The 144179-nt window shown below is 25.5% G+C and overlaps 5 protein-coding genes and 2 non-coding genes across 13 annotated transcripts in view; 2 read left to right on the plus strand and 5 right to left on the minus strand.

Annotated features, from left to right (window-relative positions):
* Nucleotides 1-44558: 44558 nt before the first annotated feature.
* LOC129614969 (facilitated trehalose transporter Tret1-2 homolog) lies at nucleotides 44559-102950 on the minus strand. 7 transcript variants are annotated; one of them, XM_055529966.1, is made up of 9 exons: nucleotides 102735-102950; nucleotides 102184-102508; nucleotides 68251-68283; nucleotides 51329-51588; nucleotides 47379-47564; nucleotides 46625-46723; nucleotides 46314-46519; nucleotides 45970-46221; nucleotides 44559-45728 (listed from the first exon to the last, which is right to left on the minus strand). In XM_055529966.1, the coding sequence occupies exons 2-9, from the start codon at nucleotides 102195-102197 to the stop codon at nucleotides 44997-44999; spliced, it is 1782 nt and encodes a 593-aa protein (XP_055385941.1). In that variant the 5' UTR covers nucleotides 102198-102508; nucleotides 102735-102950; the 3' UTR covers nucleotides 44559-44996. The 7 variants fall into 7 exon arrangements, with proteins under 7 accessions (XP_055385941.1, XP_055385947.1, XP_055385951.1 ...); XM_055529972.1 differs by having other exon boundaries at nucleotides 102805-102939; XM_055529976.1 differs by having other exon boundaries at nucleotides 102822-102911.
* On the minus strand, nucleotides 64312-64511 carry LOC129616769 (small nucleolar RNA U3). The gene has a single exon (XR_008697630.1). It is a non-coding gene; the product is annotated as a small nucleolar RNA U3 (small nucleolar RNA).
* Nucleotides 66331-66530, minus strand: LOC129616772 (small nucleolar RNA U3). The gene has a single exon (XR_008697632.1). It is a non-coding gene; the product is annotated as a small nucleolar RNA U3 (small nucleolar RNA).
* Nucleotides 102951-114105: 11155 nt separating the features above from the next.
* Nucleotides 114106-120024, minus strand: LOC129615328 (prothymosin alpha). The gene is made up of 3 exons (XM_055530474.1): nucleotides 119786-120024; nucleotides 115147-115358; nucleotides 114106-114301 (listed from the first exon to the last, which is right to left on the minus strand). The coding sequence occupies exons 1-3, from the start codon at nucleotides 119809-119811 to the stop codon at nucleotides 114135-114137; spliced, it is 405 nt and encodes a 134-aa protein (XP_055386449.1). The 5' UTR covers nucleotides 119812-120024; the 3' UTR covers nucleotides 114106-114134.
* Nucleotides 120025-127475: 7451 nt separating this feature from the next.
* On the minus strand, nucleotides 127476-134034 carry LOC129616639 (uncharacterized). Its single transcript, XM_055532269.1, has 8 exons — nucleotides 133932-134034; nucleotides 133471-133697; nucleotides 133212-133371; nucleotides 133110-133146; nucleotides 130757-130897; nucleotides 130554-130661; nucleotides 130351-130428; nucleotides 127476-127507 (listed from the first exon to the last, which is right to left on the minus strand). Exons 2-8 carry the CDS (start codon nucleotides 133536-133538, stop codon nucleotides 127476-127478), a joined length of 624 nt encoding a protein of 207 aa, XP_055388244.1. The 5' UTR covers nucleotides 133539-133697; nucleotides 133932-134034.
* A 6317-nt stretch (nucleotides 134035-140351) lies between these two features.
* Nucleotides 140352-140958, plus strand: LOC129616209 (39S ribosomal protein L13, mitochondrial). Its single transcript, XM_055531720.1, has one exon. It carries the CDS (start codon nucleotides 140362-140364, stop codon nucleotides 140896-140898), a length of 537 nt encoding a protein of 178 aa, XP_055387695.1. The 5' UTR covers nucleotides 140352-140361; the 3' UTR covers nucleotides 140899-140958.
* A 1209-nt stretch (nucleotides 140959-142167) lies between these two features.
* The window catches only part of LOC129615698 (actin-binding protein IPP), a 2506-nt gene continuing 494 nt past the window's right edge, over nucleotides 142168-144179 (plus strand). Inside the window, exons 1-5 of the mRNA XM_055531049.1 lie at nucleotides 142168-142599; nucleotides 142737-142878; nucleotides 142936-143127; nucleotides 143193-144031; nucleotides 144124-144179. The exon at nucleotides 144124-144179 is cut by the window's right edge and continues 38 nt beyond it. Of these exons, the coding sequence (XP_055387024.1) occupies nucleotides 142334-142599; nucleotides 142737-142878; nucleotides 142936-143127; nucleotides 143193-144031; nucleotides 144124-144179 (1495 nt within the window). The 5' untranslated portion in view covers nucleotides 142168-142333. The remainder of the gene's footprint in view (nucleotides 142600-142736; nucleotides 142879-142935; nucleotides 143128-143192; nucleotides 144032-144123) is intronic.

The following is a 144179-nucleotide window of genomic DNA, read 5'->3' on the forward strand; positions in this document are numbered from 1 at the left end:
CAAGATGCCTAAATAAATGTGCGTTGTACACACATTATGTTTTGTGATAAAATTTAAGCTAAACATGAGCCTATCATAAAGAGAATTTAACTTTGGAGTTCAATTCTAATAAAAACAATAACAATATTTTAAAATAGAATATTAGAATTTACATAAGTATGTATTAGTATGTTTGTCATATATGTTCATTGTATGTATAACAATAAATTGTATATTTTAAATATTTAAGTAGATTATATTTCAATTTTTATACCTTTATGTCAAAACAAAATTTTTTTTCCATTCACTTTTTAATAGGCATGACATAAAGACATAAGCTTTTTATCATTAAAATTCAAAATAGAAACAAAAATATTTTAATAAGTTTTTTTTTTGTGTATGTCTTTTGCATCTTATTTCTGAATGAAAAACCCAAAATTTATGTAAGATAAATATTTAATTATAAATAAGTATTTACATTGAAAAATAAATAATATTTTTTTTTCATGTTGTACCTATTTCCCATACCTTTTTTTTACAAAAAATTTTACATATTTTCTTAGGCAAACATTATTGTGAATTTTAAAGTTTTTTTGTTAATTTAAAAATACCCTGCGCATATAAAAAGTTAAATGTTATAAAATTCTACTTTGTATTAATGCTCGTTTATCTTTTGCACAATTTACATATAGAAAATGGACTTATAACCAGGCACCTGCCCAAAATGTGAATGGTAAAAAAAGTTTTAATAAAATTTTGTCAGAGCTTCAGAGTTGAAGAATTATGTATAAGCAGGAGAGCCGATTTGAAAAAGTTGAATAAGTATACCAAAAAGTAAAAATCGGAGAATTGAACTGAACAAGAAAGTCAAAGAGTCGAAGTCGAAGAGTTTAAATCAAAGACTCCGAATCAAAGAGTAAAAATTTGAGTGTCGAAGTCAAAGAGCAAAAGAGGAGGAGACAAAATCGGATTCGAAAGTTTGAAACTAAAGAGTCGAAGCTAAAGAGCCGGAATGCGAGTCAAAAATTCGGAGTGCGAGTCAAAAAGTCGGAGTGCCAGTTGAAGAATCGCCATTAAAGAGTAGGAAACGGTGTGAAAGAAATAGAATAAAAAAAGCGGAGTCTAAGAATCGTACTCAAAGAATCGGAGTCGAAGACGTTTAGTCGTAGAGTCCGAATAAAAAATTCGGAGTTTAAATGTTGAAGTCGAACAACTGAAGTGAAATACTCGCTCCTAAAAATTAGAGGGATTTTAAACCGGCAGTCGACGGAGAATTATCTAAGACTCAATACTTAGTGTTTTTCGATTTGTTATAGATTCGCAATCAGAGAATTGTTTTATTTAAATAATCGGTCGGTAAAATTGTGATCAAAGTCAAATTTGTAATAAAAGCAAATCTGAGACGGATTATTTTTAATCATTAAAAATTTTCTTATTTAATTCATTTGACTCAAAAGTTTAATCACTGTCCCTTTACCATATAAATCTCATTATCTATTTGAGTTACATTTAAGACCAAGGTTAGACCTAATAAAGAACTGCACAAAATACTAAAACATTTTTCTTCTATTCACTTAATATTTTAAAATTTTATATACATATTAATTACAATCATAAACATGAATTTTTAATTAAATTTAAAATATTTTTCATCTTCATTTAAATTAATTCACAATTTTTAAGTAATAAAATTTTTAATTAAAAAAAACCATTCAATATTTGACAATTTTAACAAATTATTTCAATTAAATTCGTAACTTATACAAAGACGAATAGGTAATTTAATTATTTAAAAACCTTGTTATCCGCAATTATATATCGAAATAAATATATGGTAATTAAATTAAGTTTTGAAATTATAATTATAAAGAAATGACATAAAATTTGATGAAAACTTAATTATTAATTGTTTCAAAAACAAAGAAAAGAATTTTCTCCCAACCCCCCCTCCTTCCTTTCCGCTCCATTCCTAAAAGTATGCAAATGTTGTAAATAAAATAATCCAAAAATCAATTTAAAATTTTCTTTTACAATAATTAATAAATTAATATTTTCCCCTATAAAAATTTTATTTATTATCGTTTTAAATAACCTTTTTTTGCCAGATTCTTCCCATATGCATAATCAATAAATTAATATTGCCATATATTTTTATTAAATTTAATTTAACAATAAAAGTAGTGCATAATTACACACACACGTAAGTAGTTTTTACTTTTGATTCTCGTTTTTCCATTTGAAAATAAATAAATAAAAATTATTCATAAAATATTTGCTATAAAAATTTCATATTTTTAAAAACATTTAATACACCTTATAGCATAAAGCAATAATAATTCTCCATTGGCAACAATTCATAAGAATTTGAAATTTTCCTACAGTTTACACGCATTTGAAAGAAAATATCTAGTAAAATATTTAAGAACTTGATACAGAGATTAATTTTGAAGGTGCAAATAAAAATTGTCTTGGTCGAACTTTACCGTTATTCAGTCAAAATTTGATCGTTGCATTTGATCGTTTTGAACTCTATTTTGTCCGGAAGTCAATTTGCAATTGAATCACAGAACACAGACATTCCCATACCCTTTTGTTTAGAATATGAAATCATTAAAGAACTTCTTGAAAGACCCAAATCTCGATTACTACACAGTTAAATTAGAAAAAAAGCGAAATTACCAAAAATTAAATAACATTTAATTTTATACCGTTGTTTTGATAACGGTATAAAATTAAATTTTATACCGTTTATTTTATGATAGTTTTAAACTTTCATCTAATTTGCATTTATTAAATAACAACAAAACTCGGTAACAATATAAAATTTTCATAAAACAAAATTTCCTAGACATAAGTGTTGTACTTTTGAAGAGTAAACATGGTTGCACAATAAAAAATTTTATACTTTTCAAGGTCACCACAAACGAAAACAAAACAAGAGAACGAAAGAATAACAAAGAAACGATAATAAAAAACATGAAATTGAATTTTCATTCATTGTCGCATACGATAATAAAGCCGGCACAATATTATAGTCTTTGTTACCCATTCGTTTGTATTGACAGAAGAAAATTTAATTTGGAAAATTTCGTCTTTTATCCTTTTATTTTTGAAAATTAAATTTGTTTTTGCCATAAAAGAAAAAATAAAATCTTATTCTACATTTTAAAATAAATTATAAATAAAAGTTTTGTAAAAAGTTAAAATAATTATGAAAGAGAAAGAAAACAAGAAAATTTTTTCTTTTATTTAGACTTTGTGTTTTTCCCCCCATTTCTTTATATTCTTTTTGTTTAAAATTTTAAAGAAAAGTTTTCAAAATTTTAAAGTTTGCTTTTTTCATTAAAAATGTTCTAGGACCTGTTTGGGTTATATAATATGTCCGCAATTCAGAATCGTTCGACAACAAATAGTAATTAAGACAAGGATAGAATGCTATGGTTTGTTAAGCAATTTATTGTGATTTTTAAAATCTATGCTCATTGAATTTTCAAATTAAAAATTTTCTTTTGAGAAATCATTAAATATAGAATTGGAATGGAATTATGATTTTAAAATTATAATTGGTTGGCTCGGAAGGGAATTATGATTTTAACAAAAAGAGAACACTATCACTTTTAAGGCCAACTGTAAATCGTCTTCGTGGATGAAGAAGCACTTCTTTTCTGCTGTTTAACATAAATTATTCAATATAGAATCATCAATGAAAGATATTGTTATAATACGTAAAATAAATAAGAAAATATTCGCGTTTCCCTATAAGTATGCAATATTATAAAATACATCTTGAAAATATGAAAAATCAATTTCAATTAATTTAATGGTATATTAAAATCACAAATAATTTCATAAAATTTCTTCACTTCTAGCTCAGAACAAATCACACATTACGGCTTGCATAGTTAGTTATAGATATGAGAATACTATTACAACATTTACTGTTATGACAGTCTTATTTTGAAAGCACAATTTCATATAATTGCCGTATTGTTTTGAAGGTATCTCCAGTTGGGAGAAAATTAATATTTAATAAGAGCACTAATTCTTACTCGTCTAATATTACCGAACATGTCCGAAAGATGAGCCCCATAACAATTCCTGCAAAGATTGCTGTCACAATGGAGAGGAGAATTTGAGGTAGAGATTTTCTCTTTCTGTGAGTTCCTGAATAGTTTCGAATATAAATATCAGTTCGGATTGGTTCGAATGAGAAGGGAAAAAATATATCTAGTATTACAATAACGAACAAATTTAGTGTTAGACCGAGCCGTGTCAACATTCTAACTAAAAGCCAAACATTGTTTTACTATAATCATTATGGAAAACATCATAATTCCATAATTCATAAGCTATTAAAATTAATGCATATATTTAATTGAATTTTTTTAAAATTATTAAACAGTGCATATAAATATTAATAACTAGTTTACAGGCTGCTTAAAGTAATGAATAAATATTACAAAAAACAACAACAATAACAGGAACAGAAGGAGAAACACAAGCATAAAATCTACTCAAGAAAAAGTATATAAATTTTCGCACATTAAATTAATTAAAAAATAAAGAAATAAAAAAAAAATTTTAAAAATAAAAATTCTAACTTTCCATTTATTATTTTTTCTTCCTTCTCATGGTAAAAATACAAAAAAAACAGAATAATATTCATTTCTGCTGTTACACACACCCACATACGCATATACCGAGCAAAAAGACAATAAATTACAAAAAAAATACTTTGCCTCTTCCTAGAAAATTTTCCAATTAAAAGCTATTCTTTTTTATTATTATTATTGTTATTATACTCTTCCCTTATAATAAAAAAAATTCCTTTTCTTCCCTTATATATTAATTTTCATATCATCCCGTAGGCAACAAATATAGCAACAATAACATTATTTACAACAAAAACAGCAAAATAAGAGAGCAGAATCACCAACAACAATAATAAATAAAAAAAAAACCATATACGAATTGCATATTTTATTCTTCATTATTACAAAAACTATACCTACCTACACTCATACACATATTATAAGAGAAAATGAACGTATACTGTACAGTAAAAAATTTATATATGTACGTAAAATAAAGAGAATAATGAAAGAGAAGAAAACAAAAAAATTAATAAGAAGTGAATCACCTCAGAGTATTAGTAATTGACCTAGATTCATATTGTCAAAGATAATAATGGATATTGCAAAAAAAAGCAAAAAACAAAAATTAAAAAAAAGATTGCATATATTTATACCTGCTACATACTTCTATATTTATGTATTTACCCAATCTACACCCTACAATATAAGGTTAAAGTTCGGGTAATTTCGTATATAATGTCAATATTAGTTTTAAAATTAAAAAAAAAAGAGAATTTATTGACATTCATTCGGATTCAAACTGAAACATGAGATTGAAATTTTAACTCGCAAGAGTATGGTCAAATGGATAGGGCAACAATATAGCCTTATCTATTCTCCTGTCATTTGATAAATTTATAATTGTCATAAGAGAAAAAAAATAGACAGAGGAACGAGATCCTGTTGGCAGGGACGCATATGAGTCGAACATACGAGTAAAACTCTCTGATCATGCAGTCTCCGGCTAGACGGCTTGTAGATGATAGCCCCGATAAACACCCAAAGACAAGGACTTTGGATGACTATCGAAGCTGTCAAGATATCCCGGTGGTATACGATGTGGATTACGTTTCCTGGGGGGGGGGGGAGGAGGGGAAGAGATACATACTGGGTGAATTTTTCTTCGATGGACTGGAGGAACAATCAGTATCTCATTTGCAAAGGTTCTGAGATTTATAAGGGGTATTGGCTTCGATGATCCGGCTGGTTTTTGTGGGTTCCGGATTGGCCATTTTTCATCAATTTCTCCACTGAAATCGGAATAGTTAATTTTGAGTGATTGAGTGGGCCTTATTTTTGACCCAGTTCATGGCGTCGTGTGAAAGGGTCATACGACACCCCTTTATTCGCTGACATTAACACAGTTACAATCATAACACTTTTTTATACTCACAAAACACTGACAGTTATTACAAAATAACTTAATATGTATACAAAGAATTAAGAGTAATCCACTATATTGAATAAAATACGCATATAACATTTCATATAAACATGAAACATTTACATAATAATGTGAATTCATAATGTGCATACAGTGTATTCACTCATATATTATATGCTCGTAATAAAATATCTTTATAGTTATGTAATATGCATAAATTTTCCATTGGATCAAATAAAGTGGTATAAATTATAGTAATTTAACTGACAATATCCTGATGTAACCAGTTATGATATAGTAACCTGTATTTTAATATTGTATGTAGGATAGATCTACTTCTCTTTATGTATAAAATTGTACATTATTACGATATAGAAGATATGAAATTCCTATGGATTTTATTGTTTTATTATGGACCAATTTAAATTTGCATCAAAACCAAATTCTTATAATTCGTAGGATCAGAGATCAAAATTGAAATATGGAAGAATATTGTATGCTAGTATAGACCTATAGAAAATCCAGATCAGATCTCTTACCCCTGCATGAAAATAGACTGTTGTTGATCGATTAAAATACCTTTTCGTTTTCATAGTTGCAAATATCGTATGTATGTTATTCACCATATCATTTGATTTCTGAAATGATTGTTACCATTAGGCCCCGTAATGTTGAAAATTCCTGATCAATTGGGTTTTTCGATATTTGATACTTTGCACAAGCGTCGAATCAACCCATAATGTTGACTAAAATGTTTCGTTCTGATAATATCGATTCTTTACTACTCGATTAGACCACATAATTTAATATGCAGAATTTAAATATGGTGTACAAGTATTCCCATTCTTTCATCTCTATTTCCCGAAATAATTTCCATATAAAAATTCAAGGTTTAAGTCTCAGATGAAATTTATATTGATGTTTTACTTTACATTTTCTTAAATAGGAGCGCTGTGTACGGCAAGTAGAAATTATGAAGTCATCTAATTCATGTCTGTAACGTTTAAGTGGAGTTTTTGGTGGAAAACATGCAAGACACAGTTATTTTGTGAAAAAATTCTTAAAACAAAGTGTATATGTTTTTTATATAAATTTTTATATAAAATTAATTAATTCTTTCAGAAACCCTCTTAAATTTCTATCAATTTTTATTGATAATTTTCTAAAAAATATTTATGAGTCCAGATTATTCGGGATCCGAAATTTTTACATGTCAGGCCAATCGTCTTTATTATAAAACTCATTCATGACCATATTGTCAAATCAATGACGAAAATTTTTTGTAAATTTCATTCAATTACACATTGCTTATACTGTTATCCTTTAGAGAGAAACAAATAGAAAAGAATACCAAATACAATATGAATAATGCTAACACCTCCTATAGTATTACAATATTTAATATTCAGAATCCCATTACAGTTGATAATTTTCGAAAAGGAAACACCATTTCATTGTTAATAAATATTGTAGAACCTGATAAAACTATATGATAATAGAATCTGAAATGAACATGTAAATATTAAAATAAGAGATGTACAATTTTTCATCCTGCTTTAACAGCTATCCTATATAGCTATATCTGATTTTATATCAAATTTTCCAATTTAAAAATGTACACGGGATTTGATTTCAAAATACTTTCATACACACATTATATACCAGATATGGACGCGAGTCATACAATTTTAGTTTTGTGTACCGTTGTACAAATAATAGCGTTAAAAGTTGAAGATTGTGAAGGATATTATGTGGAATGATACACGTTACGTAACACATCAGATTATTGTATGTATACAAATGTATGCTATTGTAAACTTTTTCTTAAATAATGCTCTTCTAACCATTTTAAATGACTTTATGAGTTCAAAATAAACATAATAATATCCGATTCTAAAGTTAATAGTATAGGATTTAGATGAAATTATACTGATTTTATATACATATCCACAATAAATCTTAATATGATAGGAAAATGATCTCATAACGGGAAGATTTTAGAATAAACAAACATGTGAAAGTTTTGGTTCAATAAAAATTTTCATCAAGGAAATCGTTGTTAAGTGTTCTAATTTAAAAGTGAAACAAAACAGAATTGGAAATTTAAAATTTAAACAAAGCTAAAACAATAAAAGTGTTGTTAATTAAGCAGCGCAAAAATTTTAATTCAAAAGGCGTACAGTTAGTTTTGGCGTGCAAAAATTTTCATAGTTGGCATTCATTAATTTAATCATTTGAGCCATTGCTCAAAAGATCGATAAAAATTTTTAAATTAATTTGTCCTCAACAAATGTGTTTCTTTCCTAGTTTGTTCAAAAGCTCGAAAAATTTGACTCATTGAATTTGTTCAACTTAAAACCGCGTTCCTAACAAGTTTCATTGAAAATTATTGAAAACAAGTTATTGTCTGAGTAAAAACGACGTGATCACTGAATTTTTATCAGAGTAATGAGATCCGATTACAATTGTTCAGTCACTGATTTTAATACTTTTGTCGACATTAAAAAATTCATGTAAAACTATATTAGAACGATATTTGAACGATTTTCCTTTCTATTTGAATATGTCACGCCTTCTATTGTTCTAGCTATTGACGACCTATAAAGACCTATAAACCGTAATAAGTATATACGAGTACGCACATAAAAATTGATGAATAAGTTGTTATTAATATTAAAAGTACATAAAACAATAATGTGGCGCTTGACATAAATTTAAAAATATGGAAAATTATAGAAATTGTCTCAATAATCTGATTAAATATCCGATTATTTTTGAACTTTCAATAAACAAAATAGATTTTTTTATTATACTATAATGACATGAGGGTCTACATAGAAAAAGCCATAGTAAAAGAGAAACGATTTTTCTATTATTAACACGTGCAGTCATAATAACTGTATGTATTATGTAAGTAATAACTATAAAGTCATCCCGTTATTCTGGAACTAATGATATACTCAGACTTTTTTTCATATCCTCAAATGAGGGCAGAATAAGATTCAACTTTGACAACCGGTTCAAACCGATATCTCCCAGGAAAGACGGCTAGCGAGAGGAGAGACCAAGATAAATTGAAATCGAACGTCCGGGCGGATTTAAAACTAGCGAAAGAGGTTGAAATCAAGTATCCTTGGAATTAGACCTTACCGTAGGCTTTCCAAGAAGTAAATTGTTTGGGAAGGTCCCTTGATTCTTACAACATCAAATTAATTCTAGCGTGAAAGTATCTGGAGGTGCATGTAGGTTGATATGGCAATGATGGGGCGAATGTTTTTGCAAAATCTGTAACCAGGATGGGGTTTGTTGGATCCGAGCCTTTATGTATTCTGTATAGAACATATATGAAGGCGAGTTACACTGACCAAATAAATTACGCGGCATCAACAGAGCTGGTACCGTGCGTTGGAAATGAAATAGATGATTTTTTAAGGGTCATGGAGCTTTTGCGGTCTAGTAGGCGAGAAGCTACATTGACTGTCTTGTTACAGATTGTGGACTGGGTTGTCACTTACACGAATTGGGACCTGTATTTTTACGGCATATTCTGTACTTTTACGAAACGATATCATGACAAGAAGCAAAATAATACAACTGGGGTAATATGCGGTGGGAGGTGGCTCCTAACTAGGCAGACCTATAATAATGTCGGAGTTATAGTCCCAATGGATTCTGTATAGATGTCAGGATGTTACAGTAAGTGTTTTACGGCTGCAGTTACTATTATATTAATTAAAATTTTCATAATTTACTCGTTGCACAAATAACATAATAAATCCAAAAATGAACTTTTCAAATTTAGAGCCTTACAAATAATAAATAAAATTTGATTAATTTTTTCGTTTCTCGTGAAATTCCATTTGAAAAATTACTTTTTACTTTCCATATCACACTAAAGTAACTCAATTATCATAATGAAGTATTCTTGTTTCACAAAAAAAAAACCCCCCACTAATTTCATAATTATACACTAAATTATTTCACTCACTCTACACACAATTTTGGATTTTATTGATGCAACATGTTAACAAGAGCATAATTACAAATGACATACTCGTAATGGAAAGTAACCAAAAAATGACAAAAAAAAAATCAAATATGAACGTTAAACTAAAAGAGTAAACTGTTAAAGTAATAGAGTAAGTGATTATTCTAGTTTAAAAGGAGAAATACAAAAACACATTCTTCTCATCTCATGTTTTGCACATGATGACCTTCGTCTTGCACTAAAACACTTTTCATATGCATTATTAAAATAGTTTCATTCTCCATGCCCTCTTAATTATTTCTTATTCTCTTCTTGTTGCTCAACTTATCGTTTAAATATTCATTACTCAACTTCTTTGGTTTCGTCAGGTACCCAGGTATATGAAAAGCATTTAAAAAAATTAAAAAAATTTTTTTAAAATTTTATAATCTCTGATTGAAATGTTAGTCATTTGCTCATTTTATGTTTAAAAAAAAAAGAAAATAATTAATAAAAAAAAAAAATAAATTTTAAAAGCTCTTTTATAGTATTTTCTCTTTTCTTGTCTACAGAATTTTCTCACTTTTTCTCTCTCTCTCACTCCCTTCTTCAAACATATTAAATTTTTTATAATGGTAACCTTTAAAAGTGCATTTAAAAGGTAAAATAATCACAAATCAGAATAATAGACTCTGGTTTTTATTTTATTTTAACCATTTCTATCTTATCCTCTCAACCCCCCTACACTCTTATTCTCATCTATTTACCGTTATAAAATGAAATTTCCATGTGAACTTTTGTGTATTCTGTATTATGCAATAAAACTTTACTCTGTTAGTCTTATGACTTCTGTGATTTTTTTTTTGTTTGATATTTTTGAAAAGTGAAAAAATATTTTTCAAGGACTTGACCCACCTTATTCATCATCATAGTAAAAGGTATTATGTATGGCAATAGTAGCATTATTCCATAATCATCTCATATATGAATAACAAGGATTTAATAACTGTTTAATGGTAATATTTTTTAAATGGAAGATTTTGTGCATGTTTATGCAATTGCACAGGATTTATAATATCATCATTTATTTTAAATCCTGCTCTACTACAACTATATTATCCTTCATTTTCCATTTTGTTTCCCTCAGTGCACTACTTTTATTTTAATATTAAAAGCACTGTAATAATGAAAAATTTTCTCATATGAATTAAAAAAAAAAGAGTGAGGATTTTGTTTTTTTTTTTATTATTATTACTTTTTTGGAAAAAGGATAACGAATGGTCTCACAATTAATTTAGAATTAATGTATTGTAAATATAAGGATATTTTTTGTAATTTTATTGTTTGTTTTTCTTTTTGAGTGAAATAACTTTCTGGGGAAACTAAATAATAAAACTTTAAATTAAATTGGATTTTCAAAAACTTTCTTTGAATGTTGATTTTGGCATTTTTTAAGTTTCCGAAAAATTCTGAAAATAATTGTTAATTGTTTCATTCATCCGTCAGCTGGCCCATTAGTAAAGTGTCCCTCAATATAAAAAATTGAAATTTTTGTAAACATTTTTGAAATTTTTTAGGGCAGATTTTCTCCGTATCCCAAATCTTTGCTTGGACTTAGTCTTCTGCGATATTTTGCAGTGAAAGAATTTTAAATTATCACATCCGTGGATATAAATTCGGCAGGCGGTGCAAAAAATCATGCGTTAGTATTAAAATGTTGAATAGGCCTATTAAATTATTCATTACCTTAAACCGATTTGCTTCTTATGCGGCAACTTCGAATGATTAGCGGCAAAATGTGGACATCTTATATGGGTATCCATATAAATATAATTATTTGATCTTATAGTAATGATACAGAATGTTGATAGTAAGAACAAAATTTGTTTCTACTCGCACTACTAACCTATTTCTCTTCCAATTACTTAGAATATCAAATATTCGAAACTTATTTCTTTAATATCAGAAATTTTACCGAATTTCTGCAAAAGTACAAATATATGAATGCAAGTTGTGTTCTTGCCCGAAAGTATATTAAGTCCATTTACACTGGATTAACTAAATTAATTAAAAATCTAATTCAATTCTTACGGTTATTAGAACATTTTTCAAAATTACTTCAATTATTTTCCCTAAAAGTATGCAATTTTATTAATATTATTTTAATAGAATTCCTGTTCAATATTTAAGGCAAAAATATTGAAAATACAAATTAATTGTATATTTAGTATTGTAGTCAAACCTAATTTTTTGCTAAATGAAAATGTGCTTATTTGGAAACCATAACGTTGCGGCGTTAAGCGATAGCGTCGATTTTTTATAGTTTTATCTCGTATAAAAAAATTGGAAAATTGTTAAAAAAAATTAATAATAATAAAATGAAAAATTTTTTACTATTTAAATATTATTAATAATTCAGACATTTTGTTTTCAGTCTCCGGAGTCGTCATAAATTAAGGAAAAATCAATTTTTTTTTAACCATTGTGGAGACATCAATTCTGTCATAAAAGTGCCTTACGTCTTCGTAAAATTTTTGTAAAAAATTTAAATTGTCTAGCGTAATAAAATTTTATTCCGACCAAAACCACATAAAGGTTTTGGAAAGAACGAGGAAATTAAAAAATATTGATGCATTCAATATTCTTAATCTTATCCGGTTTATGCTTATCTAATTTTCAAGAAAAAAAAAGCCGATAATAATTATAAAATTACTCCAAAACCTTATATATAAAATGAATTTGAATATTTCACAAAAGGACCTTCAAATTTCTTTTATGATTTTTAATAATCATCTTTTATCCCCCACATACCAACGACATGTGATATAAAATAAATTTTTTCTTTTCCTCCACAACTTATTTGTAAGATCAAAATTAATCTTAAGAACAATAATAATGAAATTTTTTTTTTTTTTAAACGCCTCAAGTGGTTATTTCCCTAAACCTTGACATAAAATGTTTATATAAAGAAAAATCATGAGTACTAAACTACATAAGGAATACAAAAATTCTATAGAACAAGGGCAAAATAAAAAATATTAAGAAAAATAAACTATACTTAAAAAATGAAGGAAAAAAGAAATTATTGAATAAAAAAAACGAAAGCAATCAACAACCCCAAAAACCTCACTCCCACACATTATTAAAAATAATTCTCAATTCTATAAGAAGCTCATTCACTTTTCTCTTTCCTTCAATTTTTCTCTTTTGCATTTTGTTTCTCATCTCCATTTTTATTTCTTTATATTGTACTTTATTGCCTTCAATCGGAAAGTTCAACAGAAAAATTCCTTAAAGAAAAGTGGTACTCTGCTCATTGATGAAAAAATAATGAAAAAAAAACAAAACAAAAAAAATCGTTAAATAAATTTTGATTGATTGTTGTGAAATCATTTGTTTTTTTTGTTGTTTTTTTTTTCTTTAATATCTGGGAAATTTGTAAAGGAATTGTAGGGAAACAAAAAAAAATTGAAATTGAAATGGAACACAAGAAAAAATCCAATCAAATTAAACAATGACTGTGTTTGTATAAATTGCAAATGGTACTCTTAATGTAATTAAAGATGAGAAAAAAAAATTAACCGTAAAGGTCTGAAAATTTACAGAGAGATTTCGAAGAATTTTGAATTTATAGAGAGGGACTTAAAAAATGTGATTGTAGTAAGAGTTAAAATCTAAATTGAATTTGCTCTCTAGCAAATCTCTAGCTAATAAATGATTAGAGATAGGGAATAGAAAATGAAGTTCTGGAGCCTCTTAATGTGTCTATTAAGAGGCACGAATGTAAATGAATCACTTGATAATTTCAAAAATTAAGGTATATCAATAAATTTACGATATTAAAATCAAAAAATTGAGAGCATTATTTTCAGTTCAATTAAGGAACTGAACGACGAAAAATTCTTCACTTGCATTCGCCATGCCCGCAGTCCGTAAAAAAAACATATGAACCAAGGCATCTCCGTCTATTCTACGACTGATCGTTCGCAGAGTGGCCCGTCCATCTTACAAGTCCACCAATAAGACAATGTCCCGTAATGAAACCCTTCAGAACTCCAATTTCTCTTTGGTGGAGAGACATTAGGTCTCTGCAGCTACGGATTTATTAATTTCTACGATGCGAAACAGCAATATGTACGTACTCAGAGACATTTCGAGGTCCTCCTTTTAAGGCAGAACCCCAAGAGAGCGGTTCAATGCAATTTGCTTGGATTCCGCTCTATTACGCACACCAAACCAGGTCAATTTCTAACTGGTCCGACATCTTGTTGAGCCTGGGACCATTTCATTCTAAAAGTAGACCTTTCTGATCCCAATGACGTTATCGCTGCCAAACTTTCGATGAATATGCTTATTCTCCTGCAGGATATCACTTTGCCGATTATTCAGCGCATAGCTTCACTTATTGGAACAACTTTCGCCTGAAAAACGCTGCAGTAGTCTGAAAGACGAAAGGCGGTTTAATATTATGCTAAAATAATATAATCTAAAATAATGCTCACAAATTTTATGCTGTACTATATATAAAAAGCAGTTCCATTTAATAATGGAATTTTGTTTAAAAAAAAATTCCTTTAGAGCGTGCAATGACCTACAAAAATCAATTATCTCACACTTTTTTTTATAATTTTCAAAATTTAAAATTACAAAATTTCAAAGAGAACAAAGCAATTACCTAACGCTAAAATTTATTTTAAAAAAAAAATCGTTACATAGAGGCTTATAACGGACTATGTTCAATTTTGCTACAATTTTTTGCTATACAAAGTTTAAAACCATACTGGGAGAAGGTGCAGAACGGAAGTGATACACACATAAAAACAATAGAAGCCATTAAAAATAAATTGAAAAGTGAACTTTTTCACAACAAAAACAAAAAAAAAATTCATCGATTTTTTTTTGATATCGTTGACATCATTTTATTTATATCCTATTTCTGTATCCTTTTTTTTTGTCGAATTTTGAAACAAGAAAAATTTCATCTATTTTAATGTTTGTGTCTGTTATCTTTTGTTTTTCTTTTCGTCCTTTTTGATGAATGTGAAAATTTTTTCATTTTTCTTGTCTTATCAATTTGTTTTTCTATTTTTTTTTTAAAATTGAAATTATGCTAATTTCTTTTGTCCTTTAATTTCAAAAGAAAAATCGAAATACTAATTTAAATTTCCCAAATATCAATCGTCTTTTGTTATAGGAACATGAACATTAAATGAAAACATTTTGTTATAATTCCGATTGAAAAAGAAAGCATTTTAAGAAAATTTATAAAAAATTGCATACTTTACGGATGCCTTCAGAAGAAAAATAAGGAAATTGGCGGATTTACTAAATTTCTTAATTGTAGTTGCAAAAGAGTTGACTGACATTTTTCAATTGACATTTGGGAAATTATTTTACTTATCTTGTAAACCTTAAACTGTACCTTACGCATTGGGACGATAATGTACCGTGGTCTAAAAGATTTATTGTGCTTTCCCCCACGAGCGTCTAATGTCTTCCCAATTATATTCCCTCGAGACCCAAATTTACTTTTCTTACATCCGAACGATATTATAGAACGCATATCATTTTTTAATACCGTACCATGTTTTTGATATTTAAAACTGAGTCCTTTACTCCGAAGAGTTTTTCTTATTTAGAAGAGATTTCATCATTTTGCACTGTCTATTTTAGGTTGATCTTCTTACGAAATTTAGGAACGTTAAGTTCTCGTAGAGTAATCACTCATATATTCTTTCTTATTAACTTATTTCGATGAATACTCTCACGTCAATCTTAAAGCATCTCTCTTTTAAGAAAAATTCCAATACTTTGAAATCGATTGAACTTTTATTCACTACCCCTTATGATAATACGGTCTATGATAAAAATGATTTCATAACTGTCCTGTCAATTTGAATAGCAGATGCTTTGATATTTGTATTAGTAAGAGCGCTCTTAGGTTATCTAGAATTGCATAAGTTAAATATCAATTGCTTGCAATAATTGCTCAATAATTTCCATCTATTATTCCTTCAATTTATCATTAAGTATCATTGAGTCTGCTGCAATGAACCTTTACATCTTCGTTCTGGAAACTTAAATATCAAGCGAACTCTCAGCTTTCTTAATACATTACGATTTTTCGCACCATGTCTTATAACTATATCACAAATTCCTACAAAATTTCAGCAAAAAAATCTTCTACAGCCTTCGTTTTATACATTCTAACATTTTTCACCAAGGACAATACTAATTTATTATTTTTTTAATTTTTTTTTTTTTACAAATTACACATGCCTTCAAAAAAAAAATTACCTTTTGTTATTGTGAAAGAATAAGAGAAATGCAATTATAAGAACAACAATAGGTGGCCAAAAAGTGAACAATAAAAATTTTTTAATAGCAATAAATAAAAAAAAAAAAAAAGAAAACAAAAACAATTCATAATATTTTCGCCCTCTTCTCTCATAATTTTTTAATGTTCGTTTTTCTTTTTCTTTATTCTTGTGTAATTTTTCTCATATTTCTGCCTCTCCATATTTTATTTCCTCATGTTCATATAAAGGATCAAGGACGAATGTCTGTAACCGCTAAAAACCTTGAATTTTTTCGTTTTCTTATTTTCATATTTTTTCTCTCATTTCTCATTTTTTTTTTATTGCTAAATCAAATTTCACCTATATACATACATAACACACCTGCATTAAACATTGTGAATAATTTAAAAAGTTATGATGAGAAACTCACATTGTATTGTGAAGAAAAATGAATAAAAAAAAAACAGTAAATATCCTTAGTCCTTAACCTAATATTTTCTTAAAATTTCATCTTTTCTCTGAAATTTTTTTTTGAATTTTTGTTCTTTTATGAAACATACAATGCAAAAATGTCGATTGCAAATTATACAATTACAAATTCTTTTGATCCAAATAAAAATAGGAAGGGAAAATTTCAATTTAAAATGAGGAAAAATTTTAATTTTCGTGTAGGGCTGCAAAAAACAAAAAAAAAATAGCCTAATCTTAAGGATAATAATTGTAAAGAATTCAATATTAATAAAGAAATGACGATACCAGAACTTATGTGCAGGATGCTCGATTACACATAATTTATGACTATAAGTGCAGAACGTAATTTAACCTCAATTTCTTTTGATAAATTTGGCTATTCTAACTTATGACTTAATGAATGCAATAATAAGATTTTGGAAATTTGTTAAAAATTCGAAGGTTAAAGCTTTAATTATATTATGATTCTCCAAACTCAAGAAGCATAAGGATAGGATTATCGTTTTATACTCCATCCTTACTACACAAATCTATGCAAAAGTCACTTGTAGGCGTCCGAACAACTCGTCAATTACAACACAAATTCAGTTTATGTTAAGATCCCTATTAGAAATATAAAATATCTTTTCTCCGGAAAGATACCAGAATCTTTCTCCCACGTAAATTTCATTTTTGCCATAATTTCGTTTCGGAACTGCATGATGCTCCATTTCCGCATTTGTGATTGTTTTATTCTATTGCTACTTAAACGCTTAACCAAATCATTATTTTCGTGTAAAATCACATGACTAGTTTAATGTAGCTCAAGTTCAACCACCATACAATTTCCTAAAACTCTACTGTATCCGAAAACCCATTCCAAGTTTATTTTGAACAGCTTCTATCATAATGTACGCAGATTTTTAAACGCAGATTCTGAAACAATTTGAGAATGCAGGTGCCCCATGAAATACAGGCATAACAACCTTGTTTATATTTTCTTTTCACTAAATTTAAACAACAAGGAAATGAAAATAAAATTCTTTGAAAATTTTTTCGCAATTAATTTTGACTTTGATTTTCACACAAGTGCTTTAAAGTGACAGAATATTTTCACATCTCTATATAATTATAACATAATTTTTAAGAACATTTCGGCATTGTTTTCCAAAATAGAATTTCCTCTTCAATTTAAAAAACAAGTATGCATATACATATACATATATTCACCTGGCACATAAATAGGGTAAGTCATAAAAATAATAGCCAAGTTCACTATAATTAGTCTTTGTTATTAAAGTTTTTGTTTAAAAAAAAAAAAAAGAAATAAAACAAGGTGGGAATAATTGGATTTTGGTTAAAAAATTTTAATTGGTTCAAATTGAAAAGACTACGTTATACGAGTATATGAGTGTATAATAGTGAGCATTATTAGCAAATAACAGTCATCACGCTCTAGTATTTTTAAGTAATTAATTAATTAATTATTTATGCATGTACTTGAGAACATTTTTTATTGTTTAATTTGTAGTGGTAATTTTAATTAAGAACAATAAAATAAATGCTGGAGTGTGTATATGAAATAATTGTCCTTTATCGCAAAATTTTACCTTGTTGTTTTGAAGTGGTTAGAAGATCTATATTTGAACTGTTATTTTAAGAATGGTAGTGGCCTAATTTCGCCACTACCATTTCGAAGATCTATATTTGAACTGTTATTTTAAGAATGGTAGTGGCCTAATTTCGCCCCCATAAGTACAGAAGCTCCAAGACTCACGGGTTTTGTTACGTCGATCGGGGTCACAAACCTCATCCAAAGCACCTTTGTCGTAGGCGAGCGACCGCCTCGCATTCACACAATAATTGACCAATACAATTAAAGTTAATAATAGCGGGATCACGTTATACGGGAGTCGTACATCAAATTTATGAATTTAGGAACGCCGTTAGATTTCATTCACATCTCTTTACATATGCTCGGAAATTTCCCTTCGACATCTTCTTTTTACCTCTTTTATAACATTTAAATTCCCTAATGTGATCAATTTCATATTGTGAAACTCTGTTCTCCTTGCCCACTTTACTTCATCTAAATGCTTTTCCAATCTAGTTGTGATGGATTTTTTGATTTAGTCTATAAAAAATTTGTCATAATTATTGTATTTTACTTTTTAAACCCCGAATCTCTCATTTTTTATGAATTTATCTTTAATAGAATTCAATAAGCTGATCATTTTGCACTCGCTGTTGACCCTAGATGCCGAAATGTTATATTCTGTTAGCTGATTACTTATCAAATATGTTAAAGTAGCCAAATTTTTTCCTCGCGCATCCAGGGTGCTGTTCAATTTGTATAACGTTTTCACAATTTCTCATTCTTATGTTTGTTTTTTTCTTCTCTATAAGATTGTTAGTATGTTCAGCTTAACATTCCTTCCTGATTAATGAGTCTACTATATGGCATTTTCCTCGATATTAAATCATTGCTTTCCATCTACGTAGTCAACATTCTGTGAATGGTTGATTTCAAACCCACGTATTTATCTTAGGTATCATAGAATGATTCAAACCCTTCGGTTAATTTTTGTGTTCACTTTTACATTCAAGAAGGGTGATCATTCTCGTCCGTTTTATCTCGTCTTCACTTTTACATTCATTCTCGTCCGTTTCATTATCAAATTCGATATTTTTTTGAAATTAGTTGTTAACTCATACTCGTATGTTTATATTTTTCAAATCCTCTTTATTCACTATTGAGAAAACGTCGTCAATATAACGCAATCCAACTCTCAATAGCAATAGCTTCCCTCCAATTTTAGTTTTCATTTGTATTATTTCATAAAAGTACAAACATTGTTTTACAACACAATCAAATTCCTAAATAAAGCAGCACGTCCAACCTAAATAGTAAAACACAAATTAATAAATCATTTTAAATTTCTAATGTGTGTCTTTGAAAATCCCATAATTGTTTCTATAAAATTCCAATTCTTTCGTTCTTATTCTTTTTTAAATAAAAATTTTTAATCTACAATATTTTCTCTTCCTTTAATAAAATATCCCTTGAGAATTTAGCAAATAGATAAAAGGATATCGGAGCATATTAAATTCATACGTTATTCATTCCCTCTTGGATACGCTATGACTATGCAAATATTTTTGGAACAAATAATTTTTAAAATATTTCTATAGTTTTCTTTTTTCAAATTTTTATTGAGGTTTAGGTACGACAATGTTTTTCTATTCGACTCCCTTTATTATATTAAACTATAGGCACAAATATGCATACATGTGTATGGATGGACAAATATTTTGATTTTCAAAGAATCACAGTATAAATTGAAAAAGTAAACAGACAGGTTTAAAAATAAATGAATTTCGAAAATGAAAAGAAAATGTTTTCTATTTTAAAAATGGGTGAAAAAAATATAAGGAAATAAACAAAACCAAAAGGATATTAATAGTGAAAGGATATTTATTTTTAGAATTAGAAAAGGCAGCAGCTAACAACAAAAAACTTGATGCTAAAAAAAATTTTCTATAATTTATTGTACTTGGATCTGACTTGGAAATTCTGTTTATTTTCACACAAGTGCTTTAAAGTGATAAACACGGAAAATTTAAAATTTAAAAATTAATTCAAGTTTCATAATAATTTTTGCCTAAATTTAGTAAGATTATGGCAAACCAATAAAAATCCATTCAATAACGCAAAATTTAAATTAGTTTGAATTATCGAATCAAGTTGTGTGAACTGTGATTCATTAGGAAAAAGGACGGCTTGGATGGGCTATTACTGGTGGGACTGTCCTTTGCCTGGAAAAGTTACACGAATTCATCAAAAATGTGCGTCTCAAAGATGTGTACTACGCAAGAAAGCGTAGAAACGCTCATGTGGGGAGACACAGTAGACCTTTCTGCTTCATCGCCGCAGTCTGCAATCTACAATCTATGTGAAGCAGCACCGCATCGATGAGATTTATCGCTTTATGATGGCAGTGAATTTTTGTGGTTGAATTGACTTGATCGGCTACCAAATTCAACTCTATCAAATCAAAATCTTATTTACGTTAACTCGTACAACTAAACAAAGAGTTGATTATTATTGGCACATATTTTGTAAATCACTACTTATCCTATCTTTACGGATATTAAAACAAAACCGCTGTACATAATATCTAAACCTATAAATTCGATGAAAATTCTGATTTAAATTTGTTCTTCCAAAAATTTTTCTATTCCTTTATAATTTCATTTTTAATACTTTCCATTGCAATCCTTTTGTAAAAGACGGGATGACATAAAATGAACCTAAACATAATCCTATTAAACTGAAAAATTCTCAGTATTTCTCTTAGCAAATGACATCATCCAACAGTACACGATAATTGCAATAACCACTGCACAACACAAGAATCAACTTAATAGAAAACACACTTTTTGAAAAAAAAAAATGAAAAAAATTCAGAGAACACGTTGAATTCGTCATTGACGACTACAGAACGATTAGGATTATAACACTTAAATTTTATACCTTTTTGGCTTTTACCCAAAAATCTTTATGTGTACATAATTGTATTACTGGCTATGTCATAATAACTAGAAACCACAAATTTTTAATTAAAATATTTCTACATAACCACAACTACTTTAGGAATTCCAAATAATAAATGAAATTATTTTCAAAAACAAAATTTATTTCCTTTGAAAAATCATTGCATTTCGAAAAAATAAAAGAGAATTTATGATCTTTGATAATCTTTTTAATATTTCTAATTTCCTTTTATTCCCCATTTAGATTTTAAAATTTTCAATAATTTCTTCTTCTATTTTTGTTTTTTTATTCTAATTTAATTAAGATAAATTATGCTAGAGAATAATATCTCAGGTGACTTTCATATTTCATGTGAAAAATATTAAAAAATTATTTTTTAATAAATTGCAATTCTATAAGGTATAAAAAAAAAACGAATAAAATGAAATAATTTTTGTCAACCAAACCATAACCTTAATAGTTTCATAATGTCAAACTCAAGGAAAAAGTTGTGGAACTGCAAATTGTTCTTTAACTTTAAACTCGACTCCGTATTCTGGATAAATAAATTTAGTCCGAATCAAACTCCAAACAAAACTTCAAATTCCTCCAGTTCCAACTCCAAGCTGCTGACTAGTAAACAAACTCTGTTTCTGACTCTGATTTTGAATCCAATAACTTTTCGGAATCTGAATCTCAATTTGAGTCTGAGTCTGCCTCTAACTCTGACTCTGACTCTTACTCTGACTCTGAATCTGACTCTGACTCCGACTTTTACTCTTACTCTGACTTTGACTCTGACTCTGACTCTGACTCTGACTCTGACTCTGACTCTAATTCTATCTCTGACTCTGATTCTAAATTGGATACAATCTGCTTCTAACTCTGATTAAATCTGATCTTACAAAATCTGACTCTGATTCTAGCTCTGATTCTGACTCTGATTCTGATACTCACTCAGACTTTGAATCCGATATCGGTTAAGAAACTAACTTTAACTTTTATTTCAACCCCAACTCCGAACCGACTTTAGTTTTTAACTACAGGCCAAGCCTTTTGATTCAGCTTCTGATTCTGACTCCTATTTCTCGTTCTAATCTGGATTCCAACAACGCCTCGCCAACACTAACTCACGTTTAAAATGTTATATAATTGAAAATACAATTTTACTAGCTCAATTCAATATTGACTAGATTTTCTTGAATTTGTCTTAAACATATAAACGATTTCCATCCATAATTTCCAGATCAAAATTTTTTATTGTATTATACAAGAATAATTTCATTTGAAATAAAAATTAAAAATAATAAAAAATGAAATTTGTTCACCTAGGCAAAGAAAAGAAAATTTCTTGTTTTATGCATTTTAAACAAAATATTTCTGATTTTTATTTTCATGATTTTTTTTTATTAAATCCTATTCCATTTTCTTTTTTTTTTATTATTGACACGTTCCTTCTCATAAATTATTAGCAATTCAAAACAAATGTAAGCAAAATATTTGTTTTCTCTTTTTTTTATGAATAATAAATTAAATTATATGTTCGTAGTTCATAAATAATAAATTAACAAATAGAAGGAGAAGAAAAAATCAAATTTATTCAAACACGTAGAGCAATTGTATTTAGAACAATTATTTGGAAAAAAGTCTCTTAAATTGTCTTGTGGCACAATTTGAAATCATAGTGAATCAGGGTACAGGACGAATTAAAATTGAAATATGAAGTTTACTCCCAATTTTTTTCAAATCAAATTGAAATCTTGACTCCCACTGCAAGGGTATCTATTAAAAAAAATAAGCACTCTGAAGCTCACTCCACTCAGAAGCTCATTCCAGCAATTACAAAACCCTCAAATTCTGACTTCTCGGCTATACCTTCAGCAATAATAAATACCTTTGTACCACCAAGGATAATTTATCATATTTTAGACAATTTCGACAGACAATTACTGTATTAGTTTACGATTTATAAACTTTATCACCCCTACCATATAGTATATTAAAAATTTTGTCTATATTGTTAATGTATAACAATTTTCTATTTTATGATATATCGTCCTTAATAACTAATAACCGCATATAATCAAAAAAATAAAATCAAAGATTATTCATTAATGTAATTTCACCTTTCTACTACATGTTAATAACAATTTTTCATATTTATCTATACTTCGAAATATTTGTAATAATAATATCCTTTGTTTAATTTCTACTGTTACTATTGTAATTTATATACTGACAATTATAAGGCAGAATAGAACAAATATAAGTGAAATTATAATAAAAAATTAAACTATACACCGGTCTTAAACTGCCAACGCCCACTATACTTTTTATTGACTTTTTTTTTTGTAAGGACAAACAAAATATTTAACCTAAATTCAATTTAATTAAATACAAATGGAGAATATTAAAAAATTTAAAATATTGTTAGACTAAATTTTAAAAGGGTAATTTGGAAAAGGTTGTCCCTTTATATAAACTTAAATATATTTACTGCTATTAAAATAATCCTATGTACAGCAAAAAAAAAAAAATTTAATTTAAAATTTTAATATCCTTGGAACTTTAAAAAACTTCCGAAAAATTTATTTTATTAAAAAAGAAAAAATTATTTTACAATTTATTTATTGCAATTAAAGAACCCTACGGATTTCTCTTTCATAAGAATATATAGCAATACCTACATATATAACAAAAAAATTTACGAAAATAAAAATTTAAATGAAAATTCAAACAAAAAACACAATCCCAACAATTTCATTTTTGGCCTTACATTATTCGTGCACCAAAACCTACTAAAAAATGTAAACAAATTTTTAAAAAATAAATTTATTAAAAATTTAAAAGAAATTCAAAAAAGCTTTAAAAAAAGCTTTTACTTTCTCATCGAGAGAGAGAGAGAGCAAAAATGAAAGAGTAATAGATGAAAATAAATAACTTTCAACTTTGTATTGCCTTAAATAGCATCACAAGGACAAATTAAAACAGTGGAAAATTACTAGAAACACATCTTGTCTATGAATAAAAAAAAGGACAAATATTCAAAGAGAAAATATGAAATAAGGAGAGACTAAAGGTCTCTCATTTCGTTTAAGATCAAAATAAATTTATTTTATTTTTCTCAATATTGCAATTAAAATAAAAACTAAAGAATTTTCCGTAGTAAAAAAATTATTTCAACGAAAAGGAGAAAATTTTCTTTACTATAAAAAAGAACTTTTTCTCTCAAATTCATCAGAGAGAACAGTAAAAAGCTCTCTTCTAACATTCTCCTACCAAATTCCATTAAAATTCTCTCACATAGAGAAAAAAGCTTTTAAAAAAATTATTCCAATTTTTAATATTTTTTTGCACAAAAAAAATTTTTCCATAGCTTCAAAAGAAAAAGCTTAAGTGCATTTTATTAATTTTTTATATAAAGCTTTTTTTTTTAATGTAAAATTGTAAAAAATCAAAAAAACGAAAAGCAAAGAGAAAAAAACAATAATTTCAAGGATATTTTGTAAATATTCTACTACGTAAATTAGTCATAAGATTTCTTTGTTTTTCCTTCTACACAAGAGTATAGAATACAACATACTCGTATACATAATATATGCAAACATAAGAAAATTGACTTTACTATGTACTAACACACCAACAACAATTATTAGCACATTATTGTAGTTAAAGGAAAATTTAAATGAGATAAGGACACTATTTTTCATATACAATTTTTGCCCTTTTAAAATTTTTACTTTAAATTTTATCTAAAAATTTCGTATTGTAGCTATTAACTTAAGGACATGCATAATTTGTTATACTTTACTGTTATACTTTAACTGTTATACTTTTATGTAAAATATTAAAAATATAAGTGAATATTTTAAGAATAATAAGTGTAGTGATTTTAGTAGACATTTACGAAAGGAAAACTTCTTTTGTTCTACAACAGCAATCAAGTAATAAAAATACTACTATGTAATGTTGACCCTAAAGTGTGTATATAAGTAGTATTGAACTAGTAAATTTCTTATATTAAAATTCAATAGTGATAGGTCATGATCTTACATTCCCCCACCCAACCAATCTCAACAAAAAAATTCATAAATAATTGATAAGATAACAAAAATTATTGTGAGTAATTTTAATTATTACTATAATGTTATACAAAAAGAACCTCAGGGGGGTCTGAATTTAAAAGCAAATATATATATATATAAATATATTAACTGCTGACGTAGATTGTAGATTTCTAAGGGAATCGAGTTGGGCAAGAGTATACCCCAGGTCACCGCAGTCATTCGAGACTTATTGTAGCGTCCCCACGCCCCTACCTACGATATCCCGAAAGCAAGAGTTGACATAAGTATGAGAAATTTAAGTTTTGACAAAAATAAAAATTAGTTGTAATTAAATTTTTTCAGAATTAAAGGGGACTGGAATAAGTTCAAAACATGAGCTTTGAGCCATTACCTTGGAGCCTTTTAATGTAGCCGAATATGAGATTGAATATTAGCAACAAATTTTATTTAATATGAGGTAATGCCAAACGAAATCTGTGATATTGACCATATATATATTTGGCAGTGTACAACATGACGGAAAAGAAGCATAATAGCAAAAGAACTCAAAAAATAAAATTTTTCAAATTTTCTAAGGCTCTCTTTATTGATCTCTATTGAATTTCTTTAGTTCCAATTCTTTATCTCGCCTCTATGCTTTATTATTATCTTTACCCCTATACTGGAGGAGGAAGATGATAATAACCAATATTTCAAAAGAATTCCATTTCTGTATTTTAAAAATTTATTTAATATCCTGGACCAAATAACTTTAGAATTTATTTTCTAAGAACCCATCTTAGTACTCGTATACGTACACATTAAATTAATAAAGTATTTAATGAAAAAAAGATTTACTTTGTAACAAAACACATACATCCGGAAAGGAAAAAATATTTATATACATATCCGTATACATAACTAATTTGCATACATACACACACATCAGTCTGTAATGGAAATTTTTTAAATATTGTTGATAATATTTATTATCATGTAGCTTCTTTTATAACAAGGCAAAAATTCTCTTGCTTTTTCCATTTTATTATCTTTTTCTTCTCCATCTTTTGTTGGTCCTTCCACATCAGACTTCAGAGGAGTATTGTATTTTAAAAAAAGACCTTTACTATTTTAACGAGTTCAACTTGCAAAAGATATACAAAACTGTTTTAGTCTTTCTTTCTCTTTTCCTCATTTTTTCTTTTTTTTTAATAAACACTTAAAAACAGGATATAATAATCCTTTGATGACAGCACCTGTAGAATTCCTTATATAATATAAAAGAGCAAAAATAGAATCTCTATTTTATTTTGTCTTTTCTTTAATTAAATATGGGTTATGTTTTAAAAATACATTCACATTTACATACATAACAAAAAAGAAAAAAAAAAAGAAAAGAAATTAAAATTTACTGTTAGAGAAAAATTCTACATTATAATGGTGAGTAATCATGGCAACGAATTGAAATATAAAATTACATTAAAAGACTTTATTTTAGTCAATTATAAATGACGAGTACGAGTATCATAAAAGCATCATAAAAGGAGAGAAAGAGAGGGATATAAAGTTCAGATGTCATAGCAATAAAATATTTTAAATAAAATTTAATTAGTAACGAAAATCTAAGAGAATTTTTTTGTAACAGTAAGTACTTTGGATGAATATTGAATCAACTGGGATCAAAGCAACATGGTTCGTAACTTTCTTTTAAATGATTTACACTTTTTGCATACTTTTAGGAGAAACACGAAAGAATTGCTATGCAAATATTGAAAGAAATGATTTGCCGGAAATCGAAATTGAGATCGGCCATTTGTAATAGCCGAACTCAATTGATTCCAAGAAGCGAATCGGAATATATAAATTTAGACAAACCCTTGACAAATTTGTGACAAGACCGTCAAAGCTATCAAAAACACATCTCGATGTTATCTTCCCAACACAATTCTTTATTTAACTAAGCCATCTAAGGCATAAATCATATTAATTTATCCAAAGCGCAGCTCTCAATGGCATAAATTAACATAAATTTTTTCAATATTTTTAAAACAGGACACTGTACAGAACTCCACAATATTTAATGTCGTTATTTATTTAATTTGACCATACCATATTCAAAAATTATTAAATTTAAAGACCCAATCATAACCATAATACTCTCCAGATTATTTTATTAGAAGATTAAATATCATGATTGAGAAAGAATGAAAGAATAAAAGAAGAAAATAAATAATTTTCAAATTATGCAGAAATCTTAAGGATAACGACAGAAAAAAAAAAGAGAAAATTTTTTTTTTTTTCTTTTTTCTTATAACTTAATTTATTTTGCAAAAGCATCACAAATATTTACTTTCTCTCCTTGTTTTTTTCCTCTCCTTGTTTTTTAATGCCATAATGGACCAACCTTTAATAACTTTGAATATTTTTCTAAATCTATTCATCTCTTATACATTTTGATCTGCAATCATATCTTGCATCCTTAATCTAAACTACTTTCTATATATTTGTAATTGTATAAAATTCTTCTATTCTTCTTCAATTATTATACACGTACACATTCTTAAATAGTGTAAATTGGTTCAATCATTTTATTTTTAAATTGTTTTATAGAAGTTTACTGAACTGTGGTCATATTTTTCCTTTTATTAATAATAGCCATTGCTTTTCTGAATGCATTATTGTTTTACATTTCAGTTTGTAAGATATTGTGAAGTTTGATATAGGAATAATATTTATTTATGTTGAATGATGTTTAATACAAGCTACTATAAACTGATTTCCTAGTAAAATAATTGTACTACTGGGAGTCAGTTAGTTTATCTGGAAGAAATTAGAAAATGTTGATAAAATCTGGGTACAGTGAGTGTAGCTCACCAACCATTTCATTTATCTACCCAACCACTAGCAAACCTACTAACAAACCAAACAATAAATCGACAACATTTTCTCCTATTAATCTTAGCTTAAATGTAATTAAATCATTACATGAATTAATAATATCTTAAGCATTTAATAGCACACACTCAGAAAAATCAAAGTTGTAAATATTCTTTATATAGTCACAAACTAAAAAATTTATCTGTGAGTTAAGATTTTGTAACTAAAAATTAAAATATCAAACTCGTTTTTGGGCTCTTTTACCCTATTGTTAGCAATATAAACGAAACCCGGTGTCTTGTCGTTGTTTTTTTAATATTAAAAGTTCATTTTAATTTTTGTTTTAAGTAACCTCTTCTTTAGTTTTTTAAATTAGTTTTTGTATCCTTTTTTTTTTCTTCTTTTATTTCATTATTTTTTTTCTACTTTTTTCTTATTTTCGTATTTTTTTCTCGGTTAAAAAGGAAAATGAAATAAAAGGATAATAAATATATCCTGGTATAAATACCATCATCAACATAGTGTAACATAGTAATATCAAGGATCGGCTGCAGTTACCATTTTTATTATATAAATTCTATATGTATGTATGCAAGTAGGCAACAAATGGTATAAAATATCATCAACAACAAGAGTAGCAACAGACACCATAATCCACTCAAAGGGAATCACAAATAATTTACATTGGAATGTAAAATTTCCTTTTTTTTTTTCTTTCATTCCCTTCATTTAAGCTGAGCTATCTTCAGTGTGCTGTATACAGTAATAGTTGAATCTCTTATCCTGAATGCAAAAAAAATTAAAGTTCCTTTTTATTTTCCTTTTTTTTTTGATTATTTAAAATTTATTCTTTTTTTTTCTTTTAATTTTTTATTCCTTTTATACCAGCCAACACCAACTAACCACTTCTCTACTATATAGTTTCTCGGATCTTTTGTAAAATTGATGGTATATCAAGTCTCTCTCTCTGATTTTAATGCCAAAAAAATAAAAATAAAAAATTTATAGGAAAATAATAAAAGAACCTGAAAAAGTATAAAAAAACGAACAGTTGAGGCACGTAGCTAACATTTATTTCATTAAATGTACATATAACAACCATCATTACGACAACAATAGATAACAATTAGGAATTTCTGGAATTCAGAAATTATATATAGACAACTGAAAAGATCTACACAATAACGTAAGTATCTCGTCTTTTCACATTAAAAAAATAATTGAATATTTTGAAATTCGGCATTTAGGAATTAAAACACAACGATAAGAAAGGTCTTCAACTATGCACGACTGCCTGCCAATGCAATAAGGAAAATATATCAGCGGATGAAAGATATCTTCGTCGACCAATAGATATGGCAGAGTAACAGATACACAATTATGTCAATCAAATGTAGGAACTAAGTCGAATTGTTTGATTGGTATTTTATTTTTGATTATAAAGGTTAACCTTACTTCACTATTGCATTTAGTTGGAAATGAAAACGATTCATCGTCTTAATTCATCCACATAATCTCAGGAAGATTAAAGTGTCCAAAGACAGTTACCTCACCTTGTAATTTAAGATAATTACATATGTTTTACCAATGAAAATGTGAATTCTAAGGTATATAGTAATTCGCTAATACAAGTTTTTTAAAAGAAAGTTCAATATTAATCGCAATCAACTCTCAGCAGTTTCGAGAACACTAATCGAAACCGAGTTTTTATTAGAAACATATACCCCATCTGCGTTTGCAGTGTTTTTACAAACATACCTCCTTCAACTAAAACTTTAATCTTCCACTGGAAATAATGTACATATGAAAAATTTTATTTTTATTCTCAAGCAGTTTTGTCACATCAAAAATACAATTTCCAATAATTAAAGCCTCAGCTCAAAATCCCAACATTACATTTCAATCGGGAAAATAAAATGTGAAAAAAAAAAATAGGTAAAAGGAAATCCTTTTTTTATTTTGATCTTTTATTTTCTTAATATTTGTTTTTTGTATTTTTTATATGGAAAATTCAAAATAATGTAGGCCAAAGTTCAATGACCTCAAAAACACAAAAAAATGTTTAAAAGCACTGAAAATACGAAATGGTAATACTGTAAATATATACGTATGAATGTATATATAAAGCAGACATTATGTGTGTAGGCTGCAATAGATTTATTTTAATACTTTACTATTATATTTCTTTCTCATTCTGACACAATTATTTTCTTTATGCCCCTATACCTCTATTCTCTCTCTTTACATTAAATGTCATTGATAATAGCCGACATAAAGTTAAAAGAAAAAATAAGAAAAAAATTACAATAAAAGAATAATAAAAGGAAGAGAGAAAAATATAGAGTGAAATAAAGATTGAAATGATGGCATATTCCGACTGGAATTGTGAAAAAAAAATAAAATGCATTAACATGTTTACGAACATTTCTACATATTTACTATAATACGTATTATTATTTTGTTTGTATACAAATAGATAGATTTTCTACATAAATATGTAAAGATGATATAAATGCAATATGAGTTTATATGAAATTTTGAGTCAGAATAAATTTGAAATTTAAAATTCACCATAATTTTGATATTAAATTGAACAAAAATTATTGAAATTTATTAAATACATTTTGAAGTAGATTAAAGAGTAATTTCGGATCAGTGAAATTGACTAAATCACTTCACTAAGTCCTTACTAAGTCACGTCACTGAAATGCATAAGAAATTTATAGTTCCAGCTCTCTCTCAAATAGTTTAGGAGTTTAGCTCCTAGGTGAAATAAATAATTCTGCTTCCTGAAGCCCGGAAACCAACTTACAAGAATAAGATACCAGCTACACTGTTTTTGGAAACTCACTGGTTCCGGCTTCAAGTGCTTTTAAACAAGTACCAGTGAAAACTAACCAAACAACTTGATCTTGTTGGCCGAAAAATTAGAATTTTCTCTATATATAAGAGCATGATAACAATTCCACTCAAACTTGACTAACCAGCTATAACTTACTTCACTTCAATGTTAACTCCTATTTCCTAATCACATTTTAGAAAGTGATTGTTGAGCAGAATAGCAAATCTCAAGATATGAACTATTGATAATGAAATATATAGATTGTATTATTCAACTGGATAGCATTGCCACATCTATATAAAACCGCAAATATTTCGTAAAAAATGTTCAATATAAGATTTTGCCAAACACACTAAAAAATAAAAGGATGTTTTTTTGTTTTATTGAAATAATAGGAAAATGGAAAATTGCATTTTTAAAATATCTTGTGGTAGCCTCTATAGGAGAACAAAATATATCAAATTTTTTAATTGTATTTTGAAATGAAATGAAAATTTTTCTATTGTGAATGGAATTAGATTTTACTTTAGAATAAAAGTAATCAGTAACCGCAAGCAATTTCCGTTGAAGACCACAATTTTTTTAATTGCGTGAATATTGAAAATTGATTTTACAATATTGTTGGATTTTTTTCAATTTCTTTGTTTGAAAGTGAATATTTCCAATGCGAAAGTTGAAAATTGTATTTTAAGTTCCCTATTTAGGATTGATTTGATATTTTATTTATGTCAAAGTTACTAGCTTGTTAAATAATATTTTTGAGCACGAATGGACAATGCGTCTAGATCGATATTAAAACTTTTCTAAATATTCTATATTCATGGTCGGAGTTACAACTTCCAATCATTATTGCGGGAAAAATCGCATAAAGTACGATATCCTGGAGAGAAATGGGACAAAAATCAAAGATGTCTACTTCACTTTATGACCCAAATTTCAAGATTACCTCAAGATTAATTTTTCAAAACCTCAATTGCATTAATTTTTCTCAGTAACATGATATTTTTTGATGAAAATTTTCCATTTTTCTTAATTAAAATATTTTGAATTCAAAACAAAAATTCCAATAAAAAAAACTTTTATATGCAATGTAAAAATTTAAAATTTAATAATAACTTGCAATTTCTATTTTGCATGCGTTGCGTTTTCCTTTTATTAGAAAATTTTCTTAAATAATTTTTATTAAATTTTCTAGAATGTAATATTTTGCTTATATAATGAAAAATTCTAAAATTAAAACGCAAGAGAACAAGAAAATTCTAAAAGAAAACTTTCTTTCCCTACAATTTCCATAAAATATTTTAAGAACTTTATTTGTTTATTACAAAGACAAGATGATTGAATCATCGGGGAATTTTAAATAATATTTTAAAAAAATTTTATAAATAAATTCTTCATCAATAAATTTATATGAAAATTTCGTTTATTTTTCTTAAAAACTTTTATCTGTATTTCCACATATTTTGAAATTATTATTCAACTAAATTAGAATTCTTAGGATCGTACTGCTTGTGAACTCTATATAAACTTTCGTTTCATAGTGTATAATAGTTTTATACATGAACTAACCGGAACATCTTGAATAGCCAATTGAGATTGAGATTTGTAGAACCGGGCCATCGGTTGGGACCAACCGCCCTGATGAACTAAAATAGTGAAAACAATTGCATTAGTCCCAGATTACTCAGAAATAAGTAGCAAGAAAAACTTTGCTTTAGTTTGACCTCCCATATGTCTACTATCCGAATCTAGTAGATAAAACCGCCGCGGCGATGATAAAGCGAAAACCTGAAATTTGACAAGTTAAATGCTAAAGATTTGTAGAAAATTTAGTAATAGGAATAAAAGAGTTGCCGTTGTATACTAATTTTCAAAATAATGGACGGCAAATGTCTCAAGAAAAAGCAAACAATCCTTCTACCACAAAGCAAACGTTTCGGCTTTGCACGGAATAGTGAAAATTAGTCGTGTTTTAAGAAAGTGTCATACAGAGGTTAGTAGAAAATTGCATTATTCCACTGAAGGAGGGAGAAGGTATGGGATCAATCCTAAATCAGTGTATTTTTAAACACTAAATCACTTCTCATTTTCAAAAGTCTTTTCTTCTTTTCTATATACGTATTTCCTATTCATCTTTACAGTTATTTTAAATCTCTTCATCTTCTATTATTTTATATAACATAATATTCACAGCTTCTTATTCTTAAACAGTTAACAATATTACATAATCCATTTTCATACTTCAAAAGCAGAAGAACAAAAAAAAATTTTTACAAAGCTTATAAAAATATCCTTTGAATTAAAAGCTTCGCATTAAATCTAAAATCAAGCACATGAGTTAAACAAAACACTGAAATAATTTTTATATAACAGAATAAAATGAAAACTTTAGAAAACAAACAAAACTTCAAGTTCCTTCTCTATGAATATTCCAAGGATAACACATTTTAAACAATAGAGAATTATAAAAGTACACAACAACATACTCTCATTTTCTCCCTCTCTCTCTTTTATATACTGTGAGTGCTTAATTATACACTCATAGTGCATATATGCACATTTCCTATTTTAGCTTATCATAACATTGTGTTATGCAACAAAATCAACAACTTAACAATAAAATAAAAAGAATACCGTTATTTTGCAGTTTATTCATTTGTTTTCTTAATTTCACCTACTTACTTTTATCATAAAGTTAACGTTTATGCGATTATAGAGGAAGAACAAAAAGACAACACTAAAATATTAGAATTTACTCATCTCTTCTGGTTTTGACTTTTAAAACTAAAAGTTAGAACAAAATTTTTCTCTTCCAATTTTCAAAAACGCGATTCGTACGTATTTCATTTTGTTAATTTTAAAATATGAAATACAAAATTCTAAATTTATTCAAAAAATTTGGTACCTTCATTCAAATATTACGAATATTTAAAGTAGTACCTGAATTAAACCCGACGTGAAACACTCGGATTTATCCGAACATACCCGAAAGAAAATAGAAAACGGACGAGACACGGAATTTGAGTAAATCAAGAAAAGAACGAAAATATTTGTCTCATAAATGAAAATTCGTGACACTTTCAAAGACCCAAACATCTTCGTATAACACAGGATATGTCTTTGCAAGTTAATTGCAAAAGCAGTTTAATCGGAAATACAGGCGACTGACTACATTACGCTCAAACAGGATAGAACAAATTTTTACCCGGCTATGGAGTTTATTGAGCAACAAAAACGGATGTATTCTTATTTAATAAAATTTGACATAAAATAAATACAAAAAATTGCATATAATTAGGAGACCAAGCCTAGCCTGCTGAGGTGACTGAGCTTGGAAAGTGAAAACACTTGCAGGTTCTGTGAAGAAGATAGGGAGACTTCAGTACCTTCTGGAAGAGTGTGTTGCTCTTGCTCACAGGAGAAGGAAAATACTGGGGTACTTTATACTAACGGCGACGGAGTTGCATTCCTCCGCGCTTTACAAGTTGCTCGAGTACATCAGGAGGGTTGATCTCGAGCGGGTGCTATATGGCCGTGCACCGCCCGGCTATAGATCCTTATACGTGGTCGAAGTGAGCTGAAACCCCGGTTTAGCAAAAGAAATTTTTAAATATTGACAATTTCACATGTGTTGAAATACAAAACCAAAATCTCTTATGATACGCCACACTTTCCAGTTAAATGTTCTTTTAGTTTTAAATGTTAAACTTCCTTTTTGGAATTGTTTTATTACTTTTTTATATACAAATGTGTTATCGTTGTTCTTTTTACTTTTTTAATGCCTTTTTATTGAAGTTTTGTTCAGATACTATTTTAAGTATGTATAAATACATATATGCAGCCTTTTGATATGTGTAATTAACAGGTATAATGTGTTCCATTTCAAATGTCGTCAGAGTGGCTTTAAAGAAAATTCAGTATTATGTTTCAGGATGTTTCAAGAATTATGTAAATTTAAGTTAATAGCTCTATATTGTGGCACTCTGAAGTCATCATCATGTATCCAAATATGTGAGTATGATAAATTTCATAGTTCAAGTGACACTGCTAAAGATGCTGCCTCATATGTGAGCCAAAATTAAGGCGATTTTTAAATTTAATCGTGATTTGTGCAATTATATGTGTTCATCTGTGGCGATAATTGCCTGTGTTGCAAAAGGAGGCAAATTACTGAGCACTTTCATGTTTGTGTCACGAATATTAAACTTGTGGTTGTATGAATTTTAAAAAATTTCCCAAATTATTAAATTTAAATTTTATATAGGCATACTCTGTAATCATATACAAATGTTTAAAAAAGTTATACAACACGTTTAATGATTATAAACATGAGATAATAAAAGCATACAAAGTTGAATACCACTTTAAGTTTTTAAGGCGAATTAAATGAACAAACATAAAACATAAAAAAATTAATGAATCCTTTTACCCATTTTTACAAAGAAACTTTGTGTACATTTAGTGGAAAATATTCCTCAGACTATTATAATTAAAATTCATTATGTATTATGTACGTTACTTATATGGTTTAGTAAAGTCCTCTGCGATATTCTTAGCTACAAAAAGATAAGAATTTGGAGGAAAGTAGATAAGAAACGTTCAAAAATGACAATCGAGCAAAGAAAGTCTATAAATCGACAAAATTTAAGTCTTGTATCGCAATTTGATGCCATATACGGCATGCGATTGTCAAAAATACCGCACTACGCGTTGGTATAATTGAACCGCCGCACGGCAGTACACATTATATTGTAGCAAAATACTGATTGACATTTGCATGAGATGTCAAAAGCAATGAAAACAGTTTACTAATTTAAATACAGGCGCTTTAAATAACATTGCAGTTTCTGCAACGAATTTTGAGAATATCAAGCAATTAAAATCCTAGGGTTAAATTAAGTAATTTAACCCTACATTATGATTATGCCATTTTTGGCAGTAATGTAAAATACCGCATCTATTTCTGTACCATGTATAGATTAATTTAGCAAGTCTAATTAATTTGTCACATGTCAAAGTTTCAATTTAGAAAATATTTAAGACTAAAAAACTTAAAAATAATTATTATTAATTTTTTTTTTTAAATCTCAGTTGGTAGATTTTTTTAATTGTCTATAGTCAAAGTCTTGACAATATTTTTTTCACATTTTTGTTTTTAATTAAAATTCAAAGTTCCTACAACATAAAAGCAAAAAAGAACTAAAATAAAATATTCTAGAACATTGTCTTTCAATTTACTATAAAAAAAATTAACTTTGTTAAATGAAGAATTTTTGAAATTTCTTTTTCCTCAATTGTTAAAAATAAAATTGAATAACTAAAAGAGATTTTCAAATTAAGAGGAAGAAGACAAAGCATACATACATATATGTATGTATATAATATTTATGGTTGTGATATATTTCGTATAAACAAGCAAAGACGCTCAATATAGTTGCCAGTTATAGAAATAAGAAATCTACCATGCCATACGACACATTTACGATTAAATCTACGACAAAATCTGATGCGTCTTCTTAAATATTAGACAAAATGGGCTTTGGATAAAGCTCAATGAAATGAAGTAAATGACCTTTGGATAAAGCTCAAACTTTACTCCAAAATTTAATAATTTTTCTACCAAAAATTCAACTGTCACAAATTTTGCATTTAAAAATTTTGACAGTAAATCTTTCGAGAATAGAGTAATTTCTATATAATTTGCCATCAGACAAAGTTGGATGTCAAACAGTGTTCACTGCACAAATTTTTAGACGAACAAAGAAAATAAGGGTGCTATATCGATGAAAATTCTGATTGTGCTGCCAATATGTTCTTATTTAACCGAAATACTGACACAATTGTACTTTCCTAACCGCATTCTTTCTTATTTTGGTGATTCTAACATAAAAGTATATGTATATGAATTGCTTTGTAATTAATATTTTTAATAAAAGTTCAAAGCCGTAAGGCTCTTTTAATATTCTATATACTAATATAAAATTAAACTCAAACTTTGTTATATGTTTATTGAAAATTGTGACTTACCAGAATTAGAATCGACTGAAAAATTACCTCTTTAAATCCTTGAATTATCTCTTAATTATTCTTGAATTCAGAACACGTTAAATAAATTTATTTCTTTAATTTAAATTCCCGACTTCCAATTCAATTTCTATTAATTTATTTCTCCAATTTCCGAGAATATGAGTGTCCATACTAAGATAAGTTTAAGACAATATAAATGTTCACATCCCTTTGAATTGTCTATTATTCACATAACGCTCTTGAGAAACTCTTTCCTGTTCCCATTCACAATTATTAATGTTCCAAAAAATTTATTTCAAAAATTCAACCATATTGTAAGTTTTCCATAAAAAAAAATTTAATTCATTTTATCCTCTAACTAATCTCAAATACAATTTTACATCTTTAAATAAATTGGAAATTTCATGCAAAGTCTGTATATTATAAAATTCAATGGGACATCCTTAGAATTTAAAATTTTATGAAAAAATGAAATTTTTTTATTTTATTAAAAAAACCACATGTAAATCCCAGGTTGCTTTTCTTTTAAAAAAAAATTTTTTTTTTTCATTTTCTTCATTATTTTAATTAAAAAATTTTCAAAATCAAAATTCAAATGAAAACAAAGTGTTAATGTTGTTTTAGAGAAGATGATTTTATTTAATCTTTCTCAAAATAATCAAATTTTGTATTTAAAAGATTTAAACTTAAATAATAGTTAAGAAAATTGAATAATAAATTTAAAAAAAGCAAAAACTGCAAGAAAAATCTACAAAACTTTGGAAACTTTCCTGTTGTTTTCTGTTTTTTAGTAAAAGATTGATTACCTTCCTTAATCAATTTAATTGTACTATGAAAAAATGTGTTTGCATGTACATACGTCTTACCAGAGTAAAATAATGAAAAATTATTCCGGTAGGAGAACCATTATTTAATTTTGACGATAAGCTCTCTAAAATTCGGTCACATGTCAAAATTTTTATTAAACTTGTCAACTTAATAAATAAAGTCATATATATATATGTATATTGCCTCTCATTTTTCATAATATGTACTCTTATATCAGGTGATTAAATTTTATTCACAATAATCATTCATTCACTATGTGTCACGATTTTTCGAAAAATTAAAGCAAATAACACACAAAACACTCACGAAACGTATATAAATTATTCAAATATATGAATTTCGCTCAATTTTGCTCTCTCGGTTCCGAAATTTTAAATGTAAAATTCTCTAAAATCTGAAATTTAACATTCAAAATTCAAATATAAATTGAAAGTATTAATTATTTTACTTATATGTATACGTTTATTGAGAGTCATAACGCGAGAAAATCTAACTTAAACTTTGGTCACTTACATTATTTGCAAATGTCATTACTGCTCAAACAATTGAATGAACTTTAAAAACTTGTTACAACATTAAATATAAAAAAATTACTGCAATTCATTTTGATTATAAATTCCAACAATCACTTCCCGTACCCTAAGTTTATTGCCGAACTCCCACTCTACAACATAATATTTTTGCTATTTCTAATGAAGTCAACGGAAATTTTTCTCTTCTTTAAATTTCTTAAAAAGGAAATTTATTGTAAATGCTACAAGAATTCAATTTTAAATTCAATTAAATTTATTTTGTATAACAAAAATTCAAATATTTTATTTAAAAAGAAAATCAAAAGTTTCTATACACACATACAAACATTAATTGAATTATCATTTTCTAAAAAAGAGAATAGGAAAAGTAAGAAATTTTCTTTCATTCTCCTAAAACAACAGGATACAAATTATATTTTATTGTACATTATATTTTGTGTACCTACATATACATATGTAGGTACACAAACACGCATCAGTTAATAAAATAAAGGATAAATTTGGGAACGTGTAAAGCACATGCCATTTTGTATCCGACATATTGTTATTTTCAAAAATAAACTTTTATTCTTAGAAAAGTATGAAAGGAACGAAAAATTGAAATAAAAAGTGTCCTTAAAAATAAGAACTTGTTGAAAAAAAAGGATAATTTAGTTTTTAATAGAAAAGATTACTGGGGTCTATATAACAAGAATAAATTTTAAATATAAAAGAAAATTATATAAAGTATTGGAAAAATGTGGAATAATTTAAGGGAATAAAGGGAATTTTTTGTTTGAATGTCATTTATATTTCGAACCAGTACGGATTTTCTACAGACATAAGTATGTGTCTATATAATTGTAAATTTTAAAATTAGTTATTCAAAAGGTAAAGTTAAGCCGTAAATGACAGTTCTAGAGAAGTGATCGAAATTAAAGAGAGCACTCTCTTCCAGTGTTTGTGTACAATTGTCATATTGCACAATTTAAGAATACAATTGTAAAAAATTGAATAAAGTGTAACAATGCCGTAAAAGCTCTAAAAACGACTATGCACTAGTATTTTACCTTAGTTGTCACGTTGAGTGTGTGAGTAAAAATTTGTTAATTACAAAACCAAAAGAATTTAAATTGTTTAAATTTTGACAGCAAATGTTTTGGTTGTTTGTATGATTTAGGTTTTACATCAAAAAAGGTTTTACATCAAAAAAGTTTTTAATTAATAAACGTAAGGGTGTACAAATGAACAACGCCTAAGGGATAAAAATTATCCCTTAGAGTTAAGGGGACAGCGCGACATTTGTACAAAGGCTCAATTCACAATAACGTTTTGCGTGAACGTAGCACAAGCTCTCATCACAAATGAATTAATTTTAATTGACAACTTGTTTTAATTACAGTTTGTAACTACGGCAAATTTATTTTAAAGAAGAAGGAGTCTTTAAAGTACAATACAATTATAATTTAATTAAAAATATTTTTCTAACAACAATCATTATTAATAATCGGATTTTTTATTCTCACAATTAAGTATTTTTTCAGACTAACAATTTGTTTTTATTTATGTATGTACACATGTATGAATTGTCATCCCACATTTCATAGAAATTGAAATATTCCTTTTTATTTATGATTACTTCGTATATAAAATATACATATAAAATAATGTTGATATTTACCAGAAAAAGAGAACGAAACAAAAAAGGTTAAAAGGTTAAACTGCTGATAATTTCCTTAGAAATATTTAAAAATTATTTCACTGAACTTTATGACACGAGCAAAAATATTTTTTACATATACATCTTCTATATTAAAATATTTTTATAGTCAACACATATGCTAAAATAATTACGTATACAATTTTAATGTCAAAAAATGGGCTCCAAATTTAATACAAAAACAAAATTTAAGAGTAAGAGAAAATTATTTCCAAAATAAACAATACTGTGAATTTTTACGGTATTGAAGATTTTCTAAGGAAATTTACATTAAAATGTCATACGATAAAAATATTACCGTTATGTTTGTGAACCCCTTACAATATATGAGGCGTAACCTACATAAATTTTACTTTTGTTTTAATCCGTCAGGCATGTCTTCTATATTAAATTTTTTGATTTTAGATAGCAATGTAGCGCCAACACCACCTCTACTCAATTTTTGCTACATAGAACATCAACTCCGTAGAACGCCATGAAATAACAGAAGTTTTTTTAAAATTTATTAAATTTTAATTTAGAATTAAAAAATATATAAATTTTACATAATCGCTGAATAATTAATTATTCGTCATTGTGAAAATTCACAATAGAACGTGGAGACTATAATTATATTTTATTTAAACAAATAAGTGTTGCCAACGTAAGTCAAAATATAATCGAAAAATATTTTATACAAATTACATTTTTTTGATTTATTTTTTAAATTTACGTTTATTTTAAAATTTATTAAAATAGAAAATTATAATATTTTATATTTTGTATTTTTTAAAACTTATAATATTTATTTAAAATAATAATAGTACAAGTATAATTATTTTTAAAAATAAATTTTCAAAAAAAAAAAAAATAAAATAAAACTAAGAATATTCTAGAACTATGAAAAACACAAAAAAAAAAAATAATGTCAAAAATACTGTTCATAAGTACAATGTGTGAGAACATATTTATTATTTTATGAAATTTATACGTGTATAATATATAATTATATTATTAATAATTTAATTATGAAGAAAAAAGTATAATATTAAACCTTCTTTCTTATTTTGTCTCGTTTATGTGCTAATAATAATTTATAATAATAAATTTTATATTCTAATTTCAATTTTAATATTTTTATATTTTATTGTTGTTCTTTTATTATAAGTACTTTTGTTTTAAATTTTATTTCATTGGACCTTTTATTTCAAGTATTTTTGTAATTTTAAATATTTTGTCCTACATAATATAATTATGTAATTTAAAAACATAATTAATTTTTAAATTTATATTAGTGAAATTACAAATTATTAATGAAATTTCATAACACATTAATATAATTTTTAAATTCTATTCAGCACAAATATGCCGCTGAATTGCTAAATTCAATTGAATCACATATACTTTCATTATGGAAATACTTAAAAAATTACATTACTGCATTATGGAAATTAATTAAATTAAATTTTTCCTTGTATATGTTTTTAAAATCCATCCCTGACTTTAAAATTCCATTATTAAAATATCAATTCACAATTCAGCTTACGAATTGTAATTGCTGAATTGTACAGTAATAATATTAGTACAGTTTTACTGTAATTTGTAAGTCACAGAAACAATCACATTCCAATTTTAAAATTAAAAAAAAAAAAGAAGAAAAAAAAATTGAATTTTTTTTAAGTTAAAGCTTTTTCTTTCTCTTTCTTTTCTAAATCTTTTCATTTTTGAACTTTCAGTTCATTAACTTTTAAAGCCTATATTATATTCAATATTCAGTGTTTCTGAAATAATGTTTTACATTAATTCAAATATATAAAATATTATTTGTTGCAAATAAAATATATTAATACTTAATAATTAAAATTGCGCCAAAAATTATGCAATCAAATTCTAAAATGAACCGTTCAAAATCGGAATTGAAGAAATAATGTATTAACATATAATTCAGCAATTACCACTTTATAAGCTGAGTTCTGAATTTATAGAGTATTTCTACAATTCCGATTTTGGGATTACTAGTAATTAAATTTATTTATTTTTTTTTTTTTATTTTATTCTAAAATTTTATTATGCAATTGAAATTTTTAATTGTGTTGGTTTATGCTGTATTTTATTTTGATTACTAATTTAAAAAATAATATTAAAAAATTTGTTTTTATATAAAAATAAAAATAAAAATTTTTTTTTTGTGCAAAAATTTTCAATATGGAAAAATATTTTTTTTTTAATCTTTGTTAACAACTCGTATTTTTTTTTATTTGTTTTTTTTTGAATTTTCTCATTAATATTTTAAATTTTTTTAAATTTTATCAAATGAATAATGTTATTAGTTGCAAAATAAACTTTTTTTTTCAGTACAGGTTAATTATTTTTCATTATATATATTTTAAAAATCTTGAACATCTAATATTAATATTTTAATAATATTTTTTGTAATATTTTTCATTAATTGTGCATAATAATCATAGAAATACAATTATAGATACATACATATAAATGAATCATTAAACCCTGACTTCAAAAATGCTGTAATATATTACTAATATACAATTCAGCTTATGAATAGTAATTGCTGAATTGTACAGCAATACATTAGTACTGCAATTTTGAAGTCACGGTATGTCTCAACGTATATTATATACATATTATAATAATTATTATGCATTATGAATTTATTTAAGTAATTTTAGTCTTAATATATAAACAATTATTAATATTTTAAGTACATAACGGTATTTAATAAAATATACTGTTATACTTGATGATTATTATACGGTATAAAAGTATATGTATTTGGACTGCTTGTTTTTTTTATCTATTTTGTATTTTATTATCACGATAAGTTTTATTTTGTTAATTTCTCAATTTTATCTCAATTATATAATTAAATATATATGGCATGTTACAATCGAAATATGAAGATTTCTATTAGAAACTTAAGAGCGATTTTAGATTCAAAAGTAATAATCGTCATAACAGTTTTATGTGATTATTAGACGTTAAAATTATCAAAGTTTTTGGCGTCGATAACGACAATGCAACGCCAAAAATATGCCAAATCTTTCGAATATTGTTATTCATATTCATTTATATACAGAACTTAATATTTAAGTTCGGTTACAATCGGGTGACATTGGTTCGGTGGTGAATAATCAGTTAATAAAATTAACAGTTGACATATTTATTCACTTCGAAATTGCAGTATATTAATACTGTATTACATCAATTTTGAAATCAGGAATTGCTTTATAAAACAAATAACCTTAAAAAATAGGTACAACTAAAAATACTGCTTGTTTACATATTTCAATTTTCGATTATAATTTGCCATATTATTTATAAATAAATGTCTTTGTTTAAAATAAATTATAGTAAAATTATATTAATATTATAAATTTTAAAAAGGAAGATATTGTTATGAATTTAAAAATAAATTAATTTATTGAATTGTAAATTTAAAGAAAATCTATGAAAATTCTTTTCTTAATTTCAATTTTACATGAATTAATTAATTAAATAATTAAAAAGAATTTCAAAATAAAATTTTGATTGTTAAACTAGCTATTTATTTTAATTATTTATTTATTGTTATTTGTAATTCACTTATATTTTTTTGTATGGCATTGTTATTTTAATTTAAAAAAAAAAATTGTACTCATTCTCAAATGGACGACAATTGTTTTGAGATTTTTTTTTGTTTGTTATTCAAGTGTGTTTTGTAATGTTGGACCTGAATTAATAATTAAAAATATTATTAAAATTTTTAAAAATTTATTTCGTTATTCTAAATTCGGTATTCGATTTTGTTTTGTTACAAGAAAACCTAGTTTCCAATATTATTTTCTTTTCTTTAATAATTAATTTATTTTGAAATTATAATTCAGAATTATATTTTTTAATTTTAAATCTTCTTTTTTTTGTATTTTCAGTTTTTAAAATTCAAATATTGCCATTATTTTATATATATATAGCTATTTGAAATTCGGTTTCTTTTCATAAATTTTATAATTAAATACAATAATTTATTATTGTTGTATACTTAGTATAATAAGTAAGGTTACATGTGTTTTGACTTTGATCTTATGACTTTGAAATTTTAATAATATAACAATAATACATAATTCAGCTTATAAGTTGTAATTATTGAATAATACAGTAATACATCGTAACTTCAAAATTGCATCAATAAATTACTTATACAAAATTCAAGTTATAAATTCTAATTTATACCATATTGCTGCAATTATACCATATTGCTGCAATTTTGAAATCACTCATAATTTTTCTACAATTTTACAAAGTCACGATATACGTATTATATAAAATTATTATATAATATTGGAAATTTTTCTAGTACATAATTTAATTTTTATGAATGTTATTCTATTATACTTAAAAATTAATTTGCATGTCTCGATTTCAAAAATTCAATAAAATATTATGACATTTCTTTAATATTTCTGAAAAATTAATACAAAATATAATGCAAAATCGACTTGGCATCAAACATTATTCTACATTTTATTCAAAATTTTATTTTATTCTATAATTATAATTTTAATTGAATAATTGAATTTTAATATAATTAACTAAATTCTTAATTAATAACTTAAAAATTTCGAATGTTATTTAAATAATTTTTAATATTTTGAGACAAAAATAAATACTAAATAGTAATAACATTCATAGCGTAAGTACAAAATTCTTGCACAATCCAGTAACACGGTATTAATACACAATTCAGCTTATAAGTATGAATTGCTGAATTATGTATTAATACCATATTATTGCATTTTGAAAATCAATATTTCCATATACATTTTGTAATTACAATATTTTACAATCATTACAATTATGAATTATAAATAATAATTTTCTTATTGAATATTTTTACATTCCAATTACAATATTATATTTTTTAAACCATTAATTTATTTTTATTATTTGTTTCATCTACATTATTTATTTTAATATTATCATCTTCAACATCTTTAATCATTTTTTCAGCTTCTTTAACTGTTTCTAATGTTATTGTTGGACGACGATTTTTAACAAAATTCTTTTTTGAATCAACCCGATGTATTTTAACTTGTTCAATTGTTTTCTTATTTTTATTATAACTACCACCATTACGAAAATATTCTTCAATTTCTGATAATTTTTTACCATGCGTTTCTGGCATAAATATTAATGCAAAGAAAAATCCAATAACTGATACACATGCAAACATCCATTGTACAGCATAAGCACCACCTAAAAATTCTGATATTGTTCGATAACTTTGTATTGCAATAAACATTAATATATTAGCCATTGAATATGATAATGAATGTCCAATACCACGAATTTCAGTTGGAAATAATTCAGCTGTCATTGTCCATGGTATACTTAACAAACCGATCATTGATGAGCATACATATAACATAAAACAAAGAACTGGTACCCAATATAAATCAGTTTCTTTCTTTTTTAACCATAATGTAAAACAACCAGATATAAACATACAGCCAGCCATACCCAATGATGATGTCATTATTAATTTACGTCTTTTAAAACGTTTTAACAGCCATGCATTACCAAGTGACATCACAAAACGTGTTACACCAACAAATATTGATGCTGTATAGGCATTTATTTCAGAATTTACTTGCTAAAATTACAAAATAAAAGAAAAATGTAAATTAATTAAAAAAAATATAAATTTTTTAAATAATTAAAAATAGAATTAAATTTTATGCAAAATTTTAATAATTTCGTGATTCTAAAAAAAATTCTCAAATTTTAAGCTTCATTAATTCACAATTTATATTTTAATGACAAGTTACAATAGAAGTGTTAACAATATCATTAACTCCTTTTAATATCCAAAATAATAATTAATATTTAATTACCTGGAAGAATGTTACAGCAAAAAATAATGTTATATAAATTCCACTAAATTGTTGAATTAAAAATAACCAAAATAAAATAATTATTGGTTTATAACCAGTTGGTTTTAAAAAATGTGCCATTTTGGATTGTTTCCAATTCCATTTTATTTTACCATTTGTATCAGTTTTTGCATGCTCTTTAATTTTTTGTACAATTTTACTTTCACGTTCTCTTTGTAATGCACTCAAATGCATATCAACTAAACTTTGACTCTAAAATATTTAAATAAAATTTAAAAATTTATTAAAATATTCATAAATTTTAAATAAACAAATTCTATATATACATTTGTATATGAACTTACTGAACTTTCTGGTTTTGGATAACCCTTATATAAATATGCTAATGATATACCAGCATCTTCCATACGACCTTTAGATACTAACCATACTGGTGATTCAGGTACAAATAATTGAACAAATATTACTGGTACAATTGTATAAATTATATTTAACCATGCTACTAAACGCCAATTCATATAAGCACCTTTTAAATATGCAATTATCATTCCTGTATACGAACACGAAAAAGTTAAAAAAAATTTATTAGTATTATGGCAACCACTTACATAATATATTAATAAAAATAGATATGTATATTTTTTATAAAAATTACCAAAAGATGCAATTGTTGGAGCTGTTGAGATCAATGAACCACGAAGATCTGGTCTTGCTACTTCAGTTATATAAACAATTGCTGGACTTGTGCCAATTGCTTCATTTGAAAAAATAATGTAGAATAGAAAAAAAAATTATTAATTTTTTTTTTTAGTATTATCGTGCATCAAGGATATCCAATTATATCTTGTTGAAATAATAATTAAATCAAGTTGGAGTAATCTGGATTTTGGACTTTTTTTAATTAGAGTAATGAAAGCAAAATTAAAATTTATACTATACTATAACTTCCCGCAATTAAAAGATTATTTATAACAACAACAGCGGCATCTCATGACGGTTGTTATAGAAACATGATTGACGTCTTTATAAAACGTACACCGTACATTACACTGTAAACTTAAAATTGAAAATTCGAATTCAGTGCGCTCGCCCGCAGACCGTTTTGGTATTATTACTTTGATTATCGTTGTAATGTTTGTTACCGTCGCATTAGCCGCTTCAATTTTAAATAAAACAGCTGGAAAGACTGTCATATTGGAAAAATTACAGTTTAACCCTAAATAAATACTAAAAAATGACTAAAAATTTTTCAAAATCAACTCCATCTATTAGCCATATATATGCTTTCTAACATTAAAGAACCAAACCAATTGCAATTCTTATAATAATATTCATTGCACATAAGATTACAGTAATAACTGTGTTAATAGGATATTTAAATAAATCAAAATAAAAAAGCACTAACTTACCACATCCTAAACCAGTTAATATTCTACCCAATAATAATGTTATAAAATTTGGTGCAATCGCTATTGATATCCAACCTAATGTACATGGTATTGCTGCCAATTTAATTGTATTTAATCTACCGATCCATTCCATTAATGCACCAGCAAATAAGCATCCTATTGGTACAGCAATAACAATTATTGATGCTGTAAAACATAATATAAAAAAAATATAAAAAATATTATATATAGAGATTGAATGAAAAATAATGATATCATTTCAAATTATTCTGTTTTTTTCACTACAATAATAATAATAAAAAGTTCTATAAAATTGATTTTATTTTTTATATATAATGCCATATAACCAGAGTGTATTAAAGTTAAATTCCTAAAGGATAATGAAGAGTATAATATAGGAAATGCAATTTAATAATAATTCTGAATAAATCAGAATGACACCCATTCATAAAAAAGTATTATATAATGTAATAATAACAGTAATAATAAAACCAGAAAAAATTTAAAATTAAAATGAACATTAAATAAGGATTCGATTACACGATTATGAACCGTCAATGTATTTTTTTCAAAAAGAATGAAAAAAAAAAAATTGATAATGATATTTAAATGGAATATCGAATACCACCGCATGATTATCAAAAAAGGAGGAACAAAAATTTTTATAATTCGAAATTATTTCTTCTTTCAATTTAAAATAAAATAGAGAAACTACTCAAAGGCGAGAGACTACAACCCACATCTACATATATAACACGAATATAAAAAGGAATCAGCGCGGAAAAATGTAAAATAATATTACAACTAAACGGTAATTAAATCGATTTTCAAATTTATACTTCAATATAAAAATTGGAGACTAAAAAAATTCTGAAAAAGAATGAACAACAGCTTTGTTAGATTATGAAGTCACTTAATTTAAAGGAAAATTGAACATGTGGAATCCAATACAGCCACCCACAAAAAACCAATAGACTAGGTCGACAAGAAGGTCCATCGGCGAACCCCAAATTAACACTCAACAACTCTACCATGTAATGCGAATTTCAAAAGCCATCTACCGGGGCCAATTACCCACCTTGGCGAATCTCAAGAGCCACCCAAAAGATTTCCGAGACAGGCCATCGTAAAAGAAGATACGCTTCCTCTTCCACATCAGAGACACACAAGTACAAGGAACATGTACCAAATCCTCTACCTCAGGAATATCCCGACATCGCTGACAGATATCCGTTGTGGTAACTCCTAGACTCTTGGTATTTTCGCTCAAGTGATAGTGCCCTGTTACTCACGAATATGCAGAGATCAAGCCCATCCGTATCACAACAACGCAAATGCAAATATCTACATACAAAACTTCGTTCCTTCTTTTAATTTCTATATCTATTGTATTAATGCATTCCTTCAGCGGCAAACGCGCCGATCCATCCAATATGTCAGCACCACCGGACGCCTCAGCCCTTGGTAAGACAGTAATCCATCTCATTTTCCTGTATCGCGCTGTAACGAGGTATCCAGTAGACCCGCACAAGTTAATTAACATTTCCATTTCTTCGCTAAAGCAGCATTTTTTTGTATTTTAATTAAATAATTTTGCTGTCTCTTGTCATCGAGAATTTGATTTTTTAAACCAATTAAAATACAAATATTACGAAGGATGACATACGAATCTCACGACTCCTTAAATTTTATTACAAATCATATTTAGCACTTTAATAAGATGCCGATGGCGCTAATGCCAATGAACTGGACAATGTAATTTAAAATTAAAAAGTAATTAAATTGAAAGTACACCATCAAATCCACAAAAATAAAACAAATTCCAAATATCATTTTCTCTTAATAAACAATGTCATCTCATTTACAACACGTACCTTGTATCAAAATCTTTTTGTAAAACATTAAAAGTATGTCATTTTTATTCGTCAAAAAACCAACCCAACAAAAAAAGGAAACTCAATTAATTTTAATCCTTTTAATTGTAAACATTCAAATGGATTATGTATAAAATCTAATGAACCCTTCTATCTCTGCAAAGCTTCTATTCATACAAAGACATACACATACAGAAATAATATGCTATACGGTCGTATGTTACAATAACAAAATAAAAAATATTTTGTGGTATAAATGTTAAATTAAACGTTTACATAATAATTTTAAATAAACCTAAAATAAACATTAATTACATAGAAAAATAATTAGATCCCTGCACACAATCATTTATACACAAATAAGCAAAACTGTTATAATTATAAGAGGAATCCTTATATAGGAACGCATTAATGTACACACATATGTAAGTCCTAATTTATAAATAAAATTTTGTTTATAGAGAAAAGTACTTAATTGATCAATTTTGTATTTGGCAACTACAAGATATCGAAATTTAGAAAAAAATTATAAAATTATATTATCGAAACCTATAGTGAGTATAACGAGTGGTACTTTTTCTATTTCGCTTTTCGATTTACATTTTTTACACTCCACTCGCGATTTATTACAGTTGTCAATGTCAAATCGATTTGACTATGTCAAAAAATTTGACATTTTTTTTTAGTAAGGAATTTTGGTAAACTCATACGACCTGCAATCGATTACTTTGAAAAACACTTACTTATAGCAATTAGTTAAATTTAAATTTAATTGAGGTTAAGCAATTTCAAAATTTTTAAAGTGAAAACAAAACACACTCGCTCCTGTCAAAATTCCGCAACGAACTGTCAAAATTTATATTGAATACACATACATATATAAATGAGACTGACTAGAATGAGAGAAGTTAATTCAACCAACGACGGTAAAATAGTTTGCAATCCTATATTATCGCTTGCGGTTTTTTTGACATGCCTGAACAGCTGCCGTTCCACTATTGCTCCGTGTCAACTATCGTGCCCCGTTTTCGTTGTCCGCTTTGATTTTGTTCTTATACTTGGAAATATTGAATATAGATAAACTTGGAAATACTGATAAACTTGGAAATTTTGAATATAGTCTGCTAAAAATAACTTTCAGAGTTAATATACACACTTATACATGTTTTAAACCAAACGTATAAGTGTGAAAGTAATTCAAACTTCAACAACACTACAAACCCTCACTGTATACTTTTACAATACCACACAATGAAATCTTAATTTTACAAATTTACATATTGTATCATTTTACATACAAAAACAACAAAAATAATCTAAATGAATATTTAAATAACATGGAAAAAAACAAGGGTAAAATTAATGAACAAATATTAAAGATAATCTAACATAGTATTTCTCGTATATGAAAGGATAATAGGGAACATATACACAAACATTTTCTTAAATAATTGCAAAATTTAATCATAGTATGGAAACAAACTCCAGAAATAGCATAAATTGTTCGTTTCTTTGTCTATTTTGTATTTAAATACTAGCCATCAAGGATATTTTAATTGTGTTTGCATACAAATTAGATTTGTGTTTTTCTATTTTTCATTTACAGACACAATTATTTAACTAGTACTGAAACTTATACTTTATTTCCTGTGTACTATAAATATGGTCTTTATAACATAGATACACAAATATCATGTACATATTTAGATAATTGCTTGCTATTACAAAATTGTACTCATAATCTGGGTAGATTTAAAGATTAAATTAAATTAAGTGATAAAATCAACCTGGCATTAGAACTACCCTTAAATTGTTTGCCCAGATTTCAAAAAATAAAAAATTCAATTGCAAATCATCTGGTAGACTCTACTACCCACTCTACATTACAACTACATTATAAATGGAATTCAAAAAATATTTTCAATTAATAGTATACCTGGGAACAATCAATTGAGCCATGTATTGAGCCCATAAAAAGTGCTACTCATAAAAATTTCCAAAAACAAACTATGGGAGTACTTTTAAATCTAACTTAAATAATTATATTGTAATTTGCATATGAAAATGAAAACTTACCTATAATATCACCTTGTGATTTACTTAATACTAGATCACCTCTAATTATAGCTTCTGTTGTATTTTCTGTTTGTGGAATTAATATTGCTGAATATGCTAATGAAATACCAATAACAATATGAAATGATGCTGCTATAAATGCTGCTATTGCCTGTGGTATAGCAGTTTTTATACTTGTTGGCTCTTGATAATTTGATAATGAACGGCAGCTAGCTATTACTTCACGAAATGCATCATCTTGATTTTGTTCAATTTCTTCTCTATAAAAAAAAAAATTAAATTTTATTTAATTGTATTTTATTTATAAATAAAATATTTAAAATAAATTTAAAATCATGACCGGCATTTTTTAAGCAACAAATCTCATTTCAAAAGCTCAACTGAAATTTATATTTTCGAATTTAGGACTCTGGAATGCATGTCTGCCATCTATTTGATTATTTTTTTGTATTCCATGGATTAACATTCAAGTGCGCACACATACAACTGTGTCGATGTGTCACAATTTGATTGCAATTTTTGGTTAATGCAATTGATTTGAATTGACGCAATAGTTTAGTTTCTTAGATGTGCGCACAACGATTTTACAATCAAGCAGTAATTGTGAAATTTTACATCGCATGTTTGCTTGGGCTCTGTGACCCCTGTCTGACAACTGATAGCAATCACTCTTAAATACTACTAATGTCAAACATGATTCATAAACAGGAATATAATATTGTTCACTCTATTCGGAATCTTGAAAAAAAAATTTTCAAAACACAATTTGTATGTGCACGCATATAAAATTTTTATAAATTAAAAAAGTTTTATTCGACCTTTAAATTTAAACATTTTTAGAATTAATTTAATATTTTTAGCACATTATACAAATATACCGTTCTCATAAAATATGGTAATGACAATTGATCAGTGTATTTTAAACCGGTTTTAATTACATATTTTATTTCTTTTTTATTACAACTACAACAATGTATGATAATACCGTTTTTTTCTATGTATAATTCCATATTTTCTAAATATAAAATTAATAAAAAAATATAAAATTGTCAAATGTGAACACATAGGATGCATTTAAAAATTAAAAAAAATTAATTACAAAAATTGAATATTTTTTAAGTTGTTATTGAAAATTTATCACTTCGTTTTGAATTCCGTCAATTGCGGTTAGATAAAGGAGGCGGACATAAATTGAGATTAAAAATAGAGAATTTATTGTCCAAATAAAGAAGATTAAATAATTGAACCCGGACTCATTATGGTCATTAATCAGTTATTATGTCAAATAATTAATTTGTTATAACTAGAATCAATGAAATGAAAATCATTTACATATTCTGTTTATTGAAATCTGTCGAACATTAACGATTGACATTTAAAACTTATGTTTCTTACATTAAATGTCAAAAATTTAATAAATCATACAAGAATATATCCTAAAGTAGGTCAAGCTAACTTTTTGATTTTTTAAAAATACCAGAAATTGCAACACACTTTTTCTCGAATATTAAATAAAAATTCATGATATGACTACGAGTATGTTAATTGTTAAAGCTTTTATTTTAGCGGTTGTATATGATTTTTTCTTTTATTACACAACATAATGTATGACAAACATGTATGTTAAACTATACATTATATGTCATTTATGGATAAATGTAAATATAACTGCAAATATTCAATGTCAAATCAATTCAGATATTTTATTTTTTCTTTATTTTTTTATGACACAATATCAAATGAAAAATTATTAAAACTTTAATGTGAATTTTGTTTTTTGTTTTGTTTTAAACAAAAATCAATTATTCATTATTATTCGCATCTGAGTTCAAATGAAATCAGCTGTTTATTGTGAATGGTTTTCTTTTATATTTTTGTTTTTTTTTATTTCTTTTTCAATATAATCATAAAAATTATTTTTATTACATTCATACATATGGCTTCGTTCTTAATATAAAAATTTTTTTTTTCTTTTTGAAGTATATTAAAATTTTTTCTGATATGAAACTGTCAAACAACAAAGAGAATTACAATTATTTAACAATTGAAAATAAATTGTTTTAAAACAGAAGACCAAATTTTTTAAAAAATTTTAACAATTTATTAAGTAATTACATCATAATAACGGTAAATAAGATTTTTGTTATTTTTACTCCAAATTTAAGTACAATAGATGCCAAAGTTCTAACCGCTTTAGAGTTTTAGAACAGAAGAGTAGATATCTCAGTTTATATTCTTTTTTAATTTGATTCTTAGTATATATACTCTTAGTCTATATTCGTGGAGAATTAAGAAAGCAAGAGACGACATCCAGAACGCTGATGAAGTCTTCCGGGGGTTCGACAGACCAAAGAGCTTCTGAGAGATTACGACCAGAAGCACTTCAGGAAGATCGCAGGGTTGACTAGGAGTCAGGTAAGAACTCTCACCGGTGTCTTGACGGGGCATTGCAGGCTTAGGAGTCACTTTAAGAGGATAAAATTATATGGTGAGGTCACGTGCAGATTTTACGGGGAGGTTGAGATGACACAATGCACCTTATGAATAGGACCCTCACCTGCAAAGGGTAAATACTAGGGAACTACGCGCTTACTCTGGCAGGGCTGTGGTTACTCGATTTCATCAGGGGGTAGGAGGTTTTGTTGGGATGTGTTCTACATCTAATAGGGGAGCACAATAAATCCTTTATGTTAGTCGCGGTACACCCTCACCCCGTCTGCACAATCTGTAATATACAATCTAATTTATATCACTTGGCTGGCTACTTTTCGCAGTTATCCATTGTTTGATTGACTAAAAATTTTACATCTAATGACAAATAATCGAAAAAATTCGGCATGATCGAAAAATTTGGCAAGATACTTTTGGCATTATAAAAGTATGATTGACGTTCAAAAGCAGTATAAATAATTTTTTAACTCGACAACCAAGTGCGTGCAATTGAAAATTTCAATTCGATATGGATACTGCGTGGTGTTTTCATTATTATAGGTGTATTTATTGACAACCACGTTTATTGAAAACAAAGATTATACTGCTCGTCTTAATTTCGAGATTCTTAAATGGCAAATTGATTTATTGTAGTGTAGAAATTTGAAGTTAATTATAAAAAAATTTATGTATATTTTAAATTTTTATTGAGTTTTTTTAGAATTTAATAAATATTTGTTAAAAGAATTCGGGTTATTTTTTGTATTTTTATGAAATATTTAGGTAATTTAGCTATAGCAATAAATCATGTAAGAATTTTTAAAATTATCTGGAATAAACTTACGTATTTACTTGCAAATTAAAATTTTTAAAAAAACATGTGTATTTGTATGTATGCATCTACATATGTTATTCTGTATTGAAATTTTTACAATTTTGTACAAAAAACTTAATAAATTTTTTATTGAATTTCAATTTTAATGGCAGCTTAACTATATATAAAATGTTAAAAAGATCTATAAACCTCGACCTAAAAATAAAAATTAATTAATTATATAATAAAATATATTTTTATTGCATTCTATAAAATTGAACTGGAAAATTTTTAAAATTTAATACTTTACCTTATTTTTGTTAAAAATAATATTATTTCACTTACAGTTATTTCATAACTTAAAATTTATAATAAAAGTAATTTGGTTGCAATTAATCAGAATTAAGCTCGGGCTTATTTCTGCAATAATTAATTGCAGGCATTCACTATCAGATGTCTCCGAATCATAAGCAGAATATTCTGGTCGAACAGAATTTTAAGGAACTTGAAAATTGTATATGTATATACAACGAATTCATCAGAATCATTCCAAAGTTTTGTTGTGAGTAAATATTGTAGAACTTCTTTCCCGAATTAACATTTATATAAATCTTTTTTCCCATATTCTCAAAATCTTGCCGTTTGTCCCTGGAGGAGCACGAAACCATGGAGCACTTATTGTGTGAATGCGAGGCGGTTGTTCGCCTGCGACTGAGATCCTTCGGGGAGGGTTTTGTGACTCAGGGAAAATCACGCAGCTTGATGTGGCTGCCATACTGCGGTTTGTCAGGGGCCTAGGAGTAGGGCTAATATAGGTGGGGGTGGGAGTCACAAAAGATCCTTTGGTTCGACATGAGGAGGTCTAAGGGCCACGGTCCCCGGGAAAGAAAAAAAAAAAAATTTTTTTGTAAGTAAATATTGTTGGATTTCTTCTTCCCATAGTGTATTCAGGTGTTATTTCTTTAACAACAACTTTAATTTATTACATATTAAAAATACGGAAGACACCAAATTCCATTCGAATAATGATTATATCCGTAATAAAATAATGTTCATTTTTTCCTCAGAAATTCTTCAGCGGCCAATAAAAATTATTCTGATGATTTAACAAATTCATCAGAATCATTCCAAAGTTTTTTTGTGAGTAAATATTGTAGAACTTCTTTCCCGAATTAACATTTATATAATTTTTTTTTCCCATATTCTCAAAATCTTTGAAATGCTTGATTAGGATCTAATAATAAGGCCGAGTAAGATCTATCTAATAATAAGGTGATGATCTTGCAAGGAAGGGAGCGGCAGCTCCTTTCATTGGACCGGAGCCATGCCAGTGGTGACCAGGAGGAACGTCTTGCGTGCCCTGAGTGGATGGGAGGAGCGGCTCAGGATTGAACACTAGAACGGCTGCCCGGGCCTGTCGCCCTCTAAGAAGTTGTGTCTCCCATGGGACTGAGGGGACAGGATCTGGCCATGCTCGGTCGTCCAGATTTGAGGCCATTGGTGGGGATTCGGTGTCCCACCCTCTCGGGTGTCCATCTGAAAAGGATGGATAGGGTGGCGGACGAAGTCTGCCGCTTGTGCCTGGAGGAGCACGAAACCATGGAGCACTTATTGTGTGAATGCAAGGCGGTTGCTCGCCTGCGACTGAAATCCTTCGGGGAGGGCTTGATCCAATAGCCCGAGGAGAATCACGCAGCTTGATGTGGCTGCCATACTGCGGTTTGTCAGGGGCCTAGGAGTAGGGCTAATGTAGGTGGGGGTTTTATTTTTTTAAATCTACTAGTTTACCAAAATATTGTAAATATTTAGCATCTATGATTGACTTTGTCCCATAGTAAAAATTTTCAATCTGTATTTTTGAATTTTCGGATGACGTCGCATACCACAACAATATATTTTGTTTGTGCTTTCTTAGAAACTTTGTCGAAAAATGCTCCAATTACAATGGAACTATCATCACAACGCTGTTCAATTAAAATTTTCCAAACTTTTGAAAATTTTTCAATCATATTCTCATTAAATTCATAAATATTTTTTAATGTTATTTACGTAACATAATATTTGGTTGATATTTCTAAAAATCGTGTTCTTTTTTCTGATAATTTTCTATTTGAAGAACTTAAATTAGAATTTCTAATAATCATTTTACACAAATCGCCATTGTTTAAGCTGCTTATATTAAAAGCTTCTTTATTTCGGTTTATTTCCACTAAACAACATAATCAGTTAACACATGATGCTATGGTAGTGATGTTGTTTCCACTAACCTATGTTCGAGTGTAATATTTTAATAAATTTTTTTCTTCAAAAATTCGTCATCTACTAATGAAAATTCTTTCTTATTCAATATTTTAACAAATCCATCAGAATCACTTCAAAGTTTTTAAAACATTTACCTCGCCACATAAATATTCATATTTTTTTTTGTAATTTTTACATCATTAATTAATTAAATAATTAATTTTATGGCAAATTTATGTGCTACTATAAAAAGTTAATTACCCTTCTAACTCTAATAAATTATCACTCCAATAACTTGAAAATGATAATTGATCAATGTTGAACTTTATCAACAATATTGCAACAAAAGTGCAAGTCATTTATCAATTATTAAACGTTAATTTATATAATAATAAATTGCAATTATTAAATTATTTTACATTTTAATTGTATGACAATTGAATTTCGTCTATTTAGTATTCATATTTTATTTTAGAACTGTTTCCAATGGTTGGTTGGTTATTTGAGGACGGCCTTGTCAGTCTTTCCCTGCTTCACGGCAAGTGCGATACTTCTTATTGAAAGGCATTTCTAGCCTAGCCACATGCCCTCCCAACGGCTGATGTACTATGTAGACTGCAGCCGGCTAACAATGCCCTCCCAATAATGTAAAGATCGTATTTTGACCACATTTTTCTTGCTGTTCCGTATATAGTTAGGGGTAGAACACCCAGCTATCGGCGCGCAATAGATAATGTCAATATATATTCATTTTCACTGTGTTGATATATATTCATTTCCATGGCTGAACAACACCCAGCCATCCGCCCGTTCATTTCCTGCTATATTTCGGTAACCTGTAACCGAAAAAAGTGTGACACTATGGCGGGCGCACACCCCTGCCAGCCCGCGGCAGCATTGTGCCACCAGCTTTACCGATACCTTAGGAGACCTTAGAGCTAAAAGCCAACTCGCTAGGAAGCCGTTACGATTATGATACCGCATATGTCAAACAAAAAACTTCAACACCGACCCTATTCGTATCCTTGGAGCCATCGGTAAATAAAGCCACTTTAAAGCACCACGCACCAGCACACTCTACTGTTCGTAATCACATTGGCCGTTCGACCCAAAAATACTACCAATAGTTAAACGCAATAGTTTACAGCTTCCAATAATTTAGTTTACATTTAAAAGCCTATTCTCAAGTTATTCATTATATAATAGGAGCACATGATCTAAAAATGTCTTAAGAATTTAGTTTTATTCTAATTTTTCATAACTAAATTACTTTTCATTTTTTTTACTTCTTTTTCCTATAATGAAACTTGCATTCAAAATAGTAAAAAAAAAAAATAAACTTTAATTAATCAAATGAAACTTAATAGAACAAAAAAAACTGTCATAGCAATTTTATTTCTGAAATTCTTCATATTAGTAAGGAGAGGAAAGTTATAAAAGTCAATTATTAGCAAAAAAAAAAAAATTTGCTATTTTGATTGTTGTGTACCCAACTACCCACATTTTCTTCCTTTCAATTAGTACAACACATGTACATATGTGCCTTATATATATAGCTGCATACAAAAGTTTATCTCTATCTACAAGTAATAATTCATAATACATATTTTATTTTCTTAACTACATATTCAGAAAAAAAACACACACACAAACAAAGAAATATAATTTCTTGCGGAAAATTTTAAAAATTTTCAAGTAATATAACGGGTCATTAATTGTATATTATTCTTTCAAAAATTTCATTATATTTTCTTCATATCCCTTACAGCTTTTAGTTTCATAGAAATTAAATTGACATTCACATAACAGCTTCCGAAATATTAAATAGTAGGCACGTCATGGCTAATACGTAAACATTGTAGGCAATCTCTAACGGCACGTAGCATTACAGCAAACGTGTTCTGTCTGTATTTAACGTAAGTACCTTAAAATTAAGACACACAACAATATTTTTATTTGTTAATGGTTCTTACAGGTGCCGTCATTTAAACTCATCTTCTTTTTATTTGTAAGCAAGGGGTAAAAGAACACAAGAAAAAACTCTACCCTGTTATTCCTTATACATGTATGTAAGTTTACGTCTTCTTTTTGGATACACAATTTAATTTGTTTCTCGCTGTTTTGTTGAACTAGTACATTTTTATGTATATAACTTTGACAATTGCAAACTTGTTTATTTGTTATTCGCTGAAGCTAATCAAATTCCGTGCTTTATTGACTCTTACTTATAATACGGACTAAGCATTTGCGAAACTTAATAAAAAACTATTATATTTTTGCTAATAAAATTTCGCCAATAAATTAATTTTTTCAATTAACTGACAAAATAAAATACAAAAAAAAAAATTATTAATAAAAACAATTTAAACCGTTATTCAATTGATTTTTTGCAAAAATATATTAACGCATTTTCTGGTTTGATCATTTATTTTCTTATTATTTTCTATGTATAAGTATTAAGAAAACTTACGTATATGTATAAATATGAATAGACCCATGTACATATATAGAAGATTAAAAATGAATTAAGAAAAAATTAAAAGCGCTATTGACCTTGAAATGAAGAAAAAAATTAAAGAAAAAAAAAGCTTTTAAAATTTCTACATAAAAATAAAAAATTGGCGCCGAATTGTCTATCTATGCGAATTACGCTTTTAATTCTCACAAACCACAAATCTCAACTGTTCGCTTTGACGCTTTTTCATTTGATTGTGTTAATATGTATGGGTTATTAATAATACAAAATTAAGAGAGAAAAAAAATTATATTTGAATCGATTTGAATAATTTTTTTATGTTTGCATATTTTTAGTAAATAGTTATTAATCGATTTTAAAGAAGAATTCGATATCGATTCATTTTTTTGACTTTTAAATAAGCTTTTATTAAAGAAAATTATTATAAATTTTTTTTTATTATAAAGCACGCATAAAACATGTGAACATTTTGAATATTTTAAATTGTATTTCATTTGATTTTTTATATTTAAATTATTTTTGCATAGTCATACTGGCTATAGTCGTTCTTATAAATTTAAAGAGAAAGAGAGGAAGAAAATATTAATAGAAAATATGACAAAATATTAAACTAGTGTAAAATTATTATGAAGTGATGTGAAATGTCCTGAAAGACGACTTCTACATCAACATCCACCCGACTACCTTTACAAACATACAATTGCAAATTCTCTTGCAATTGTATGTACTTAAAAATTATTCAGTTTATACGGATATTCACTTCCACAAAGCAGAACTTTCTCTCTATATATTCGTGTACATTCTTAATATAAATAATGATTTTCACCTATTATAAATAATCAAATAAATAATAATGGCAAATTAGTTGTTTAAATAAATATTATCATACAAGAAACCAATACAAAAGGACATCAAAAACTACATACATGTGTATACATATATGTACATATGTAAATATATACAAACAAAAATTATGTCTATGTACTACACTTTGAAATTTTTAAAATAAATGTCAGAGAAAATAATTTGAAAGCCAAAAACAATGAAAGGTTACTTTTTTTTTTCTTTAAAATTCAAATAATTATTTAGCTTTTGTCTTTGAACTTATGCCAAAAAAAAAATCTTAACATTCATGAAATTCATCTATCGTTTATAACAAGAAACAGTGAAAAAGATATAACAATTAAAATTCTTACCATTCAGGATAAGCGGGAATTTTGATTTTCATCTGAAATATTAAATATACTGCATTTCACTTAAGAGAAAATACGATCGATATTAACAATTTGAGAGAACACGCCTTTCTACATGCTTTTAATAATTTTAAAAAAAATTTTATTGTATCACACTTCAAAATATCTACGTTTAGTTCGTAAAACCATATGATGGAGAATTTTAAGATTTGAGTCAGAATATAACAGGCTAAGCTCATTGATAGATAAACACATGTACAAAATTTTGTTGCATGTGAATAAATCCCCTATTTAACATAGTCCGTTGACGTTCTTGAATAGAATTTAGAATTTTCTTTGTTTTTGAGTTCCTTAAGTAGAAATTAATTGAAATTTTTGTTCTTTATCTCAAAAATAAATAATTATACAAGAATTTTATTTTATTTACATACATATGAATACAAAATTACTGTACATGTGTATGCATACAAATGCATAAATAATAGAAAAATTTATAGAATTCGGAAATTCATTTCTAAAATTAGAAAATTTTTCATTATCAAAAATTGGTGATATTTTTTGTGCAAAATATAAAAATCGACAAAATAAGTTTGATTTTTTCTGTTTAGATTTAAAAATAACATTTTCTAAAAAAAAAAAACACACTTTTCCAATTTCCGTGAAGGTGTTTGTGTATATCTACATAAATTATATGTTTATAGAAAACATCAATAATGACAATAACAGGTGAAAATCGAAATATAAATAACTACTGCCAAATTGAATGAATTTATTTTGACATTCAAATTGAAATTTTTACTTTATTATTCAAGTTTTTTAAAACTTTGTATATTAGAAGTCATAATTTATGTACAGAATTGAACTATGTATATTTTTGACACATTTAAACTTCATTTAATATTCTCTATTTAATGAACAATTTATTTCTACCTCCGAACCTAAAATTTTCATACAAAATTTTTAAATATAAAGGTTAAAATATGAAAAAATTCAAATAATTTTCATATTATTTCAAATATTTTCACGAGTGTGCAGTTTCACAACGTTTATTTACAATTCAGCTTATAAGTTGTAATTGCTGAATTGTGGATTAATACAGTAAAAATTTATTAGTGCAATTTTGAACTTCAGTTCAGCAATTTTTCAATTTCAAAACAACTTTCTATAAAATAAATTTTTTATTTTTAATAATCAAAGTTCTTTAAATAATATTAACAAGTCATTTGCACATAACTGTAATTTTTGCAATTAAATAAAATATTTTTATGTAATACACACCCTGTACTATATAGAGATCCAACACTGTGTCTAGGAACTAGCATTTTTTATGCTTTTTTCTTATATTTTTATAAAAAACTTTATTAAAAGCAAAATTTTAATTCTTAATAATTTTTTTTTTATAATTTAATCGAAAAAATCCTTGAATTTAATTCATACTGCACTCAAATATGATAATTTCTCTCTTATTTTTCTTATTTTCTATATTTTTTTCTCTGAAATCACAATATATAATTCTCGCGTTGCAGTACCGTTATGTTACAATCACAATATTACTCCTTTCGATTCTGACTTATAAAAAATCTAAATTGTAAAATAACATTTTTTATACTATAAAAAAAAAAAAAAACAAAATACGAATGTATATATGTATGTTAATATATGAATGTATGTGTATATATAAAATATAATAAACTTGTAGTTTGTAAACAATTCCCGGCGGTTATTTGTTTATTTTCACTTCCGCGACACTTAATACATTTAAAATAATAGTAATTTTTCCGTTCAATAGCATCGCAAGACTGTAAGAAAATCAATTTGAAGTCAAGGGTTTTTACCTTGTAAACCAAAAAAAAAAAAAAAAAAAAAGAATAACAAACAAAATATTCTTAATTTTATAACTCTGACATTTTATTTGTTGTGAACAGCCAATATATGTTTGTATATTTTATTAGGTAATAATGCACATTTGTATAACATATTGTGTGACACATAAAAAAAATATAGCAAAATATTAATATTATTATATCAATAATATTTTATTTGTATTTACTATATTTTAATAAACTATAATTTTTGATATATTTATTAATAATTGCGGATATAAGGTGTTTACTATAAATATTTGATCATAAATTATCCTTCAAAATGCTCGTATATAATATATAAACATCTGGTTATCTGGTTATAATAATAAAGGGTTATACATTTTGTGTTAGAATGCATGCCCATTAAGTTATACAAATGCAGAATATTTCAACTTATGTCTTAGTCAAATATATTTCCAAAATCTTTTTAATAGCTTTTCCAAATCGAAAACCATTTTGACACATTTGTCTACAAGATGACATACATAAATATATATGTATAGAAAATTTCATAAATATCATATTATGAAAATTATGTCATATGAAATAAAATATTTCATGTAAATTCAAACGGAAAATAAACAACAATAATGACGGTAACAAGACGCCAACTGCAACTTCATAAATTTTGAATTTACAAAGATTATTAATAAAATTTTATAAAAAATTGTTATAAAACTGAGAACTATAATGAAAATTTTACTATAAACAAATTTTACAAAAAAAATCCTAACATGAGGCATCATCGATTCGAAGCATCAAAATATTAAACATCAAAAAACGGCACGTACTCTTAAATGCAAAGCTCTTTTCCTGTCATTGCTGTTATTTAAAAACTCGAGATTTAAATTCAAGAAAAATCACTTAAATTTATTAATTATAAATGAAACACCTTATATTTTGAGCGATCTTTAAAAAATTATACTAGAAATAATAAAATTGTAATTTATAAATTTTGCAATACAATTACAAAATCCTGCAAATACATTTGCATACTATTTAAAAAATATAATTTCTCTATTTTCATATACATACACTAAAAATTCATTTAAGAATTCATTTATTTGTTACTATTTAATTCATTTTACACAATTAATTTATTTTTGTAAAATTTACTCAATTAAAAGCTCATACAAGTATCGTCCACTTTAAATTGATAAAAATGTTATATAGAATTTTTATACCCGTGGTAACATTTTTTATAACAGTTACCTTGCGTTGTCAATAAAAAAAAATTGCAATATTTTTTTACTATAAACAAAATTTTATCGAAATATTTTATTACAATTTTCTTATATAACATTTTAATATTTATGAATTTTAACAATATTTATTATATGCGTACAAATTATATATGTAATTGTACGTATAGTATTACGACAAGCGCATTTTGAAAAAAATTCAAAAAAATACAAAATATTTACACATTTAATGACTTATAAATTTATTACGTAAATAAATTTGTGATGTAAGTTTGAAATCAAGTTAAGTAAGCAGTTAATTTGGAAAACATCCAATTTGGTATTCAATAAAAAAATTACCTAAAATTTACTAGAATTTAATGAAGTTTTAATTATAATTAGAAATGCAATTGCAGTTATTAATTTTATCAGTTAATTAATTATAATTGCAGGAATAATGGCCAGCAGGCTGCAGGAACATAAAATGTAAAATAAAAAAGTTTCAAAATGTACAAAAAATTTGTTTAGATCCATTTCCAGCGGGTCAGAAAACACAACATAAATTTAATTAGTACAATAGACACGTAAAACAAATTAACAAGGGACAGAATCTCGAAGAGAAAATGATGAATGAAAAAGAAACCGTGGACTGTCCCCGTCCGAAGAAGGATAATATACTAAAATGTAAAAGTCTAAAACATTATAATAGACCAGGGAATTTCACCCGACGCAAATACCAGGAATTAATTTTATTTGAAATTTTTTATAAGTTTCTTTTTCACAACTACTCGGAATTCGTCTTATCTGTTTTTAAAAAGCGATCATCGAAAAATAGAATATAAATTATAGAAATTTAATCCTATTCAAACCTCACGCTCCAGATAAGACGATTCAACTCATCATCATAGTTGTGTAAAAATTCCAATTTTCATCGGAAAGTAATGAAGACTTACTACAGAAATGATCCTGTGAAGTATAGTCTTAAATTTTCAACACAAATTTCATAGTACTTATATAAAATTTCATTGAAATAATCTGTGAGTTATAAGTAAGCAAGTGAAATAATAGAATGAATAATATTTTTATGTTGACTAATAAAAATTATTTTTGGGCTTCACAGAATGTTTTAAAAATAAAATAAAAATAAAAACAAAATACGATAAGAAAATCATTATTATTCGTCTGTTTGTTCGTAGTTATCATTTACCTGTACAAATTTTTACTTGAAATTTATATATACCTATGTATGTATATTTGTATTTGCATGTAGAATATAATTGCAAAAATAATGTTATACCATAATAAAACATAAATAATGTATAGAGTGAGTAATTTCTGATTGTGTATACGTACATTTTATGGATGCAGGTTAATTTTATGACGATATGAGTAATTCTTTGATATTTTGAAAACAAAAATTATGCTTAATTTTCAAAAGATGTTGGTCGAAAATAGAAGAACAGGGCGGGGCGGGGGGTACTTTTTTAAGATTAAAGAAAAATATATTAAAAAATTCTGTCTGCCAACAATATCCATAACAGCCCTGAAACTGTTGAAGCTAGAACAATGAGGTTCTAACGGATCGAGAGTTTCAATACCAATTGCGGACAATCTTCAACTCTCCGTCCTCTGACTATAAGTGAAAAGCTGTGAAATTGTGCATAGTGGGTAATTGTGAGCACCAGTATATCTTTACTAATAAATCTTTTTATACTCTGACTTATGTACAAAAACTGAGTAAATATTTAGTAAACATGTCCGTCAAAAGAGGTAAACGATTGTACGCTGCACATAACTACCCTAATTCAGATTAAAATTACTACCAAATGAATTAAGTGCGATTTTTTAATATTTTACACATATTATTATCTTATGTTCTGAACGTGAATTAATCAAGATTTTCTATTAAAATTAGAAAAAAATTTGGTAATTACACCATTGGTTACGCGCAATAATTGAATACAAATGATATTATTTTTTAATTATAACAAATACAATAAAAATGTCAACATTTTTAACCATTCATTTTTCTACTTTATTAAAATTAATAAAAAAAGGAATTTAAAAAATATAATTGATGACATTATTATTGTAGTATTCGAAAAATAATTTTCGAATTTTGTCATTTTTTAGCAAAATTGCTAAATTAACAATTATTAAAATTAATAATGAATTTAATTGAAACGTAGAGAGAGAAAAAAAAACAAACAAATTCACCATATGGTAATAAAAAATTATTTAAGTAAATTCGATTTTAATTTTTATAAATTTGTTTTAATAAAGTGTAAATTAATAAATATTGTTTGAGCAAAAATTAATTATTCAAAAATATTAACATTAATTAAGAGAAAATGTTAAGAACGAATTTAATAAAAAAAATGACTAGACTTTATTAATTTTTCTGTCTTTTATTTAACAATAATAAATAATTGCAATTTTTATAAGAGCTTTTTTTCCCATTAAATATTTTGTTCGCTAAAATTTTATTTTTTTATACTAATTTTAATTTACCGTAATATTTTTCAATTAATTCATTCAATTTAAAAACAAATTTTGAACCACAATTAAGAAGAGTGACGACCGATTCGCCCTATCCGGGAGACCCAGCATTTCTACAAAAATCCTTCCAATTTTTCCCTTGTCCATCAAAATTTCCCAAGTACAGAAAAACTACCTAGCCGGCCCGTTTTAAATTGTGCAGCACCTACTTCAACAATGTACACATTAATTCAGCAACTAATAAAAATTCGCACTAAATTAATCACTCTTTATTTGAAATTTTTTATAAGTTTCTTTTTCACAACTACTCGGAATTCGTCTTATCTGTTTTTAAAAAGCGATCATCGAAAAATATAATATAAATTATAGAAATTTAATCCTATTCAAACCTCACGCTCCAGATAAGACGATTCAACTCATCATCATAGTTGTGTAAAAATTCCAATTTTCATCGGAAAGTAATGAAGACTTACTACAGAAATGATCCTGTGAAGTATAGTCTTAAATTTTCAACACAAATTTCATAGTACTTATATAAAATTTTACGGAAATAATCTGTGAGTTATAAGTGACGAACTAAAAAAATATAGAACTTCTAAAAATTTGTTATTACAAATAAAAACAAAAACAAAACCAAACAGAAAAGAACATCATAAGTACAAACAAAACAAAAAGTATCATTTTTATTTTATTCAAGAAAAATGTTGCTAACGAATTGCGAACAACGTAGGTAAAAAAAAAGCAGGGTTGTAGCATTTCATAAACAAATTGTAGCAAATTTTGTTACCTATTTTTAATTCTAATTTTTTTATTTTAGTTACATCATTGAGCTTGATTTGTTAAATAAAATATATTGAATATATTAAGCAATATTGCTTAGATTTTAGTACCAATAACAAAATTATAGATAAATTATTCATAAATCATTACATATTTGTTATATGAAACAACTACATTTTTGGTATTCAACATACTTAACTTTTAATACATAATGATAAAAATTTATCAATTCAAGAAATAAATGAATAATTGAGGTTATAAATAACGGGATAATTGTAAAATCTAAACAGTTGTTGTAAATAGTTGTAAAATTTCGCTTGATTTAGTTCGGGGATTTTCGGTTTATCATTGTAAACAGAAAATTTTAAAAAGGTATCAAAACCAATTGTATGAATACAAAACTCACATCACTAAAGATTCATATCATACATTACATACTTATATAAAAACATAATAATTATGTGAACTAATTCTCAATAGCATAAAATGTGGTATAAACACATACACATATGAAAAGTTATGCTATACATACATGTATTGTAATTTTTTATATATTCATACAAAATTTCAGAAGAATAAAGTTATTGGAGCAAGAAATCATGAAAAACATGTGCTTTTACACTTACTGTATGTATTAGAAAATACACAAAAAATATGTACATACATTCATACTACATATAAATATCCATGTTTCCGAAGGCTCACTATATGAGTCTTCAGAAATATATATAACAGTAGAGAGCAAATTATGTTGGACAGTTTAGTCAAGTCAAGTATAGTTTTATATTGTTTTTCAAATTTATATTATAAGAAAATTATTATTTAAGAGGGGATTTCCTAAACACTAATATGTTTTTAGTAAATACCCACCATTTTTAAGAAAACAAAAACTGCAGTTAAGATATAGGGTCGATAGTATTTTCTAAAGAAAAATAAATATCTATGCAGTTCTGGTCGGCAAACAATATTAAATTTATTTTATAACAATAAGGTACCTCTAATATCGTTATATGCTTAAAGATAAGGAAATCAATTAAGAACATATTGAGAAGTGTGTTGAACTCTTCACTACTCGTATAATATTATGTATTTTAAAAAAATATTGTTGTCTCAATTAGCGATAATAGAAAGTCAATAGCGCCAGCTATAATATTTATATTAAAAATTTTTCGTTGAAGTACTCGTACTTCTTAGTATAGGAGCTAATTTTTCAATTGATTTCCTTTCTTTTCAGGCAAGGGGTAAGAGATCAATAATTGAACTGTAACCGCAAGTGCGAAGGAGAAATATTGATCTAAATCAATATTTTAAAATTTATAACTGAAGTCGAGATCAAAGTGAGTGTTGGGGTCAGGATCAAAATCAGTTTATTATATAATTTGCAATATTTAATATACGATAGAGAGAAGTTTAACAACAATATATTTTAAAATATCGACTTACCTTTGCTGAAGACTCAAAGCACTTGATCCAATACTGAAATATAAAAAGAGAATGAAAATTAAATAAAATATTCTTAAAAAATATTAAATATAGAGCATTTACATATATTAAAAATTTTTATTTTAGACACATATAACTAACTCATCTAGTACCTACATGTGTATATGAATGTATACTAAGTCTAAAATACCGAAATACATATGTATGTACATAAAATTTACAAGCACGTGCTTCAAGTAATATAGTCAAATACGTACGTTTATATGTTCGTCTGTATATTTTCTAATTCTTATAATATTAACGCAAATATTTTGTATTCAAGTACACAAAAAATTATTGAAAAGCTTTCAAAGCAATCAAAGCTATTTTAGAAATGTGTACAATAATCAGAAATGTTGATGAAGAATGTATCTGATATGAATGTTGCGAAATATTTCATTACATTTAGTAAATTGGAAATGTTAACATTTTGTTGTAAACATTTATTGCTTTACGTTTGTGTAGAATTTACATCAACATTTCTGCTTGTTTTAAAAATACAAATTTTTTATGAACCTATTCTCATAAATTCGAAATTTTAATGAATCTATTGATGAATATGGGTCTTCCTATATACTATAGCATTAGCAATAGAAATAGTTCCCGATAAATGAGAAAAATCAAAATATTATTAAATTTCTTTTCATTAATTTTATTGCTAATTAATTGTAAAAACAAAACCAAAACGGTGAACGGAAACGGCAGACGATTTCCGTTGTTAACACAGAACAACAGCAGAACTGAAAAATCAACTGTTCAGTATTTTGTCATAACACCATGGAAACATGTTACAACAAAAAAAAAAACACCGGCGATTAAATAGGATTTTAGGCTATTTTACCGCTTGATTCTGGGCAGCCCCATTTAAATATTTACATTCTATTAGAATTTTAATATTTCGGCGCTGAAAAGCGCTCTTGTACTATTTTCAACTTAAATTTTTTATCGTTTGACAAGCGACAACTTTGACAACCTGTCAACTTTGACAACCTGTATATTTGGCCATAAAAACTATCAGATAGACTTAAAGTATTTAATTTTGAAATGCAATATTTAAACTGAAGGCTGTATAACACATGAAACCTATTAGAAGAAAATTTCTGTAAGAGTAACTTATAATATAATACCTTTTAAATTTTATTGAAGGATATAAAATTATTAATATTAATATCCTGATAATATCAATAAATTTAAAAAAAAGAGCGAAAAGTATTGAAATATAAGTTTTGACCTAATTTTATTACTTATTACTTATAATAAGAATAAACATAACCTCACAACAAAGAATTAGTGGAATACAATACGTAGGTACATGTACTTTCCTTATAAAAATATATAATAACACTACTACATACACATACATATATTTTGTTTTATAGATGTTTTAAGTTACTGATATAGTCGACTTTCACATAAAGGCTCAACTATACTAGAATATAGTCAGCAATTTAGTTTAAAAAGAAATTCATAATCATGAAAATTTCTTAAACTTTTGTTTTCTTTTCAAGTGTTCATTCGGTTACAAAGAAATTAATTGATTAATTTTTTATATTACTATAATTTCATGTATGTATGTGCATATACATACATACCTATATTAATAAACTTAATATTTATATTAATTTTTAATTACAAGTCACAAACTATAGTTATTCATATGCATGCATATATGAATGTAAATGTTTACACAGTGTAATATAAAACTAAACTAATAAATTTCATTCAATTTATACAATCAGACAATATTGATAAGATAGTTAAAATTTCTCTTAAATCAAATAAAAATATTGAATAACTGCGTCAAAACTATACTTAAACTAACTTTTTTCAATCAAAATTTTGTAATCGAACACGTCATTTGATATAATGTTAGTATGATAATACTAACACTAACGTAAGTCAACTATATATAAAATTAAGCCGTATTTGCATCCAACTTGCAAATGAAATTTCCGATTGCATGTTGATATGATTTTTATCTTTCATTGTCTTTTCACTTGAATTTTGAATTTTTGTGAACTATAGATGTCACTCAGATAAATCTCATAAAATCGTATAAACAGAGTTGATTGAAAGAATTATTTATTTTGTAAAAATGAATGTGAATAATACCTGTGTTTACATGATGACTTTTGCATTAATTGTTGACAAACGTTTCATTCCTCTTGCCGAGAACCTTTCAAAATCTACTTATGTAAAAATTTAATGACAATCAATGACAGATCTTAAATTGACATATTGACATATATGTCAATTTGACATACATATTTAGCAATACTGGATGAGTAAAAATGGCATTAGATTTTCATTTAAGAAGACGTTCTAATGCAATTAGAATTATATTTGATTTCGAATTTGTTAAAAAAAAATTAAAAGAAAAATATTTTTTACATGTTGACATTTTATTTTCCTAAAAAAAAAAACTAAGACTTAAGTAATTTCAAAATTATATTTAGATTTACACAATATTATATTACGTTACAATAGACAATATGTCGACTCTATATACGGCTCATATATCTGAAATGTAAAGCACTGTATTTGTATACATTGTGTTAAGGTCCTCAATTTCATTTCAATATACAATAAACATATAGTTATAGACTTGTATTATATTTCGTATACGTTTTTGAAACTGACACAAGGATGTCTTCATAAATTATATATTGTATATGAAATAAAATAAATATTGTGTATACAAATGCGAGTCAATTAACACGTATACATAAATATACATTAGCGTTTCTAATGATTGTTGCTAAGGAAAATAAAAAAAAAAACAAAAACTATAAATGCCTTGAAACTTTTCAATTTCTTAATAAAACAAGTAATATTCCTTAAAATATAAATAATATACAGATACACGTATTTATATGTTCATATATATGAATGCATGAGTGTGTGTATTTCGGGAAATTTACAAGGACCCTCATGTCTCGAATACTCAACTAACATTGTCACTTTAAAGAAAAATTGCATATATTTTTTTTCTCTTTCTTTTATTTGAAATTATATGCAATCATAATATTTGTTTTAATTTTTCCAATTTAAATATTTAAGTAAATTTTAGATTTCAAAAATAATTAAAATCAAATAAATAATTTCCGATTAAACTAATGGTTTGTAGAGCAGCAGATTTCTCTTGAAATTTCTTTGAATTCGAAATTTTCGGAAATTTGTCAAAAACAGTTTTATTGCATAAGGGCAGCAGTTTACATTGTTTTTGACAAATCACCGATTATTTGTCTCAATATACCCAATTTATAATATTATGCATTAAATAATTATTGCATACCTTCAGGATAACGGTAAAAAATTTTAATTTTACAAGAGAGGGTAGGTAGAAATTTTCTTCATTTATATAGTGTAAAATTTGTGCAAACCAACGAACGGAAGCTCGGATAGAAAAAGTAAAACTAACACGAGCATTTTTTCAATTTTGTTAGAAATTTTCTAAAAAGCAAACAAAAAAGAAAATACAGAAATATATTTAAAGATACGAGAAAAAGAAGGAAATTAAATAAAATAAATATAAAAATAATTAGACTTTCTCTATTTTATTCCCCCATATAATAATTATTTGTACGGACGAGTAACATATTTAAAATGAAGCGAGGCTAGAATAAATATTTTATAACTGTTCTATATTTTGAGCTCATAAAGAGAATAGTAAAAATTATTTAAAGGAAATTTTATAAAATTGCAAATAAATTTTTAATTTTATAAAATTCTTCAATTTTTATTTGTGAATTTTCATTCAGTTTTTTATTTAAATATGACATTATTATGACATTAATTTTGACATAAAAATTAATGTCAACAAAATAGAAAAACTTTTCGATAGTGATATTTTTTCCAAAATATTTTCAGTCTAATGAAATTTAACCATTACCGGTCTGTGGCATAAATATTAATAATAATAATATTAAAAGAACTCCAAGAGCAACTGCGAGAAAAATTTTTTTCGCTAGCGATTTTTAAGAGTATGAAAACAATGATCTTATTCCTCTAAAATGAGGCTTTGAATTTCGAGGTCATTTTAATAGTTCAGTTGTTATTGACAGTTGAACAGAAAAATTTCCACATATAAATGACATTTGAATTAATTTGATATTTATTATAAATGACATTTCTCTATGTCAGTCAAAATTTAAATAGCATATCTTGTATTGAATTATTAAGCGATGATAGCCGAATAAACATGAAACAAATAAAAAAAGATTTTTTTACTACGCATTATTAACAATCAATGCATTCATGCCCTTACATACATACATATCTTTATATCTTATTCTATATCTATTATACATCCATACATTGTAATACATTTATATCAAAAACTTTTCCGACTTAGGCATTTCTTATTTCTTTATTCTTCAAAAGTATAAACACATACATAGTTTATATTATTACATACATACGTACATATATACATATTCATATTTACCATTTATAAAAATAGAAAAAAAAGATTCCTTTTATTTCTGAACTTTACTATGTTTCTACGCGTAGGTTTATGAATTTTTAAACTCATATACACGTCTATAAATACACAGAAGAAAAAAGTATTAGCAATCAATGCTAACAGAAAAATTACGTATTAAAAGTAAACAAAACTCTTCAAATTTTCTTCTCAAACTCTTGAATTTTTCTTACAATTTATTGATTTTTCCCCCCATTAAATCATAAAACATTTAAAATTAACTTAATTTGAAAGGGTTTCAATCCTTGTCTTCAATATAAATACTGTTATATAAAAACCAAGCTCGGAATCATTAGCTTGTAAAAATAAATCAAGAAGAGAAGAGGAAAATAAGGCGTTCTTAAAACGGAAGAAACAAAAACGAGTAAAGGTATAAGAATTTTCATAAACAAATTACTGTCAATTTTTGACAAAAATAGTATTGTTTGCCCATCCTGTATCTCAGGCGACCATCATGACCATCGAAATGCCTGACGGTGATAGGGAGACAATTACAAAGCAAAGTAATCCTGACAAAGATAATTTTGTTCTTGTGATAATCAAGAGAATCCAAAGCAATAATTCTGTTGAAGAACTTGATAAGGCGATAATAAATGGAACGCATGAAAAGAGCAGCCCAGCAAAATTTTACTGTTGTAGAAATACCGTCAAACCTTGCTGTAAACCTAGGTAGTGACAGGCATTGAAAATTTATTTCAGTTTTATCAACTCCGTAACACTCACATAATTAAAAGTAAATCCGCCGAGAAATATGCAATTTTCTTAAATATTTAAACAATGTACGTTATTAGAATTTTTCTCAATTTTAATTTCACATATGAAAATATTAAATTTTTAATTAGAATTTCTAATTATCTAGAATATTAAACAACTATTTTAGAATTTCTACAAAATAATATTATGTATAGGTTTGTATTGTATTATGCTTGCATAATTATTTAATATTTAAAGCCACTGTATTATTAAATATTAATTTTTTACATACACATACAAGTTTACAATTTCGATATAAAAATATTTCGTGACACCTCACACCACATGCAAATTCAATTTATAAAGAACACGACAATTATATAATAAAATATTAATTAAATTTGATTCTAAAAATATAATTTTCATATACCTTATGTATATATAGAAATAATTTATATATGAGTATGTAAGAGCCTAAATATATGCATAATATGTTCAAATAACAAAAAAGGAAAAAATTTTAACACATTTTTTTTTCGATCCCGTCGGGGACTGAGGTCCTTAGGCTCTTCTTACGTCGACCCATAAGTTCTGTTGTAATTTTCATCCCATCTTCATGAGCACTACATCTAGGACCCTGACAAATTGCAGCATAGCAGTCACTCCAAGCAGCAAGACTTCCATTGAGGTCACAAAATACCTTTCCAAGTATCTCAGTTGTAAACGAGCCAAAGCCTTGCATTCACGCAATAAGTAGCTTTACCGCATTTCTTAATTTTTGTTTTCATATACAAACTGTTATACATACATGAAATACATCGTGTCCTTTCAAGAACGAATACATATTAAAAAAAAAATAAAAATGACAACAACAATAATAATTTGGTAACATAAAATGTAATCAATATCCTTTTTATATTTATTTAATTTTTTTTTTATATTTAAATATTTTGTAATATGCGCTAATACCTAGCATACCATAGTAAATTTTATTACTATACAGAGAAAGTATAACAATGAAAAGAACAGTTGTAATTTGTAATTTTTTTGTTATTTGTTTTTGCGTATTTAAATAATTTACGTATTAAATGTTATATTTTTAATATATGAAAAGGATACCAATTGCTCATTATTTAATCTATTTTAAGAGTAAGTAACCTCAAAATTTGCTAAAATATAATATTTAAATAATTTGACATTATGTTTCGCAATCACTTAAAATATTCATTCTCTATACTTTAACTACGGAATATAACGGAATATTGAGGTAAGTTAAGGTTGATGAGGTTACCCAACGGGTATACACTTAGGGGAAAAGGCCACTTTGTGATATCACCAGATTTCTTTATTCATATTAATCTAAACCTTCATTCGAACCAATCCAAATTTTAAAAGCACATATCGAATTTTAAGAATGCTTAAAATCGTTAAATTTAATGCCACAAAGAAGTTTTTGCTTCCCGTTTGAAAAACTATATATGTATGAATAAACTTTTAAAAAATAATTTACGGGGCGATCCATTCTCCCTTCTGGAATATTCGTCAATTATACAATTTTCTGTTGGTACTTCTATTAAAATGGCAATATTTTCTTATCGCTGTATCAGATCCCTTTCAGATCTGTGCGCTGTGTCAGATTGTGTGCGACACAAATTTATATACATAGTTCTTCTTCAAAATTCTCTTATCACATTACTCCATTCATTCCTCTACAATTCATTTATTTAATTGTAAATGAGTAAATCTCACTTGTAGATAAGTCATTTTTATTCAAATCTCTGCCTACTCCTGCTTATTGCCCATTAAATTTTAATATAATTTCAATTTTTAAACAGTATACTAATTTGCCATAATTTAAAATATTAAAAGAAAAAATTTTCTGATTTTTGACATAAATGTCAAACAAATGTCAAAAATTTTGTACATTTTTGAATTTTTATATACAATTGCCAAAAGGTTAGGTGGTGGTGGTAACATTGAAAAATATGAAGAACAAAATTATGATTTTTGTTTTCCCCACAAATTTGTTATATTTGAATTTTTTATATTTTTTTTTTCTTTGTTATCCTTGAATTTTGTTATACAATATTGAAATTGAAATTTAACTCGCAAGACACAAGTCACATTTATTAGCTATTTACATAGCCTTTATGTATTTGCATATATGTATATAAGTTGTATGTATATGTTATAATGTTCATATTTTACATCACTAGGTCATTATCAAGTGCAAAACGTAAATTCTTTTGTATTTGTGTATCATGAAAGGGAAATTAAAAAATAATATAAATTTTCTATATTTTACAGTTTTATGTTTTTCCTCAAATTTTTCTATATAATTATGTAAATATGTAATTTTATATCGTATGTTAAAATTGTATTTCATACAAAACAAAAAAAAATATCGTTTTACCGTTTTACTACATTATACAAATTATTCAATCATAAAATATCCTTTTTCCTTTTCTTAACAAATTAAATCTAAAACAGTTATTATAATATATTATATACTTAATTTCATTATATACGTACTCGTATATTATTATGGTATGCAAAATATACAGTAAATTCGATATATTCCAGATTTATTTAATAATTGTTTACAAAAAGACCCTCATACATTACTTCTCTCCTGTTTGTTAAGTTCAATCAAGGATATATTATAACAATGTGGGTGTATAACACTTTTAACTGCGATAGCTTATATGAAAATAGCAATGGCTAAAATTTAGAAATAATAATTATGCCCATTAATTCCGGTAGATGGCTTCATATTCTTGTTATTCATATGGAATGTTAGTATTTACTCATATGTTAGTTTTTACTCAGGTAATCTTGAATTTCTATGCAAAACAGCTTTAAATTCAGGAATTATACTCCAATTTAATTCGAACAATACTATAAAATATTATAATCTTGTAAAAGAACCGCACCATAGATAAGGGGGTAGTTGAAAGAAGCCAACTCCCGAGATAGTTTTTACTCCGGAATAATAAATTTTCTAAATAAAACATCATTCTGTTAATATTTATTAAACTACTTCCAAATATACTGTACGGGATAGACGGTTTGGAGATATCTGTTCAGCGAGGAAGTGATGCATTATTTGCAATATTCAATAGACGGCGCTGTTCTAACTTGAACGTATTATTGTTTTCTGTTTTGACTACCGACAATAAGATTGCGCTGAAAACTATTCTTATAAGTTCTTATAGGTTCGGAAAAAAATATTGTGACGTAGTTCACTTTGCCACGAATCTACTGTAAAAATATGCGAAATAAATATTTTACTAAAATTGAGTTAAAAAAGATTTTTTTCAGAATAATTTTTTTTTTCAGAGTTTGGTCTTTAATTTGTAAAATATTTTTCTACTTTATTTTTTGATTTTTTTTTTAGTTAAATAATTCGTATGAATTTAATTTTAAAAAGCCATTAAATTATTTACTATAATCGTATTACATATTTTAAGTACATAGGTTTTAACATAATTAAGCATTTAAGAAAAAAAACCTAGGCGTAAAGGATATACGTTACAAATTATGAATTGACGTGTGTTATAATGTTCATTGTAAATTTTTTTTTTTTAAAAATCCATTTATGATAGGGTCTTTTTCCCTCTTATAAGATATAATAATTATGGGGTGTGCTTGTGCACTAGATACTGCCTATTTCATATAGCAATAATTTATTTTAGAAAACGCAGAAACCGGATTTTTTCTACTATGTTGTTACTCTATTGCAAATTGAGCTTGCGTTTATTGCAACCTTTGCGTTTAAAGTAGAAAATTTTAAGAGCTAGCACTTATACATTGGCCCATCTATATATTAAAACTATCTCTGTTTTTGGAAAACCTGATGATTTTGAAATAGCAAGTTATCCGCTTCATGATCTGTAAGAAGCTTTCTCAATTTTTTTCGCTACACGCTCTGCTTCTGATTTGCATTTTGACTGTATACATATTCGATACATCTTAGAATAGTGTATAATGTCAAGAGCTTTCAAAATATATTTTGGAATATAATAAATTGAAAATTTTAAGTTTTCACTGCGTTTTTGGAACTTACAATACTAGTTTTCATTAATGATTTTGCAATTCTACTGGAACAAAACTTTTAATATTTTCAAATACCAATTTATTATACAAATAATTTTTAAATATTCGAAAATTTCTGCAAAACTTATATAATCCTTTCAGTGAATTCACAAATACAAAACACTTGTACCTTTGGTTTAAAACACTAAAAATTTACAATATACATGTAACATACATAAAATGACGTCACTTCCGCTCTTGAAGATTATTTTTCATATCAAAAATTATTTAATAAAAATTCAAACAAAAATTTCCGGGAAAAAAATACAAAACGATTAAATTCAAATATAATAGTTTTCTATAAAATTTTTTTGTATAATTTCATCTACATCTTCAAGGTTCTTTAAAGCACTTAAAATGCATAAATTTTGCATTATTTGTATACATGTGCATGTGTTTGTGTATATTTAATAAAATCATGAGCAATTTGCATTTAAAAGCATTAATTTTTTTTTGTATTCAATTTCAAATATTTTAAATTTAATATCGCAAAGGAACGAAATTGTATGATCCAAGAACAAAAAATTTCCAATACAAAATGCTCAGAATTTACTCGTTTTTCCATTTGTCTAGCAGACAATTACAAAGGACATTTCCGAAATTTATCATTATTGTTATACCATATATAAATATAAGGATATTGGAATATATAGAAATTAAATGAGAAATGCGAGTAAATAAAGGAATCATGCTGGCACCAAAATTAGATTTTACCGTCTTATGCTTCTTCTATATTTTATTTCCAATAACCCTGAATTCTTCTCCTCCTACATAAATATATGAACTCCCTCGTCCGTTTTTTCTTTATATAAAATTTACAATAGAAAATATTTATAGTATGTACGCACACATGCATATATTTAAGTGTATACTATAGATTACATATAGTTTAAGTCCTTGCTATGACTTTTCTTAGTCTGCAGTTTCATTTTTCCATTTTATTTATAAATAATAAAGAAGAATATAGAGAAGAATGAAAATATATAAGAAATTTATTAGTTCATTTTTAATATTAGACAAGGGTACTGGACAAATAAAAATTTTAAGGTTAACATATTTTATAAATGCGTTACTCTGTGACTTTCACCGAATGCAATCATATTGAATACAATAAATGCTCCAAAACATTTACAGAATTTAATAACGAAATTTAAAATTTAACAGAATTCAGTGAGAATCGAAAAATATGGTTGGCTCAATGCAAAAATATCAAGAGGACACGAGTATTTCTTTAAATTTTTAAGCATATATTTGCTCCTTCCTCCTCTGCTATAACTCAATACGGTAACGAGCCCTTCAATGAGTACATATTAAAATATAAAACTGAAAAATCGTTTAACAAACTCTGCAATGATAAGGCAGAGTAGTGTTCTATATATAGAGGGGAAAAATGTTGAAAGTTGAAAATTGTTAAGGGAAAATTTATTAATAAAAAATTTTTGTTTTTTTGTAAACCTATTTTATCGTGTACTAGCATAGCTGTATTACATAAAATATAAAATTCAAAAAGTAAATTTTGAAGTAGGTATACTAAAAAAAAATTTTATAAACTTTTATTTTGCACTAAAAATTATTTTCGGTTCAAGGAAGCGTGCGATATAAGCGTATATTATAATCATATTGTGTACGTTTACTTGATTTTTCTAGTATTTCATATTAAAAACATGGTAAACATTTAACATAAACGCACAACATAACACACACCAACTACAATATGCCTCCTACCTAGATAACATAATTTTTATGTGCTACGTTGCAATTTAAATAAGTTTTTCAACACTACTAGAATAATTTCCAAGACTAGAATCTTACAAAAATATTGTAAGTTTGTAAGATTTCTTAAATATGCCATTATTTTTTGTAATTAATTTATGTTTAATAAAGACCACAATATTGTCTTACAACATAGCTAATAAATGGAGAAAATGGGAACGAAAGATAAGAAATGGAGATATAAGAAAATATTTATAAAATCTTCTTCGAATTTCAAATAAATCATTCGGAAACAAAGTAACAGTTTCCAACTTATATTTTCTATAACATTCAGTCCATAATTCGTAAATACTCGGATGTCAAATATTGTGGTATTTTCCTCCTTCTCAATCAACAGCCGATTTTCTTTCCGAACTTTAATACAGATTTCGACAATATATAGATGTCAATTTTTCTGAAATTCATCTTGTATTTAACATTTTAAATTAATTTTTATTTCCGATATTTTTAATCAATGTTCGTCAAGGTTCGGATGTCAAAATATGCTCTACTTTGTTTAACTTCGTTTTTTACAATAAAAATGTCAAATATCCACTGAACTTTAAACTTACATACTTGTTTTATTAAATGCGCTTATTTAAGAATTCGTAATTAAATTGAGAATAAGCAAAACAATAGAACTGTATTTCCCGACCTACCCACCCATACTTTTAGAAAAAAAAAAGTAATAAATAATGGCAATTTTTATCGCGAATTTTTTTTTTTTGCGATGACATGAACAATTAACGTTACATAACAAAACCATTTTGTTTTCTCTAAAATTTCAAAAGAAAAAAAAAAACAATACATAATTTATTTTTTTTTTAATTGTTTGTGTTAAACAATTTGTATACTATTCTAAAAGACAACAGTTATTTTAAATGAGCAGGGTGTTTCAAATTTCTTCTCTTTTGTAAGGATTTAACAACGAGTAAGGAATGCTTTCCGATAAACAATTCTTTGTTTATAGTTTAAAGGCGAAATTTAAGTTAGCTTAAGTTTGATTGATGCGACTACCATAACATACACATAGGCCAGGTAGGCCCGTTCTGATGTCCACAAAATCTTCTGCCCTCGCAATACCAACCCGAGCTTTTCGAAAACCGGTTAAAGTCCCTGGCATTTACATTAGCCAGGTCCGCAATCTGTAAAAAGAATTACCCAAAAGCATTGCCGCCAGTTCCTTTACAGAGCTAGACATGAGCAAAGAAACTACTGTCTCGTCTTCCTTCTTTTCATAATAAAAATCATAGTAAATAATACGAAAATTTCAGAAAGGAAAGCGACGTGAAAAATTGATTTCGAGCCACAAGAAATAGAAGAATCGTTTCAAACGCATAATTAGACGCATGCAGAAAAAAAAAATTAAGGTGCCTGTATATTCTATTTGTAACCTCAACTGCACAATTCATTTTTGAAGCTTTCAATTGAAAAATTTTTATTTTTTTAAATTAAAAAAAAATTTCTTTCCAAATAATAAATGTAAATAACTAATATATATATACACATATGTACATATATACGTATTGTATATATACTCAAACATGAGTATGTATGTAAGTATGTTGATATGTAAAACAAATCAAAAACGTTCATTTTCTAGCAATTGAACAACAAAAATCATAACCGACAACGTTTGTACATATGTGCACTTGTAAATTAATCATTGTGTATAACAAATACCGGTACCGGTACTCATATGCTCGTGCATATTTATAAATATTTTAAATAGGAAATGTATGAAAATCATAATATAGAGTTCATAGTTGGTTTTTGTCTAGTATGACATTACAGATTCCATAAACAATTTATCAGTTTAATTATATAATTTGATATAAGAGTAATACATATGTATAACATTGTAATTTTTATTTATTTGTGAAATATAATTTTAATTAATTGATTGAAAATTGCTTTCTTTGTATATACAAAAACAATACAAATTCTATTTTGTATTGAAAATTAAATTGCAAAATATATTATAACAGTATAACAGTTATAAATTACAATAGTTTTTAGTTTAAAGAAAAAAAAAAAAAAAGATGAGATGAAAAGCTTTTAAAAATCATGATTCTTAAAACATCAGAAAAAAAAAATAAAAGTATTGACGCCAATTTTAGTCTAAAAAAAAATTTCGTAATTGATAGAGTTGCCATGGAAAATAAATTATAAAATAGTAGTGATTTGACCTTTTTTGATTCGAACAAGTTTTGGTACACATGAAAGTATGTATGTATGAATGTATATGTACAGAAAATATAACTTGTTTGACTTATAAGGAAAAATGTTGCAAAAATATTTATTTTACTCTTAACAAATTATTTCTAATTAAGAATAATTTCAAAATATGTAAGAATGTAATTTATTTAGTATAATTAAATAAATAAGAAAATTGGAAAAGCAGAAGAGTATTGTTGCAACATGTTTGCTAACATGAATGCCTAGACTTTAAAATATTGGTATGATTATACACGAATTGACATTATCGTTGTCAGTTTTGTTCAGTTATTCTAAAATTTATAACAAATTCATTATGGAAAGATATATACGCCATAACAACGTTTATCAAATGGTTAAAATGTTTTATCCAAATATCAGTCCAATCTTCGATTGTTTTATCCAATCTTCGATTGCCGGGGAATTTACATATACATATGTATAGAACGGTTGCCTCAACAAACTCTGAAAGCGTTTGTAAACAATATTGTCTTTCAGAGTTACAGTTGGTATTTTAAAACAAATAAGGATATAAACGTTTTGACATAAAACATATTTCATAGATTAACCGAAAATTGGATCCATCGAATTCGCTCCCGGCGAAACGATGCCGAGGGTAGTAAATAGTACGTAATAAAACTTCTTCCTCAAATGACTCTTCTCGTGTATTTTAAGGAATACATCGTGTATTTATCGTGTGTTTTTCAGGCAATTATTTACATATTCCTTCATTTTTTCATTCCTATACCAATAGAAACCTTCTACAATAATATGTAGAACTGGGTATTAAGGAGGATCAGAACCTCCTGACTGGTATTATAAGGTGTATTTGTATAGTATTTACAGCCTAAATAGTCACTTATTCCATGTTCATTTTGAGTACTTTATACTTGACCCCAGTTTTAAGGGGCAAGGGGTATTAATTATACCACAAAAATTTTCTCCTATAAGACCTTATTCGGTTATCTAGCCAAATGAACGTTTGTTTACACCTTCAATTTACTTTACACCTCTCCAGACACTACAATAAAATTAATTTTTTTCAAAAGTCTATAACAAAATCCCAATTGATGGTACCAATACACATCTTTTTATCAAAAATATCATTAAAGTTAAAATCGATTTAACAAATTCAAAAAAAAAAAAACAAAACCAAAAAACATTGTACATTCGTTCATAGATAACAACAATAACAAAATGGCTCGGCTCGTTAAAAGTAAAGAATAATTTTGTTTTTTATTTATTTTAATATTTCATTTTTTTTTGTATATTGTAGTCATGCATGACAAATACCATTTTTTTGCCAAAACTAAACTTATTAACAGCAGTGGGGGGGGAGGAGACAAATTATTTTTGTTTTGTTTGTGCAAAAGTAAATTTTGATGACTAACAGAACAAAAGCGAAAACAAATTTGAAAACAAACTATCAATATTCACACACATGAGAGTATTTGTGTAGAAAAATTATGCGGGTGACTACTTTTATAAACAAAACAAAAACATAGTATAAAAATAGTTAAAATTTTACAAAAGAAAAAAAAAATTTTAATTTTTGCATACGCATGGTGTTACGGTCCAACTATTTTGAATCGATATTAGAATTTATGCTGTTAAAATTTTAAAATAAAAATTTTACGAGCAAATTGCAAATTAGAATTTATTACTCGGATAAATGTATGCGCGCCATGAATTTGCAATGAAACGGTTCAAACATGTTCAAACATTTTGTTGTATATATGTTTAAGTTCATACATGTATGATATCGAACATTTTGTTGTAAACTTACATTTTGTTGCAAATAATATGAAAATTCAAAAGTAGATGCGTTTTCCCTGCATGTTTCATTGAAAAGACGATTTTTTCTTATGTTCTTTAACTTATGCAATCGATAACGAGCCATAATCTAATTCTCATCCAAATTGTCCCATACTTTCTCTATTACCATACAAAATTATAACAAGTTTTTATTTTACAGGTATTGTAATATTTCTCACATTAAAATCTATTCTGACGGAGAAAATTCTGGTCTGCATATAAGTACTAGGTGTTGTTTGTTAATCTGAATAATTTTACGATAATCACCTCGCAAAAAACACCTTGCATTATGTTAATGATTACATCAACGTTATCTACTCTCCCTGTCCATTTAGAATTCACAATCTACAATACAACAAAAGTTAATCTGAGATCATTTTGAATGAATCATTTTGTTTTTCTTTTACTGGCACTTTAATGTTGTGTGTATTGCACAATTTAAATATACCATTTTTATTATTATTATACGGGTTAAGTACAATGAACTCTTGATGTTCATGGCACGATACTTTCACTATATATAATTTTATTTAATTTCAATATTTAATTTGTTTTTTGTATGGGCATTAAAGAAAAAAAAAAAAAGAAAATCTTATTCTTTTATTTTTTCATAATTGTTTTTTTTATATTCAATTTCAACAATAATAGAAGAGAAGACCTGATTAAAATACAAAAAAAAATAAAAATTTTGTTTACATTTAACTGCTTTTTATGCAAAATAATTGCATTGAAACGTGCGAGTAAATGCATACAGCATAGAAATTAAAATTTTTAATAAATTCGCTGCTACAAAACCGAAGTTGTTTTGAAATCTTTGCCGTAGAATAATTTGAAGTTTACAATAAAAATCAATTCACATACCTGCTCAACAAATTCGTGTTTGTTTAAATCAAGTTCTTTGACCCGACCGGACCTGATTGATTTTCTTTCAAAATTAAATGTTATTTTATAAGTTTCACATAGAACCTCCCGTAGCGTCCAAATTTCAACACATTTTCTAAAAGCATTCCCCAGGATCCATTGTTAGATTAAAAAAATTGTTTGCCCGCTCAAATCTCAAAAGTTAGTACTTTCCTCGCCCTTTTTCTCTCTCTTTCCCCCTCCACACGCACTCATGTATCATTTCAATAAATTTTCACTTTCTTAAAGTTCAATATGGAATATTTTTTTAACAGAAGAACAAAAAATTTTAGAATAAATTTTAAAACAATGAAAATTTATTCTTAGAATGACTTTGCATAACAATACAAAAAATCAAAAATTTTAAATAATTTATTCATAAAAATTAAAAAATAAGAAAACCATGAAAATAATAATGACAATTGTTATTTATTCTCTGGTAATTCTATATAATTTGCAATTATTTTCAAAAAATTGACATTTCAGGTTTCCACTCGAAATGTTCGTACCTAAACTAATAATATTGATAAATTATAAATAACTCAATATTAATTTTAAAAAATGAGTTGCCAAAATAAAAATTTGCAACAATTAATAATATCGGATTAAATAACCACACGCGTACAGTCTACAATACAACCAGCAACCGCACAAAGAACATATCAAAATTTAAAATTTTTTTAAATTATTGTTAATAATCACATGAACACTTAAACTGAACAAAAGCTGTCTGCTGTGACAAGAAAAAACAAGAAAAAAAAACTAGTTCTATAAAAGAGGGAAAAAACTGTACTCTTTATAATGACAGTAAAGTAATATTTTCATTTAGGGTTGCCAGAGTATAATACATGGATTATACTTTAAAATTTCAATTTAAGCTGTAAAAACGGGCAGACAGAAGACAACACAAAATTTTTTGCAGTCTAAAAGAATTATTGAAGTTTCTAACATAGTACATACATACATATACATGCATCATACATGTTAAGCAAATAACCTCAATGTACAGTGAGATTTTCCCAATGAATTAAACAAACCTTCTTTCCTTTTTATTATAAACGTCACAAATTACAAACACTTGCATAAAACATTCATTTCTAAAACAAAATTAAACTCATTTTCAACAGGATCATCATTCAGTCAAATACAGGTGATTTGTCAACCCCATAAAATACAAATTAAAATTAAGTAAGAACCATAAATGTTTTTTACTCACTTCTTTAGTAGTAAACAGAAACATTGAGTTCAATTAACCCCTATAATTTACAAGTACTAGATTTTAGGCGTATATACGTCATTATACACACAGTAACGCATGTAAGCACCACGCATTTGTATTTTGAATGTAGATAGACCGTATATTAGCACTTATTTTACAAAACTAGAATAAAATTAAGAAAATTTAATGAAGCAAATCAGTCTAAATTCTAGTATACTCACAATTAACTCAACTTATTTTAAGATATTCAAAACTTCAGAGAGAAATAATTAAGTGATTTTTAAGCACTTTTTAAAATTATCACAAATTTTCTCATAATTTTATATATTAATCTGTATACAAATTTTAATATATACAATCACTTTAATTACATAAAACAAAAATTATAGCAATTTAATCAACAGAACGTTGTCAATAATTATTTCACAAAATTTATTTGATAAAATGAATTTGAATTTAATTGATGTCTAATTACTGTTTGCTTTGTTATTTTCAAATATTATAGGCTTTATTAATGAATAATTTAATTCATAATTAAATATTTAGCAATCTTATGAATTTCAAGTTATTTAACGCTGCTAGTATAGCGAACAAAGAAACTATTGATTAAATAATAATTTTATTATTTAGTATTAAATTCAACACACAGTTAATTTAAATTCAACACAAACAGAAACGTTAGCAGCTTTCCACTGTATAGTCAGCAGAGTGCTGACTATACCCATAGGAAAAGTGAGAACATAAGCATAGTACAATTTCATAGTGAACGTAGCACTCAAGAATGCATATTCGATAGAACGTACCAAGAACCGTATGAAAAAAGAGCAAAAAATTGAAATGAGAAAAAAAGAGTACAATATACGAACAGAACAATTGACTAAACGCTCAAGGGACAGCATTACCATCGTTAATTTATGATCTTTGTTGAACTTATTTAGTTAGTAATCGTCTAAGAAAACACATATAGCATTCGAAGTTATAGGATATTTGTTGATAACAATAAATACCAACTAAGGAGCTTATCATGTCACAAAATATCAGTAAAAAATTCAAATGTTCTATAGAGAAGTAAAGCCATAGGATACAGAAGAAAACTTTACAAGAACATGCAGGTATACAGTTCAAACAAGGACTAACTGTTAAATAACCCACATGTAATGTGATTACTAGGCTAATATTATTGTCTTAACAGTTGATCAGAGAAATAGGGGGAGAGAAATTTACGAAAACTTTCCGGTATACAAATCAAACAAGGACTAACTGTTAAATAAACTGCATGTAGTTCGATTACTAGGCTAATATAGTTGTTTTAACAGAAGATCGGAGAGATTGGGTGTCTAAAATTAATTATTTGAAATTTTAATGCACAAACATAACAGTAGACCTCCTAAATTTATTCGAGAAAAAAAACTCATTGTCGTTGATCCTCAATCACCGTACGAAAAAATCATTAATCCAATCAATTTTATTCACCTGCACCTTTTACGATGATATTCAAGATTATTTTTCTTGTTATTATTTTATAATTATTTAAAATTAACGAGTAAAGCCATTTAAAATTTGTTATTTAAGTTTTTTGTTTTCAATTTTATTTGACGTCAAACAAATTTGGCGAAATACATACAATAAAATGAAAAGAAAAAAAATAAACCAACTGTTTACAACTTTTTTTTTTGGGTATTCAACTCTTTCATTATAATATTTTTTGATTGTCAAACAAAATGAATCAAAACATAAAACTTGATAACAACATCACTCGTCTTGTTTGCTTGAGGGGTTCATTTGAATTCACAGGAAAAAATTAATACCAGTTTTAACTAGATTATTTAAGTTATTACTTAGAATTAAGTTGGTATATACCATAAATTTCCTGAAAAAAAATTCGATCATATATGAGACAAAGAAGGTTTAAAAATAATTTTTATTATTTTCTTTTAATTATTATTTTTATGTGCGTTTGTATATGCAATAATAAATACCTTTAATTTTTCTGTACACTCAAGTGAATTTAAATTATTTTAAAGAGAGAAAACAAAATTAATTACAAATTCTAAAGGTAGAAATGATGTCATTTTAATTGTTTTAAAAATTCGGTATTTAGCGACGTACATACATACATACATACAAATCTAATTATTGCTTACTTATATAATTATTACTATTATAGAATAATAATAACAGTAGATATAAATTTTTATTAAAAAATGTTCGAAGTTCATATTCAAATGTTCGAGTAAATAGGGACGAGTAAAAAACGAGAGTAAACAAGAGTTGATCGTGTCAACTTTGTGATACTTGTACTGAATGAATGATTTTAAGTGTTATAATTAGAATTTCTATATTGTTTCAGAGAGTTTCTGAAAATTTCAGCACTGTAATTTCAGTAGTTTCCATATTATGTTTCCATATTATGGCAGCAACCTCCACGAGTCAAGAAATTTCTGATAGTTTTATCAAATATAAAAGCCTAAATAAAATATTTGTTTTTACGAAACAAATATCTGAGATATAGCCAAATAACTTTTGAAGTTGTATGACAGTCACACGAATCACTGCACTGATCACTCCATATTCAAATAGAGCACTGGTATTTGCTACAGTTCAAACATTTGCGAATTAATTTTTGAATTGTAGTTGAAAGGGTATAGCTAATTCGGTCTATAGCTATACTTGGATCTATATATCTCAGACTGTTATTCCTAAGCAATACAAACGGAACGGCAAATTTATAATACTATTCGAAGATACGTTCTTATAGATTATATAAATAAATAATATTGTTTACAAACATATTTTAACGGAGGCGGCGGTGGTAGTTATACATAGGATTGTGATGATAATGAAAATGATGATGATAATGATAATAATGATTAATTAATATTATTATTGTAAATTTGTACACATTTTGAATATTTAATTTTAATGACAAAATTTGGAAGTTTTTATTTACTTTTTTTAAATTTATTTTTTCCTTAATATTTTTTATACGTTTTTCTTAATTTTAAAATGAAATACTTGAAAAAATTTAAATAATTAATGGATAAATATGAGGTTATTTTTGTTCTAAAAATACAAGTTAATAAAATTAGAAAAAATATAAAATTGCACATTTTTGTATATTCAATTGCTGATATCGTTTTGAAAGCAAATGTTTTAAAAAGAATTATAATTTTTAGTTATTTTAACAGTAGCAATACTAGGCAACAGTAACAATATGATATCAAAATTGCATTAATAATGTATTGCTACACTATTCAGCAATTACAACCTTTAAGCTGAATTGTTTATTAATACCGGAAACACTTTAATATTTCAACAATATACAATTCAGCAATTATAACCCTTAAGCTGAATTGTATACAAGTATTTTTTTGCTGGAATATTGAAGTAACGGGTACTCAAATAGCCCGATTTAAATAATAATTCTCCATAATTAACTCATACCACCAACTCTTATTAATTCAAAACATTTAAAATAAATATTTAGTAACTCGAGGTGCAGTATTTTGTTAAAAAATAATAAGAACACATCCTCATTTACCGTTGTTTTTTTATAAAATTTTCAACATTTTATTTTTAAATTAATATTTGAGACATTTAAATATTTATTTTTCTTTCAATTTCTTTGAAATTTCTTAAAATAATTTTAAGAAATTTTTGTATTCTTAAAAAAAAAAAAAACAAAATATAAAAGATCAAATCCCATTCCCTTTACTGTTATTTATCATTTTATTTTGTATATTGATTTAGGTTTTGTTATGAGCGAAAACGTGTAGGTTATTTACTTTCCCCTAAAAGTATACAACAAAAGAATAAATTTTATTTCATTTTTTTTTTTTGAATCCGAGAAAAATTTGCAAATGACTGACTGTACGCTTATTAAAAAAAGAAATAAGATAAAATTTTTGAATATATTCCCATCAAATAAAAATGTCTAAAGTCCTTAAAGGCATTTTATTTTTAAAAGTATTTTATGTACAATATTTTTTTTCTTGTATAACTTTAATCAAAAGGAACACACTTGGGGAAAACAATTCATTTCTCATTTCTTTTTTTTTTATAAACAATAAACATTTAAGTACATTAAGTTGGCCAAATTTTGCAGATATACTTAAATCTGTATTGGAATTGAATGAATGCGACTTCTACTCGTTCTAAGCTCGTTTGTTATTCGTCTAGGCTAATGCACGATTCAGATAACTCGTAGGCACTTATTTAGCACTGCTAATTTACTTTCACGTACTTTTTCGTACGGGTCTGATCTCACTACCATATAGGATCAATTTAACATAATTATTGAATAACCTCAGCTTTTTTTATCTGGCTAAGTATGCTGATTTCCAGATCATCCAAAGTTGCCCAAATGCCATTATATGCCAGTAAATTAGGATATTTTCATTTTATATTGGTGCCGTATTTGACATATAAAACACTCATTTTTAACTTTCGTTTTATATAGGGTTAGTGAGTTTTTTTTTTCAGTATTTTATGCTTTTAAAAATATAAAAATATTTTTAATTCTTTTTTTTATTCTAAAACCATCAAAAAATCTCTTTTAGCGGGCACAAACTTTATACACATATTTTTAATATATTTTCTTTACGAGATTATTTCTCTTAAAATTAATAAAATTTAATTACAATTAATTTATTATTACTTTCGGTTTATTAAAATGAATTATACTGAATTTCGTGCCATTAGGGGCGACTAGACGAAGGGAGTCATCCTAATGCAAATGATCTTATGAAAATTTAACTAATTCAGTATAATTATGAATAAATCACACTGGTATGGCTGCATTGACATCAGATATATTTGATCTACAACAAAGTATTATTTTTTGTCAGATTGAATGTATTGTTATACTGTATTCAGCATTCAGCAATTAAGCTGCGCAAAGTTTAAGCTAGATTTTTCAATAAAATATTAAAGAGTTCAGCTACAACTTGGATATATCGCAAGCAATTTACAATTTTCTAAAACTAATTCTACTTAAATCATTCTGAATTCATTTTTCAAAGAAAAACAAATTCGTTGGTATTTCCTTGACAGGTTTCCAAATCACGTTCCTATACTAATAACAGTAAATTCTAATAAGAGTAAAAATTTGTTCGAATCAATTATAATCCCTCCAAAAACCTACAAATAAACAATTGCTTTACTGTTATACACACACATACGTACGTATACAGTATTAGTTCTTAATGGCTCTTCAAAAAAAAAAATGACATTGAAAAGAAAGCATAGAAAAATAAAAATTTGAAATTGTAATTTTTGAATATTTTATAAAATTTGAAAGAAACAAAATAAAATCAAACAAATTTACATATTTTATTGTCCTTTATTGTTTTCATGTCCTCATTTCATATTTTCTCAGTAAATAACATAAAAAACAAATACCCATACCCCCATAAAGAAATCTATATAAAAGAAATGATTGCGTACTTATCAAATCCACGTTTATGAAATAAATATAAATTCTCTATATTAAAAAATTATTTGAATTCATATATGTGTTGGTTGAAATCGCACTTAATGATTATTTACGTACACATATGCGTACCTACACATACTTAATTGGAATAAAGAATAATAAAATATTATACATTCATTCTGTTTCATAGTATATTGAATTTATTCCAGCAAAATAACAATAAATTCAAGAATATTTATTTATTCTGCAGAATTGCCCCTTCCCCGCCCCGCCTCCTTTAAATTAGTAAGTTTCGATAGGAGATTAATGATTGATTTGTTCGATATCATGACCCATCAATAAACTCTGACATCAGAATTGTAATAATATGGTATTACAATTCAGGTACTTATCGGAATTCTTGTAATACCATAGACACAATTCAGCAATTAGCATATATAAGCTGAATTCTGCATTAATAAAGTATTATTATACATTTCCGAACTCAGCGAAACTTAACATCTTATAAATACGATTTAATTTTATTGTAATTATGGTTTATTATTATTTATAACAGGAATATCAAAACATTATTCCGAGAATATAACGAATATTTTCAAAATTCGGTAAAAAATTTGTTATATATTTCATATATGTATGTTATACATTCGGTAAAAATATGTTATACATTTATTAAATATGATCTGTGTTCAGGTAGCATAGTTGATTTTATTTGAACGATTCTCGCAGAAACACATCACAAAATTTTAGTCTCGAACATTTGATTGTCTTTTTAAGAAGACCCTCATGAATACGAGTATTATTTAGTGGTAAATAAATGGTACTTAAAAAATTTTTACTGTTATTTATGCCCTATGTTATTATTTTTTTATATTTATTTTTGTGGACAATACCCGATTTCCCGCACAAAATTTCCTTACTTCAATTATTGTGATAACAAAAAAGATTTTTTTTTTTAATAAATTGAATTTTTCGTGTAAATATTTCGATAACAAAATCCTCGATTATTTTATAATTTATTAAAATATATTTAAAAATATTAATTATTTTTTATGACTCTTATTAAATTTAATAATTATAATAAATCATTTCATAATAATTATTGACCAGCAGATGCGAGGGAGGAAGGATGGGGTAAATCAAATATTAATTAAAAAGATATTTTTTCAAAAAAATAAACTCCCATCAGCTTCTTTCATTTTTTTTCTGTAAATAATCGAAATATATTTATGCATGAAAAACTATTTATTTCATTCGTAAATAACAAATACCCGACTCCGTACCCCGCCCCACCCCCTGTAATGTACAGCAAGCTTGTATAGATTTTTCTAAAATGGAGATGTAAAAAAGGCCTTTATCAAGGGAAATTTGCTTAATGTTATGAAAATATTATTATGTATGTATATATAAACGCACAAATTATATGTATACATTATGTTATGAGTGGTCAATAAGGATTTCTCAGAAATTTCATTAATCTTTAATGAATTTCCCTGAATACGAAAAAGTAGCTTTTGCTATAAAATTTTTCCTGTAACCAGTATGACATCATCATGTTCCTACCATCATCTTCAAGTATACATGACTTTTATTCCCAATACCCATACAAATGTCATCTGTTCCTAAGTATGCCATTGCGAAACTTCATGAGGATTTACAGAGCGACTTCCCAGGTGTCTCTTTATATTTCATTGCCCTTTATCGATTTCATGTTCTCATTTTATATTTTTTCACTATCTCACACTGATATATATAGCAATCGTTCATCCATCTTGTCTTGTTTCAGAGAGAGAGATCGGACTCCCTACTCTTGTCTTCTTGTATACAGATATTATACTTTCTAGTCAACACTTTTCTCATCCACATATTTGAAGACATATTCCGAAGACAGAATGATCATTGAATGCCCCCGTATCAGCCTTGGATTCGATTTCTTACGACCACTTTGAAAAAATTTCAGAACAAGCATTCATCATCACAAAAATATATTGTAATTCAAATTCAAATATCGTAGTTCACTTCTATCTTCTAAACTTTTTTTATCTTAAACTATATCATGATTAATTTCGTTATTTCTTTGTTTTATGAATCCCATATCGTTATTAAATATGCATATCAGAAAAACAAAGCATGTTTATATTTTTTTTGAAAAATAAAAAAAAAAGAAACCTTACCCACTTATGAAACTACTAGTATATTTTATGATTTCGATAAATTTATCTATAAAGTTAATTTATGTAAACCAATATAGGTATACAAAAAACCGATAATCTAATATCTAAACTTCATTATTCTTTATCAATATTTATGTTTTACGTTCTGAAATAAAAAATTTAAATTAATGTTTGTACAGGGTGTACCATATGATATGCTGATCTTTATATTAATTATTTACAGCGCAATGCAGCATTATAGCGAACCATTCTTTGACGGACAAACTAAGATAGCACTACAGAAAGAAAATTGTTGTTAAAACGACATACCGAATAGGAGGTTTGATATCTTTTCCAAAAGAACGATATCAATACTTTAATAGAGACACGAACCGAACATTATTTGATTAAAGAACATGTCAGTCAGCGTTCAACGACGGGAAGGAAATTGTGCATAGTAACTGGTATTTACGTTGCATAAGTTACCTGGTATCTCTCAAGGAACGATATTAGTGCTGTATTACACGAGTCCTATGTGGTGGAAGAGGTCTGTTTCCTTCTCAATTTCGGAAACAGGAAATGAAAAGAAGAAAACTACGATTCACCTCCAATGCTCATATCTGGCACTATGTAACGTAAATTCGTATAGTCTGTTCTTCTACAGACTATTGACGTAAATTCGTATAGTTCTGTAGAAGAACAGACTATACGAATTTACTTTAATAAAAATTAAAATTATAAAATTTCTGCTTATTAGAATGAGGGTAAAGAAAAAGGGAGATTCGGCTGTAAAACAATAGATCTATTTAACGTATATATGCTGTTCGGGAAGCCACGTCAAACTAATCTAATCCAAAATTGAAACACCTTTATTTATAATATGCACTTTTATGCATTAATAACTTATAAAGTAACAGTAATAAACACATTACTTAAAAAAGGGCACAATAGTTTACGTATAAGCGTGAGGTCCGGACATACATACATATATATAATGTATTTTTATGCCTTATTCAATATGATCTTAAGTGTCTATATATAAATTAACCTATCAATACAATGCTGCGGGTGGTTTAATTTATTTTATCATAAAAAACCTAACCCTTCCATATATTCTTTATATACATATGATGTATAGATGTGTATTAAAATTCTATACCTATATGACCGTATACGATATTATTGAGTGAGAATCTATTATTTTGTATGCTTAATTTATTAATTATTACGTATAAATTGAATTATATGATAAGAAAAGTAAACAATTTAGAAAAAGAGAATTTTTTTTTTATTTATTAAAAGCGGATATTCTGTATGTCAATGTATACGTATACATGTATAAACGTAGTGGAGGGTTTAACCATACCGTACAAAAATTTGTGTCGAATATCTTAAGTATGCATAACATAAAAAAATCTACTTGAAATATGCAAAATTAACAAAAAAATTTTTAAAACTTTAAAAACATCGAAGAATACTAGATAAGCCCCTTCGTAGAAAGTCATTCATAAAATCAAAATTTACAAAAATATTTCCGTTACAAAACACACGATATTTCTGCTACCAAGTTAAATACCTTAGCTTTGAAGAAATTATTTTAAAGCATAAAGCACGGGACTAAAAACTCGTGAATTAAATTTTTATATTCACGTTTTCTTTATATTTATTTAAAAATTTACTTTAAATGCACTTACACCGACTAAATTAGATTAAATAATAAAAGTGACCAGATCTATTTACTAAATATCGTATTTAAATTCTTATGAACCATAAAATCATAATAAATTTTTTAAACTCTGTAATAAACCAATAAGTTTTAAAGGCTAATAAATTTTAACTTGAATAATTATTTTTAAAAAATTTTTAATAAAATGTTCATAGACGAAAAGCAAAACGAATTATATCACCTCTATCGTAACTACACGAACACATTATTATTGTACTATAACTACAGAGCTTACTCAGGAGTGTATGAGTGTTGAGCACGTGAATATATATATATATATATATATTATATGTACATATGTATTTGCATTGCAATAGAAATATTTACAATTCGTATTGTAATTGTGTGTAAGTGTATAAGAATGCATTTTCATTATAATTATATTTATTACACATTAAATCAAAAATGCTTATATCGCATGATATTTCCTGTGTTTAAATAGGTGCACTATATATGTATATGCATGTGTATGTATACACATATTGTATGCACATGATTTCATTTGTGAATACTGCAATATTAAATAAAAAATTTCACTGATTAAAATTTGCGATATTTGAAATATTTTTCAATTATGCAATTTTAATATTGGTAATCAATTTTTTTTATGTTTTTGGAACAAAGTGTCATGCCAATGATTTGGTGGAAAATTATTTTCATGCGTGTTTCATAAATGGTTTGTTCGATATTTATGGTATATATATTTTAGTTTTATTTTTGACATTTCATGCGTATATTTTGTCAAATTTTCTCTATTAAAATTTCCGATCTACAATGCTTGCAAATTATTGGATTTTATAAGAAAATTTGCAATCAGTGACATTTATGGTCCGTCACATCTAGTTGACAACAATGACAATCATTATAACAACACTGCATCATACATGTCAAATATGTCAAAAATGCTCAATAATCAGCTCATAAATCAAAAGTGGAGTATAAAGGCTGTTGCTTCCAAACGTTGTTGCATCTAAAGTCATACTTCAGTTTCGTTTAAGTTTTTGAGTTAACAATATTGTTGACTGATTATAGCCTTTTATATTTAGTATCTTTTGAAAGTTATCACCATATTTTTTATTATATATTTTTGTTTTAATATTGTGTTTTTTATATTAACTAACACAATTGTGTATTTAATTTTTAAGTGACCTTTTTAGTATTTGAACCCGGGAAATTCTTTGGTTTAAGAACCGCTGCCATAACCCCGGCACCATTGATTAGAATAATTTCAAACAGCGTATATCGAGAATATGAACTCTCTTGAAATAAATAAATATTCCACTATATACAAGTAAAATGAAAGTCACATCTTCAGTTTTTTGATATATTCTGTCATGTATTATATTTACGTGACATTTATAATATTGACTTTAAATGATATAATAGAAACACCTTGTAAAATAAATACATAATATACCCATAAATCTATAAATAATAAATTAGAATTTATAAGTGATTTGAAATGTGAATTACAAAAATCTATGCGAAAAAATTGATTGATATTGAACTTTAAATGAATTAGCAATAATTTAAACAAAATTACTTTAAATGCATTCATATGCATATATGGAGTAGTAGACTAAGATTTTCATAAATATTTACTTAATTTTCAAGTTATATACGTACTAGAAAATTAATTTCGAATTATAAATAAAAAATTTGTTTAAAATTTTTGCAATTTCACAATAATAATTAATTATATATACTTAGTAGATTTAGCACATATCAAAGTACAACGGCATTATGTGCATATGTGTTATATATGTGCAAGTACCTATGTATATGTACATGTGGGATGGTTATAAAAAATTTTAAATAAATTATTTTTGTTTTTTGGATTGAAACTTTTAAGTACAAAGTACTTGAACTACCTTTTCCTTAATAGAAAACTGTAATATTTAAATAATATGGTCTTAGATTAAATCTTAAATTTTGACGTATATGTATGTAAATAGAACCTATATATCACGTTAGCGAGTGAGAGTTTACGTGAGCAACTTATTTTATTTTATTTATTTATTACTCTCTTTTTAAGTGATATAGTAATCAGTGTTCCCACTCGATAAAAACAAAATGTATCCAATTTCGAGAAAAAAATGTATCCAAAATGTATCCAACCTCGTAAAATAGCATTATTACAATAAGTTGTCTTATTTTGTACAAATTAACCCATAATTAATATTAATTTGTTTTATTCCACAATATGAGTTTTGTTATTTATAGTAAATTCTTTAAGAAATCACATACAACTTCTATTATATTTTAAATGTGAAAGTTAAGGTCAGAAAAAACATATGCATATATGCCTTCTGTAGTTGTTGAACTATGCGGTAAAGACGATTGACCATGAAAACGGACAAATTTTAAAAAATATGTATACCCAATGCATTTTCTATTACATCTAGCTAACACTAAAATATTTTTGGTACGTTCTTGTATAAATGTTCTAAATTTGAATACAGAAAGAGGCAGTTAATAAAGCATCTTTTTTACTTTCTTGTAAAAAATTCGGAAACGTGCTTAGAATAGTCAGCAAATAACATTTATTGAAGATAAAGCAACTTCGCGATTTTATATTAGCAGCATTTCAACTGTTTTGTAATATTTATTTAGTGTTTGAAAAAAAATGTATCCATATTTCAGCAAAATTTTAAAATGTAGCCAATTTCGGCAGACTTGAGTATCTTTGTATCCAAGTTCAAATTTAAAGCAAAAATGTATCCAAATGGATACAATTGTATCCAAGTGGGAACGCTGATAGTAATTTAAGTTCAATCTTAAAACTGTTATACCGTTTCAAGACAAAGACTCATTTTAGTTGATGTAACATAACGCACAGTAGTTTTTTGGTTTGGGCCGATATTTTGTATAATAAATTTATGGTGCTTTGTACAAATTAAATGCCTTTTTATTAAAATATCAAAAAATTTCTAACAAAATCCTTGATTTTGTTGAAAGGTCTGCTACACAAATATTTTACAATATATTAGCTATAACCTCAAAAATTATAAAGAAAACTCAAAATTTCATATAAAAATTTACAAATTTACCAAACTAAAATTTGGCACATTTCCTCTTATTCAATTCATTTTTTTTTTCATTAACTCAGTTCAGATTTAAAAAATTTTGCGAAAATAAAATTTTTGATTTCTATTCACATTCACAATCTTCAATTTACATGTCACATGAAAATTATTCAATTTATTTTACCCCAAAAGAATACCAACTTTAAAATGCATTTTGTAGAGGTTTCCATAATCAACGATATGTCGAATCGATAAATTTTTTACTTTAATCATGACCTTACCCATCATATTTTTTATATAAAATAACAACTAGACTAAAGGTTCTCGCTTTATTATACAATATACATGAAGTAAATGTAATATACCCCCGTTAAACTAAGTATATATGTGGGTAATTTCTAACTAACACGGTAATTCATATTATTATGCAAATTATTTTTATAAGGTGCTCATAATTTTATACGAAACGGTATAATAATTTTTTTTTTAGGTAAATCAATAAAATTGCACGCTATATAGTTAGAAAACAAAAATTTTAAGGAGACAATAATAATAGAAGCACCCTATATATATTGGAATGGGATATTTGGAGAGTTGTGGAAATTATATTGTGGAACATATTTGTTTTTATTTCAAGTTTTCACCACATACATAGTTAAGATTAGAATTTTAATGGTGTTAACCTGGAGATTTCAATATCGTGAGAAATAAATACGCGTAGTATTTTACAAATATGGGAAATCAGAAGAATTTACCCTGCGAACCGCATGGATTTTTCCAGAAAAATTAAAAATTTTCTCCATACAATACTAAAGGAACTACTTCAATTGAACTCAAGTACATTGCTACTTACAACAAACTAAAATTTTACTCAAACTTTATTCATAATTTTGATATCGAACTCGTACGCAACAATCACACAATCCTTGAACCTTTTTGTATAAATTTCTAATAATTGAAAAATTTTTAATGAATTTCAACAAATCCCGCAACAAAATTCTATTAATATCCAAAAAGAAAATCACCATTATTTTAAATTTTCATTGTTGTGGCTAACAACCGAAATTATTCATTTCCCTTTTATACTCAAACTTAAAAAAAAAAAGAGAAATTTCAATGGAAAATGTTAAAAAAAACTTTTAAACAACTCTGGGAGAACACAAATTATAATAAAATGTTTGCCTTTTAAATTTTACAAAGGATATTTTAGGTATATTCACTTTTAGGTCCTAAAATCGATTTTAAAGGTTATTAAACTTTTACTTTTCTTTTTTTAATTTAAAAAAAAATGAAATTTTTTACCATTTTCACCTTTGATAATATTTTTTATATAAGTGAGGACTGAGGACTGAGGAGTGAAAAATGAGAATTAAAATTCGTCCTTCTGGGTTCTTTTCGTATATATTCTCTTCTCTATATGCTTATTTGCATAAGAACAAGCCATATGTGATATTTTGTAACAACAACGAAGAAAGAAAGAGAGAACATATGGTAAGAAAAATGATTAATGAAATTCAATCCTTTTTTATGGTTAAAATTTATTTGTGCTCTATGAATTTTTAAAAAGAGAAGAGAACAATACATGCGAAATATGCCATTCAGTCTAATCAAATACGATATTAATTTTTTTATAGAAACTTAAGACAGCACCTGTTATCTTACCAGTCTTATATTCATTACTAAAGCAGTACCATTTAAATGCTGATATAAAAAAAAAAAATTCCCTAAAATCTCGTTCAAATCAGTAAAATATTTATAGGAACACTGAAAATTTACAAAATTTCAACCATAATCAAATTCAATCACATATTTTATAATTATGACTAAGGTACTTTCGATATTTGTTATATATTCTTCAGCTATTCGAATCGGTATTTCGATCGGACCCCAAATTTCCGTATATAATCCTTACGCTTATAAGTTATTTGTTAAAATTTGATTGCCGTAGATCATCTAGTTTTCAACGTACCAAAAAAATACATATAACTTACATAAATCAACTCAGAATTCGACACTGATCAAACAAATTCATATATGTACATACATATATCTCGTATAAGTTTAATATTTCAGACACTTCTGCTTCGTAGCTTTATATAGACGGAGCGGAGTTGTCACATTATTCATTCATACACGAGTAACTCAAATATTAAATTTTGATTTTATTTGATTTTAATTAAATTCATTTATTTATTTATTGAAATTCTCTGTCAATTCTCTCTGTCAATTTCTTATCTGTCAAAATCTATATGCATATATTTATGTCAAAGAATCTTTGTCAATTTTTATAATTTCTTAAAAATTAAATTAAATGATAAACATAGTTGATTGACATAGATTGTAATTTTGATAAAAATTAATAATTAAATTTTTCTCTCAGTTTTTGTCTCTCCAATTTTCTTATTTGTGTTTTCTTAATAATAATAAAATTAATAAGAGAGGGAATTCTCAATTTAATATTAATTATTATTATATTTTGACATATGTAGATAGATACATACATGTGCCTACAATATTAATATGCTGTACATGTAAATATATTATTAATGATGCTAAATATGTATATACATACATGCATATATGTATATGCATAACATAATTGACATTGACTTACTTTCATCTCATATAGGTACTCAAAATTTTGTATAAATTTTATTTTACATATAGATAGCTTTAGCTAGGTAAGTTTATCTACAATATGCACCAAAAAAAAATTTATAATATATATATATATATATATATATATATATATATACGCATATTTTTATGTATATATATCTACATATATCTATATAACTATATAAAAATGAATTTTATTTTCATTTCTTTTCTTCATCAGATTTTTGTTTTTTGTCATACACCATAATATATTATAATTTAGCGCTCCCCATTATATCGTATATACCATTATACCATTATAGTTAGAGATACATTATGGTTTTTTTTCTTAAATGAGCATGTATAGCAATATAAAATAGGTGTATATAATGTATATATTTAAAGATTAAAAAAAAAACTACATATATTTATATATAAAACAAGATTTTATTTAAAAACTTTCTCAAACTCAGCTGATATTATTAAAGTACAGTTATATACCATATATATATATATAAGTATACAGGCTATATACCAACAAGTATATTAAGACTTATAAACGACCTACTATTATAAACATTTAATATATACAAAAAACAACAAAAATTTTCCGTACAACAGAGAGAATATTATATTATATACTAAATTATTATTATATACTAGTATATACATATGGTATATATACATATACTTATATATTAAAACATAATACAAAGTTTATAAATAAATGTATAGGCTCTACAACGAAAATAAATCGCTATATATTATATGGGATTATAATATATATAAAGTATTTTTTCAAGGTATATAAGAAGTATATATACTTAAACTGTTAATAGTACAAAATATATAACAAAAGGTAAAAAAAAAACTAAAAATCCCTCTACATGTGTAGAGGGATTTTCCAAAAATACTCAAAAATTACATTCAAAATACTTAATTTTTATATAAAATTTACATTGATATATATAAATGTATATATAAAATATAATTATATAACAAAAGTAATAATAATAATAAACAAGAACTGGAGAGTCCCTCGGGAGTAAAAAGTGACCAAATCATTAAATTATAATTTTCTATAATTATAATATTTTCTACATTAAGAACGTATAAAATACCCCCGAGTTCATCAAAATTTAATACGTATATATAGAGACAGCAAAATTAGTAAAGTGCTAAAAAATTAAAAAAAGCTCAACAATGAACTCATAAATTAAAAAAATTAAATTTAATTACATTTTTTTTGTTTATTTGGTCACCACACAAGGCTAAAAGACATTTTTCCCACTTAGTTACATATTTCTCCCAAAGTACGAAATGTAATAGGTCTCTAGGGACCAGAAATTAAGATCAATTTTTTTGAAATTCAAGGCAATTTTATAAAAATTTAGAATAAGTACAGGAATTTAGGGAAAACGTATACTAGACTCTCCGTTTAGACCCAAAATAATATTCTATTAAAGTTGACATACAATACATATCGAGTTATTCATAAAATATGTATAAAACTAAATATGGATATGGTTTATTTATAAAAAATTCCCTAAGTCCACATTTCAATTAGAAATGAAATATTTCTCCATTGTAGGGTTTGAAGTAACTCAGAATTCGGCATAACTACCATTGCTCTGGTACCATTGACTTAAGTCAATTTTCGAATGGGCTCAGGTCACTTTCAAAATAAACAATCCAATTATATTATTAAACAAATATAGTAGTAATTTTCTGCATACCCTACAAATTATATAAAAAATTTCATATAAAAATTTCATATTCTTACCTTATTGGATCCATTATTTTAAATTTTTGTTGCTTTTCTTTTTAAGAAAAAATCTGGCCTATAAAAAATATATTTTTTTTTTGTATTCTTACAAAAAAATTAATTAAAATAAATGCTTTGTTTTATTTTTATTATCTCTTTCACTTTTTTTTAATATTTAAATATAATTCTTTATTTTTATTTTATTCTTTTAATACAAAAACAAAAATATTAAATATAAAATTTAATTTCTTATTTTACTCTTTTTTTTTTAATAGATTTTCATATTTTTAATTGAAACAGTCACCGGTCCGCGCCGCCCGCTTCTTTTACAAGAAATATTGTTCTTTGAATACAAAAAAAAAATTAAATAAATAAATTTTCACGGTCAGTCAGCAGCAGTGATGATGATTTTCAAACCATCCAAGTGTATAACAAGAAAAAAACAACAAAACAGTAGAAAAAGTTAATGAGGAATAAAATAAAACTCTTTAAGAGAAAATATCAAAAAAAATAAATAAAAGTATAAAAAAAAAACACAAAAAATGAGTAAAAAATTTTTGATTAACAACCACTTTGCATCACAACACAAGAAATATTCACAATAATTTCAAATTTACAAAAAAAAAAAAAACCACAAACAATTGCTTTTGTTTTACTTCTTGTTTTTCTCTTTTTTTTTTTCTTTTCTCGTTTTGTCGTACCACTTTTCTCTTTTATTAATAAATTTCCTTTTCTTCTTTCGCTTATTAACTCACAATTCTATCCGCACTCATAAATAAACTTCCAATCAGTTCGAATATTTAACAATAACTAAAAGTCAAATTGAAATGTTGTGTATTTTTTATATAATAAAAAAAAATATTATTGCATTTCAAAAAAAAAAAAAATAAGCAAAAAAAAAAAACATTTTTACGATATCATAATTAAATAACGGAATTTAAATTACATACATACTAATAAACATATTGTTTATGTACATATACTTCCACGTATAAAATTTTAATGTACACATTACATACTAATTTTTTAGTACCGTAATCATTGCGGATTTTTTTTTCGTTATTTTCTTACTTCATATTTTTGCTTTTTTCTATTTTTGACATATTAAATGTAAAGTTTATGAAGCACTGATTTTTAAAATATTTATTAGTAAATTTAGCATGTACACAAACCTTTTTATTATTTCTTTACAATTTTTTTTGTAGACTGTAGTTAACTACAATTAATACTACAATGCTGAATACATTTTTACTGGTACCACATTTATGCCGTTGAAGGGAAAAAATGAAAGCATTCCTGTCATTTTTAGTCGTTTTGTTCAATATTTTTGGTGAATTAAATTTTACTTGATTTATAAATGATTTATAAATATTTAAAAGATATAGATTATTGTCTAGTGGCCGATAGTAATACTTTCGCTAAAGGGTTTTCGCATATAAAATTTTGACAACTATATGTGTAACACAATGCTACTTTAACATTTCAAATTTAGTGTAATCAACAAAATTTTTGTAAACATCGATTATAATTATGTGTCAAACAAAAGTACAAAACCATCTCAGTTTACGATAATGGTAAAATTTATGAATTATTCAAAATTTGTTACGCCTCCCTTTTCACGGTTCTCACGATTTACTGAGTATAAGAGCAATATTTAAATCTTAACCTCCATTATATTGGTAATCACCTTCTGCCAAAAATCTTTTGCAATCCAATTTTGTTTTTTTAAATTAGTACATTCAGAGATCATTTAAATGTTTACTTTAAAAAACTGTCAGAAATGTCAAAAACAAAAAATTTTATAAAATGCTGCCAGTTTAAATTTTTTTGCGATACGATTTTGTGGCGAATTGGTAGGCCAACAGAAGAACATTAGCCGTTCTTATTTCGAACTAAGACGTAGAAAGCACCAGCAGTTACAGACGGACTTTAAAATCTGAAATTCAAGATATTCAAGCTGGTGAACTCCGTACAATTACAGATTTTTTTCACATTCTCGAAAAGGATATAAGTATGACTGAAAAGGGTATGATTCAATTGGATTGTCAAATAAAAATTACATTCAATTTTTTGTTTGTTTTTTTTTTTTTGTTTATTTTTTACAGTTTTTCTATTTTTTTTTTGTTCCGTTTATAATTTGAAAAAAAAAATTAAGTTAATGCCATACTTATTTGCTTGTTTTATTTTTGTTTGCCTTCCGGTGTGACCTATTTCTCTAGATTTTTCTCTCTTTTTTCTCTTATTTATATTTTTAAAATAGCTTTTTTTTTAAATTTATTTGTTTGATTTTTTCTCTTTTTGTTTTTCATTTCTATAATTATATACCGTTATTATTTACTTATTGCTATATTTTTTCTCTGTTTAATTTTTTATATTTAATATTTTTAATTATATAAAATGTTTTAATTTATTATTTTTTTTTCTGATTCAGATATTTTCATTTTGTTTTTTTTTTTAAGTTTCATTTATAATTTTTTACGAATCCCATTATTTGTTTAACAGGAATTCTCTCAGAATATATTTTATAATAAGAAATACGTTCAGTTAAAAGTTTTAGTTTGAAATTTCAGAAAATAAAGTGTTGCTGCACGATTCAGCAATTATTACTAATAAGCTGAATTGTTTTTTTAATACCTTGTTACCAAAAAATTTATTAATTCTCGAACTCAGGGATTCGTATAGTAAAATGTCTCTGGTTTCAATAAATTACAGTAATTCGATAACAATTCAACTTATGAATTTTAATTGCTGAATTATGTAACAATACAAAATTACTGCAATTTTGATGTTATAGCATATTTTAATTACTGTAAATAAAAAATAATTAATTATTTTCATTATGAATGCTAAAAGAATTCACTTGAATCCATTTAGCATAAAATTTTCTTGATTATAACGTGTTCCAATTTTATAAAATTATGCATAATAAAACTGCTCTATAAGAATGTTCTAAGAAAAGCTTTCCTGTTAAACTTATGTTGTTATTGTATATAAAATAATATATCCCTGACTTCAAAATTGCTATAATACGCTTTTAAATCACAATTCAGCTTATGAGTGTGAATTGCTGAATTATGTAGCAATACAGTATAAACAAAATAATGAAATCAGCGATAATTATTTTTTCTGTTTTGTTACAATTTTTTACACATTTTATATAATTATTAAATGTACTCTATTTTGTTATTTCATATTAAGAGCTTTATTTTTGTGTTCTCTTTTGATTTTATAGAAAAAATTATAATATTATACCATAGTATATTTATATGTAAATAATAGTTTATTGCATTGTGTGTGTATGTTTTTAAAAAATTTCATTCTTACATTTTTTACATATTCAAATTCAAGGCAGTATAAAATAAATGATTTTTTAATTAGATTGTTATTCTATATTTTATATGGTTTCTTTTTGTTTTTATATTCGTCACTTAAAAATTAATCATGCCCTTCGTGTGGTCTTAAGCTCAAAATTTTTATCAACCAAAATGAACGTATTTGATTTATACAATAAATGCAATTTAATTTGTATTGTAAAATTTAAAAAAAAATTTTGACTATAACCGCATAATCAAATTCTTGTTTTATTTTTTATTTTTATAACAATAAATTTCATTTTTTGCCATACCTAGTGAATTCAAAATATTAATTGATACACAATTCAGCAAATCAAATTTATAAGCTGAATTGTGCATAAATACCATATTATTGCAATTTTTATCTGGAAGGTATATTGTTGAATTTCTTGTTTTCCGAAATACATTAATACGGAATTAATACCCAATTCAGCTTATAAGTGTGAATTGCTGAATTGTACATTAATAGTGTACTATTGCATTTTGGAAGTCAAGGGTTATATATATCACTAGTTTTTCGAAATAATTATGAATAAATTCAAACAAACATCAATACACTTATGATAATTTACAACTCAGCTAATATGAATGATGATTATATTAAATAGTGCGTTATCTTAAGTGGCATGGATGCATTCTTGAATTCCTCAATTAAGTGATTCCTATCATTCCAAATTAGGGCATATCTCTTTCATATTTTATAAAAATTGTTGTAACACAATTGTATTTTCGACATGTGTTCAAGTTTTATTTTGAAAAATTTGCTTTGTAAAATTAATGATATTTGAAATGATGATGTTTAATGATTTTATTTTGTTTTTTTTTTTTTTATGATTTGGCTCTTATTTAAATGCACACATGTTATTATTTTATTGTAATAATTTAACTGTGACTTCAAATTCACAGTATTAATGTATTTTTATACTATTCAGCAATTATAATGCATAAGCTGAATTGTATATTAATACCATAAAAATGCAATTTTAAAGTTATAGAATTTATTTTTTTTTTGTATTTTTTGTTAAAATTACCATTATGAACTTGATTTAAACAGGAATTCTTTTGTTTCTGCGTGTTTTTTCAATTTTATTTGCTATTTTAAAATTTTTTTATACATGTTTTTTTTTTTTTTGATTTTATGTATACATTATAAAAGAAATTATTGTTTTACTTTCTTGTTTCTATATTTTTTTAGTATTTTTTTTTTGTTCTCTTATTTATCGTGTTGTTGTTTTTGTAATTTGAGAAAAAAACTAATATTTAATTTACAGTATTGCCATTTATTAGTAAGTTTTTTGTTTATTAAATCGTTTCATTATTTTTGTTTTTTTTTCTACATGCATTAACACGTTTATTTTAAATTAAATACAATAGAAGAAAAAAACAGGCGACCTCAATTATTGTGTTGTGTTGACTCCGAAGTAGTGCCTGTCATCGTTGTCAAAAAAAAGTGAGTGACAAAAACCTCTGTTCACTAGAAAAAGAAAATTAGTGAATGAAACAGCTGTATGCCTGTATCAATAATTTTTTTTCAGTGATGGCACTGAAATTTTTTTCATACAAAATTATCATACACGATGGCAATTATAGCCGTTTTCCATTACATATAACAAATTCGTTCAACTAACTTTAATCATGAAATCCAATGTAACGTCGATTCCAATATCATAAGCGTCATGAATTCAAATTTACGTTGCCAACGCAAGTGATTATTATTTAAGTTTTTCTTTTTTGAATTTCTTTAGTAATATAAAAATTACTTAAGGCATAAGTAATTTTTATGTGACAAAATATGAATGATAACGAAAAAATCATTTTAATTTTGAAATATTCAATTTCACGCTTTATTGAAAACATTTTTTTAAAGTGTCAATTACGATAATTGCTTAATAATTGCAGATGATTGTCATTTACAAAGTCAAGCGAATAAAGTGATTAACATGATCGCCAAATTTTTGATATTTTGATAGTTAGGAAACGACTTATTTTTGGCAGTTCATTTTTTAATTATGACATCAAAAATGAATGATTGGGTCACTAAAAACTGAGTGATAATGGAAAAAATGATGACAGGCCTCAGTGTGAGTTGTTTTATATTTTTTTTTATTTTTTCTTCATTAAAAAATTCGAAAATAAAAAGAGAAAAATTTTCTTATTTTACAAAATAATTTTGTATTTTTTTTTTAATTTTTTACTTTTTTATTTGTTTTTTTTTTTTCTTTTATACATAATTAATAATTATATATCAACTTTTTTTAATTATTTTTTTTTGATTTTTTTTTTTGTGTTTATTTAGGTGATAATTCTGATTGATCGTAATTTTTTTGAACTTATTTTTTATTTAAATTTTAAAAAATTTTTCATGGTTCGTTTAATTTTTTTAACATTTTTTTGTCATATTTTATTTGTGTATTTGTGTGTTGAATTTTTTTGTACAACCAAAAGAATATTTTTTTTAATTTAATTTGCATTTTTCTTGTTTTTTTTTTTTTTTTTTGGTTAAAAATATTTTATTATTAAAAATTATAAATTATAATGTTTTTGTACGTTTCAAAATGAAAGAAAAAAAAATTTGTAAAATAAAAATTACAAAGTCTTTACGATTTGAATTGAAAAAAAAAATTTGAAAAATTTTCTATTGCCATTTTTATAATTTTTTCATTCTTACTTGTTAAAGAACAAATTTTTTAAATACAAAAATGGAAATTTTAATTTAAAAATTGAATATTTTAAAAATTTAATACAAATTTTAAATAAATTACAACATATCTCCCTTATTTAAAATAATTTTAATTAGTCATGATAACCCTGATTTCAAAATTGCAATAATACGGGATTAATACACAATTCAGCTAATGAGTTGTTATTGCTGAATTGTGTTTTATTACTGCTATTTTGAAATCGTGGATATTTAATATTATAAATAATATTAATTGTTGAATTAGAGATCTAATCTGACAATTAATCGTAATTTATTAAAATTATTAAAAAAAAATGCATAAGTATAGGGTGTCGACCAAAATGCAGATCAAACCGGTCAATTAAGTAATACTGTTTTAATTGCTCTGAATAAGTCAATTTGATGTTTGATCTGCATTTTAGTAGATGCTTTCCGTTTCTTTTTATATCTTAAATTGCATTTTTTTCAAATTTCTACATAAAAATATGAAAATACAATTTTTTAATTGTTCTCTTTTTTATAAGCGTGTGCATAATATTTAATTTATGTAAAATTTTAATTAAAAATTATTCTCCATCTACTTGCAAACAACAATGTGAAATTCAGTGATTTTCCATGAAAAATAATTAATTTTTTTTGTTTTTTTTTTTTTTTTTTTTGAAAAAATTTAACGCCCATTCATTTAAAATTTTTAAAATTTTGTTTCTTTCCTTTTAAAAATTCATACACGTGTGTTATCACAAAATTCAATGCGCACATATTCTTTCAAAATTTCCTCTTTTTCTCTTGAAATTTAAAATAAATCCAAGCCTCAGAAAAAATTTAATTTGATAAAGAGCGCAAACCGTTCTATTTAATTGAAACTGTAACGAAAAAAAAACAAATTTTTTATGAAAAATCAAGAAATTTTTAATTTTAATTATGTACTTTTAAAAACATTAAAAGTTTATAAAAAAATATGGTAACGACTTGAGTCATAACTTAAAACCAAAATTTTCACAATTTTCTTAAATTTTGGTTTTATAACTTCAACGATGTTCTTCCATTGAAAATTATTTATGTTTTATATACTTACACCAAAATTTTTTCACCTCATAAAATACAATGTACACATAATATGATCGTATCACCTTTTACTTGTTACCATTTTTATTTGAGCTAAAGATTAAATTTATTACATCTTGTACTCACCCATCAATGAATTATTCGAATTTTTATCCGATTTTAAGCACAAAACTTTCTGAATATTTTCAAAAGTAAATTGAGATTTTTAAGGTGAAAAAATTAAGGTGTTGAAATAAAAATTTTCTTTCATCAAAATTATTTTTGCTTTCCAAATTTATGCAACTACTTAAAAAATAAAATATTAAAATTCGGGAATTTCTTTTTTAATTTATTTATTTTTTTTTTTTTTGCAAAAAACTTTTAACTACATCCAATCAACTTTCTTACCGTGTTTTTGAAAATTTACATAGTTCCACAATTTTATTTTGAATAGAGTAAATTTATACTCTATATTCAAAATGTAAAAAAAAATTTAAGAGATTTTTCATAAACACAATACTACTGCATAACAATAACGATGAATAATATGTACTGCAAAAATATAATGTGTGATATGTGTTATGTTCTATAAAATTAAAACGTTAAATTTGCTATATTGCAAAAAATTTACAATATTTGTAACAAATTTGATTAACATTTTGTTTATGAACACAAATATAGCGTAGTTTTTTGCTATATACCGCAGTATATTGCATTTATGAAGAAAACCTTTTGTTCCAAAAAAGACTTTACATAATATTTTTGCTATATAGCCGAGTTATCAGAAATTTAACCGTAACAGCGCAGAAATTTTTGTTACTTTTGTTTGGAATTCTTTTAAGTTGCCGAATTTAAGGCAGTTTTAAGTTGCCGCTTGAATTTAAGAGGAGCTGCAAATTATAATTCTTGAATTTTCAAAAACACCTTTTTTTATTTTCAAAACTTGGGGTAAGAAAGATAATTTTGAAAATTAAAAAATATGAATACTTAAAAAAAAAAAAGAAATTTTTTATAATAATAAAAATTTTGTTTTTTTTTTTTTTTGTTTTTTTTTTTCACTTGTCTTAGAATTTATTAACTTTTATTTAATTATAATAGTTAGTCCTTAAAACATAAATTACAATACTAACGGATACACAAGAGACTTTAAACGTTGGTTTATTTTTTGTTTTCTTTTTTTTTTTACTATTTTTTACTTTAATAATGAAATTTTCCGTTCTTGAATTTTTTATCAAATTTATACAAAAAAAAAAAATATCGAAATAATTAAAAATAATAAGAGGAGATATGATTGTTTTCAATTTTTTTCTTTTTTAGTTTTTACCATTTTAAATTTTTTTAATATTTTTAATTATTTTTTTTTATAAAAGGAATGCTAATTATTGGTTGAGACTAATGATTTATTCTTTTTATATTTAATTTTTATATTTAATTTATTTGTCTATTTTAATTTGTTGTTTAAAAAAACGTTTTGCATTTTTCGATTAATTTTTTAAGAATTAAGGTGTAGTATTGCTAAAAAAAATTATTTTCAAAACTGTTATACTTGTTTTTTTTTTTTCTTTTATATTGTTTTTCCTTGAATATTGCTAATAACCTTTCCATAATAATTCAAATTTTTTAATTAAATATTTAATTAGGTGTTTTATTTTACTTATTGTTTTTTTAATATATTCAAAATTATTGTAGGGTATGCACAATTTGTAAATAAGAAAAAAAAAAAATTGTTGAAAAAAATTTCAACGACGGGCAAAGTTTGTTGTTTTCTTTCATCGTTATTTTTTTTTTTTTTATTTAATTTTAAATGAAATGAATTTTATGATTATTTATATTTATATAAAGAATACGTAAATGGTATTAATTGAAAATGCTGTATGTATATATTATGATTCACATTTAAAAACAAAAACATTCTGACAGACATTTAGTGTCAGAAGAATATTAAATATTTGCTTGCAATTACCCATTTTGTCATGAATTTCAATTTGTCATTAATGACGCAAGGATTTATAAAGTCCTGTTTCCAAATACATACATACTTTTTTAACATTCTTAAATGCAACACTTTTCAACAATTTCATTTTAATTATGCATAAAATTATTACTGTATATTTAAAAAATATTTGGCATTTCTTTATTTTTTTTTTAATTATTTTTTGAACAAATTAATCGAAATCAAAACGTATTTTTGAATATTATTTTTAAATTGAGGAAAAAATAGACTAAAATTTAAAAAAAAAAAAAACTTAAAACATGCAAAATTCTCTATTCGTCTAATTTTGTTATTAAATATTTTTTTTTTTTGAAATTGCTACTACTAAAGAATAAAATCAGATCCATTTTTTTTCCTAAGAAATTATTTTGCAAAAATTTACACAAATTTTTAATTAATTTTATTTTCCTTTATAATAATCTTCTTCTTCTTCTCCTCGTTAAATTTCAATCAATAGAGGTCAATTTTTTTTTTTTTCATCTTATTCTCTCAAAATAAATTAAAATTTTCATTTAAATTTAAATCTTGTTTTATATAAAAAAAAAAAAATTATTTAAATAATTTTTAAATATGGAATTACAAATGAAGACTGAATGTATCAAGAAAACAAATAAAAAATAAGAAAAAAAAATGATGTAATTTTTTATGAAAATCTTAAAATTTGGTTATTAATGATTTTGTTTTTTAGTAATTTAATTTTTTTTTTTTAATAATTATTTTTTGGATATTTTTAAAATCAATTAATTTAAAAAATCTTTTGAAACCATTCTTTTACAAGTTTTATAATACAATTTTTAATTTTTCCTTCTTTTTTTTTGTTTTTTATTCAGAATTTTTGAAATTTTACATTATTATTTTTTTTCCTGAATTATTTAATACAAATTTTTAAATTATAATTTTGCAATCATAAATATGTCGAATGTATTCGACGAAAAATTTTATTTATTTTTAGCAAATAATTAATATGCGTGAGTCGTCACTGACGAATGAAATATACAAAAAAACAAAAAATTCTTGTATTTTCCAAAAACAACCCTTTGATTGGAGAGGAAAAGATAGAAAAAGTCTAAATTCATCTCTGAAATAAATATTTAATTTTAATTTATTATTAATTTTTTTCAATCACATCATTTTTTTAATTTTCATCTTATATCTTTTATTTATTTTTGTTTTGGATTGTAGTGTAATCAAAATTATTTCAATGTCATTTTGTCAGTGATGGTTTTTATCTTTCATTTTTTTTTTTTTTAAATTTAATTCTAAAATGCTAAATTGAACTATAAGAAAAAATAGTGTTACAACATACATACAGAATTTGTGTTCTTATTTAATAAATAGTGCATTTTCACATTTCAAATTTATTACAAAAAAAAATTAGCAGCACCCACCATTTTACATTAAAAAAAAAAAAGCACCACCACTGTTCTCTTTTGCTTTATTTGGATGCATTTTTCCCTCCTCTCATTAAATTTTAATTTAAAAAAAAAAAAAATTAAACAATATCTAAGTACAAAATATGTATAATTTTTTATCAAATCACAAAATAAAAATTATTCTTCGATTATATAAAAAAAAAAAAATACTACAACTCTTAAATATTTTGATAAAATTCATAAGTAATTCCAAATTTATATTAAATTTTATATTTAAAAAAAAAAAAACTAAATTAAAATTAAATTTTTTTTCCTTATTTTTTGTTGTTATTGAGGACATTTGCCAAAATTCAAAACTAATGTCAATTTGCATTATTCAGGAATATTTTTTCCAATTACTCTGAATAAGTCAAATTGACATTAAATCTGAATTTTGGTAGATGGCCTTGTTGTTGTTTGTTTGTTTGTTTGTTTGTTTTTGCGAAAATTTTTCAAATTTCTTTCTTTTTTTTTGATTAAGACTTTGTTATCATTTTTTGTATTTTTCGTATTTTTGTGTTTTTTTTTGTTTTGTTTTGTTTTTTCTCTAAGGACGATAGGATAAGGAATAGTTTCTTTTTTTTTAATCTATCATTTTTTTTTATAATTTGAGAATTTTTTTTTTCTTTTTTTAATTTAATATATTTTTTTTTTTGATTTTCTTGTATTTTTTTTTTTTTTTTTGTTTTATAGACACATTTAATTAATAAAATTTACTTAAAAAATCTTATTTTTTTTTATGTATACATAAGTGTATGTGTGTGTTTTCATTTTAATTAATTTACATACATTTTGTCAGTGGGTGTCTTCCAAAATGCAGATCAGATCTACTGTCAAATTTAACTTAGTTAGCAATTGAAATTTTACTGCCGAATTAATCGAAAAATTGACATTAGATCTGAACATTTTAGAATATGTGCCCAGTTTTTATTTGAAGCTAAAAAAAGAACAAAAAAAAAAAATATACAAAATTAAAAAAAAAAAATGAAATCGAAGAAAAAATATCTTCGTTTTTTTATTTTTTTTTTAGTCCTCTTTTGTCAAAATTATTGAAATTTTTAACCTTTTTTGCAATTATTATTTTACTCTTTTTCTTATTATTCTCTTTTTTTTCTTTATTATAGTTTAAAGTTTCTTTGATTTTTTTTTTGTTTTTTATTTTTAATTATTTATATATATATTTTTCTTTAAATTTTTTGTTTTTTTTTTTGTAAATTAATTTTTTTTTTATTTTTTCATTTTAAATTTAAATTTGTGGGTTTTTTTCTTTTCTATTTTTTCTCTTTTTTTTTTTTGTTTGTTTTTGTTTTTGAGATATACATTTATTATTTACTTTTTATATTATATAGTAGGTTTTTTTTATTTTTTTAAATTTTAATTATAATTAAAAAAAAAAAATATTTTTTATTTGTATTTAATTTGTAAAAAAGCAAAAGCCTTTTTTGTTGTTTTCTTATATTTTTTTTTTGTTTTTTTTTTTTAATTATTTATGCTTCAGCAGCTGCTACTTCTGCTTCAGCGCCATTCACTTCTTTCTCTGTTGTAGCTGTTGAATCTTCTTTTTCTGATGAAGATAATTTGGCTTTCTTTTCGGGTGTTGCAGATTCATCAGCTTTAGCTTCTTCCACTTTTCTTTTTACTGCTTCTGGAGCATCTATGTATTAATAAGTAAATGAAAAAAAAATAAAATAAATATACATATAATATTAAAAAAAGTAGTACGTACACTTATAATAGTTTATTAAAAGTCTATTTTTTGGTCAATTGATATTGAAAAACATGACAATGTAATATGTAAGTAAAATATAATATGAAAATAAATATATTAAATAAACGAGAATAGAGTTGACCGTGTCAACTCTGTGATACCCAATACTGTGTGTGACAAACTACTATTGAAGTTGTATGGCAGATACCAGAAAGAGCCAAGCAATTTTAACGAATTTTATCAAACACATCGGCCATACTAATATATTCGCTTGCGTGAAATTTCAATACTATAGCTTTTATAGTTTCTAAGATATAGCCAAATAACTTTTGAAGTTATATGGCAGGTACCAGAAGGAGCCAAGTAATTTCAACGACTTTTTTTATTTCATTTTTAGATTTCGTTCATAAAAAAAAAAATAATAATTTTCGTAACACAAGATAACACCATATTTTATATTGATATTAAAAAAGAAATTTTCACCAACTAACACCTAAAATGTACGAAATAGATTTGTAAAACAAGCCTCTGTTTTAAATTACTAGAAAATTGATAAAGAAGAATCAAACTAGAAATGAGAAATATTAAATTCTAATTGAATTTTCCAAAAATAAATTGAACGATAGAATAATTATTTGATGATAAAATTATGAAGATAAAATTATTGAAATCTTACAATTTCTTGCCACCAAATATAATTACCAAAATAGCAATCAATTCAGATTTCACTTTTTAATAAAATTTTAACTATCCATAAAAACATAGAAATATATTAAAGAAATTAAACCAACCTGTGGAATCACCATTTGTTTCCTCTTCCTCTTCTTTATCTTCATTTGATTGCTCTTCTTCTGCATCATCTTTTTCTTCGGCAGCATCACCATTTTCTTTTTCTTCAGCTGCACTACCATTTTCAGCGACTTCACTACTTTCAGCTGCTGCTTCTTTATCTTTTTTTAGAGATTCTGCTGTTTCTTCAACTTCCTTTTCAACTGGAGTTTCACTAAAATTATAAATAAAAAATTAAAATATTATACGAGTACATACATAAAAAAAAAAAAAGTCGACACGTTCCAAAAAAAAAATTTTCATTTATAATTTCATATTATTAAATATGCACATAAGACAAAAGGTCTAATTAACGGAAAACCATCAAGCAACAATACACACAAATCATATAGCGTGAAAATATAAAAAGTATACACAAAATATAAATATATTAAAACGATGCCATAAAATATTAAACTTTAGCATTTTTGAAAATTAAAAAGAAATTTTTGTTGTATCATATAATATATATGTATATATCTATTATATATATACAACAAAAGGCGACATACACATTTTATTACATGATTATTTTATGTAACATAAAATGCACATTTCAAGCTCTTATTACATTCAACCGGTAAACAATTATGTACATAAATAATTACATATATATTGTACATATAAAATTTTAACATTTTCCCAATATTCAAAGCTCAGCTTATTATTTTCAAGAGTAGTTTTATCTCCAACCCAAGAAATAAACCAATATTACATAAAATTACTTAAACATACATAATTCCTTTAAGAAATATTTGCATATGTACATACTATATAAATTTCTTACATGAGTTAGTATATATGTACATATATCTCTAGATATACGTACAGTTCAGACATATATGCATTGACGTTGTAAACAACTCCATTTAAAACAGCTTGCTTACAAAACAGAAACTTATCTTAACAAAAAAAAAAAAAAAATATTTCATTTTGTTTCCGACAGGTGATATAATATTAAATTGGAGCATAACGCATGCCACAACACAATACATTTTTCCTTGGCGCGAAAAACATCTTTCAAAATTCTGAAATTATTAAAATTCACGATAAAAAAAAAGATATACGGGAAGAGAGTGGTATAAAATTTCAACGACAGGGAAAAAAAATTCTATAAAATCTTTAATGTGCAATAAAAATAAAAAAAGACAAAATCTTTTGAAATTTCGAACTTTCTCAAAGCCAATTTTCATTGTGTATTTTTTGTGTACCCGGTATTATGTTGCTACCAAAAACATTGCATATATTTTTGACATAATGTTCGAATGTCATTTTTAAATCCATCAAAATTCATATAAATCGTACAACTATTTATCATTCACTCAGTTTTTCTTTGGTAAAGCTAGATTCATTGGTTCGTCGTTTTTGAGCTAAGCTATTTGTAGTCGAAATATTTTTTCTCTTGATGGTTCATTGGTTCGTCTGAAAAAAGCTGTTTTTTTTATTGTGATGCATTTATTACTTTTTTGACAAGAATTACATGTAATTGTAATAGTTCAGTATACGTAAATTGGAAGTTTTAAAAAACCATCGCACTAAAGTTGAAGTTGATTCAAAGAAGAGAGAAAAAAAAAAGCTGTACTAAAAATAAAGAGAATGTCGGAAATTCAAATTTTCATATGAAATAGCTTCAGCTTGTCGCGAAAGCTATGAACCAGTAATTCCAACTTAAAAGGTAGTTTTTTGCCTGTCACTCATTTTTTGTCTCATTCACTTTTTTATGATAGGACCTTATAATTTGCAATTACTGAATTTGTATCAACACTGTATTGTGTGTATAGTGGGGGCATTTAAATGAATTTGTTTTTCATAATCCATAATGCATTTTGGTGATTTCTAACAAAAATAAATAAATAATATGTCAAATGAAATGTGTACATATTTTCAAATGTCAATTACATATGTATATGTGACTTAACAAAGAATCTATTCCATGAACACCATTCAAATATTATGAAAATAATAAAAAGTTTAACATGCTTTTGCACCGACGCGAATTTCTTTTTGATCTTATTTCTTTTTTTTGTTTCGTTTCGTTTTTTTTTTTACTTTATTTATTCATCTAACATTGTGTGTATGTACATATATAAATGCTTACATATATATTATATATGTATGAATACATAATTATATATCAATGAGAGTTTTATCCGTTTTATTCACATACACACACATATGAAACTTAAGCTCAATATCAAAAACAGATATGTACAAACATTAATTTATATATACCTAGGTATGTATATTAATTTTAAGATGATATATTACTATTTCACTTAAAAAAAATGTTATATACATAGTATGTCTGCCTATATATAAATAAATTTTTATATAATGGAATTAATTTTTGGAAAATCTTAATTTGATATTTTGTTTTATTAAAATATTTTTTAATATGGAAGTAAACTGTTATATGCCTATTTCATATATATATACCATTTATATACTTTAGTATAATATATAACCAATAGAAGAAAAACAAGCTTTGGCGGTATTTATTTATTATTCTTTTTGTATATACACACATAAATATAGTACACATATATATATATATATATATATATATATATAACAATTTGTAAAATATTATATGCATAGCAAGCCCACCTTGTTATACATTTTAATTCAATTTATACTTAATTATATATGTTTATATATTTATATAAATGTGATATATAAAATATGTATATTATATATTTATATACATAGCGTGTATAGTAACAAAAAAAAATATTCAATACCTATATACCATATATATACATATATATATAACAGAAATATAACACTATTAATAAAAATGTAAAATAAAGCAATTTGTGTTTGAAGAATACGTATGTTTAATTGTTTGTATGTATGTATATATATTAATGAAAACATTTCTTGTTTCCTTTTTCTTCTTCTTTTCCTCATTTTTAGTTTATTAACCTTTTTTTCTCTTTTTTTTTTGCCATTAAAAGTTAAGCTTTTTTTTGATTAAATTCCGATGAGAAAATAAAATATGAATAAAATTTTTTCGTGGGAACTTGCATATACCTATATATATATATAATTATACATATATATATATACAAACTAACGTATAGATATATATACATATATATATAAATGTATATATATTTAAAAGAAAATTTTATTATATACTACATAATATGTATGGATATATGCTAATGGATGTATGTATATATACATATGCACACATATTCAGCTTGCTGAATAAAAAAAAATTGCGTGATACAATTGTTTTAAATTTATCTCTTTTATTTAAGCGCTCATAACCTCATTCAGAAATAAAACAGGGATGGGAATTTAGAAAAAAAAAAAAAATAATTGAATTTCAAAAACTTCTGTAATTTAACGCAAACTATTAAAACTAATTTTTTTTCCAGCAAACTAGGTAGACTCCCTCCATTTTTATATAAAACGCATGAAAAATACCGATCAATTATATAAAAGAAAAAAAAACCTTAAAAACTCACAACTAATAGCTTTTTCATCTTCTTTTTTCTTCATTTCAACAAAAAAAAAAAAATTCACGCGCACGTCAAACATAACCTTTTAAAAATAAGTTTTTTTCTTCGACTTTTTAAAAATTTCTTGAAAAATTACCGCCAATAGCAAGTTAAGCAAAGAAATGTATGTATGTATGGATGTATGAATGTATACAGTTGTATGTACATAGTATGTATATAAAATATCTTTCGGCTTCTATTCTATTGTCAAAAAAAAAATGTGTACCCAATTTTGTTGTATAAAAGAAATTTATTTCTTATACACACGCACACAACCAAACACAAAAACACACACCTTCGCACACAAAATAGTACAATGTGAAATATAACAAAAACCACATTTAATATACAAAACGAAAAAAAAAAAGAAAAAACACGTCAAACGCTTTTTTTTCTCTTCTTTTCTTTTGATATATTAACAACATAACTCTATATAACTCTATTTCATACTATCTCATCACTCATTTATATTTCTTTGTCTCTTTTTAGCAAGCGTCCTTTTTCAACTGAATTACAATACAAAAAAAGTTTTTAACCGTTTTATTCTTCGTTTTTTTTTTTTCTATTTATTTTTTTCTTCTTCTTTTTAAACGAAACTTCTATACAAACTTTTTATTTTTTCAAAATATCTTTTCTCGCATATCCCCCTTTCTTCATGACATTTTTTCATTTTATCTACCAAATTCTATAAAAACTTATAGAAAAACTTTTCATATTTTCCATTAAAACGAAAAAATCTATTTTATTGATTTAAAATAAATAAGAAAATAATTGAAAACAAAATTTATGTATCTGAAAATTTTGAATTTCAATATTAACAACGACGACCACAACGAGAAAAACGACGAAGACGACGACGACGACGCAAAAAACAAGCCGACGCCATATTGCCGCCAAGCGAAAATTTCAAAATTCAAAAATGTGTATAGAAGTCCGGTTTTTTTTTTTCTTTCACATATTATTCAAATTAACAAACACACAATCCTTTTTTATTTTAAAAATTAAATATACATACTTATTTAATATTTAAAAAAAAAAAAATTAACTTTTTTTTTTATACTTTAATAACTTTTCCTTTTTTTTTTTTACTCACTTATTTTGAACTTCGATATCAGCCATATTTTTTTTTTTTTATAAATTATTTATTTATTTACAGAAAAAAATTATTTTAATTTAGGAAATATATATATGTATATATATTAATTTATATATATATATTATTTTGTTATATTCCACTGGCAAAAAATTAAATTTTAAAAAAATTTTAAAAAGTGTGCAGATCAAAAGCAACTGAACGTGCAAACAACTTCGCTGACAAATACGCAATGAGAACGAGTTCGTAAAATTTGAGTTCAAATTTTTGAAAAAAAAAGCAAAAAAAAAAAACTTTTCCTATGAATTTTTAGTTGCTGACTACGCCAGATGAAAAAGGCAGAGAGCAGCGCCGCCATGCCATGAATTATTTAAATGAGTGAGAGAGCGTAAAAAAAAAAAATTCTCTAAATCAAGAGAGACAAAAGATTTGAAAAAAACAAAAAGAAATGAAAAATAATATTCTCTTGTCTTTTTTCATCTTATTAATTATCTGTCAAGTTTTCTGGTAAAATTAATTTCATTCAATATATGTACATATAGATGTGTTTGTGGGGGTATATAATATTCTCAACTATATCATGTTATATATAAATACGTATATATAATTTTCTTATATACATAATAGTGATATATATTATTATATGTTTGTAAATAGTTTATTACTGCTCTCTTCTTTCATCTCATTCTCTCATAAAATTTATTCATAAAATTTTCACAAAAAAAAAAACAAAAAAACAAAAACAAAACTTCATTGTAAAATTTGATGAGATTGTAAAATTTTATAGTTTTCGTTTCCTCGTAATTCCTACCTAACCTCTTTCTTTCCTACCTAAACCTTATTCATTTTTTAATTTTAAAATACATTGTAAAATACAGTTTACTCTTTAGATTTTCTTTACATCTAACAACTTAAAGTTTTTATTATATTTTTGTTTTTGTAAATTTAAGAATTGCCGCGCAAATATAACCTTATTAATTAGTGGAATATTGATCCAATTAATTTTTTTTATTTTCTGAAATATTTTAGTAAATATATTTCTACACTATTTATTTCATTTTAAGTTTAAAACAAAATAAGAGCAATTTTTCGCCGCAAATGTCAAAATTTATATAGAATAGAAATATATAATTGGGGCTGATCAGAATGATGCGAAATCACTGCCTAAAATTCAGTTTTACTGGTGGCGGTCTTTTTTACATCATCTGCTTTCATGCGTGTATCAGATTATATACCAAATATTGAACAGTTGATTTTATCGTTCCGGTGTTGTTTTTGGTGAACAACGAAAATTGATCGCCGTTGTCGCTCACTATTAATTCTGTTTTTAAATATTATTTAAATGGATAATTTAAGTGATATACAACATAACAAATAATCAAAAGTAATTGACCAAACTTAACTTAATATGTTTGTGTATTTTTGGACTGTACTATAAAAACAAACACATTCATACTAATTCAATTTCCAAACACAAAAAAAAATTATTCAATTAAAAATGCAATTCATATAATGACAACACTTCTAATATATTTCCTGAAATGCATATATTTCATATTTTATTTATGCATATATTTCAGCGATGGTAACACTTAAATCAAAAATGTTTTTATTTTATTCAGCTTTTAAATCAGCCATTTAGTTTTAGTAGGGAAATATATTTATATACATACATATTATAAAAATATGTTCATATTTAATAGCAAAGTATTGTAAAATAAACCCTAATAAATTAATGAGACAGATTGCCAAATGAGTGAATTATTAGTGGAAAAAAAATTCTAAATCTGGAATAATACCTGAACAGGATTGAAGTTCAAAGTGAAATATACTAAAATTTTCCATCTAAAATTTACATGAAAAAAATAAAATTATTATTAAATGCAAAATTTTTATTATAATATAACATTTATTTCATCACACAACTACAATATTTCCTGACATCCAATCAAACCAAATTGCCTTAAAAATATACAAACGATTCAGCTTGTACGTTTCAATTGCTGAATTATGTAGTATAACATTATTATTGTAAAATTGCATTCCCAAAAAAATAACAGAAACATGACAGCTACATGATCTTTTAAATTGTTATACAATGTGTATAACAGTTATATATAATAATAGAATAAAATAGTTATAATTATTATACTTAAAATATTGTTATGTACTATGACTTATCTAAATTATATTTAAATTTTTACCATCAGGAAAAAAAGCATTCTTTATGTGCAGAGAAACTTTCAATATGGTAACCCTATATGTAAAAATGTATGTGGAATTTTCCTTTGTTCAGAAAAATATACTTTACTAATCAAATGATTATACAAAAAAAAAAGCTTTTTCTAAGATAAACTAGTTGAATGAGGTTGAATTAAAGTAGTTCATTTTAACCGGTAAAAATTTCTAAATGTGTTAAAAAAGGCCAACCATAATGTAATTTTAAAAATTCCCCATTAAGGCGAATATATAAAATCGTTGTAAGAGAGAAAAAGATATACGAATAGTGTGACATGCGTTATATTTATCATACAAAAAAAAACTAATGTATGAATGTGTGTATTCTCAAAGAGAGAATACAAGAAAATAAATGACTCAAAAAAAAAAAAAAAACAATTTCGGAAGATAAATTGGAAAGCATGTTTTTCATTTCATTTATTTTAGAATGTAATTATAGTTGATTTTGACATACACATATACGCTTGTGTAAAATCTATGTAAGTTTTACAATAGCACGTAAGAAACAATTCGCATGGATGCACACAAACATTTGTTATTTACTTACATACATTTGGACATGTGTGTAAAAATGTATTTATGTAAAAGGTGAAGCAAAAGTATAGTGTAATTACCTTGTACTGTACATAAATACATAATTAAAATTACAATAAACAATAATATTTAGGACATGACATTCATAAATCGTAAATGAAGTAAAGAATGAAATCGTGAGGGATCGATGTTTCTAATAAATCGGGAACTTGTTAGTTATATAAAAATATTTTAGAAAATGGTGTGAATGTAATAAAAATGTGATCTAAGAAAAAATTATGTACTTTGAAATCGAAATAGATTTTTTAAAAATTTATTTTTGAGTTTAATGCATGTATGTACATATGTATGTATGTAATATAGAAAACCCGTATGAGAACGCTTGCCGCTTACAGTAATGTATGAACAAATTGTCAAACTCTAAATGAAAGTAACTTTTTTGAATTATTTTAACGAAATTGAATTAAACGCGTTCTTACTTGTAGGAAACTTCATCGAAAATAAATTGAATTAAGATTTAGAATTTTACAAAACTTTATAATTCTTTGAGTCTTTAATTTCTCAATTGAAAAGAAAGTTTATTTGCGCAATTAAACGCAAAAAATTGAATTCGTTCAAGTCTTTTACTTTTAGAATTTTCAGCAATTTGTCATAATTTCGTCGAAAAAATGTTTGTTTACATATGTAAGAAACAAATAAGCTGTTCTCTTTTTGAAAATGTTTAGAAATAAAAAAAAATTATTGATATTTGCTAGACTGTCGTACTTCTTGGGACTTTTTGTATGGTAAAAAACCAAACTACAAATCGTATTTTTGCAAAATAAAAAGTTCGCGCACTTTTTTTCTTTGCAAATGAGGGCATTAATTTTTGTACGTAATTATTTTGTCTGAATTTATATTTTTCTTAAAATACATACATATAGTATTTGTAGAAAATTTTCAACTAAGTTTTGTATTAATTTTTATTTTGAAGTTTTTTAACATTCAGCAGACTAACAAAAAAATAGCAAACAATATTAATATCCACTTTGACAGTGAGTATCTTTTGAGTCATGGTATACTAACATTGTATGAACTAGCATTTAAAGAAATTTTTTCAATAAAAACAGAAAATTCAAGGTTTATAAAAAAATTTTAATAGTTGAACAATTTGTAATTTCAATATTTTCTATTTTAGCAGTCTGAAATTTAAATTGACTAGTAGATAAAACAATATTATAATATTTTCAATTAAGAGTATGACTTTAAACAAGAATAAAAGAAGATAAATATGCCGGTTTACACGACAACTTTTGGTTGACATTCATACGTTTCATTCCCCTTGTCAATAAATTTTTTTTGCAAAAAAACACGGGTAATATACGTTTTACTTAAAGTATTTAGCTAAAAACTGCTAATTAAAGAATTGTAAAAATGTTTACATTTAATTTTTACATATATAATTTTTTTGCTTAGAAAACATTTCGAACTTCTGTTATAAATACTGTATGTAAAAAAATAGTTATAAAACCACGTTTCAATTAAATTTGAAAGATACGCTAATGAAATATTTTCGCTTTTTGACTTCAGTTTTACAAAAAGTAAAAAATTTTTAGTATATTGAAATTAAAAACAGCTAATATTATTAAAAATTTTGTTAAGAAAATGAGAGTATAAGCAATGGTGTGCATAGTTTGATTTCTGTTGTATAGAGACAATATAGTAGATAAATAAATAAATTATTAATAGACATTTGCACACTCTGCTGTTAAAAGCAGAAAATATTGTATAGATTTATTGTGTATATTGTATATATGTAGATAAATAAAATCTTTATTTTCTAGTAGTACATTAATATAATCATATATTTATACAAACAATTTTACAAATTTATTATCTACTACCTAAATGTGTGATGTATGTATAAATGTATGTATGTTTCCCCATAATATTCTGTTATTTTTTTGTACAGCCATATAATATTATCCAGAAACATATACATTCATCGATCAATACCAACATATTCATATATACATACACACATATATATATATACATAAAAATGAAATATGTATTAAGGTAAAAATATCCCATAAAAAAAGTGCTGATTAAAATTTACTATACAAAATAATGTGCTTTGAAAAAATAAAATGCTAAAATTTTGATCAAGAGAAAATGCGTAGGAAAGTTTCTAAACAGAAATAAGTATTTGACTAAAATTTCAAACCGTACTTGTATTATATGAATTTGTTGTCAAATTTTTTTGTGATAAATGACAATATAATGAGAATCAAATGTCAAAACAAAAATTTTTTATTTACACTAAAATATTACGGCTACCAAAGATATATTTGAACATTATTACTTCGTAATCGTATCTGAATTACAAAAATTTGAAGGTTAATTGAGGACAAGATGAATATTTTGTAGTATGAAGTACCATAATATTCCATTTTTATGTACAAATATGATTCCTGCAGCATTATTTTATAGACTAGTAATATAATATTTAGCAAGATGTTAGGCGTTATGCGTTATAATTTTTTTTTCTCTTTGGAATAATATTGTGTATATATACTTATATATTTATCAAATAGTCAAAATAATAGTTAATTTAAAAATCGAGAAGGCACGTATTATCGTTCTGAAATTCATTATGCATATCATAATTGTCAAATTTATATGTCAAGAAATGAAAATTTTTTTTACAATAAATTTCAAGAATAAAAAATTACTATAATTTTTTTTACAATTTTATGATCATACTTAAATGACACTTTATTATTTTGTACCTTAATTTGCTATAATACCGCGACTATTTTAATTGATGGCTATAATTTTAGTACCAGTGTAATATGTAAATAATTATCATGTGCAAAATTTTATATGTATTTCTAAATCATATTGCATACTGTAAGCAATAATAAATTACCATTGACGAGAGCGTATGCTATCAACATAACAAAAATGTCTATGGAAAATAACAGAAAATGTTTTGACAGTATTTCATATCATTTCAGTGATGTGTCCTCCAATATCAATTACCTAACCCCTTAACTGATTAAGCATAAATAAAGCCGTATTTGAATACATAACCTCAAAATTTAATTTTAATGAAAATAAATAAGTGTTCAAACTAAAAATGGTATAAAATGTCAAAAATAAAAATTTGATTATCAATGTGATGAAAGAGTAGAAAATTTTGCTTTAATTACGCTTGTTTACACTACTCGTTTTGCATCAATTTCATTCCACTTAAACACGAGTGTTTAGCATCGTTTCAAGTCATCTTAAAGAAGCTCGTATCTACAATTTTTAAATTTTGGCAAATAAATTTTGAAAATGATGCCTTTAATAAATATTTGTATAACAATATACAGAATTTGCTAAAATTTCCCAATGTACAAATTCATTTTTACTTCTCAATAAAAATTCAAAAAGAAAAACAACAAAATAAAAATTTTCCTTGAAAAATTTTATTTAAATAATTTCAAAAAATATGTATAAAAATTTCTTTGTTCCAAAATTTAAGAAAAAAATTTTTAATTTTTAAATTTTTACTTCTGTATTATTTCATACACCCATGCATGTATGTACATATGTATATTCGTTACGTGTACATATTTATAAATTATTATTTTGTACTTATATTTTGATATTTTTAACGCAATTACGTTATATTTTAAAATTAAAAGAGTGATCCAATCTAAAGGTGAATCATATTCCATGGTCTCTTTTTTTTTTTTTCCATTTTGCCATTTACATTTGTGTGTACGAGTAATTACAATAATGCAATAAAATAACTATACTAGAATATACGATGTAAACGAGTTGGAAACTAAATATTTTATTTTAGTATATAATTTTGTATGTATATACATTTGTATTTGTATATTTCTGCCTATTTAGTTTCTAGCGTGAAGATAAATTTAAAATGTAGAAGAAATGTGTGTATACATAGCCTATATATATATATTGAATGCATAATTAGAGCGTCCCAACAAATGTTATACATCCATACATACACTTAAGTAGTATATATTTATGCCTATATTTATATACTTTATATATATATATATGTAGTATCTAAACAATATTTGTGTAAGAAAATTGAATAGGAAAATGTGAAGGTAACATCTGCACATGGCATGGCCCATAGATTATTACAATTTTTTTTTTTCAACATTTTTATTTCATATTATTTTATATTCTCCTTAGTTGAATATCTGTAATATTGTATGTAAGTATATCATGTGCATGAACACATGTGTGTACACATGTATCTACATATGTACATACATATATATCGTACATTAACATTTTTGTTAACTTTACTTAAACGAAAAAAATAAAAGGTTACCAAAAATTTCACGTTGATCGTTTTTTCTCTCATATAAAAGTAACAAAATAGTTACATACATTCATGCATACAAATTCGTATATCCGTAAGCATATCAAAAATATACATTTTATATATTATTATTTACTGTACTTTTATTCAAACATTAGTACGTACCTGTATAATAGCATCTATAGGATATACACACACACACTATCCCATTATATTATGCATACACACAACGTACATATGGATTTCCATATCCATATATACTTTCCTTTTTATATACATATATATAAGTATATATATACATATGTACATTTAAATAAAATTGGGAAGTTCGAAAAAAAAAAAAAATATGAGTTAATTTTTATTTTTAATGGATTTCCTAAAATTATGTATGTAGGTCTTTTCATAAATTTTTCGTTCAATTCCGTTTGTTAGAGAAATTGAAATTAAATGTTCCAAAAATTCTGATATTAAGTATATAAAGTGACATATTCCTATTTATTAGAAGTAGTTCCGGCTTACTTTAGCTAGTGGAAGCATTTTAAGACCTTCTTGATATAAGACTTTGTCTTTGACAGAAAATAATTTAAATTACTCTCTTTTCTCATCAGATTTTCGGTCAACTAAAAAAAAAATTATGACAATCAATTAATTTTGATTGTTTGAAGCACCGATTAACTGAATTTTGCCATAGTTACAATTTTCGTAGCAAAATTATTAAAATTTGAACATGAAGTCTGAACGCCATCTGATTTTATCGGTCAAATATGTAAACAATAATTAGTCTATGATTTAATTATAGATTTTATTGTATATGTAAACAGTACCTTATACAGCTTTGCAAAATTATAATGTCAACATTTTCTAGGGAGCATGAGTTTCTAATGTTGTTATGTCATGAAAATATTTAAAAATAATTTAATAAATAAATTAAAGTAAATTTATTTTTTAAAGTAAAATTATTTAAAGTATATAAATTTATTTTTGCTGCCAATTTCTTGAATTGTTCAGCAATGTAATTTTTGTTGCTGAATACATTTAATTGACAATAATTTATTGTTGCTATTGTCAAAATTTTTGTAATGTCAAAATTTTTTATGCTCGTATGTAAGTGAGTTTTGTGGTGAGTTCTTTAATGTGACTCATTATAAAGGTGACTCATTATACAATATACTGAAATACTACGCATGTACATAATAATTAGATAGAAAACTATAGAGCAACCTTTGTAATTCATAAAAGTATACATAGAGTTAATTTCATTTCAACATGTTTTCTCATGTTTTCTAAACACAAGATACCAATTTTTTTTTGTTATATGCGTACATATGTGTGTATATAGAAATAAATGTGTGTGTACATTTTATATTTCTACTTTTTTTTTTTTTGGTTGAATATTTTGTTTTTGTTGCTTTTCTCAATTTTTTTTTTCTTTTACTCTTTGTTGCGCATTTCAATAAATCCGTTGGCAACAAAAATTCGTTATAAGTTAATTTTGCGTTTCACAAGATACAAGTTTTTAACAATTTTTTTTTTTTTTTTCGAAAAGATTTCGTCGTCGGTAGAAAATTTTGAATTTTTGGAAAATTTGTGATTTTGTATTCTACGAATTTTCATAAAATGTCATTTATTTTTGAAAAATTATTAATTTTTTTTAATTAAAAATTTTTATTAACTTGCGCATTTGTAATGTCATGAAAATCTTTAATTTGAGTACAAAATAAAATTAAAAACAAGAAAAAAACAATTACCGAATTATTTAAAATAAAAAATATTGAAAATAATAAATTTAAAATTTAATTTCAATAAATAATAATTATCAATACATACATACATACATATTGAATATTTAATAAATATACTTATAACTTTCATACACATGGACTTGTGCAAATATTTTCATATTTGTGCATGCGGTATTTAAGTCAATTTAACTAATATTAGAACTATATAGGGAAGTTGACACTAGAAGTACAAAACAGAACCAAAGCGGATAACAAAAACAGCAAATGATTTTCGTAATTAACAAAGAACGATAGCGGTACGGCAAATTCAACTGTTCAATATTTTGCATATAATGTCACATACACACATGGAAATATATGTCAATATAGATAGAGTTTTAGAATATTTTACCGGTTCGACGGTTGAATTCTCGGCTGCGGTAATTTTGCTTCATTCTGGCAGTCCAACTTGTTGAACTAGCGGTGCCCGTTTAGTGAGAACTAGTTGAATCGAAGTGCGCGTTTAGAAATCAATTATTCATTCAAATTTCGATCGATGCAAATTAAATCGCCCAATTTTACTTGATTTATAAACTTTGCCTAAAAATTTACCTGTTTTGTTAATTGAAAATTAAATTTCACACAAAAAACGTTCTAAACGAAAATTTGTCGAGAGAGTACGAAAAAAAATGGGAAAAAAATAAATGAAAATGTTTGTTACAAATAACTTTAATAGATTTTAGATTTTAGAAATTTTCGGAAATTTAATTATTTTTTATTTATTTTTCCTTTTTGTACATTTGATATCATTGTTGTTTGTTTCAATTTTGAAATCCTTATTTGCAAATTTAAAAAATTAATATTTAGTTTTTATAACATCTTTTGAATTCTTAAATTTTTCGGCAAAATTCTCAAATTGTTTCGAAAATTAGTAATTAACATCAGTATCTGTAAAATAATTTAATGTATGAAAACGTATCATTGATTTATTTACATTTACATTATATACTTACGGCTTCTAACAAAAAAATTTAACGGTGGAATTCCTGGAACCGGTTTAATCATATCATTATTATCGGAAACATTATTCTTAGATTTTTTTACAGTATCGTCTGAAATTTGAATTTTATTTAACTATGAATTTTTTTTTTTAAATAATATCTTGTGGTAATCTCTTTTTAATCGGACTGTAAATCCCGGACATCCAAAATGCAGTATTGTAGTATTGCATTGTATCTGTGATTCATATCGTGGAATAAAAAATTTATACAATCTAACAAGATTGAAATTGCTACGCAGTGAGAAAGCAAACAGTGTATAGCATGATAATATTTGTTAGAAAAATTCGTTCTTTTGACATTCATTCATTTGTTTTCAACTGCCGATATAGTAATCCAAAATGTTTAAACTAATTTACATATTTTTTACAATGCAGTTGTTTTACTACGGTATTGATACTTGAAGTAAAACTTTATTTACTGCACTTTGGATGTCATGGAATGTTTTAAAGTTAGAAAACGTATTAATAATATGTGTATATACTTACGGCTACTAGCAAAATAATGTAACGGCGGAATAGTTGAAACCGGTTTAATTGTACCATTATTAGCCGCAACAATATTCTTAGATTTTTTCACAGTATCGTCCGAAATTTGAGTTTTATTTTTTTTCTTAGGATTTTTTTTTTCTAAAATAATAATATTGTAGAACTTTTAATCTTCTATTAAATTATATATACTTACTATTTGTATTTTTTGACGGAACTCTGACACAAATATTTATATTAGTTTCAGTTAGTTGATATGGACATTCTTCTACTTCTATTTTAGTTGGTAATTTGAAAAATCCATCATTTGAATTTTTATTATAAAAGTGTTGTCGCATTCCGGAAAAAAAAAATTCCCAATATTTGATTAAGTTTAAAAATTTTTCAATAATATTTTACCGTTAATAGATTTTAAAGGAACACTAAAATTGTTAATATTATCAGTAGTAAAAGGGTAAGGATCGTCTTTTGGTTCTGCTTTGATTGGCAAATCTAAATATCCATCATCTATCGAATTTTTTATTAAAAGGTGTTGCCGCATCAAGAAAAAAATAAAAGATTTTCTGCATTTTTAATTCAATCTTTTATGGAAATTTTTTTACCTTCAACATATTTTTGTGAAAATGTTTCTGAGCAATTATTTGATGTACCGTCACTAAGTTCATCTTCTAATTCTTTTTTGATTGGCAAATTCAAATATTCATCACGTGTAGAACTTTCATTTAATGGTCTTGCCGCGTCTGCTATATATGTATTAAAAATATTGTCATAATTAGTTTCATTTAGTTGATAAGAGCTTTCTTCTATGCCTAATTTAAGCGGTAATTCGAATTGGCGATAATAAGACAAAGAATTCTTAATTAATGTTTTTACATCTAGAGAAATAATGAAATAAATAATTAATATTGTTCTTTTGAGTTTTAACAGTAACCTTATCCCGCAAATGAGCATGTAGTGAGTAAAATGTATAATCAAAGATTATGTTGAATTTTTAAAAAATAAATGATTGGGGCTTATATTCTGAGAGTTACGATAGCAATATTTATCGTTTCTAAAATTTAATTAAAGACAAGAATTATTTGTGTGAATTCATTTATGTTAATAACAAAATCAAATTTTTCTTACGACACATATCATTATTACTAGAATAACCCCTGTCTTATATCACTAGAATAATCATTGTCTTATATTCTTATAATTTATTACCGAGCACCATTATCAGTTTCAGAGCAATTATGAGAATAAAGTATTACAATTTGTCGTATCGAACAGAATTCATTTAATTGAAAAAATTTTACGACAAAATTTGTGCATAATTCGAAGTTTGATCGTAAATTCACGACAATGAGATATTTTGTGATAAAGATAACAATCTAATTCCGTTATGTCTATAATGCAAATATTAATTTGTACATCCCTTGTAGTATATTTTGAAATCAAATTATATGTACATATATTATGTACATATATGCATACATTTTTGATTGTGTACATGAAAAGGAACACGTAAATTTTATTTTATTACAAGAAGACATCAAAAATATAAAAGCATGCCAAAAAAATAAAACTTTAAGGTTTGAGTATTTTGACGGAAGAAAACTAAAAAAAATTATTTACATAGGCACAATAAATATGTAAGAAAACGCATTGTAAAACGTTCACACATAATATGTATAAACATTTATACAAAATTATGTACTTTAGAGCATAAAATATAAAAAATATATAAGAAATTCTCTTTGACCTTCATTCAACCTTTAACTTTGTATTCATTTATATCCTTTTTTTTAATATCCTTCTTCCTTTCCAAATAATATTTTTATTTTAGTTTTTTTCTTTTTTTGGGAGTTATTATGTACAAGCAGAATATATATAAATATATAAGTAAATATGTGAATATACATTTTTCATACTCTCTGTAATATTTTTGTTTCCTTATATGTATTAGATATTAGACATTTTATATAAATATATATGCGTATATATATTTGTGTATAATATACAAGCGTGTGTATTATTCGAGAAAAAAAATTGAGTTGAAAAATTGATAAAAAGGAAAGCCGGCATAATTATATGTATATTTCTTCGCCATATACCTATAATCACATACGCCATATACGTATAATGAAAATACTCATGTATGAGTGTATGTTACTTTTATTATTTACTTTATGTATGTGTTTGTTCTTTATGGCATCCACACAACAAAGCATTGTATTAAACAAGCATAATATATAGTAGATGAGAGGGATAATGTTAACAATTTAATATTACTGTACATATTATACATAACTACTACTAGACCAAGGACTATAAGAGAACAAAGAGAAAAATTACAAAAAAAATTTAACAATTTAGAAAAAAAATCCATGTTAGCGGGAAAGTAATTGCTCTCTTTTTCTAGAATGAATCGTTTTCTAACCCTAATTTTATAAAAATGTTTTCGTGATTACATTTTTCTTGCTAGTAATTCAGCTTTTAATTTTCTTAAATTATCATTCTCTAATATTAATAAATTAACAGACACTAAACCAAAAATCTTTCTGAATGCAAATCAATTCATACTTGCAGATGTAATATTTTATGAAGAGATGGAAGGGGACAATAAAATTTCTGTTTCACTGTAAAAGTACGAATAATTTGCAAATAAAATCTTGATGAATGTTTAAAATAAGCAACTCGATGTATATCTGGTATACATACAAATTTCATGTATTCAGCAATAAAAATTGTGTAAACGAAAAATTCACGTTAGAATTGAATTTATGTAAACACCTTGTATCTCTAAAGCTTTTTAAAGTCAAATGTCACAATATAAAACTGGAATTTTGTTTTTCAATAGAGCTAACCCATTATGTACCCATGTAATTTTTTTTCGTATTGTATTGTTTGAATCGCCTTGTTTCAATGTTATATACAAATGTTTGTAAACGCACATATATATATAATACTTACATTCTTTTCCTCTTTTTCCAAGTTTTCTTTTTGGAATCTAAAAATTTATTCATAATAATTATTGCTAGATTTTTGATAGATGAAAAAATAATAAATACCTACAGTACCCTTTTTTAAACGTCGCGTTCCATATCTTCCTGCTTCTAATATATCTGTTGGATCAAAATGTTCACAGCAAATAACATCGCTACGAGAAATTTCATGTTCTTGTTTCCCAATTGCTCTAAGCCATTTCAATCTCAATTCCTCAGGTTTTGGAATTCTTTTTTAGTAACGCATAAAAAAAATATATATATATATTTATAAGAATGTACTCCATTGTAAATATATTAACATAAAATATTAAGAGAAATTCACTTACACATGAAATGAAAAAGGTTCGTAATATTTACTTGATTGTCTGGTAGGGCATATAAGACATTTCACCATATTTTATAATAACATACAATATTTTGTATTCAACAATGTAAAAATGCTAAGAATAAAGAAACATTAAAACAATGTTGTAAACTAAGAATAAAGCATTTTTCCAATAAAAGTACATGTAATGTAACTACTACAAAACAGAAATTATTAGCGGTGGTGCATCTGCAAAAAAAAAAAAAAGAAATTTAGTTCCCCAAGATTTATTATTTTGGTGCTCATACATATTTTTTACAATGAAAATATGCAACAGCACCACTGGGCTTTATTTATTAAAAAAAATGGCGATAAGATTTTCTAATGTTTTGCCAAAAGTAACAATTTTTTTTTCTTTCTATTCACTAATTTCTATAATTCCTCTTAAAAATTAATTAAAAATTTGTTTTAATTTCAACTAACCTATAAAAAAATATTCCACTTTTTAAAAAAGAAAAATTATTCTCGCACAAATTTTGTAAACAAATATTTACTACATATGTTTTTTACGCATAGCGTATAATACTTCTCTTTATTCTTAAGTAAAAACAACTATACTTGAAGTATATGTTTTGACAGTTGTAAAGTATATAAATAGTGTTGCCGTTTCAATGCGATTAAAGCTATTTGGGTAGCCTCTTTTTTGCATTTTGTGTTCCCGCCTCTTGTCTTTGCATTTTGGTTCTGATTTTCCTCTAAATCCGAAATTTTCAAATTCTTATTTTCCAAACTAATAGAAAAATAAATAGCAATATTTAAAATATCTCAAATTTGTCGGCGTCAACATAAATAATCAAGAACACGTCGGCGTCAACAAATGTACATATGTATGTATATTAAACTTCTCTTAAAATAATTTGTAATAAAAGACAAGAATTGAAATTTGGTATTCTAATCAAAGCAAATTGAATTATAATATCCAATATAAATATATTCTATTTAAAAGAAATAAAAAAATAAGGGATAAAATCAAGCGTCCTCTGAATGGAACTGGTAACTTATTGACAACATATCCTTTTTTAATGCATTTAAGGAAAACAGTGAAATAATACTGTTCCAACATTTCCGTATTTGGATTATTTTAAGTTTGTATAAACATTTGAAATTTCTACCTACCTCAATTTCAATGAAAAGTCCATACATACATAAAAAATATATATACTCGAATAAGTATATATGTATATGCGTAACAGAATTACAATCGCATCTGTCAACTATGTGTACTTACAATGTAACTTCACCGTTTACATTCATGTAGGTACACAATATATGTATATTTCATTATTATAAAATTAGATGTATTTAATTTTAAGGGACACGTGTCCTTTAATTAGGGAATGAGAAAGGCAGATGTTAGTTAATGTGTACAGTCGATGGTATAATGTACATACATATTCAAATATACTTTAAGCATGTTCATAACCATTTAATTGTGTAAATTTTTTTTTAAATCACAACAGTAAAAGTGAATGTGTACGGGATAATTATAAAATAGGCACATATTTTTTACTTTTATTAGTGTGTACAATTTGACATTTTAAAAGTATCTGTTTGTTCATTTTTATATTTTTTAAAAAAAATTTGTTTTTTATTTTCGGTAACAGTTATTGTTGCAATTAAATTACCTTAATTTTTTTAAATATGTATATTCGGTATTGTTTAAGCATTCAGTTTTGTTGTTGTTGATCTTGAGGCCGTTTCTCGCAGCTTCCGCAATGTTTTAATAGGTGTGCTTAACTGGCTGCGGTGTAATTTTGTATTCTCATAGATGGCCTTAGTGATGTTATAGTGTAGCTTAACTTTTTCAAATGCTTGCTTCAAATTGACGGGGCTGCAATAGACAGGACTGTGTTCTACTTATTAGATTGTTCTATAATAATTTTGAATGTGTTACAGTGGTTCTTACAATTTGTGTTCTTACGGAATCCGGCCTATTCTTCTCCGAGTACTTTTTTATTTTTTGGATTGGATCTGTTTTAGTGCTTTTTCGATATTTTATTAATGAGAGTCAGCACCTTATTCCTTCATGCATTCTTGAAGATTGCGTTTCTTTTCTTGAAGAAAATCAATGTTTATACCTAACAGAATAATTATTTTATTTATTTTTGTAAATTTTGTATTATGGTATTTTTGTGCGGTTGAACATCATCTGTAAGTAATCCTTTAATTTCTGCAAGTTTATTATAATTTTTCTCTGCAGTAGAAAATTTTTCATATAAATTCAAATAAGGCACTGGCCACATATATGAACAAATACATAATATGTTATTTACTAATTAAAAACTTATAAAATCATATTTTTTAAAACTTTTATTTTAAAATAAAATTATATTAAACGGCAAATTAAGTTTTTCCAAGTTTACTTATTCATAAAATTAATTTTTTAATTTTTTTAATTTTTCATTTTCCTTTTGTAATTCTTCTATTTGTTGTTTTAATTGTTCATTCTTTTTTATAATCTTTTCAAAGGATTTATCATCTAATAAAATTAAGGATTTTGGAATTTTTGTGTTACTCTTGTTATCTGCACTTGTTATCTGGTTTAAAGCTCTAGAGTATTTATAATAATAAACGTACTTTCTCTTATATAAATCACGTTCTTTAATGTACATATGTAGTTTTCACAATTGTAACAAAAATTCGGGTAAATATGATCCCCTGATTGTTCACTTAAAATGTCTTCACCATCATGGCTCTTCGTTTCAGAATTTAGATTAGGATTTGAGATTTAATTTTCAGATATTTCATGGAACTCCGATTGTTCTTTAATTTCTATATCACATAGAATTTGGTTTTGATCAGAAATTTTATTAACCCCTACGGGTATAAGTATATATATAGAATATACAATTAGTTTTAGTTTGTACGTAAAACTTATTTTTAAACTGAATTTATTTCTTTTACCTGAAACATTTTTTACTGGAATAAATACAATGTTATAAGCAGGTTTTGATTCCTTAGTGCTCTCCAAACTGTTATCTAAAATAAATTGGAAATTATTTTTTTTTAATATTTATGGATTCGGGTATACAAAAAATGCCGAATTTTCGGCAAATAAATTCATACTATTATAAAAAATAGAAATATTATAAAAAAATTCCAATTATTCGCCTGTTTTATTTTTCGGAAGAACATTTAAAAAATTATGTGAATTGTCCGTTAATTGATAAGGTTCTTCTTCTATTTCCATTTTAATTTCTTCATTATAATACTTAACAGGTTCTAAAATGTCAGAAACAATCATTTCTGCATAATAATATTTTTATTTCATGATACATTTTAAAAATTGTCTGATTATCTTTTATAATACCTTCTTTTTTGTTTGTTTGCCTATTTTCCGTTCCTATATCTTTAACTAGGTCTACAATTTTAAGAGTTGTGCATATTGGCTGCTCCAAGTTTGATTCAATAGAAGTTTGAGATTTGTTGCTAGAATATGAGTCCGATATATTGTCGTTAGTTTCTCCAATATCAACCACATTTACATGGTGTTTCTTATTTGTATTGCCACTGTGGTGTCCCGTAACTGGTTTTCTTGTTATTTGGTTTTCCAAAGATTGTGTTTTTCTAATAAAACAAAAAATAAATACATACATACATATATTATTATAAAAGATAATTTTTTAACATTTTAATAATTTTTTAGAAATTCTACCTGATTAGCATTTTTGGTTCTTGCTTTTCTTCCGCTTTTCTTATATTTTTAATTTCGTATGGATGTAATCGGCCATGAAAAACTGAAGGTATTGTATTTTCTCTTAATTTGACTACACTTAATTCACAATTAACACTTCCATCTTTTATCTTTAGTTTCTGTATCACATATACTGGTCGAAAATGATGAATGCATACTGATGAGTGATCTGTGGGTAACCAGGAACGATCTCTTTTCAAAGCTTTCGACCATTTCATTCGTAAATCAGCATTTTCAGGAAAAAGGAAAGTTTTAATACTTGTTTCTTGATTATTAGCTTTAAAACAATTACTCTTGCAACCAAACACACAGCAACATCTCGGTGCTATATTCTTAATATTACCATAGAACAAATAAAAACATAAAAGTGATACTTTCATAAGTATAGGGTTTAGTGTAAAAATAAAAATTTTGTGTTAAAATTTTCGACAGACAAAAAAAAAATTTTGATTCCATTTTATATATGTAGCATATGTATGTGCTTACCCCAAATTGTTTTTTTGGAATTGCAGCCGATATTAAACTCCCATAAACAAAATCTTCTTTCCGAAAATGGTTATCACATACATAGTGCTTTTTTTGTGTTAGATTATTTTCATCGACTCCTAGTGATTCTAACCATGAGTAAGGCATAATGTGATAAATATTTGTTATCTCTTGAGTTATATCCACAGCTTTCAACAATACACTTTCGACCAAATCGTTTATAGTTGCTTGCCATTTTCATTTTGTTCGCCTCTGCAATCTTCAATCATTGTTCACATCTTTCAAAATGGCTTTCTCGTTTTATTTCTTATAAACTTATTTCGGGTTACAAATATTTAGTATGCAGGGAAAGCAAGCAAACTGAAAAGAAAAAGAAATTTGTGTTCAAAATTTCTCGATTCTCACTTCAAAACAGTGTAGAAAGGGAAAAGAGCTTGAAGATAGATAACAGAAGCTTCAACATTTTTATATATCAAACATAGAGCACTTAGTATACGCCTGGACATCTATATTTTCTTTTTTATGGGATAGTAGAACATATTTTATACTTTCATATAATACATACATATATATATATGTACGTAAGTATTTTTCATTCCTTCCTAAATATAAGATGTTGTAAAAATTATATACAAAACATTCTTATTAAATAAAAAATGTTATAGATTATTCATTTTTAGTTAAAATATGGCCATCTACCAAAATGCAGATTTGACATCAATTCGATTTATTCAGCGATAAAATTTCAATTGCTAAATAAGTCAAATTGACGTCAGATCTGCATTTTGGTAGTCACCCTATGTTTACCAAAAAGAGGTTGTACGACATTTAAATTTTTCATGTTAGAACGCTCCACATAACTTTAAAATTTATTATACAAATTAAATTAAGAAATTTCACAAATTTTGCAGTTCTAATGTTGAGAATTTCTCAAAAAATTCCGTTATGTACAGTTTTCTATTTCAGATAACGAAACTGACATTGGTAGCAAAATTGATTTTACCGGTTGAGCAAAAAATTGTAAACAAAAGAAAAATTAGAAATGTTAGTTTATTGAAAGACATTAATAAAATTCACTAACCCTTTCAAAAAACAAAAAATATGTCCATGCCTAATATTTTTTTCTGTCAAGATCTATACAAAAATTACGTTTATATTTACTATTACTAAATTTTAATATTTCGCATGTCAGAATTTTTTTTAGTTTTTTTTTATTGTATATATTTTTTAATCCTATAAGAAATATTGCGAATCTATTAAAATATTCACAATATCGCACAAATATACAATACAATATGTTACTACTAAAATATGTCAACTAAATTAATTTTTTTAAAGTAGAATGTCAAAATTTTTTATAATCTTTTTTTTATTATTTTTTTAATTTTTACCACTGATGGTATGTATGACTAACAATGAATAATACACACCTGGACGCTATTTTCTTTGTGAATGAGGTAGTAAAACGGTAAATGTGTTTGTAATCAAAATGACGTAGTTTCAGTTTAACGTTTTCGTATTAACGTTTACGTAGTTTCAGTTTACGTACTAAAATGTGTTATGTTTATGGCTATAGTTATAATTTAAAAGAAATTCTCATATGTTTTAGAAAATCAAGCACATTTCAGTTGTGAATTGGAAATAAGTAGATTAAAAATAAATAGTGATTTAAAAATTAGTTGGTTTTTATGAAATCCTGGTATAAATTTTAAAGCCATTAAATTTGAAAGTATTTTGTTAATATGGTGTGGAAAAGATGACAATTTTTCATTTGGAACAATTTTAAAACTTTTCAATATTAAAAAAGTTTTCGTTTTTTAGCTAAGATGTTTTATCTGGTCAAATTCAAGGGTTTCAAAGCAGAAATTTTAAAAGTTCACTTATTTTAAATAAAAGAGTAACGATTTTAAAAGCGAACACGCTTAAGTAGTCAGATCTGAATATTTTTTTATTATTTGTAAACGTTAACGTCAATTTTAGCTCAACCTTTATTAATTTCGGCGAAATGATAATGTTTTAATGACATTTCTATTTTATGTTTTGAACTCTGTATGACAATTTTGACATATTTTTGTTATGCATTATTTATTAATAAAAATAATGTGAGCTTAAACTTTGGAACCAATCAGATGGGAATGAACAATGTTTATTGCATCTTAAAAACAAAACAAAGAATTTAGATCAATAATCTTTCAAAATATTAATCTTAAACAAGTGAGTTTTTTTGGTTAAATTCAAAAACAAAACAAACTTATTTTAGAATTTTAGTATTAAAAATTTTTCATGATTATAAAATCAAATATAAAAGTCTAGGTTAAGTGGCTTTTTCGGCAAATTATATTCTCGAAAATAAGGATAGAATGTCTTAATTAAACTGTATTGTTCAAATTAAAGGAAATTGGAACAAAAAAAAAATCACCTTAGATATTTTGTAGTACAAAGGATTGAGTCTGAATATTTTCCTTTTAAATGGATTATTATATGCTTCCCTAATTCAAACAGATCTTAATCTAAAATAAAAAAAAGAATTTTTGTAAATTCTCAAATACACATGCATTTAAATGTGTTCAATTTAATTTTGCATTGTTTTAATTTTTAAATTTCATTTTTCTTTTTTAGAAATACCTTTGGAATAAAATAATATACAGAAGATTCACAAAAAAAAAAAAAAAAATGTCACTAACACAACGTGTTCAACAATGGGCAACTTTTTCAAGAACATGGCATATTATAGATTGTACTTGGCAAAATCCATTCCATATTGCAAAAATTATACAAAAATATCTTCGAGGATTACATAAACCAATATATCATCCAATGAATGATTGTGGTGATCATGTTGTTGCAATTAATACCAAAGAAATAGCTTTACCTGGTGATGAATGGATTAAACGTGTATATTTTCATCATACTGGTTTTCCAGGTGGTGCATCATGGACATTAGCATGGCAATTACATGAAAAAGATCCAACAATGATATTGAAAAAAGCTGTATATAATTCAATGAAAGGTAATTTACAGAGACGTCACACAATGCAAAGATTACATTTATATGCCTTTGATGATATTCCGGATAATATTAAAGAAAATATTTCAAATGAAATACGACAAGAACGTGTTGTACCAACTCGTTTAGATGAAATCGATCCAAAAATTGTTGAAAAATTTGGCAAGTTAATGGATTATCCAAAAGATTATGTAATAAAATAATCATTTTTTTTTTATACGAGTTTAAAATTAGTTTTTGTAATTTAGCAAGAGTTTTTTTTTTAATCTAAAAAGGAAAATATACAATATATATACTTAAATTACATTGTATCATTAGTAAAAATTATGAAAAGGATAATTGTTACGGATTGTATTGGAATAAGTAATGTTGATTTGGATACACAAGGATAAATATTTAATTTACGCCATACATTCAATTTTGTCATGTGGGTTTGTTGTATTAGCGTTCTGGTATTTTTTGAAAGTTTCACAAATATGTTTTTAGCTCAGCTCACCTGAGTTGTTTTCTCCGATTTTTAGGAAGTGTTTTTTGTTTACAAAATTTTTAATAATGTAATTGAAATAATAATAAGGCTATAGCACTCAGTATGTATTTTTGTAAATTTATTTATTTTTAATGATCATATTTTTAATACAAGTCTCAAAGTATTTTCTTCAAAGAACTTCTGTTACGAAAGCGAATTCGTTTAACAAATTCACATTATATACGAAAAAATATGCACGTACATATTTAATTATCTACTAATTTAATTCTAAATTTATAAATAATTTTTACAATTTACATTAATTTTAAGCTTTTTTAATGCTGATAAAAGATTGTAAAAGTGCTGTATCCGTATTAGGTTCTAAACGTGCTGGATTAATTGTATATAAAGTACTGGAGCTGAAATTTATATTATATTAAATAAAATAAAATTGAAATAAAGAGAAAAAAGAAGAACCCTACTTGGAACCACTCAACTGGCTGTAACTTCAGATAAAATAAATTCGAGTAAAACGGTTATAAGCCTTAAGAACCCTGTACAACGGTAAATAACGATTTTATAGTTTATTTGAAAAACAAACATCCAATTTTATATTTGAAATCCGAAGCGTCAGTACATTTTTGGAAGTTGTGTTTGTTAATTCTTTTAGAAAGCTCATCCATTGTAAGCTATGACATCATATAGTTTGAATCGATTTGTGGAAACAATCTTTTCTAAAAAAGCTCAACATAACCATATAATGTTGGTAGGTATTCCGATTTTTATTGAAAAATGCTGAACTACTAAAAAAAAGAGATAAGCAAGATTATAGTGGACATAATGGAGCCTTAAAAATATTAAAATAAATTTTTTAGTAAATTTCATTTTTTCAAAGTACAGCTAAAATAATGAACGAAAAAGCTAAATATAGATTTTGCAGTTTGGCAACACTATACCAGCTGATAGAATTTAATAGGAATTTGTCATAATTCACAATTGGGGTGTGTTGAGTGAAACCAATTAATTGATATTGTAAAAATTAATTAATAAACAAATGACGTTATCTTAATACGCTTTTTACAAAATTTATTTTTAAATTAAAAAAGAAGAAAGGGTTTTGATATTTTTAATTCATTTAAAAATAATATAAAAATAAAAGAAAATTTAACGAAATGCCACCTTTAAAAATGTTCACAACAAATCATGATTATAGTAATAAGAATAATAAATGTTTAGCTGTAACACAGAATACAACATCATCAGCAGAACGACATAATTCCAGTCCAATTCCATCTTATGCCAATTTGCAGTATTCATTAAAATTGCTATCAAATTTTAATTCATTGAGACAAGCAAATCGTTTTTGTGATATTATTTTAATTGGTTCCGTTGAAACGAAAAAATTTCCGGCTCATAGAGCTGTATTGAGTGCCGCAAGGTAAATATATACCAACACATCATATATATCTATACAAATATGTATATAGTATATTACATTTGTATTATGCACATATTAAATACTTAATCCAATTATTGGTCAATTAACCCATTGCATTTGTATTGCTTTATTTTTAGTGAATATTTTGAAGCCATGTTTCGTCCAGAATTGGGATTATGTGAAGGTAAACAAAAAGCTGTAGTTTTGCCTACAATCGATAGTGAAGTATTAAATAATTTATTGGATTTCATTTACACAGGAAAAGTTGATATTAATCAAGTAAATTTCTTTGTTTTTTTACATGTATATTTTTTACTTTATTAAATGTGTTTGTAGTCTAATGTACAAGAGTTACTTGCTGCAGCTGATATGTTACAATTGCATGAAGTGGTTGAAGGATGTTGTGAATTTTTATGCCGAGAATTACATTGTACAAATGCACTAGGAATATTACGTTTTGCCGAAACTCACAATTGCCATAATTTATTAAAAGCAGCCATGAATTTTATTTGCCTTAATTTTCCTGCAGTAAGATTTTTTTTTCATAATTTCTTTTATCATTTTTACTAGAAATTTTTTTTTGTTTTATTTAGATAACACAAGAAGATGAATTTTTGGATACACCACAAAATCTTCTATCACAACTTTTAACATCAGAAAATCTTCGAGTAGATAGTGAATCTCAAGTTTTTCAAGCTGCATTACGTTGGATTAAACATGATATAGTTCAAAGACGTTGTCATGTATTTGAAATGTTGGCATTAGTTCGTTTAGCATTAGTACCGATGCGTATAATTGATCAAGCCATTAAAGAATGTGGTGACAGTTCAATACAAATTGCTTTAAGATCAATATGTCGTGATATAGCATCACGTCGTGGTCAATTGGTTCCACTACGTGTTAATCCTAGAAAATCAGCCAAAAAATTTGTTTATATTATTGGTGGATCAAAACGTGAAACATCAAGTGGTTGGAATCCTTCCAGTTTTATATATGAAACTGTTGCTAAATATGATATATTTAGACGAGAATGGACTGAAACTGCAATGGAAATTGGTAGAATATTACCGGGTGTTGCAGCTTTAAATGGAAAAATTTATGTTGTTGGTGGTGAGAAAGGAAGTCAAATTTTAGCTAATGGAGAAGTTTATGATCCACAAAATGATACATGGCAAGCAATATCACCAATGATTGTTCCACGATGTGAATTTGGTTTATGTACAATGGGTGGACAATTATATGCAGTTGGTGGTTGGATTGGTGATGATATTGGTGGATCAATTGAAAGTTATGATCCAATTAAAGATACTTGGACAATGGTTGATTCTTTACCAGAACCAAGATTTAGTATGGGTGTGGTATGTTTTGAAGGATTAATTTATGTTGTTGGAGGATGTACAACTACTAGTAGACATTTACCTGATTTAATAAGGTAAATATATTAAAAATATTTGGGAATATACTATATATATATATATATATAATGTACTTAGATCATTATATATAATGTTAATTTAAATTTAGTTATAATCCTGTGACTAAAGAATGGAATAAACTTTCACCAATGCAAACAGCTCGAT

The sequence above is a fragment of the Condylostylus longicornis genome, unplaced genomic scaffold (assembly GCF_029603195.1).
Source record: "Condylostylus longicornis isolate FDR11 unplaced genomic scaffold, ASM2960319v2 ptg000005l, whole genome shotgun sequence".
Taxonomy (NCBI): Eukaryota; Metazoa; Arthropoda; class Insecta; order Diptera; family Dolichopodidae; genus Condylostylus; species Condylostylus longicornis.

Bases quoted from the DNA above. Each gene is read 5' to 3' on its own strand.
- LOC129614969 (XM_055529966.1), bottom strand. The intron at 46,724-47,378 runs GTAAGTTAGTGC...TTTCAAATGAAG, and splicing joins ATTAACTGGTTTAGGATGTG to CAATTGGCACAAGTCCAGCA. The intron at 46,222-46,313 runs GTAAGTTCATAT...TAAATATTTTAG, and splicing joins ATCCAAAACCAGAAAGTTCA to AGTCAAAGTTTAGTTGATAT.
- LOC129615328 (XM_055530474.1), bottom strand. From the start codon at position 119,811: ATGGCTGATATCGAAGTTCAAAATAA. The intron at 115,359-119,785 runs GTGAGTAAAAAA...TTATAATTTTAG, and splicing joins GATATCGAAGTTCAAAATAA to TGAAACTCCAGTTGAAAAGG. The intron at 114,302-115,146 runs GTTGGTTTAATT...ATTAATACATAG, and splicing joins AACAAATGGTGATTCCACAG to ATGCTCCAGAAGCAGTAAAA.
- LOC129616639 (XM_055532269.1), bottom strand. From the start codon at position 133,538: ATGGTGAAATGTCTTATATGCCCTACCAGACAATCAAGTAAATATTAC. The intron at 133,147-133,211 runs GTAGGTATTTAT...ATAAATTTTTAG, and splicing joins GACGTTTAAAAAAGGGTACT to ATTCCAAAAAGAAAACTTGG. The intron at 130,662-130,756 runs GTAAAAAAATTT...AAAATTCGATAG, and splicing joins TTCACAAAAATATGTTGAAG to ATGATGGATATTTAGATTTG.
- LOC129616209 (XM_055531720.1), top strand. From the start codon at position 140,362: ATGTCACTAACACAACGTGTTCAACAATGGGCAACTTTTTCAAGAACA.